The 144,179-nt window shown below is 38.2% G+C and overlaps 1 protein-coding gene across 10 annotated transcripts; it reads right to left on the bottom strand.

Annotated features, from left to right (window-relative positions):
- Positions 1 to 5,167: 5,167 nt before the first annotated feature.
- On the bottom strand, positions 5,168 to 120,840 carry FGFR2 (fibroblast growth factor receptor 2). 10 transcript variants are annotated; one of them, XM_072624321.1, is made up of 18 exons: positions 120,245 to 120,810; positions 114,559 to 114,834; positions 87,294 to 87,560; positions 85,614 to 85,688; positions 74,771 to 74,940; positions 63,584 to 63,707; positions 46,697 to 46,887; positions 43,332 to 43,476; positions 40,851 to 41,047; positions 26,112 to 26,263; positions 22,968 to 23,089; positions 19,686 to 19,796; positions 18,883 to 19,073; positions 14,058 to 14,180; positions 11,887 to 11,957; positions 10,038 to 10,175; positions 8,314 to 8,419; positions 5,168 to 5,817 (listed from the first exon to the last, which is right to left on the bottom strand). In XM_072624321.1, exons 2-18 carry the CDS (start codon positions 114,722 to 114,724, stop codon positions 5,653 to 5,655), a joined length of 2,514 nt encoding a protein of 837 aa, XP_072480422.1. In that variant the 5' UTR covers positions 114,725 to 114,834; positions 120,245 to 120,810; the 3' UTR covers positions 5,168 to 5,652. The 10 variants fall into 10 exon arrangements, with proteins under 10 accessions (XP_072480422.1, XP_072480429.1, XP_072480436.1 ...); XM_072624328.1 differs by lacking the exon at positions 43,332 to 43,476 and adding an exon at positions 45,328 to 45,475 and having other exon boundaries at positions 5,474 to 5,817; positions 120,245 to 120,840; XM_072624335.1 differs by having other exon boundaries at positions 5,510 to 5,817; positions 26,112 to 26,262; positions 40,844 to 41,047; positions 43,383 to 43,476.
- Positions 120,841 to 144,179: the final 23,339 nt, after the last annotated feature.

The following is a 144,179-nucleotide window of genomic DNA, read 5'->3' on the forward strand; positions in this document are numbered from 1 at the left end:
GAAATCCTAACTGAGATGTTATAAAGGAAGGATGGGCTTTCTGTCATGCTGAGTTGTTCTCTTAAAACCAAATTGGACAGTTGGAACTGAACCAAGGGGTGACTTTCGAGAAGTTCAACAGCATTACTAGGAAACCCAGAGGGGAAAAGTCTAATAAGGGTTCACTCCCCAAAGGTCTCTTAAGACCTGGAAAGCATCTGCTATCCCTGCCTGGGGTAGACAGTCAAGTCATTTCAAGGCTTCTTGGGAATGAAATGTGAGAGAAGATAAACTTCTCTTTCATCTCTACTAACATCCAAAAGTAAATAACATCAAAACATAATCTGTATAATGAGGATTCCAATATACATACAGAAATGATAATGCATCCAAGAGTTGGAGTGGATTGCTTACACATTCTGATTTTATTGAGTTAAAACTGGAAAGAGAGACAGAGATTTATTCAAGGATTATAACCAGAAAATCTCTCTTCTTGTGCTCTGTTTACATTATGTACAATTTAGCTCACATCCATCAGGATGGGTGGAACTTGATTTATCAGTTTCTGAAATCTTCCCAGGAGGCAGCTGTGTGTAAAAATAGGGTATATCAAGGGACCTTTAGGCGCTGATACTCACTAACTGTGTGACCTTGTGGAAGTAATTACTTCTCTGGCCCTCAACTGTGGTTACCAGTGAAATAAGGGGTTTGGACTAAAGAATCTCTATGATCTCTTACAATTTTCTGTTTCACAGGTATTCCACTGAGGTCTCCTCAGTATTTTATCCACTCTATGCTTTAAGAAACCTAAAGTTAATTCTTAGAACCTTTGTTCCTGCCTGTTTTCTAACTCTTGCCTCCTCTCTTTCAGAAAGGAAGAAAGTAAAGAATAACTTTCCTTCTAATTACAAAAATCCATAGTAAAATAATCCACATTTTTACCATTTAGAAAACTTAAATACCTAGTATTTGGAAGCCAATATCTCAGAGAAACATAGCTATACATTCTCTAAACCAGGAGCTCTCAACCTGGGGTGAGGAACAAACTTTTTTTAAAAATTTGAATATGGTATTTCAAAATAATTTGTTTCCTTTGTAATCACATATATTTTAAGCATTTAAAACATTATTCTGAGGAGTCCATAGGCTTCAGCAGAAGCCAATGGGATATGAAATACCAAAAATGTTAAGAACAACTACTCCAAATGAACATTAGGGATGAAGATTTGGCAAAGTTTGGGAGAGCAGGCACTAGAACCTACTGAAAGTTGCTAAAGGACATCATACGTAGAATCCTTCCACAAAAAGTCATTTAGTTTCTAAATCTCTCTCTCTCTCTCTCTCTCTCTCTCTCTCTCTCTCTCTCTCTCTCTCTCTCTCTCTCTCTCTCTCTCTCTCTCTCTCTTTCTCATTGTATTTGTACTTATTTTGTTAAGGATTTCCCATTACATTTTTTTAAATTTATGGAATGCAAATTTTTTTCATTTTCTTCTGACAGGTCGTTCCTCTCCTGTGCCACTCCTCCATGATTCCTAGATTTGACCCTGACTTAGATTTTTTTTTCTCTATTCTGATGATCCAGGCTTCCTTCAATAAGGAATCTAGCCAAGTATAAGCTTGCCCTGCCCTTCTTCTCTAAGACTTAATTGATGCTGCTGACCATTAATCAAAGAATGAAAGAATTTAGTTCAAAGAGCCTCAGCAGGCGTCTACCCTAATCCTTGAGGACCTTGACAAGCTCCTAGCATTTTCTGAGAACCCTGCTTACAAGTGTCTGTTGTTTTTCAGTCATGTCTGACTCTTCATGAGATTTTCTTGGCAAAGATACTGGAATGATTTGTCATTTCCTTCTCCAGTGTGTCCCCATTTTACAAAAGGGGTTAAATGACTTGCCTAGGGTCACACAGCTAGTAGTCTGAGGCCAGATTTGAACTCAGATGTTCCTAACTTTGTCTGATGTTCTATCCCCGTATAGGTTTCATTATTGCCTTGCTATAAGTTTCTAGCTGTGTCAAAGTCTATAATTCTCATATCTACCAGTGTTTTGAGGAAAATTCTAAATATTATTCTCCAACTAATTTTTCTTGATGACCCGGTTTGATGGTCCCTCATCCAAGATGTTAAATTTCAACAGAAAGTCTTAGAGTAATTACACAGTAAATAATAGTTTTAGCAATGGGGGCAGAAAGTACTAAATGGGAAAACTAATAGCATATCTTCAAATATGGGGGATAAAGATGACTACGAAAGGTTGGAATGAATGCTGTGCAAGACTCAGCGTGATCAGACTTTAAAGGAATCGGTGACCACATGGTACATTTTGAAGACATGGCAACTGTAAAACTCAGTTCTAACTTCCATTTTTGCTGGTTTGCCATGGATAGTCTATTTTGGCTAAGGAAAATGTTCTATGAAAAGAACTAGGTCAGTTGCTATGCTGTGGTTACGGGTTGTTTTTCAAGTCCTTTGGCTTGTGGGTCTGCAAGTTTAACAAAGCAGTATCCATAGGAAGGTTAAAATCAGTTTCTTCTACAATCAGCTGATTTCAGAGCAGACAGTCATTAATGCCTGTTATTTTGCCACTAATTGGTTGTGTGATCTTGGGTGGGTCACTGGACCCCCAAAAACCTCCATATCAATCAAAAAGCATTTAAACATTTTCTATATGACAAGCAAGATTATAAGTGCTAAAAAAAAAAAAAGTCGAATAGGGAGACCTATGAGACGCTATGTCTATGACAGTTATGACATCATGCTTAGACTAATTCAACTTATTTTTCTTGGGTCTAATAGAAAAACTGTGCAATTCATCATAGAGTTCCTAGTCTGAGAACTGGATACGACCTCAGAGACCATCTTGTTCAGCCCCCTTATTATAGAGCTGAGGATCCAAGGGCCAGAGGGAAAGCCTTACAGCTAATAAGGGGAAGCCATACCCTAACTCTAAATCTAGTCTTCTTCCTACTATGCTGAAATTCAGCATTTCTAAAGGAAAAACTATGCAGAAATAATTTCATAACTACATTTTGCATACCCTGGTGCTCTCTTCTTTCCCATTCTCATAAGTCTTTTTCAAGTAATTGAGACAAAGCAAGTTATAAAAGAGAAACTAGCAAGTTATAAATTCTCATTTTCCTTGTTTCTTCCTCCGATCACAGAAATGTCTAGTTCCTTTGGAAATTCTTGATCTGGGGGCAGTGTTATTAGAACAGAAGAGCAGTTAGATGGTGCAGTGGATAGAGTATAAGATCTGGAGTCAGGAAGACCTGAGCTCAGATTTGACCTCAGACACACTTAAAAGCTATGATCCTGGGTAAGTCACTTAACTCCTGTTTGCCTTAATTTCCTTATCTGTAAAAGAGGGATGATAATATCACTGTTCCCCCCCCCCCCCCATGATGATTGTAAGGATAAAGTGAGATGTTCATAAAGCATTTTGTAAACTTTAAGGTACTAAATAAACGCTATCTATTATCATCATCATTATTACATAAGCTCACTGTAAGAATAGGGGTCATCTTATCCTTCGAACTTTTATTTCCAGGACCCAGCACAGTATATGGAATTTAATACACTTAACGAATATTTGATTGATTGCCAGGTTCCAGTGTATAATAAAATCAGAGAAAAACAGTTAAGAAAAACCAAAAGATATTTTTGTTTCTTACTCTCTGGTTCTGGGAAGACTCAAAAGGGAATACAAAAAAGGCTTTAAGAATCACGTTGACTATATTGATTGATGGGCAAAAAAAACCCTACATCTTTTTATTTTATGAAGTAGCCTTTGATGGAAATTGTACTATTCTCTGGGAATCTTTTAAAATTTTACCTGTGAATTCCAATTTAAAATCCAACCTAGAGGATATTTATCCAACTTTTCTCTAAGTAACCTGGCAGCTCACAGACTGTCCAGTGGACATCTTCATCTCCTGTGACTTCTGGTTCCCCAGGAGGATTACTCAAATAGTACTTTTCCTGTAGCAACAGATCATCTTCTAGTAGCTGCCTCTACTCTTCTGTCTCTCCTAGGAAAGTCATCATCATCAACATGGAGGCCAATACCGCCAAAGAGAGCAAACCATTTGGTAAGACACAAGAATTAAAAAAATATGCTGCGTGACGTTTATTTTGTCATGTTAACATTAATATCTGTAGAAACATTTTATTGTCAGTACAAAAGTTAACAATTTAATACTTTCTCCAATTTCTTAATACGTAAAATCAGTGTAATCTGCATTCATACCGCATGGCTATAACAAAGTGAGTGGGTGTTTTGAAAGCAAAACACAATACTTTAATATAAAATGATTAATACAGTGATCTTTCCTCTGACATCAGTACTAGGCCTGATCTTTGGGTGAGGTCCTGTTGGAGATAGGGTAAAGCAATCCCTTAAAAAGATGGTAGTATTCTTCAATCATCAGCAGAATAGCTTTGCATTTTAATTTTCATTTGTAATATTTGAAGATCCTAAAAGGCTTTTTTTAAGGCCAAAGAATCTGGAACCTATTATCAGAACTCACTGAAGGGAATACTAGCTAATCTGATTAATGTGCAACTTGGGGGCAGAAGCCCAGCTGCCGAGAGAGAAGTACATTCTGCTATCATTACAAGTCAGCTCCATCCTCTAGGAATGGATTAAGGCATCTTCTTAAGAGAACGATGGTACTCTTTGTCCTGGGAAGGACAATGAAATGTTACGTAGGTTCCAATGATAGATAGCAAGGATACAAAAAAATATAATACCTTCTTATTAAAGGATTCTTTTAATATGGACATTTTGGGTTGGATAAGAATAATCATCTGACACTATAGTTTAAACACAAATAAATCAAAGCTTAATTCCCCCAAATTAGTTATATCATGTAAATATTTTTTTCCAAAGGATCTGATAGCTAGTAAAGTCTGAGCAATATGTCAACTAGTTCTCTGTGCTGCCTGCATAGAAATGTCACTTAAATTACAAAAAAAAAAAATAAAAGATTAATTGTTTTGTACATTACCAATTAGTTAATAAATTAATGTTATACCATTTTCCCTGAAAGCAAAGTCTTTTTCCACCTCCGCTGGGTGAAAATTAAGAAATTCTGTGTAGAACAGCATTTATCAAATAGCTGTTAAAAAAAAAAAAGAGACTAATTTTCTAGGTGCATTGGGACATCCATTTTTAAATCAATACAAAAAATAATTCATTGTAAATATATAATATATATATATTTATACATACTTTGAATATATTTACATACATCCAGCACTATATACCGCATTTGTGCTCTGTAAGTGTGTGCTGACATATATTTTCTCCAAATATTACAAAATAAACAAGGAAGGCAGAACTTGGGTTTGCCTTAAGTCCAAATAGTCCGTTGCCAGTAAATTTCCAGTTGCTGCTTCCAGCAGGCCAGAAAGTTGATGTGGTGTGCTAGCCGGTGCTGTCCACTCCTCATACACATTCATCTTTTCCTGGTGAAGGTTAAGAGCTTCAAAATGGATAAATCCTTACACGTGTCCCGACCATTTTTTTCTCCAAGTATTATTTATTCCTTATCATTCATATATACAAGCCGAAACAACACATTCCTGGAGAAAATTTCTCCCTGCTCATTGTAGGTAGGTTGGTGTTCAAGATTCCCAAGCGTCCTTCTCTTTGAAGAAGGAAGAACTCTACTTTTTTCATGTTTTAACAGTGCCATTTATGTGTTGATACTTGGGAAGGCATGGTTCATAAGGCATTGGATCTGGAGAAAACACAGAGTCATCTCCTGAAGAACACGAGCTTCTGGTATCAGGATAACTGGGTGAATACTGTTCCAGAGGTCCGCTCAGGTCCAAGTATTCCTAAAAAATAGCAAGGAAGGCACTAAATGTTGAACTACTGATTTCCAGTTGTGGTGGAGAAGGATTTCTGGACCAGAATCAGGTAGTGTCACCATGAAACATGGAGGTATTTTTAGTATACAGTATATATTAGCACATATTATATAACAAACAATATATTCTGTTTATATAATTTATATATTATACTTATATTAAAATATTATAGTAATATGTATTATATATTAGTATATTTAATGTATATTAAAGAATTTATTCTATAGTAGTGACTTAATATGAAATTCATTACCTTCTGGCATGTTACATGAGGAAAATATAAATAAATATCAAAACAAATTTATAAATGATGAAACCATAATGAATTATTAAAGAGAATAATGGTGTTGTGTAGGTTATATTACTAAACTCTGAGGGATCAATGTTCTCTTGCAAAATATTCCTTTGTATAAACTATCAGACAGACTAGTGGAGTGAGAAGGGAAAAGAGACCATTGGTTTGGGCCTGCATGGCAATTCTTTTATTAAAACAGGGCAAGTAGCTTCTCTGGTTCAATGAAAAACAACCACCAGTGTAGCCAATAGCCAAAACCTGAGTTGCTATACCCACAAACCATGCTTGGGTGACATTACCCACACCCCTGTAAGTCATGGGGCTATTTCATGCACATTTATGTACTTGACTCTGCTGGGGAAGAAGCAGATTTTGCAAACAATAGCGTGGATACAAAGGACCACAACCTCAGCTTTATTAAGAAACTAGGCACAGAAGGTTGGTGATCATGCATTTAAAAAAAAAAAAAACCATAATTCATCAGAACAGTTGGCAAGAAAAAAAAACCCCCATCTGAAATGGTGGATGTGTCGGTTCCAACAGCATCAGCATTAACCGCACAACTGGAAACAAACACACCCACCACATCAAAAGGGAACTTTTCGCTTACAATGATAAAAATGAAATTTCGTCCTAAATGGAACCATTTTTCTCTAGCATATGGTAATGATTTCCAGAAGGAGAGATACTTCAGGGTTTTTTTTATATTCCTTTAGTCAATATCTGCTTTTTATTTTAGAATATTAAATTTTAGTTTTGAAATGAATGGAACTACTTATAATGCAAATAAATAAACTAAGAATAAGGACAGTGGTTGGTTCATTCAAGTATCTCTTTAGCACCTCTCTTGTTTTCCTAAAGCAGCCATAACTTTCTAGATCTGATATTAAAGGGAAGTATATCTGTAGATTCCAAGTCTAGGGATAAGGAACTAGACTCAACAATCTTGGCAGCAGAATAAAGTCCTTTTTTTTTTTAGGACGTTCCTTCCCTTTCAACTTGTGATGGTCAGCTGTACTTATTTAAATGTAGTTGCTCCCTTTATCCAACCACAAGGCATGACCTGACCCACCAGCTAAACTGGCTGCTTTGAGATTTAATACTGCCATATTTAATTATTTTTTTAAACCACACTCAAAATATTTTCTAAATCAGACACTAGAAAGACTCCTTTTCCTTCTTAAAAGATCAGGTATCCAACTTTAAGAGTGATTTTTAAAAGGCTGGTGTTGAGTCCCTACTTTAAGGAATTTTATGACTATATCTTTAACTAAATTAAGCACTTTAGATCTGGAATAGTTTATGGAGGATTCTCTTATTAAACATTTCAAACTCAACTCACAGTTTTCTCTATAGGGAAAAGATAAAGTTAAGAGGTTTACAAACTTTTTGATCAGGCCATGGCTTTTTTTTTGTTTATGAGGTTTCACACATTAGATAAGCATCACCACCACCTACGTCATCATCTTTCCCACCCTCCATCTCATTTTCGTGTTTACCATGGTGTGTCTAAAATTGTTGGAATTTGCTGGGGGTAAATTTAGGCAGCGAGGGACATTAAAATGCTTCTTTTGTTGGTCTAAAAAATATTTAGCAAATGACATAATTTATTGGGGATTTTTTTTTTTTTGCTTTTCTTTTATAGAAGCTACTCATTCTTACCCCAAAGAGGAATTATGTCTTTTACTCTAATGGTAATGATCAGCAGAAAACAATAATTAATTGACCAAAAACATTCAGGTTAACCTGAAATTCACTATATGTTCTTCCTTTATAAAACAGAATTCAATTTGTACCTTAATTCCAGCTCCTTCCACACATGAAATTAGTGCAAAAATTGTACACTGATTCCCCTTCCCCTCTCCCACCCAGAAAAGCACAAAAATATCCACAAACAAACACATTTTTGTGAATGCTGTGATACTAAAAGCATGTGAAGTCCGCTCTCAGTGTTCGAGTTTGTTTTTGGTTTAATGAATCACAACCCAAGTAAGGCAAGTCCAAGAAAAATCATGATTTGATTAAAACACATAGTTTAACTCTGTCTGACCCCAGCAGGAAAAATGATGAACTCTACTATAAAACCAGACTGTAGAGTTTTGTAATTTAAAGAATTATATTCATTCCCTGATTCATAAATGATGAGCTTCTCTTTGGAGGCAACTTACCTCATTAGTTGTAAGAGTGAGAATTCGGTCCAAGTCTTCCACCAACTGTTTAAATGTTGGTCTTTGAGAAGGTACTGCATGCCAACAATCCCGCATCATCATATACCTGAAAAACATTCAATTTCCTCAATAAATTAATTTTTTGCTAGTATGTACGACACCAGAGCATCCTATTTTTAAGTAAACTCAATCAGCCTTTTCCAAACCGCTTAGCAGTTCTTTATTTAATAAAATAATTCACTCTTAGGTTATTCTGAAAAGTGATGAGTAAAAAAATAATTTATACAAAACTTTTTAAGAACATTTATTGCATCAAAGAAGGTACATCTATCTTTTTAAACAAAATTATTTATTTGAATGAATAAAGCATTTACTATGTGCCAGTGCTTAACATAGTGTTTGATACATACATACTAAGCACTTAAAAATGTTTGTTGTTTGACTGCAATCCCTGTGCAAAGCACTAAGGATATAAGTAGAAATTATGAACTAATTCCTTCATAGTCAAATTTTAGGTGAAGTAATGTCACAAGGGGTAGATAATTCCATAGGACCACTGTCATTAAAAATAAGTAGGTTAACCTCATCTTCTTGAGAAGATAGTCTGTATTCTACATTGACATCTATGAAGCCATCTTGTATAAAGATCTTGTGAATTAGAGTCATTCCTATTTGATCATTCATGGATTAATTCTCTGAGGCCTAGATGCATGGGCCTTATTATGATTATGGTGTTAACATATCTATTATGCTGAAAAGAACGGTGAAAAGATACTACAAACAATATCTTTATATAATATAGCTATCCATTAAAAGTCTGCCATACACTGAAAAGGATTCACAAGATTAATTGTATGAAGTCCTGATGAAACAGCACACAATAGAGACTATAGTCTCTTGTGCAATCACTTGGGTATTATAGCATCATGTTTATTCTTAGTTAATCCTTTGCCTTGGTTATTTTATGCCTCTATGTTTAGGAGACTCATTCTTTCCAAAGAGAGATCATGTTGCACAGAAGGCATGCATATCACTAATGATTCTCTTAGTCTGTATTTAAGTAAAGTATACATTGAAAGCAGTTCTAATGACCTGGTAATTATGTTTGATCTTCTAAAGATAGAATACATAATTTATTTTTATCTTTGGGCCAAGCTATTGTCAATCAGATATTGATCCATTCACCTTATAGGAAAGGCTGCGTGCACTAACCAGTGATATCAACATGTACGAGTGTTCAATGGGCTTATGAAGGATCTGCTCTCCATTAGCTGGGCAAGCCCATACACAACTCAGGAGCAAGGAAGTTCATCTTGGGAACCCAAGGGGACAGGAGCCATGACTTTCTGTCTAGCACATAAGGACATCTTAGAAATATTCTGACAACAGAAAAATGTACTGGTGATAACTGAGTGAGAAGACAGAATACTAGGAGAATGAAGTCCTTTGAAAGGAAACAAAGCTTGTAGCATGATGTAAAGACAACAGGTCCAAGTCTTATTCCGTACTAAGGATGATGTCTCTTTCTTCTGTGAGCAAGTAATGGTTGTCAGTATAATCATAAATTTTGGTTCTGGGACTGAGCCCAGAAAACTTCAGCAATTATTCTTTCTTATAGTATGTTTAGATAATCAAGTGGCTTATGAAACTTCAATAAATCAGAACATGCCATTTGAGTGTGATGAAATTGTGGCACCACCCCCAGAGTATACAATGGTCCTTACAGCTCATTGGTGCAGTTGGCTGGTTTGTCCATCCTGTGGCCTTCTTTAAGCAGCTTAAAGAGTTCTTCCACTGGGATTCCTGGATAGGGTGATCCCCCTAAAGTGAAGATCTCCCACATTAACACCCCAAATGACCAGCTGCAGAAAAAGGAGAAAGTAAAGTATGAACAGATTGGTATAATATAGTCAAAGAAACTTAAACATGGTCCATTTTTTAATAAATACACATTTTTATTTAAATAAATAAAATTATAAAAAATAATTTGAAATAAAGACACAGCCCTTTCTTGCATTTGAAAAACAAGTGAATAGATTTTGCAGGCAATTAATCTTCACACACTCTTTTATTTCTGTAATGAGAATGGCCCAGTATTTATACAGACACAAATGATGACACATGGGTGTTCTGATGGAATTTTCCTCTGAGTATTCAAACCAATTTAAACAAAGAAACACCATCAATTAATTTTTTTGTGGATAGAGTTACCAGTTTGAGGGGCTAAACCCTCTTTATCTTCAAAGCCCTTTTTCTGTGTTCAGCTTAATTCTTCAATCTCCCCACATGACTGACCACAAGGGTAGTTCTGTACCAGTAGAGGCAGATGACAGAATGGGGCCAGCTAACTAATTCTTGTAGAGAGCCCTGTGAGTTAACATTATCCCCATTTGACAGGTGGAGAATCTGAGGCCCAGAGGTTACGTGACTTGCAAAGGTCACAGAGAGAGTTAGCATAGAGCCTGGATTAGAAGTTAAGAATTCAGCGCCTCCAGTTCGCTTACTCAGAGGATGACCCCACATGTCAGGAGAGTTTCACAAAAGAAAAATAAAGTTTTAAAAGTATTACAAGGCAAAATGCCCATGTTCATATTAGGAGTCTCTAAGGTTACCATTTGGGCTTTCTACACCTAGATCGGCACAGTCACCCCTGCTACAAGCAAGTGAAGCAGAAAAACCTGCATTTCCAATATGATTCAGAAAAAAAAAAAAGAATTCGTGATTGAAATGACCCAGTGAATTACAGCTATGAAATCCTGGTCATTTATGCTGACAGTTTAGTATAGAGAAGTAAAGCTGGCTGATTACATTTCAGAAAAAGAAATGGCAGAGTTGATTTTAACAGAAAGCCAGGAATATTTTCCAAATTTCCAAATCCAAATTCTGTAAATCATGTGAGTGCTGACTCTTTAAACACACACACACACACACACACACACACACACACACACACACACACACACACACACACACTCTCTCTCTCTCTCTCTCTCTCCTCTTAGTAGAATGCTGACTTTTCCATAGAATCTTCATTGCCATCCTGGATGGCATTTTATCAGAGATGTTAAGATTATATACCGGGAAACCTTTTCACAGAATAAATATAGGAGGCAGGGCTTTTGGAAGCCGTATAAGCTAACTCCATCTCACATAAATCTGCCTTGTTTTTAACAAGGCAGAAAAAGATTAATTAAAGAAAGCTGAAGTGGAATGGGAAAAGTTTCAGGATTATTTTTTTAAGGAAGTTAAGTATATGCCAAGAGTCTGGCAAATTAGATAGGTGCTTTGTCGCTGCACATCCGTAAATAAGTTCAAGGGGGGGAAACTTCCGTACTGACAGAAGGAGGTTAGCATTTTCCACCTTTCATGTGCTTTGAAGCCAGGCAGATTAGTAACAGAGCATTGGTTACCAGTCTACCATAAAATCCTTACTTTCTAAGGCTGACTTCTCCTGCACCTTCTATTAATGTGTGAAATGCAGCAAACACTTAAAGATGAGGATAGCTGAAGAATGTTCAATATTCTCAAATCTCAGCAAGGAGAAGAAATAGAAGGGAAGGTAACCTTACTTACACGTCACTTTGATGTGTGTACACCCTATCAAAAAGAGCCTCTGGAGCCATCCATTTGACAGGAAGTCGTCCCTACAGATATTGGAGGGAAAAAAATAAGAAGTCACATTAAAAATACCCTAAGCTGTGTCTACCTAGACGCATCCTGTTTGGTTTCTAAGAAATACATTTTGATGTTGCCCATCTGTTACATGAAGGAGTAGAAATCACCACCAGTGAGGATTACAATGCAGATATGGGCTTGTTAAATGTTTCACCACAGTTTTAGAGTCATAGACAGATAACCTCTTAAAAAGACTTATTTCTCAGTTCAAACAAGGAGTCATTGTGTGTATATCTCATTTTCCTTTATTGTTATAACCAAGAAGCAAAAATGAACACAGAAAATTTTGTGTCCTTCATCTTTCTTCTAAGGAGCCTCCTTCTTGATGGATGAGGACTCAGGATAGTAGCTCCAGAGCTAGAAAGGCATCAGAGACCACCTAGGACAACCCTCTTATTTTAAAAGGAGGCTTAGGTGACTTGCCCAACATCACACAAATTGTAAACATCAGAGGCAGGATTTTAACCCAGCTTTTTCTTTCCACGATAACATTTTCATTGTTGTTGAGTCATTTCAGTCATGTCTGAGTCTTTGTGACCTCACTTGAGGTTTTCTTGGCAAAGATTCTGGAGTGGTTTGCCATTTTCTTCTCTAGCTCTTTTGACAGATGAGGAAATTGAAACAAGCCGGGTTAAGTGACTTGCCCAGGGTGACACAGCTAGTAAGTATCTGAGGCCAGATCTAAACTCAGGTCTTCCTGACTTCAGTCCTGACACTCTGTGTGCTACTTAGCTGCCCCCAATATACCATATTGCCTCTCTATAAGAGCTCACATGGAAAGATCAACTACAATAAAATGCTTGCCATTAATTTAGGTAATTGGACCAGTTCTGGGATTTCACTGTAGATAGTAAAATTCTGAATGAGGAAGTTCCTTCAAGCAATGAAAGGTAGCACTGTTTATCCAACCAGTATTAGAGAGTTGCTAAGTGACTTTTCCAAGATCACATAGACAGTATAGGTCAGGAGTAGGATTTTAATCCAGATCTTTCAGGATCCAAGGCCAGTTTCCTTTTTATTACATCAATGGTGTCAAACCCAAACAGAAACAGATCACTGTGACATTGAAAACCACAAATTAACATTACTTGTGTTGAATTGCATTTTTATTTATTTTGTTAAACATTTATCAATTATATTTTGATCTGGTTGAGCAGCACTAGGGAGTTTGGGGGGCCATAGTTTGATACCTCTGCTCTAGGTCATGGCTACCTCATCAGCAGCTTCTAATATGAAGTAACTATGACCAATTCCAATCTTCAACCAGTCTTCCCCTTTTTAAAAAATGTAGGAAGGAGAATAAAAGATATTATGGAAAGGGGATATAGGTAAAGATGAAAGGAAGATAGCAGGAGAGCATCCCCATCAGAGAGTCCCTTTGGAACGTGCTAGTGCCATGGGAAACCCCTGACTTCTGCAGCAGCTGATTGTACTTCCCTTTACCCTAACTAAGGCAACCACCAACAGGCCTATACTTAGTGATGAGAAGGGATGTGGTAAGAAATTAGTGGAATGAGTGCTCAGAGACTGGTTGAGGATAAGAAAGGTGGTATAGTTCTAGGACCCCAAATCTCTTCCTTTACATTGGCATCATGGCATGTGGTATTAAAGGGTATCTGTGCTGGTCTAGTATCATGACATACTGCTCCAGTATCCACTCAAAGTAGAAGTAAGTGACAATATGGTGCTGAATTTATCCTCAAAACATATATAACAGCTGAATTTATTCTTGATTTCCTGTTCCTAATGAAGATTATTCAGCAGTAAGCACAGTCAAATGCAACAAATCTGAAGAAAGAGGGACTGTGAAAAGAAAACTAAGCTAGAGTTGGAAAAGACATGAGAGAGCATTTGGTCCAACTTTGTTGTTTTGTGCATGAGTTCCCTAAGGCCTAGGGAAGTTATGACTTGCCTATGATAGTAAACTATCAGAACCGAGATCCTCTGACTGCATAGCCAATGTACCAACCCTGAAGAAAGAGCTCACTAAGGTTCATTACAGTTTTTAAATTCTGTAATCTATTATCTAAAAGATACTGTCCCTTGGATCATAATTGCCATCTACTTACATTTGTGGTCTTTTTATAGTAATCTATGTTGTTGATATCTCTGGCCAGCCCAAAATCTGCTATTTTCATCACATTATTTTCTGTCACCAAAACATTTCTGGCTGCTAAGTCTCGGTGAATGCACTGAAAAGATATAAAGAGAAATCATGTAAAGCAAGCTGTTTCACAACAGTGAGAAATTTTCATGTTTTACATCGCAAAAAATGGGAAGTGATTTTCTCTCCAGTCAAAGATGTTATCACTACCTGATTTATCTTTTTTAATGGTTTATTGTTCTTTTTTATCATTACTTCCCAATCATAGCAGGGGGAGGAAGAATGCAGAGAAACTCCCTCACCAAATAAGAAATATAATTAAGCACATATACCAGATATAGTGAATATTCTGCCCTGGTTGTCCCAACTTCTTTTATTTTTTTAATCAATTTTGTCTTTTATGATCTTTTGTCCTTTATTTGCTTAACTAGCTATAGTTGTAAAAGGTACCTCCCCTTAGTCACAACAACAGAATAATATATATATAAGCCAAGTATCTATTTTGATCTTATTGAGGTATAGGGTATAAGATGATTTTCTAAATAGGCAGCTAGGTAGTGCAGTGGTTAGAGTGTGGTACTTGAAATCAGGATAACCTGAGTTCAAATTACTCCTGAGACACCTTCTAGTTGTATGACCTTGAACAAGTTATTTAACCTTTCTTGGCTTCCATTTCCTCCTCTCTAAACTAGGGATAATAATAGCATCTATCTCATAGATTAGTTGTAAGGCTCAAATGGGATAATACGTACAATGATTAGCAAACCTTAAAGTGCTATGTAATGCTAGCTTCTATTAAGAAATCATTATTATCTAATTTATATCAACCTACTTTCCAGTTTCCTCAGCAGTTTTTATCAAAAAGAGTTTTTTTAATAATGTATATTCTTACATTTATTAAGTACTGGACTACCATTTTCACTTGCTTCTATTACTTACTGAATTTGTTTCCCTGGTCTACTAAACCTTTTTGCAACCAGTACAAAATACTTTTGATAACTATCATTTTATATGATAATTTGAAATCTGGTAATTCAGCCCCCCTTCATTCTTGTTTTTTCTCATTTCCCTTGAGATTCCAAAGTGTTCTTCCAAATGAATAGCTATCATGTTGTCTAATTCTAGAAAATATGGTCTTCAGAAGTTGATCTAATAATACTAAATCTACAAATTCATTCACATGTTCTTATCATTTTCATTACTTTGGCACAGCCTAACCATAAGCAGTGAATATCTGTCCAATTACTTAAGTCTTTATTTCTTTGAAGAGTAGTTTGCAGTTTTATATAAACCTTTTATGAGTGTTAGTAGATCAACTCCCAAATATTTCATGTATTCTGTTATTATTTTGAATGGAGTTTCTCTTATCTATTCTTATTAGTTTTCTAAAAACTGACTTAATGGCTTTTTTTTCTTCTTTAAAAATGATTGATATCTTCATTTTTATACCATCTTCATTTTCCAAAAACTCCCTTTCCCCTCCACCACACAGGGCTGATTCTACAGCTTCATCAAAGTCAGGTTATTACTGCTATTTTCCCCGCTTCAAAGTGGATAGAATAGTTATTTTATGATTTTATAAATATTTTTGGCACATTACTGATACTCAAACCACTGTCTTAGTAATCACTGGAAATAAAAATTGCTGTCTACAATTTTATCCTAATAGTGTTAAACATTATTACAAATGGGCACCACCTTCCATAAAAAGCCTTTTCTGGTTGCCATGGCTGCCAGTGACCTCCTCAAACTAACTTTTATTTAACTGCCTTGAATTTATATATATATTCTCCTTTTACTTATTTTGTGTATATTTACATACACAGACACATATATACACACATACAAATTCTTATTTTCCCTTATAAAATGCAATCTTCTTGATAGGAGTGATTGGTTCTTTCTTGCTATTTGCATCCTAAGCATCTAACAGAGTGCCTGGCACACAGTAGATACTTAATAAACATCTGTTTGTTGACTGGTTGATTAACTAATTAAATAAAACTATTGCATGTCCTAGGTTATAGGACAGCCATCTCAAAGAATCCTTAATCTATTCCATGCAAGTTAAGGAAAGCTACTTTTCCATGGGCCATTCCACGCTATAATTTTATTATTTTTACTTTCCTAATTATTCTTCATTTTCACATACTTCTATCCATCTTGATGTAGGTTTAGATCAGAAAGTAGGAAAATAGAAAAAATAACTAATGACATACATTTCTGGCTAGACTGGGAGCTAGAACTCTGAGACATTCTTGAGAACCCTATTACTATGTTGTCAGCTTGGGTTAAAATTGGTTAATTATTACTAGGTTTCAATGCTTCTGTAAACTGAATCTCCATTCCTTGGGCCAAACTTTCACAGTGGTGTATCTTCCTACAGATGAGACATTTGTTTGCATCTGGAAAGAAGGCCACGCGGAAGAACATGGTGCCTTGCTTAACACTGACTAACCATTAGGCAGGGGTTCTTTGGACTTCTCTGCAGGCTCTGTTGTTTTGAACACACAAGTGGAGTGATAGCTCTTCAGACTAATAGAACATAAGTTTGATACTAAGAATCTAAAACAAAACTCCTTCCCTTCCTAGAGATTTCTCTTATTCCCCTGAGAAAGTCAAAGCTGTCAACCACAAATAGTTACTGGGGGAGTTGGGTGGTTTTTATTTTCTCTTCTGTAGTGAGTGAAAGCCAAAAGGATGCAAAGGGCAAAGAGCATGCTATAAACCTCCAGGGGTCAACAGGGAAGCTATACATGAAGGATGCTTAGGGCTTCATCAAAAAGAAACTCAACCACTTTGTGAAACCGGCCTAAAAACAGCATGACTTTGGCAAAAAGATCTAAGGCTTGGATATTTATTTTTCTATTCAAAACCAGCCAACAATCATACTGTACAACTACTTTGTATACTTTTATTTCCTTTCTAGAACCTTAAAATGATCCATACTGTTACTGACAGGAATTCCAGTTCATTCTTGGGGTAATCTTTGGGCCCAATTTGCACCACAACAGTCCCCTCAAGTCATCATACCCTTGAACTACCTGCACTCCCCTCTCTCCAACAGATCCAGAATTCTTCCTTTCCATTCCAGCACAATAGTTATCACCTAAAGTAATCATTACAATCTTTCTCTGTCACTCATTTCCAGTCCTGTCCCTGGATAGCTTATCTTCAGAGCCATAGTTTCAAGCTATGTGCTAGTTTAACATTAATTTGTACCTTCTGTTTTAGTCTCTTCTTTGGTAAAACTGGTACGACTGTGTACATCCCCAAGAACATACATACTTCACAAGATGGAGAGAGAAATAGGGGAACACTTGGGAGACAAAGTTTCATACGAATAACTCAGACTTGGCAGGAGCCAGGGATCACATGCTCTGAAGCATAATTAGAAGCAACATCAATGCAAAAGTTTCCCTTATCTCATTTTGATGCAAGAGAGATGCTGGTGACAACTCCCCTCAAAGTTTCCTGCATGGCCCCACCTCCCCCATTTCTTCTGTCTACTAAGCACCAAGGAAAAACGTCATCCAGCCACGATTTGAACAGTATATTAATTAATTTAAACAAGTAGTTCATAAGTATTTGCTATATGCAAACCTAGACTACTAGACAAAGTGAACAAAGGCATCCAACCTATAATCTTACAACTGTGCCTTTGAATAAGCCAATCAAGGAAAACAGATAAATACTAAAGCTCTCTCAACACTAAGCCATATTCCTACTAAGTCCACAAGAGCTCCAACATTCTAGAGAATGTTGCTAACACTGCACCCCTTTACCTCCCCCTGCATTGGGAAAACTAAAGTGACCCAAAATGGTACATGTCTTTCTATAGACAAATCAGCCAGGCCTGATAAAATATATTAGAACCTGCCTCTCCAGTTGCATTGGGAATGACTTAAAATGCTCATAATTTCACAGTCACAATCATGGCTATAATTTATATAAGTAAGACTCTGGCAACATCTAACTTTAAAGGGTCATACAATTTCAGTTCATTATCATGAATGATAATACAAATAATGATACTTAATGTTTTTTTTTCTTGAATTGGAGTTATACTCAGAGACAGAAATGAGTTTCCTAGAATATTTAGTACCACTAAAATGCTCAGTTGTCCTCCAAGGTCCCTAAAACCCTGAATCCAACACTCAAAGACTGTGTCGAAAAATTTCTCTAACAAAATATTTCTCAAATACTCAAGAGAGCTGAGGTTTCTTCAGCAGAGGGAATTTCCTTTACCAAAGATTAGATTGCAGACTTTGGAGATAAGTCCTAGGGAGTTGTCTGAAACTCAGAGAGGTTAAATGATTTGGCCAGGGCACACAGCTGATAGTGTTGGAGGCAGTATCTGAACCCACATCCTTCTGTGGATGAGCTTGGAACTATCCACTATATCAGGTTACCTCTGACAGCAAGATGCACAGAAGCAAAATAAACATCCAGAGAAGGAAATACATTGAAACAACATCAGTCTCCCCAAATTTTATAAAGTGAAGGATTCAATCAGAATTCTGTCTCTATTTTTTAAGCTAACTTTATTTTCAACAAGCTTTAATTACTCCTAATTATGATACTAGAGTGGTACTTTACTTTTGCAAGACAGACTTTGTTTTTAATTCTTTCATTAATATACACTAATACGAGTAATGCTTTGAAAAATCTTCCAAGTAGTAAAAGACAAGAAAGAATCTGATACAGAAAATGTGGTCTTTCAATTAGCCTGTTTTCTTCAAAGACATTTTAGCTTGATTTCATCAAGTATTTAAAGGCAAATAACCTACTTTTTGTGATGCTAAGTATTCCATGCCTCTTGCAAGTTGGTATGTGCAGGATACCAAGTCTTTGAAAGTCATCTGTTCTTCTGGTACTCGGTTAATGTCAAATGAATATTCCATCCCCGGGGGTCTCCGGGCTCGGAGGTATTCTCGTAGGTTTCCTTTGGAAGCATACTCAACTATCACATACAGTGGACCTGCAACATAAGAGAAACCAACGGTTAATGTTAAATAAATAGTTTTTCATAATGGTGCCCCAAAAGGCTTTTCAATGGATAAGAGTCTTCCAAATTTCACTCAGGAAAGGACATTATGTATTCTTCAATTCTTTTCCCTCCCAGATCTAATTGAGGGGACTATATGATTAGCAAAGACATCCATTCCAATTTCAATATGGCCTCCAAAAATTTTCTTAACCAAACTACAGTACCATACCTTGAAGTCTATCCCTTGTTATTTGGAAATTACACAGTCAAATATGGAAACTGCCTTTTAAAATGTAGGCTCCTGCGTACCGGCAACATCATATAATCTTACTGCCTAAAATGAAACTATACCACAGCCCACTCTTTTTATAGGGTGTCAAAGAATTTCAAATGTTCCAGAGTTCCCATGATCAGTCTTAAGAACCGTATTACAAATATTGAGTGCATTTTAAACCATAATACAGCATAACCATGTGTTATCTGATGATAAGTACAATGGTGTCAAGACCAATGTGGCTTAGTCAAGGAGTGCGTACGTGTGTGTGTGTGTGTGTGTGTGTGTGTGTGTGTGTGTGTGTGTGTGTGTGTGTGTGTAAAACTCACCATCCTGGGTACAGGCTCCAAGAAGATTTATGATATTTTTATGTTTTCCAATCATCTTCATCATCTCCATCTCTGATACTAGGTCAGAAAGATCTTTCTCAGTAGCATCATCTGGGAGAGATAAGGGAAGAAATACAAAGAAAAAATGATTTAAACATAAAAAATATTCATAAAAATCTATTTTAAAAAAAAAAAACAAAACACTTTACGTCCAGGATAGAAAGAATCTAAGTAGGAACAGAACATTTTTCAAAACACAATAAAGCTTCTTAGAACTTTAAATTCTTGCAGGTCCTAGCAAGTGTAAGACATTATTAGTGATGAAAGAATTACAGGCATACATTGTTTTAAGACAATCCAACATATAAAACCTGGATTTTACAAAGAAAATAATTGATTTTATGAACGGACTTCATGTAAAGGATTCCTTTAAATAGTGAAATTTCCTAATATGCTTGAAATATAATTTGATTTACATAAAATGTTTTACTTTCTGTCATGCAAAGTGAGGCACATCTGGTCTACAGACAGGGAACTGAGGATTCCTTTCTCCAACCAGCATCATGACTTTTAAAGGGATGTAATGTCCTTTGGGGTTCTAGAGCAAGGCAAGCCAAGCAGGCTCTTGGACCGATAACTTTCTAGGTCTTGAGGTAGGGGCGGGGATTGCGAGGGAGGACCTGTTTCCTTCCAGTCTCTTCCATGGCAGTTGCAGAAGAATGAAAATTGAAGCAAAAACCAAGCATAACATTTGGTCTCTGCAGATGCCTCAGCACAAATGACTACTGGGCTGCAGCATTGCCAAAGATTGTTGTCAGGTGATAGCAGTCAGGTTGATCCCTAGTAATCCTGCATTTAGGGCTCTGTTAGAAATGAGTGGGACAAAGACTATACATATGCATGCGAGAGAGGTCATACTGACATTGCCCTTGATCTAACCAACTGAGCAGTCTAGTGAAACCAAAGGACATTTACAAGGAGATTTTTTTTTCTTTTCTTGCATCAACATCAAAGATAAATACACTACGAAAACATATCCTTTACTAACTTACAGGCTGGTCATCCATTAGTCTGTCTCATTTTATATATACAAATACAAATATAAGCATGTGTGTATATACACAAATTATAAATTATATATTTATACACAATTACATAAATTGTACATAAATTATACATATATACACATACTACATTATATACATGACACACAAATACACTCACACATGCATACACACACACAGATATAATGAGAACCAGCATTACATAATGGGTAGAAAGCCAACAAGACCAGACTCCGTGGCCCCGGGCCATAACTTAACCTTGCAGTCCTCCACAACACTTTCTAAGACTACAAGCTTCACAGAGGGAACTAGTGTTCACTTTTTACCTTCTTACATGTAAAGTAAGGCACATCTATAGATAGGAAACTGAGAGTTTCTTAGTGTAACCAGAGTCACAGCCATGTTGGAATGTAGTCTTTCTTTGGGAGTTCACTTTGAAATGTCAAATAGAGAGCTCAAAGGGGAGATGAGGACTCTGGAGTTGTCTACATACATTTGGAGACATCACCAAATGAGAGACTTCTCTTTATGAGAAGAAGACCCAGGACTGAGCACTGGGGGACACCCACAGTCAGTGGACATGGCACAGATGAAGATCCAAAAAAGGAGACTGGGCAGATAAAGAGGTAAGAGGAAAACTAAGAGAGAACAAGTTCGTGAAAACCCAGAGAGAAGAGAATATCTGAGAAGAGGAAACCAAAGGTGTCAAATACTGTAAAAAAGTTATATAGGATAAAGATGAGAAAAGGCCATTATATTTAGCAATTGAGGCATTATCAGTAACTATGAAAAAAAGCAGTTTCATTTGAACGATGAAATTAGAAACTAGATTGGAGAAGATTTAGAAGAGAATGAGGAAAGGAAGTGAAGGTAGATAGTATCAATAACTTTTTTCACAATATTTAGTTGAGAAGGGAAGGAGAGATACAAGGCAACAGCTAGAGTAAACGGCAGGCAGAATAGGGGATTTTTTAAGGATAGAGGAGATATGGGCATGTTGTAGGCAGCAGGGAAAGTAGTAGATAAGGAGATTAAAAGAAGAATGTGGGTGTTACCGGGGGCAATCTGTAGGAAGACATAGTCAGGGAGGATGTTAGAAGCATGCAAGATAGGAAGAAGAAGGAGTTCTCTGGGGATGCTCCATTTTTTGAGTGAAATAGGAGACCAGAAAGTCCCCAGCTGAGAGGATGAAGAGAGAGGATGCCATGGTAGGCTTGAGGGGAGAAAAGAAGGTTTGGGACAACCACTGTGGTCAATAAAACAGAGGAGGTGTAGAAGGACTATCTTGAGAGGTTTGTCTTGGAGAGGTACAGAAGGGTTGTCTTGGTACAAGACCCAGCTGAGATTGGATCCCACAAGTGAGGAGCGGACCCAGTCAGCATGGCTTCCTCATTTCCTCCTGCTCCATTCAGCAGCATCTGAGTAGAAGCAAAGGAGGTGGACGGTTGGAGTAATCCAAGGCTCTTTCCTCTAATTTCTGTTCCAACAGAGTACAAGGTGAGTCAGGAGTTAACTTAATAGGTGACAGTCAAGTGCCATAGATGAAAGCCTTAAGTAGGGTTGGGAGGTTAATGCAGAAATGTTCAAACTCCCATTAAGCAGCTCAGCGTTTACATTTTTGGGTAATTGTTTAAATGTCCCAGAAGGATCTACACTACGAGCACTGGTGTTCATTTAAGTTCATTTCTGACTTTTTAAGTGATTTCTCCAACCAGCTTCACTCCCCTTTTCTCTAAAGCAAAAAACAAAACCTACGGCTAGTTGGTCCAATGTGTACCTTTCCCAACTCTGCATCCTAACATCCTCTTTAAGGTTGAAGTTTAAAAGTCTTTTGAAAATGCTGAATTTGTGGACCCCTTAGACCAACTGTTCTAACAACTTTTCAATTTAGTGCTAAGGTACTTTAAAAAAAAAAAAGATGAAGGAAAATAAAGAATTATTGTTGCCTGGATATGCTGCAATGGTTGAGGTAAAAAGCCACCAAATTCTAACAAGGCTATGCTTTACTTGTAAATATACACTTCTCAAGATAAATAGGCTGTCAGAGACACTGATTTATACTGAAAACTTCTCAACCTTTAGGTCAGCTATGTGCTCTCTGACCTCCTACTATGATCGAGTTCAGATGCTACAAAAGAAAGGTTCTTGATAGAGCTTGCTTTGCCCCTCTCCCCTCTCCCCTGCCCCGCCAAAGTTAACCCCCTTCCCTCCAACTCACCTTTCAACATCTTCACGGCCACAGTAACTGCTTCTTTAGGCTTGTCTTTGTCAATCCCCATGGCTTCTGCCATTACAACTTGCCCAAAGCAACCTTCCCCAAGGGGTTTGCCCAGCGTCAGCCTAAATGTGTAAATAGGGGATTAGCACACAGCATCTGGTGAAGGGATAGAGCTAGTGAAATTCCAGAACTAAATATAAAAATCTTTCAACAGCTTGCACGGAGCATTTATCATATGGAACTAATGAGACATAGGGTACACACTAGGTTTAGTATTTTCTCAGTGACGTTGTAAGTAAACGTCAATTACTGTGGGCCAGGCTATTAAACTGAAGCTTCAAGTTCTGTATTCATTAGACAGGGCATCCTTGTTAGTTAGCTGGTCAAGTCTGATTAAGGAGTTTCACATCCTGATCCAGTTCAGTTTTAGCATTTTGAGAATGTCCTAGAAAAAGGCAAGCTAGAGACATTTTCTTTTTCAGTTTTAAGGCCCCAGCAAATCAAGTTTGCTTTAAATTATGATCATTCAAACACAGAGAGATCAGAAGCACTGTGGGCATGTGCGTCTCAAATTCCAGTTGCCAGCTTGTTTAAAATGCAGATCTTAAACAAATTTCAACTGTGTCTGTCTGTAACTCTGCCGCTGGCGAGAAAAATAAAAACAAGGGACAGGGTGGGGGGCAGGGGGAAGGTAATTCTGTTTTGACACAACTCAGAAAAGCCTTAGATTTCAGTATAACAACAAAGATACTCCAAATTGGGACCAACAAGCATCTTAAGTTTCCAGGTTTGGAAGCTTTCTGCACTTCATGCAGATAGTTTTATATTGTCCTTAGGCCTTTCCGGAAAAACAACAGAAATAGATATTCCCTAACGGAAAAGCCTTTGGAATACGAAGGAATATGGTTTTGTAAGTTGAGCATAGAGTGGTAAAGAATCTAGCTACCAAGAGTAAGCAGTCTTTGACTTAAGTGTACACCGGTTTAAAAAGGGTCAACATAAAGACTGAAAGGCAGTATATGCTATGCTGAGGTCATTCTGCTTTCTTTCCAGAATTAAAATTGAATTTAACATCTTGGCAGAAAATAAACATTTGCATTGGAAAAATGGCTAATTTATGCCCTATTGCACTGTGGCTGTAAGTGTAACAATCCCCTCATTGTGCAAGTGTAGGCCCCCAATCTAATAAACGGTCTCTAAGTAGCCTTCTTTCATTAGAAATCAGCTCCAGCTACATTTTCTCTGAATTCTGTTTTTAAACCCCCAGTACTCAGATTTTCCATATTCAGTGTAACCTCTCTGTTAGGGCAAACCACATCATAGATTTGAACCTTCACTATCGATTATATTATAGGTGACAGCTACAATGACAGTCCAGCGAGCCAGTGTTTAACTGAATAATTATATTGTGTATATGATATCATACATGGAACTTTTAAGCTGGGAGGGACCTCAGAGATTGACCAGAAAAAGACACAGAGAGGTTTAATGCCTGGAGCAAGGTCACACAGGCAAGTCAGTGGCATGCTTAGGACTTGGACCAAGATTTGCCTGAGTCTTTCAGATATCTTTTCATTATATTACACTATCTAGGCAAATTCAAAGGAATTATAGTTCATAATAAGAGAACTAGTAATTATTTCCTTCACTTTTTAAATGCATAACTTGTAACTGCCCACTTTAAACCCTATTTCCAATGGTATAGTTGCTAAATGACAGATGTTTTCTACAGGTTGCTTTCAAAAATAGCATTACATGCATATATACATATCTATGGTTATATATATGCATATGTATGTGTACAGTCAATCCTCAACTTTTGTAAGGGTAACATTCCTAAAAATGGCAAGAAAATCAATAATGCAAATGTTGATAAAGTGAATCTATGGGAAATAGGGTGTGAGGTTCTCATAACCACCTAAAACTGTAATCTTTTGCTAGCAATTGCTGAAAATACACTTTTATGCATACAATTCCTATAACAAAACATTAATTTGGATAATATGCACTTTTTCTAACACAGTAACCATGAAATAACCCATAAAATGCAGGGGAGAGGAGAGGGAACCTGAAGAAGGTACAGGGATAATGATGTTAGAAGAACCCTCAAGGTAAATCTCTAATCTCCCTTTTAGCTCTGGTCCCCATGAGAAGCACATGCCTCAGACTGGATCTCCCAGCTCAGAACTCAGGTCCAGCTGCTTGGGTCTTGGGAGCATGGGCAGCAGGGGAGGTGAGAACCTCAATGAATCAGAGGGCAGGGAGGACCTCAGCTCATTTACCCACAAATTTAGCCTCTTTTCCAATTTTTCAATTCCCTCATTGTGCACTTGAGAGGTTACTTTAGCACTTTCTGGAGCAGATTCATGAATACTTTTATAAATACTTTCCCCCTTTTTCTGGGTATAAACTTGCCCATTGTGCCTCTCATTTTTTTCTCTACTAAGCAAAACCCCGAATTTGTGCAGCTGCCATCACAAAAGTGAAAATGAGGTTACTAATAAAATCACGTGGTGAAAGTTAAGTGTATGAATGTGGGAAGATTGGCTGTATATGTATAGGTATATATTACTGTTGGGAGACAAATCAGCTCTTGAAGGGTTTCTAGGTAAGAGTTAGTGAAATAACTATCTGCTTACTTCGTGTTGTTTTGGAAGAATTTGTTCACCTCCCAAAACCAGGAATTTCATTACAGGAAATAGTTCATTCAGCCCAGAAATAAGGTCAATATCTTTGCTTCTTATATTTCTAACATCAGTCAAACTCTAACACCCATGAAAGACTTAAAAGAGAGATTTGTTAAATTCCCCAATCTGTCTTCTGATCTTGTCATTCCATCTAGGTCTGTACTTGATTTATAATCTTGTCTATGGTGTGCCTGCAAGATTCTAAATTAGCAGGCCCAAGATATGTTCTGAAGAGTGGTATCTGGAAACATGAATTGTTTATGCTACAGACTATTTAACTCCATAAAATCTTATATGTAGTAGGTGCTTAATGAATAGCTTCCAGACGAATGTACTATATGTATATATCCACAAATATACATGTATATATAGGTATATAATGTAAAACCTTTGTGCTAAAAGACAGCTGTGGAAAGACAAGCTTGTTTCATATGATCTTTTCAGTAGAAATACTAACTTGTCTCTTGGAAATTCCCACTTTGGGTCCTCAGGCAATTCATACTCAGAGACCCCTGCCAACATTGGGGCATCAGCCGTTGAGGACAGTCGAGTTGTTATTCTCACCAAGGGTGTATTGGAGTTCATGGAGGAGCTGGAATCAGCAGACACCTGTTATTGGAATACAAGATACAAAAAAAACAGATGTAATTCTGGCCCAATCATCGAAATATGGTACTACAGAACACACTAGCCCAGCCAGATTGTAATTGTTAGAAAGAAACTAAAGGATAGTCAAAGCCACAAATTTAAGGCAGCTATGAAAACTTTTTTTTAAGGATAAAGGCCTCTTGTTAATAACTGTGTTTCACTAAAATTACATTACTGATACATATAGGACAGATGATACATATAGGACAGATGATACATATAGGACAACCTGTTCAAACTTTACTAAAAAGATTTGGCTTCTGTTCAATGTTTCCAGGTATATTTTGCAATTCCTCCCTTGCCATCATCATTAAAGCATTTTTAACTTGGCCACAAAATAGGCACTTTATAATTTCCATGGATTGCTTTTGATATTGTCAAATCATTAATCAATGCATTTGTGTGAGAAATTAGATTCAGATTCTTGGAAAAAGCTCATTTATCTGAGAGCTCCTTCTGTGTTATTGAAACACAAACCAAAACATCTCAGGGACATAGCCTTAGGATTTGAAATGTGAAAGATAGATGGCTGATCAGTTTTCTCTAACTCTCTTTATTCAAGGTAATCTGAGAGCCATGTGTTGTGAGATATTCTCAGATTTATCATACCAAATGCTTCCAACCATGACACACAAACTTTCTTGCTTCATCCCACCATTCCTTCTTGGGTCTTGATGACATAGGTGCCATTAAATAAAAATGGGTTGCCACTTGTCAACTTCAGTTTCAGAAACCAGCAGATTGTACACATGGAAGGGATGACCACAGAACTTCAGCTTTATTTCAATCACATAGGAGAAACTAATCCTGATCTGATTGGGTGAATTTTATATTTATCATGCCACTCTGTGGAAGCCTGTTGGATGAGTTCTTGTTGTTACTGGCTTTTCATGAAGCATAATCAATGCTTTCTCTTGATTTGGTTGCTGGGAACAGAAATAGTTTCAAGGACTTGCTGGGTGGTCACTTCTAAACATGAATGTTCTACTGAGGACAGTGCATGACTTCAGCCAGCTTAGGGCATGTTGGAGCTATGACTGTGAGCCACCAGTCTTATAAACAGATACCTAAGGGCTAGAAGTAGAGATTAAACATTTACACCAGAGCTTCACACAAATTCATCTCAGGTATGTTTCACATTAGCATTTTCCAGCTTTTTAATTATTTAGAGCTATGCTAGAAAGAGGAAAAAAAATACATCAAAGACTAACCCTACCTATACAGATTTGGCTAGGAGACATTTTTCAACTGGAACTGTACTGTTCCCACGAGAGGATCAAATGTTCTTATCCATCCCCTACCACTTCCTATTCACTAAACTTTGACTTAACTCTTGGCAAAATTAGGTGACCCTTAGTTGCTCGTAAGAACTTGAGACTTAGTATAAGATCAGAAAGGAACCTAGTTTGAAGGAAAAGACAGGAGTTAAAACATTCAATTCAAAGGATGGACTCTTATCAACAGTAGTGATTTTCTGTCATTTCAAATACAAATTGGTAAATTTCATACATTCCTACATTAATAATTTGCAGGGAGAATTCTCCATCACTTTTAAGATTTTATAACTTAAGCAACATACAAATAGTGCACAAGTAATACACTTTCACTTTTAGATACATAATCAAAAGAAAGAAAATATTTTAACTAGAATAATTAGGTTATAGATTATTAGAATAACTAGATTATATTATGTAAGGCTGCTTTTTAGTTATGAATTACTTTTAATCTTTATTTTTGTAATAAGAAGAACCCTTACCTTAAAACACAGAATTTTAGACTTGGAAGGGACCTTAGAGTCCAACTTCTTTAATTTATAGCTAGACAAACTGATATTTGAAGCGGCATGGCCTAAGATAATGACTGAGGGAAGAGGACTAAAATTTGGATTTCCTAGCTTTTAGGTCAGTTGGGGAATTTGGGGAGGGGTTGCAATTTTTTTGCCATACAATGATGCTTTTTTGATGATTTTCTTAATTGCTTTGAAATTGCCAATATACATAAAGTATTCCTGAAAGAAGGGGCAGCTAGGAAGCACAGCGGATAGAGTGCTGGGCTCAGAGTCGGGAAGACATCTTCCTGGGTTCAAATTCAGCTTCAGACTCTTACTAGCTGTGTGACCCTGGGCAAGTCATGTCTCCCTATTTGCTTCAGTTTCCTTATCTGTAAAATGAATCAGAGAAGGAGAGGGCAAACCACTCCAGTATCTTTGCCAAGAAAACCCCAAATGGAATCACAAAGAGTTGGACATGACTGAAATGACTCAACAACAAAATTACTGAAAGAGGATGACAGAGAGAAAATACTTTTGCAAAAAAAGACTACAATGCCACAAAATCTTTGAGTCTAAACAGGCTCCCTCGTGTCCCTTTAGGGAGATGAGCCGAGGTTTCCAAGTTCCCAGCATTATAGATCAATCTATATGTGTAAAAATACATAGGCTATCTAGTCCAACCCTGTCATTCTGGAGATGAGGAAACCAAGGTCCAGAAAAGCTAAATGACTTGCCCAAATTACAAAAGCAGCGAGCATCCAAGAAGGTATTTAAACCAAGCTATCTGACTCCAGAACTAGTGCTCTTTGTACTGTATGGCTTATTCAGGAAGGTTTACCATTTTAAAGATAAATTTTGATATCCCAATTAAAAAGTTTGGGGAAATGACTTAACTGAAAGTAGATAACTAATTTGGTCTTCCATGTAGACAAACATGTTTTCCTGGGTGACCAAGTACTCAAAATGTTTACTCCAAACTCCAATGCCTCCAGTATAATTAGCATGGCTATGTCACCCACAGAAATAATGCTTGAAGGATCTGTGATTTTATCGGTATGTGTACTGCCTCCACCAACACAGATTTCATTCTCTCAGTTTGGAAGATGTTCTTCTGAAAGTTGCTACAGCGAAAAATTCATAAGCCCTAGGACAATGTAGTGAAGAGCCAGCAGCTACTAATTTAGCTGAACTAGACATTACACAATAGATATACAAGTCTGACTCTAGGTCCACCTCTGTTGACTGCCTTTTTAGGTTGCCTCTGATAAGGCAACCTATCAGAGTCTTTTCTGCACTGGCATGAGAAGCAATACCACCTCCATGCCATTATGAGGCATCAGATTAGAACACTATTTTAGCATTCAATAGTAAATGTTTATTAAAATAGCTCCTATTTGGGGGGGGAGGGGTGTTGGTTATTCAACAAACATAGTACTTTGTTATTGAAAGGGCCCCCTCCTCAAAACTATCCTAAGATGTGTAATACAATTATCACCCTTATGTGACAGTAAAACAGTTAGAAAATGGAAGAGCTAGACCGGAACCTAGGCCTTTGGAGACTCCCAAATCCAATGCTCCTTCCATTAGACCATGGTGCAATTTTTCAGTTCTCATAGCTTCCTTTAAAAATTGGTCCTCCCCGTATTTGTAGCCCTTTTTATTAGTATAATAAGAGGAAATTATAAATTTCTTATTTACAAAACTCAAAATACCATTTAGCCAAAAAAGATCTTCCTTAGACCAAAGAAATTAAAATTACATGCCATAGCCCATTTGTCTATGCTCAGTGAAATAGCCTCTATTTCAATTATATTCTAATTTGACTGGCCAGAAAATGCATATGCTATATGGCATTATAAGGACCTGGATTACTCTCACTCAATATGACTATTTTCATGGTCTTTCTAGACACAGAAATCCAAGAATACCAGTCAAGAATACATGGGGCAAAACAAGCCTATTTTAAGTCATATTACACATTAATAATTAATAATACTTTCCTCATAAGATAACATGAAACTAATAAATTTAAGCCAGTCACACTCTCTTAGATCATGCTGAAAAGATGGATACAAATGGTGAGAGGTGGGGTTTATGGCCAAGGCAAGGGGATAAGCTAATTTCTCCTCCAGGAGACACAATGAAATGCAAAACATCCATCACTAACTGAAGAGAGTGTCTGGGCCATGCTTTGGCCACATCCACTAGGACTCATTGCCATCAGCACCTCCAACCAAAGGTAACCATGTGTGACCATGAGATCATAATAAAAAATGCAGGCATATCGGAGGAGATGGGATGCAGTAAAACTATATGGCAGTCAGCCAACAAGCCTTTATTAAGCCTTTACTTGATGGTAGCAAAAACTGTGTTAAATGCTAGGGATACAAAGAAATGCAAAAACAGTCACTTTGTTCAAGTGGTTCACCTTCTAATGGAGGAGACAACATGTAAGTAACTAAGTACACACAAGATATCTATTGAAGGGATACAAAGGAAAACATCCAAAGGGAAGTATAAGCAAAGAGGGGATCCAAAAAAAGGCCTCTGATGGAAGGTGGGACTGGAGATGAGCCTTAAAGGCAGCAACTGGGAACTAAGAAAGGGAGGCAAGGAGGGAGCAAGGATATCCCACAGAGTTAGGGGATAGAAGTATTGGTATACCTGGCCCATGGATTACAAAGTAAAAAGCAAAGTATAAGACTAGAAAGTAGGAAGGCACAAGGCTGTGAAAGGCTTTCAATACTTTATATCTGACCCTGGAAGTAATAAGGAGCCTTTGGAGTTCATTGAGTAGAAGGTAATGGAGCAGACATGCGCTTTAGGAAAAATCACTTTGGCAGCTGAAAGAAAGATGGATTGGGGAGGAGAGACTTCAAGTAGGGAGACCAGTGAGAGGTGAGGAGGGTCTGTCCTAGAATGGTGATTGTGTGAGTAGAGAGAAGATGATATAGATGAGAAAGGATATTGTGTTTCCCAAGTCCTGAAGAACTATGACAGATACAGGTGCCTAGATCAAGAAGAATTTCATAAGAAGGACAACCCTACCTGGCACTATTTAACAGGGAAGAGCTTTTGGTAGTTAAGCAATAAAAGAGACTAAAAAATTCATCTACTGCCTTGTGGTGGTTGTATCTGACTCTCCATGACCCCATGGACCCAAACTAGGTCAGACCCTTTATCCTCCACTCCCTCCTGAAGTCTGTCGTGTTTGTTGTTTCCATGTCATCTGCTGCTACCTGAGCCATGTTGCCACTCTTTTGTTTAAGACTGTAAAATACCAACAGTATGATCGCCCCAGCAGTCCTTCCAAACAATAAGGCCTGGGTCCCTAATTCCAAATACTAGAGATGGAAATCTTTAAGCTTTGCTATGGAATACTTCAATCTTTAGGGCTTTATTCATTGTGTTGTTCTTGTACTGGCCATCTTATGTGATATTGTGCTGTGATTATTTTTTTCAACGTAAATCCAAAGGAGTTGGTTGGGATTTCCCATTAAAAATTTTTTGCAGCAATTGCATTTTGATATTCTGCCCTTGAACGATTTAGCTATAAAAAGAATGTACAGACTTCTTGAATTTATTAACAAGAATTCCATTCAACAAACAACAAATATTTATTAAAATCCTGCTAAAGGCAAGGCAATATGCTAAGTACTATGGATACAAAGATAAACAAAAGAAATGACATAGACCATTCCCATAAGGAATGGGTGTGGGAGATATTACACAAATAATAAAAAATGGACTGTAGCTTAAACAGAATAAGTAAGACAAGGAATTAGAAAAGGGAAGGGGAAATCAACAAAGGCTATTATTTCTTCAATTCAATGAACTTTGAAGTGTGTTCATTAAATAGTGTTATTATATAATAATTTATTTGGGGGTGATATATTCAGTTTTCCTGGTTCCAATTGATGAATTTAGATACCAATATAGCCAGATTGATCATTTAACATGAATTTTTTTTTAAATTATTTCTTTTCCTTCTACTTCTCTTCCTCTGTCTTGCGCTTTTTTATTCACTTTCTGTCCATTTATTTTTCTGAATGCTTTCGCCATCACTTTTCTTCTTGTTATCTGACTACAGCAAATTACCTCTTGAGAGTAACAGTTCACTGAAAACTTTCGATATTTCCTAAAGACTGAATCTGACCCTGTAATCTAGAACTTAGACTAAAAGAGTCATGTAGTTAGTCTAGTTCATATACCAGAAAATGCCAGCATACAGTCATAGTAAGGACCATTCCCTCAGACTTACTTGACTTTCACTGTTCATGATTTTTCTACACTTCTGATTTGTATTTTCATACTTAATGATTCAGGATATGAATTTCACTCAAAATTGATTATTTATTCTCTACTATATTATATATTACCTATACTGATAAATATCTAACATACATATCTATGTAGAAACTAAAATGTATAAATGAATATATGTGTGTTTATATTTTGCGCACGTACATAAATGCTGAATAGTGTATATTTAGATAAATTTCTGTCTATATATAATTTATCTATTCCTATATACATGTCTATATCTACAAATGATAATAGACATACATATATACAACACAAATATATGTTATATGTACATAAACCTAAATGCCTACATATATCTATATGTGTGTATACATCTCACCCATGAAAGTCATGCTCTAGTATTTTCTTTTTAAAAAAATTTTGACAATTGGAAATGTTGATTACTGTCCTAATAAGGATTTCTTCTAAGAACCAGACTAGCTACCATTGCAGAGTCTAGTCAAATTACAATAATGCATGTAAAGCACCCTATATACACATAAGTGTATGTACAAGTTAAAGCACTCCAAGGATGTTGGCTATTACGGTTATTGGTAGCAGTAGTAGTATTAACATCGTTATTACCAACAGAGCATAGCCATTAAATGTTGAATTGTCTTAGCTATAACTCATGAATACCACATACCGACGACTACAGAAGCTTCAGTTTATATGGCCCACATTGTTGTAGGAAGTACTCATACTAAATAAGTCACAAGTCTTTCAAATATTGAAGTAGACACGTATCTTTACATACGGCTAGCTCTATCAACAGACAAATGTCATTACTTCCATAAGTCACACAAGACAAAAATAGAATGCTAAAGTGAAAAGAGATCTTCTAGGTCATCCAGTCCGACATCTCCCTTAGCAGGGAATCGCCTGAACATGGTCCTTCAATCTGTACTAGAAATCTTCCTGGGCTAGGAAACTCATTCTGCCCCACCAAGGCAGCCTGTTCTGTTAGAGAATTTTGCCTTATATATCTATAGAATCTGCCTCTCTACAGTCAAAACAAGGCTGATCCTTCTTCTGTAAGATATCTATCATGTTCAGGCCATGTTTTCTCTTCTCCAGGACAGACATCCCCAGTTTCTCCAGGTGGCCTTTGTGTGACATGTTCCTGAGACCCCTCACCATCTTGCCACCCCTCCTCTGGCCTTGCCTCCCCTCATTAATGTTCTTCCTAAATGTGGGATCCAAAACTGAACCCAGCACTACTTGTGGACTCTGACTAAGGGTCAAATAAAGCCAAACTAAGAGCCTTAAAGCTCCAAGTAAACGTCAGCTATTGTTGTGTTCATTAGAATACCCTCATTCTGGACGTCATGCCTCCCTCAAGACCACGTATGGCCCTCTAGGTCCTCAAGAAGTTCTTGAGAGCAGAGACCAGTTTTTTGGTATTTGGTTGGGTTTGTTTGGGGTTTTCTTTGGGTGGGGGGGGGGCAGTTGCCTTTGTATTCTCAATGTTCAGCCCAGTGTCTGACACATAGGAGGCACTTGATAAATTTATGTTGTTTTAAATTGACTCTAGTGGGGAGAAAGTTGTGGATTTCTATCGATATACCTACTGAAATATATTTTGAATCTATCTCTTCTACTTGTTTTTGAACCATGGTTTTTGCTGGTTGAGAACACTGAACAAGGAATGAGGACACCAGAGACCTAGCTCCTGCTTTGTCATTAACTTGCTATGTGATTGGCAAGCTACCTCTCTTTTCTGAGCCTCAGTTTACTTACTTGTAAAATAATATTAATAATAATATCTCATATTTACACAGTGCTTTAAGGTTTGGAAAGCACCTAATGAAGGGACTAGACTAGGTGATTTAAAATTTCCTTTTTAATGTGCTCTGATTGTAAATTCACTTTTTGTTGAGAGAGAGAGAGAGAGAGAGAGAGCAGGAGAGAGAGAGAGAGAGAGAGAGAGAGAGAGAGAGAGAGAGAGAGAGAGAACTACTATATTTCCTTTGATGTTTACAAGGCTTAGGAGATTATTTTCATTTATAGGTGATTCCATGGAATCCCATCTTCCCTCCTAGTTTCCTAATTCCTAGGGAGTCATTTCTGTTGTTCTACTTTAGCAAATCCCATCCTCTCTCTTGCCCAATTAGATTTCCTATTTTTTTTCCAGAAAGATCATGATCATCCCATGCCAGATTTTCCTCTTAAATTTATCTGCAATTATTTTTCTTCAATCTGGACTACCCCACTCTCTGCGATAGTGTTATTCAAGCAATTTCTAGAAAACCAAAGATATAGCTCTTGGAAGTTGCTTTCCTATCCCCTGATTTGGGCAGGAATATTTTAGTATTTATTTTTATTGTTTCAAATACAGCTTCCTCATTTTCTAGAATCTCTTTACCATGGGTCATAAATCAAGTTTTTCACAGGATACTATTCTCCTAGTCACTTTTCCTGGGAGATTAAGCAAGGTTTTGTGCTTTTGTTTTGTTTTAAAGGGTCATTCATGCCAAGGGATAGGGTTAAATACTATATTAAGATTTAACAAGCAGATGAAGAACCAGCAAAGACAGAGCACACTATATAGTGAGGACCATGGAAGGAAAGGAGGAAGAGGAAAAACAAAATTTTCACCATCTGTTAAAAAAGCACTTTTTCATGGGCCTGCCCAAGAGAGTCCCCCAACTTACATGAAATGGGAGCATTGCCCCCATTCCTAATCAGGAAGCAAAACAGTAGAGCTTCTTTTGATCTGACACCAACCTGCCCCCCAAATAAATGTTTTTACTCCCTCTGGGCAGCTGGCTAAGATAAAGGCTGGAGATAAAAGTTCAGGGGTTTCTTTTGGTTCCAAAACAAAAATCAAGCAACAAAACCTAGCAAACCAACAGGTTCTCATCAGCCTGGCTTCCTTCCCTTGACCCTGTTTTGTTAGGAAAACTGCTAATCTGCGGAAATAGCCACCCAGTCCTTGCTGTGCTGACTTATAATTTCTAACCAGTCCAAAATCAGGCTGGAAGGCCAAGTCACCAAGGCCTCTTTGCAGGGTTGGGGAGAGGAAAGTACATGGGAGGCTGGGGGATGGGGGCAGGCAAGGGGCTCAAACTGAAGGACAGATTCCAGTTAAATGATCCATGAAAACTCTTAACTACCAAAATATTTTCTACAACCAATGAGATTCTTCTCAGCTCAAGTTGGATTTTTTTTTTGACTGTTGGCTTACCCAAATAAAAGAAGGCCCCAAGATCATGTGGTGCCCAGCATGTTTCAGAAGTTAATTTTCTTAAAACAAGTTTCATTTTTAACATAATACATTTGATTATTAATCAGCCATCAATCAATGAAACAACAAGCATTTGTTAAAACACCTATGTGCCAGGCACTGTGTTAGGCACTGGAAATAGAAATACAATGAATGAAACAATCCGTGGGTCCCAGGTCCCTGTCACCTAAACCTTCACTCAGACTTTATAACCACTTTAATCCTTCATGTGTATTTCAGGAAAACTTTACCCTTCACTTCTGAGGGTTCCTCAGCTTGACATTTTCTGATAACCTGATCCCCATTCCACATTTTAACCTCTTCAAATATATAGCACCTTTACAGTTGGAAAAACTAAAGAGACAGAGATATAGAGAAAGACAGACAGAGAGAGACAGACAGACAGAATCTAGAGTCCTTTGAGGGCATTGTGTCTGGATTATAAAGGAAATTTATAATGTAGAGACACAAAGAGTGAGATGTTTAAAATCTCCACCCCATTTCCATACAGGGTCTTGGCAGCCCCAAGTGAACCTGATGTCCCTACAGAAAAAGCCTGTTCAACTAATCCAGCAGCACCACATGCCTCCTTAACAAACATCCTCTGTTTTCTTCTTTCAAATGATTTGTGAAAAATGCTCAGAAACCCAAGTCTTTTTTTTCTTTAACACATAGATGTACAGAGACTACCCAACAATGATGACTGACTGGCTGTCAGTGACAGGAGCAACCAGGCAACTTGGCTCCCTTGGTCTTGAACCTGGGAGACCCAGCAGCTGAGTTTATTAGAATCACCAGACTGACCACCATCTTTAGGATGACTCCTGTTATTCTCATTTAACACATTGTGTGCCAAAAGCACCAGAGAGGGTCAGGTGAAAGGAGAGGCAGCTACCCAAAAATGAGATATCTCTCTCTCTCTCTCTCTCTCTCTCTCTCTCTCTCTCTCTCTCTCTCTCTCTCTCTACCTCTCCTCTACCTCTCACCCTTCCATCTCTCCCTCTTCTCATCTCTCTCTCTGTCTCTCTCTCCCTCTCTCTGTCTCTCTCTTCTCCTCCACCTCTCACTCCTGTCTCTCTCTGTCTCTCACCCCTCTGACTGTCTCTCTCTCCTTTTCTCTGTCTCACACACACACTCACAAACACACACACACACACACATACAAGCTCTTTTTCCTATAGCATCACAACACTCTCAAAAGTAGGAGAGGATACTCAGAAATCTCAAATTGAAAAAAGCTCCTCCACAGAGAGTGGGAGAAATAATTTCCCCTTAAAAAATGCCAGAAACTGAAATGATTGCCTTAGCTCAATAAATCCAATGCATATAAATGAATTATAAGAAAGCAAAACTCAAGAGAGGATAACAATACATTCTGTTGTTCCAAACAGACAAAACCAACGTATGCTTCAGGAGGGGAGGATGGGAGAAGAGGTTCTTAATGATGAAAGGCAGTGTGATCATCACACATTAAGCTTTCGACTATGTAATACTGGATTAAGGATCCTATAGGTTACTTTAGGTGAATGGTTGCTATGAGTGGGCACGTTAAAAGGAAACACCTTACAAGCAGCCTATCCATTGGAGAGAGTAGGGCTTAATGTCACCTGATTAAAAACGAACCTGGAGACAGGAGCAAGGCATGCAAGGCATGCCTATGGTATTTTCCCTGTCATCAGCATATCTGCAGGCCATTCTAGTGTTTTTCATTCAGGCCACAGTCCAATAAACTTCTTTTATCTAGGTACCTGATATACATCTCCTTCTCAGGCTAAGTGGCTTTGCCTAAAAAGCTCTCTTTGTGAAGAACAATTGATGTATTATATTTTAATATATATAGTGAACGGAGATGTGTCAGCATTGCCTCTAATAAATTAACAATCGTGCAGAGGCTTTAATTTGGGGGGGGGGGGAGACTGGTATTGCCAGGATGATCACACCAGAGTGTCCTTTCGTCTACACAAACTATTCAACCATATTTAAAGACAACACAATTACACTCCAAATAAAATAAGTGGGAGCATTGTGAAGGAAGAGAATGGCCCCAAAGGTTCCCCACCTCCCCCTTCCATCCCTCATGAGGTAGAGTATAAGCAAAATGGCCAAAGTCTGAGTTGGGCAGTGCCACAGAGAAGTAGAAAAACAGCCAAAGAAAAAAAGAGGGGATGGAAACGAGTAGGATAGTTTCATTAGGCTGATCAATACCCCTCCAACATAGACATACATGTGCACACAAGGAAAAATTCAAGAATAACATGAATAAGACAGCATAAAAGAAAAAAAGAGACCTGGCTGCTCCCAATCCCATATCCCCTGCTGGAAGGAACCAATAGCTCTAGACCAGATACCAAATTCAGAAAGTGGCTATTTTGTAAAAATATAATTGCAGGAAAGGGTAGGAGAGATAATAACGTACAATCCCTTGGGTCCCAAAAGATTTAATTTTCTACTTTTCACAAGCTGGGTACAGCTAGTCCAATGAAGCTGCAAGAAAGGGTGACCAGCAAGAAGTGGCAGCACAGATAGCAATGGGACATGTGAGGAGAAGAGGAGATGGGAACCAGGGAAAAGAGGGCCCAGACACGGACTGGAACTTATCTGCAGTGTGTGCACACAATGAACCATATGGGGCATCTACACTGTGTACCATCTTCTTGTGACTAACTCCTTTTATCACAGCCCATGTGAGCTTTGAATAATCAGGGACCCTGGGTAACTGCCATATCCTACGTACTAAGAAATAACAGGGAATCCGTGAACTATAACTATGTGAAACTATGTCCATCCCAAAACTGGTGCACAAGCTGGTCAGTCATTGGTTCCTGATACCTAAAAATGGTGCTGCTATCACAAATATTAATCTCCTTCTTTTTAAACCAATTAAAATGCTGTTAATAACAAGTTATCAAAATTCTGTACTAACATTCAGTGTAAAAGAAAATGCCAGGATGAAATATTACTTCAGAAGGACAAGGACTATTCAGAGTGGGATTTGGGGTGGTCTGGCGATGGGTAACGCTATGCCAAAGCTAAGAACCCACTGTTTGCTAAACTTGATCATAATCTGTCCTAATTCCTTCTCCAGAAAACGTTAGCAGCTTCATCATCACCAGCAGAGACTTAGGAGAAGTCAAAGATGTGTTTGTCTATCTCAGTGACTATTTTGAAAAATATATTCCTTTCCTTGTAAAATTCAAAGTAGTTATATCATATAGTCAAATTGTTCTCAGAACTTATTTTCCCTAAACTCTATTATAGGGTCTAAAAAAAATTCTATATGGATAAGGAATAAAACATGAAATAAGTCCTTACTTCCATCTACCTGTGAAGGACTTTAATGACTTAATATATGAATAGAAACACTCTCATGTGAGAAGCAACTCTAAGCAGGAACACAGGGATAGATGTTATAGAGGCCAGAAGAAAAATTCCAATTCAGCATTTACGTAGTTCTCTGAAACTTAAAAACACTTTACATTCATTATCTCATTTCAGCCTCCATACAACCCTGTAGGGTAGATATTAGAGCTTTATTATCCTCATTTCACAGTTGAGGAAACTGAGGCTAAGTGAGATTAAACGATTTGCCTGTGGCCACCTGGATAGGATTTGAATGCAAGTCTTCCTGACTTCACATCCAGTACTGGGCTCCCTCTACTATACTGTGTTGCAGACAAAATTCCAAAATTAGTTGTGAGCTGCCACAAGAGGAAAAGAATCGCTCTAGCACTCAATCCACGGATGCATTTAAATGAGGAACTTTCATGTCAGAATCCCCAAATTCCAAAATGAGTCTGGGATCTCATCAATCTACATGGATAGGTATCCCCCCAACACAAAGATCACAGCCTATCCCCAGGCTTGCCCACTGAATGGAATAAATGCAGAATGAATGTGTTTCTCAATGGGTGGGGGAGGGACTGGAAAGAGGGAGGGAATTTGGAACTTGGTTTTTAAATGAACTTTTAAAACAAATAAAAGAGAAAACAATGAAAGAGAAAAAATAAAAAAAGAAATAAAAATATATTAGCCATGGGATGATAGAAAGTAAACAACAGTCCAGATCCAATTCTTGAGCATGGTCCCAGTTGGAAACAAATATCTAAAGGTACATTTCCTATACTAATTCCTATGCCCATCTATTGTGCAGTTTGACTTTAATAATAAAATAGAAATATATGGTCTGAGATGTTGAAGGGATTTGTTTTAAGCTATTCCCCCATATTTGTGTACACACATACACACACACACACACACACACACACACACACACACACACACTTCAGGAATTTCTTCCCAATATTATTTTTCCACCATGTCTAGTCCAATGTTTTAGGGTTTTTTTTTATTTTTATTTCCTATTAAAACCCAAAAGACTCATTGTTCAGTAATATCCTACTCTCTGTAACCCCATTTGAGGTTTTCTTGGCAAAATTACTGGAGCAATCTACCATGTCCTTCTCCAGATCATTTGACAGATAAGGAAACTGAGGCAAACAGGTTTAAGTGTTCAGGATCTTACAGCTAGTAAGTGTGTTTGTCCTTCATTGGCAAAGAAGACCATACCATCAGAGGAATGATGACATGACTTGCACTTGACTTTGTTTTGAGTGAGGGAGGGCTATGTAGGTCAGCAGCCTCACTTTCTCCTCCTGAACCATGTGGGTCCAGTAAGCAGGTATTCATCAGGATGACGGAAAGGGAAGGAAAAGGAAGGGAAGGAAAGGAAAGAGAAACTGTCCAGTAAAACCCAAGTCAACTGTGCATCTTTTGGGACATCCAAATTTACCTTCCTTTGGAGAGGAGAAGGAAGGGGAGGGGGAGGCAGACAGGAGGGAGGAGCTGAATTCCACCTAACTGGATCCCCATTTAGCCAGCTGCATCTACTCACAGGATTGTGTTCATCCTTCATTGCCGAAAACCATGCCATCAGAGAAATAATAATATGACTAGACTGGATCTAAGACTCCTGTCTTCCTGACTTCAGGTCAGGCACTCTACCCACTAAGCCACCTATCTCCTCTAGAAAAGGCTTAGAACAGCCTCTATCAAGGGAGAAAGCATGGCTTTAAGCCCCATAACACAACTTTATCTGCCACTAGGCTTTATTTCTAAACACATCCCTCCCAACCCCCCTGAATCTCAGGAGCAAAGACTAGAGGAAAAGAGAAGAAAACATCCAAATGCTGGCTGAGTAGTTTGGGAAAGGGTAAATTTCTTTAAACTCTTTATCTACTTTCTGTTACCTGTCTCCTCAAGGGGATGCGCTTGGTCAGCTTGTGCACAGCTGGCTGGCTGCTGAAGTCTGGCTTCTTGGTGGCTGTCTTCATGCGACACAACACAACCGTCACCACCATACAGGCAATTAAGAATACCCCTATGCAGTAAATGGCTATCTCCAGGTACTCTGGGGAAGCTGCAATCTCCTTTTCTCTTACAGGTGCTAGATTGCAAATCACAGAGGAGGAATAAGTAGGCCACATAGTTAGGACACAGTACTGACATTTGAAAATTCAGTTAAAGGAATCATACCCAAAAATGTCTATGCTCCCTAAAAGAGGCAGACTTAGAGAGACTTTAACACAAATTTACAAATATCCCAGGTCACCTGAGAGATCTTGAAATTTTCTCCTATTCTAACATTTATTCATAACGAAGATGAACCCTCATGGGTTTCCCATTTCACCAAGGGAGGCCCATGTCATCTTCCTTTTAAACTGCAGTAGATAGCTCTCCTTAAATTCAAAGCCTCTGAGTTACCCAGGATGAGTTACTGGGTCATATTTTATGAGCAATTACTTCTTCTTACATTTATAGCATCATCAAACCACCACATTGCATACACATATACACAAAGATTCTTCTGGCATGAGAGTGTCTAATGAACTGTTAAAAATAGACATTCTAAAACTTGAACTATGCTCATTTTGGTGCTGAGGAGGTAGAGAAAAGGCTTTGGTCTTGTATGTATTTGGACAGGCTCTCTCAAAAGGAAAAACTGACAGATAATTTATTCCAGATGAATACAACTATGTATAAAGAAGTGAATAAAATATTCATCTAGTTAAACTGGCCTAAAAAAGGTTTTGAATTCCTAAACATAATCCAGAGTATTATCCAACTGAATAAACAAAGAGAGTCAACATAAAGACTGAATCTTCTGCAACACAATTTCTATGAAATCCACGAAAACATAAAAGTTTGGAATACTTTATTAATTGCTAGCTTGGATAAACTCCATTTAATGGGGGTAGAGGGAGGGAAGATGGCATCCTGATGTCAACACAACCTTTCTCTTTAAAGAAAGGACATTAAAAGTTGATTCTTTATATGCATAGCATAACTACTTTATCATATAAATTTCATATTATGTCTGCTTCCTCCCTTCAAAATTTGCCATTCCATGGCAATCACTGGTCAAACTACAAGCAGAGTATTCCCAAATAGAGTTTGTCCCGTACCTCCTTCTTAGTTAATATTATATCATAGTCAAGCAGATCAGTTAAGAAAGGACATTTAATGCATTGCAGAACACAAGCACTGCATGGGAAAGCAAGCTCAAATTAGCAATGTCTTACTGTTTAGAGGCAAATGTTTAACATTGTAGATTCACAATGAAAGAGAAAATAGATGTAATGGAATTATTTAATAAATTTTAATCAGGAAAAAAAAAACAGCCTACAAGATAAGACAGAACTCTCAACAGCCAGCACATAACTTAACCATCAATTCATTTGCTGTAATGTAAAATAAACATGCAGCTAGGTAACCTTTATCTAATAATAAGAAATTAATAACTAGAGTAGTATGTCAGGAGCTAGCAAACCATAGACTGTTCAGTTTTTCAAAAAAGAAATACCAAGGCAGGTGCAGTTGAGCAAACAGTGATTATCAAGAAAGTTTGACTAGGATAGAGACATACTCAGATTAAATATTCAGACAGGCAACAATTTTTAGGCAATAAAGCATAATTGATGTTGATTTCTCTGCAGGGTAGAAATAACATCAATCCCAAGATGGCAAGAGCATGCTTTGCAGTAAAAGCAAATTAAGGATTCATTTTATTAAAACATGCACTGAGCCGATTCCCAAAGGTAGGTAACACACTGCTTCTGTATGCCCTCCACAAAGAGACCCTTTTTCACAGGGGACCTCAAAATTAACAGGTATAGTTTCAATGAAGAGGTTAACAAAAAAAAAAAACCAATTCAAAGCAACTTAAAGAGATGAGAGGTTAGGGGGAAATTTCCCCCGAAATGAGAAAAAATTATTTTAAATTTTTCAAAGTCATTTCTAATTCCTCCTTGAGGGAAAGAGGTGTGTGTGTGTGTGTGTGTGTGTGTGTGTGTGTGTGTGTGTGTGTGTGTGTAGAATTTAAACACTGATTTGTGACTTGATAGCTCACTAGATGCACTGAGAATTATTTCTTTCAGATTTCAGGTATGAAATTTACTTGATCAGAAATGCAATGGCATGTTTGCAAGCTAATTATTGGGGCAACTTTCTCATCTCCAATCAAAAAAAACATGTATATACATATATATTTATGTGTGTATGTATATATTTTATATGTACATATATACACATATTTTTTCCTTAGTGTTCATCATTATGAAGGAATAAAAAGGGCCATTTCTGGGACAGAAGCTGTGTTAATTTTGTAGCAATCAACCAAGAAAAGAGGAAAAACCACTGAAAGAGAGAAAGAGAGAGAGAGCGGTATATACCTGGCAGAACTGTCAACCATGCAGAGTGAAAGGATATCCCAATAGAATTACCCGCCAAGCACGTATACTCCCCAGCATCCTCAAAAGTTACATTCCGAATATAGAGAACCTCAATCTCTTTGTCCGTGGTGTTAACACCGGCAGCCTAGAAAAAAAAGGGAAGCAAGAAAAAAGGCTAGACAACATAGGAATGATTGTGGAAGGGGTTATGGAACCGCAAGGCACTGGCTGCCCCTCTGTCTTCAGCGGGTGCTCGGTCACCAGGAGATTCCGACTGGACCCCATCCACAAAGCCCGCAACCAAAAGGTGAAGATGTTTACCAAGAGATCCCAGCTCACCTCGGAGAGTAATCACCAAACAGCCGTCACCAAACCTAAACTCACCACGTAAACATGCATGCAATCAAATGACATGGAAAAATCAACCCACAAAGGTTCTTTTTTTTTTTGTGCTTTTTTCTCATTTTTGACTAGGGTGGTTTTAGAGCAGTGTCAGTCCCCAAAGCCAGGCTTACTTGTGGTACGCTTGACTGCAGTTATTCATTGTGAAAAGAGGAGAGAGATAAAGGGCTGGGTTTGGAGACAGGAACACCTGAGTTTGAAATCTACTTCAGATACTCTTAACTATGGTACCCTACACAAGGCACTTAACTTCCTCAGCTGCTCTTGCCTCATCTGTAAAATGAGAAATAACACTGTGTCACTTGCTTCACATCGCTCTTGGGAGGGTCAAATGAGATGACGTATGGGAAGTGCTTGTGAACCTTATGATTTACATAAACTCCAGTCATTATTATTATTAATAATGATAAAAAGAACATGTACTATGGACTGAAATATAACAAAGACCCAAAGTAGAGCCTCCGAGGCATCCACAGGGTTTGACAAAAGCCTAAAAGTGTGTCTCTAAGTTCAATTAGTTTCTCCTTTGCAATTTTTTCACAGTTACATGACCCTGCAATCTCATGTCATCATAAATTTTGAGCTAGAATGGGACTTAAAGGTCATCTAATGCAACCTCCTCACTTTGCAGACGAGACAAATGACGCCCACAAAGGTTAACTGACTTATCCAAGGTCACACATAGGATTAAGTGTCAGAGCCTGAACCTAGATTCAGATCCCATCTCTGGTACTTATTACCTGTGTGACTTGGGGCAAATCATTTCCCATGTCTAGGCTTCAGTTTTCTCATCTATAAAACAAGGGGGTGAACTAGGTAGCCTGAGGTGCCTTCCAGCTTCCTATCTGTGAGAGAGTGCAAAGAAAAGTTTTCATAGTCAAGGAAAAAATGGTACAATATATGTGAAGTTCTCCAAGAACCATTAAGGCCTAGGTAAACTTCGGCTGTCATCATCATCATCCTCAACTTAAAAAAGCACACGCTTGAAAATTTAGAGTGACAAAACAAAATGGTGGAGAAAAGTTAATGCTCTGTCATCAATAACAGCAAATAGTGAGTAAATCCAATACTTGAAATTGTCTTGAGACTAACTAAAAATACAGAAGTAAATCCCAAAGGACGAAGTCATGAATATCAAACAGCTAAGCAAGAAATCTGTAGGTATTTGACAAACTACAGTCATGTGATTACAAAACTGTCTCCCTAAGGTTGAGACTGAAGAAAAGTCAACCATGATTATGTGCTTCTATTCAAAGGTCTTGGATTCAAGAGCTACTCAGATGTGTTTTTAAATCAACATTTGTGGTGTCAGTGACGGGGGGGAAAATGTAGCATCAATATGACTGACCAGAAAGAAGAGCTTCCAATTGGGGGCTGATGAGAGTGAGGAGCATTATGTTTTGAATAAGTTATTTCAAACAAACTGAACATTGTGGGTATTTTTCCATGGCTGCTGGCATGATCCCAGTTGCATCACCAAAGGAGAATTATTGTAAATGTACCAAGGCCACAAGAGTTATCCTATAAGCTGCCTGCAGTCTCCCAAAGCACCAATTCTCTTCTACATCCAGCTTTCTTTAAAAAACAGTGTTACCTTGTTTATTTGGCAGAACAGTGAGCCAGGCAGACTGGTTAGCCTCCCCTATATAATTGGAGACCTTACAAATATATTCTCCAGCGTCCGCCTCAGTCACATTGTACAGAGTCAGCACTTCTGCATTGGAACTATTAATCCCCGAATGCTAGAACAGACCAATAACATAGGAGAACATTGTAACTACAGTCCAGAAAGGACTTAACTCTCTCTATGGTCCCCACCACCAACAGTCCATTATCAAACTTCATCATTTAGCCTAAACACCAATGTCCAAAAGGCTCTGGTTTTAAGAAAGAATATGTTAAAAAGGGGAAAGGGGAAGGGGAGAGAGACATCTAAACAAGTCTTCTAACTGAATCATGAACATAAAGATGCCAGTGGCTTTGTAATATTCCACCAGCTTTGCTCACCCTTGGCATTACTGGCTGAACAATTCTCATTGGTGGAAACTTTCTTTAAAGAATCTTCCAGTCTAAAGAATAGATGAAAAAAATAAAGTACCTCATTCCTTTCTTTGCAGAGATGGGGGCATTCAGGTATCAAGCATGACATATACTAACAGATTCCATTGCTTTATTGATTAGTTTCACTGAATTACCTTTTTTTCATTGTTTTTCAAATATGATACCTCAATAGGCAGGAAGGGATAAAGGGATATATTTGGAAATCTGTGTGCGGTCAAACAAAAGCTGTCAATAAAATTTTTAAAACTAATCTGCCTAAAGTTCTCTTGGAAGGTGATTCTTTAGAATGATAGTAACTAGGTACAACCTGGTATTCAACAAATCAACAAACATTCATGAAGAGCCTACTGTGTGCAAGATCCTATGATCGGTACTAGACAGAGATACACTTTGTCAGATGATCAAATGATCTGCATTTGTAAGTGTCAACCATTTTTCCTCCTTATGAAGAGACCTATCTATACATGGTGATGTTGCTTCTAAAATGGAGCTTTTGCAGTGATTATACATTATCTATGAGGAATACATAAGGAATAGAGTATTCACAGAAATCTCATCTAAAATAATCTAGAACATTAATTACATTTCTAGACTATTATTTGGAATAGTGTGAGAATGAGTTTCAGGGCTTGAAATAAAGAAGATTAAAGAATAAGGAAAAAACTAGATTTCCTAAAAAAATGACATATAATTAACAGGGATTTAATTCTAAATTCAAAACTCTATTAATAAACATGAGCAGCCATCAGTGTCTTAATTATACTTAATTCCAACTGGTCAAAGATCTAAAGTTCTCTTAGGTTGAAGAGTAAATTAGACTATGTATGTATTTACAAGACCCCTAATACTATAATATTTTCAGGTAAGTGTGGTACGGTTTGGCAGATTCAGAATGTTCTCACCTTCAGAACCTTCAGGTAGGGTAATCCGTCAGGCCCATATTTACTGCCATTCTTTTCCACATGTTTGATCCATTGAATGTGAGGCTGGGCATCACTGTAGACTTTGCAGACAAACTCCACATCACCTCCAACCACTGTAGAAGCATTTGCTGGCAGTCCCGCTTGGAGGATGGGCCGGTGGGGAGAGCGTTCTAAAAGAGGAAAAGTAGAAAGGGGGGTGGGGGAAAGTAGGGTTAGGAGAAAGAAAGAGAAGGGGAAAAAAAGAGAGGGAGGAAAGACGCATAAATAAGCTACGTTGCCAAAAAAACTATTAGTGAACTTGTGCCAGAGGCCTCTAAGTCTGTTGGCTGACTCCTCAGAAATAACGCTACAGACAAAGGTATAACAAAAAGGACACTTCAAAGGAGACCACTGGAGCACTGCACTTGTGTAAAGAATATTCACTTAGAAAATGGGTGAAAAAAACACCCTGTTAAAATTCGGGTTTGCAAGATCATAGGATGAGGTATACACCACCTAATGAGCCTGGGAAAGGGTTTGCTTTTGACGTTTTGACAGAGAAACTGTGATTTCTTTTCTTTTTGTCTGTTTAGTCCGGGGCCAAAAGCCATGAATATGCATGGAGGCAACTCATCAGATAACCCACACCCTGAAGTTAAACCTACCAAGCTGGACATCAGTGGAGACAAAATGAATATGAAGAATGCTATTTCCAAAGACAGTGTTACATTATATATTTATAAGGTGAAAAATAAGTTTCTAAGAAGTGCGACAGCCACATTAGTCAAAATCTCAAATCCTCCCAAGTCCATCTGACATATCCCCTCCCTTGCCTAAATTCACTACAATTCACACTCACCATGGAATCTAGTCCTGACTTCAAGGTTAGAATGCAAGAGACAAGGAGAAATCAATCTTCCAGTGTCTTATAAGTGGCAGTGAAATCAAAAGTGCTGCCGGTTCTGCTTTTCTTGAAGGATGCCTGCCTGAGTAGCATATCAGTAAACCTACATTCCTCACTCCTCCCTCTTGTTCCAAGGGAAAGGGTGTTCCAAAAGGAAGACTAGCTTTGGAAAATTCCCTCAAAATTGAAAAATTCTTGCATAGACCTCAATGGTCCCAAATAATTTTTTTACTAGTTATTTGTCCTAAGGAACCAAACAACTGAGTATAGAGAAGTTCACAAAATTAGATATTACATTAGACTACTCTATATGTATAGTACTGGGAACTACCAGTATGTGTGTCCCACATCCTAGCAATCTATCCATTCATCTCCTCTACCCTAACCAAATTTTGTTGCCATTCAGTTGTTTCAGTAGTGTCTCTTGGTGACCCCATTTGGGGCTTTCTTGGCAAAGATACTGGAATGGTTTGCCATTTGCTTCTCCAGTTCATCTGATGAAAAAGCTGAGGCAAACAGGGTGAGGTGATTTGCCCAGGGTCACACAACTAGTAAGTGTCAGAAACCAGATTTGAACTCAGGAAGATGAGTCCTTCTCACACTAGGCCTAGCACTCTATCCACTGTACCACTAACCATATTATTTAAATGTAAAATTAAGGTCACAGAAACACACAGAACCACACTCTCCCTCTCCACCATAGGTACCAACACCTCTACCTTCCACCTTCCTGATAAAAATTTGGCAAAGGAAAATGAGGAAACCAAGGACACTGCAAAATGTCAAGACTATCACTATGTACTGGTTTCAAAGTAGTTAGCTAAATCCTTAATCCACTGAACCTTTTCATGTTAGGGGCGCCAACAGTAAGCCATCTTTAACAGGATTTTTTTTATGAGTCAAATCATGTGCAAATGAGCTTTTATTACAAAAGTCTACTGCTGACCTCCAAGAACTAAAAATTAGGAGCTGGTGATTACATTTAGCTACCTTTCATTTAAGGATCTCAAACTACTTTGCCAATGTGAAATGTAATTATAGGGATCTCAAAGCACCAAAAAGGTATTCAGTTTATCCGGTCTCACACATAGTAGCTAAGTAAAGAGGTTGAAAGCTCTGATTCTCAGATTTGGAGTATTTCAGAAAATGTACACAGAAAAGTTGGCAATTCCTCTGAAAAATCACCAAAAAGACGCTTGTCTTAGATGGCAAGCTCCCAAAGAAACCATCGTGACATTACTTGTCCTGCACAGCACCCAGCATAGGCACATGCAAATAGTCACTCAGTGAATGCCTGGCAAGTAGGACAATGATCTGTGCATCTTAAAACCTTGGCATCTGTGGAGAATTAAGCCCTTTCATCACTCAGACATGAAGTCTTATAGAATCCTTGGCTGGCCATCCTGCCTAGGTGGTAATGATATAGTTAATCCTCCCTGTTCATTGCTCCTCCTGAGGTTCCCCCCTCACCCCATGACCAAGAGTTTCAGTTGACATGAATTATGAAGATGTCCTCTGCAAGACAAAAAACTGCCCCCTGGCTGGATACCCATACTTCTCCTTTCACAAAGTATGCTCTTCCATGCCTGTCAAATATTAAATCATTTCCGACCCTATTGGCTCTGTTCACATGTGAACCAGCGATCCAGAGCTGAAGGATGCCTGCCTATCAGGTCATTTACTCCATGCTCCTGAAGGTGTTGGGGCAGGTGGGGTAGCTGGTTTCATTTTTCTCTCTCTTTTTGAAGCTAAGTGTTTTAAGTACAGTCAACCCAAATATTTATTTTTGGGAGCAAAGGTTCTAGAAAAGCTTAAATATTCTGAGCCAGATCAACCGAATTTTAAATCAAGTGCCCTTTCTTTAACTTGCTTGTTTCCAATAAATTATTTCACAAGCAAACATTGTGAGTGTAAGAGCAAATAATGATGCTCAATGAACAATGGGATCTTTCATACGGTCCAATATATCTGGCATGCTCCAAACATCTACTGGGAATTTAGTCACTAAAACAGCACTGACAGGTCACTACAAAGCAGCAGTTTTATTTTACTTAGAGTAAACATGCTTGGGTTGTAGCTATTAAGCTATTTCACTACCATACGGGCTATTTTTAAAAACTCAGGAATGGTTCAATATTATTTCATATGTGAATTACGGCATACCAAATATGTTATCCCTTAAAGTCTTATTTCATTTTTCAAACATTCTCACCTTATACAAAATAATATCTAATCCTCTCCCCCAACACACACACACACACACACACACACACACACAATACATACACACACACACACCCTTTCTCACTTCGGGTACAAAAACTGCAAGCATGATCTCTCTTTAATAGAAACCTTACACCATCTCCCAAAACTTATTACAGCTGCCTTCAGTATAAAATGAAACCTTAGAGAATGTTATTTAAAATGTTTTTTAAAAGTCAGTAGGCCTCATGTTTCATTTCTCCACATCAGGCTTTGATTTCCTTTGCAACCTTATTCTCTGCCCTTAAACAAGTCAGAGAATGAGGTCTGAAACATCTTGGAACTGGGCCTAGTATGCCAGCTTCAGCAGAGAAGTGTGTTTCGTTTCTCTCAATCTACCTTCCAGTAATGTCTGTTCAACTCTTCCTTCTCTAAGAAACAGGTTCATGATTTGGATAATCAGGATTTTTTTTTTATCCTTGTTCTAGTTTCTGAAGATATGGGAAGAAAGACAAATGAAAAATTTCATTACTCTCCTACTACTTAATAATTCTACTAAGCAATTAAGTTGGGCTGCCTGCTCACATGGGTCACTGGATGAGACCTAAATGAGGGCTTCCATGGCTAATTCCAGCACCTAGCATAGTGCCCTGAACTCATGGTGCTTAAGAAGTGTAATAATGATAATGAGTCATCACTGGGGTTAATAACATCTTGGATGAAAGGTACTATAGTAGTCAAAAAGGGGGGGGGGAGGGTGAAGAGAGAGAGATTCAAATGAACAAACCATTCAACATTTACTGAGTTCCAGGCATTGAAGCTACAAAGGAAAAAAAAATGAAATAGTCCCTGCCCTCAAAGACCTTAAATTTTGTAGGGATCAATAGCTCCTTGATAAAGGGTTAAGCCAAGTATGATTGCTGATTCAATACTGGTTTTTCTATTTAGTAACAAAATTGCTATTCTATATTTTTAAAATTTTAGTTTCAACAAGCTACAAAAATAATTTACTATTAAATTTATCTTTTTTAAAGAGGGGCCTGAAGAAACAAAAAAAATCAGAAATACTAACAATTGACTCACCTATGATTTTCAGTTTAAAAAAAAATTAATATTCAGAGAACAGTTGCAACTGAACTGCAATGAGCATGAAAACAGTGAGTATATACACCTTTAAAATCATGACTCCTCACTCTTGGGAATTCCAAGTAAAGATCAGCAATTAAAAGAAGTCCAAAAGTGGTAGGTAGCTATCACTAATTGGAGGGCTGGCTGCACTACTGGAATGAAGTCAGTCTGTAGCAGACAGATTGAAGATGTTAAAGGCTCCCTCCTGAGAATGTGGTTTTCTGGGCATTTTGTTTTAGCTGTTGGGAAATTTCATTTTAAGTGAGGGGAAAGCATCTGAAGAGAAAAGTGAAGTATTGTCACTAAATGCCATCAAATTCAAACAGCGTAGAAGGGGAAAATCAACATTGTCTGTTTCATGTCAATGAGTAACAACTGAGAGAGAAAATACCTGAGTGACAAAGGAGACATCTTTATGAACTGACCACTGGAATTGCCCCACATTCCATTCCCACTCAGTACATAATAATATGTTTGCTTCTAACAGTTCCCCGACTTTTGCCATAGCATGGTAAAAGGTCACCCAATGTACACCACAGCAAAGTTGCTTCATGTTTTCAAGGTCAGTAAACACTACACTGCATCCCTGGGACCAGAAGAATAAGGGAGTTCTTAAATTACACCTATAAATTAATCCAGCTCAGGGTAACTAGCTTCCCAGCATACACAGGGCGCCACAGTATTTCTAAAAAGTTAAGCTGCGTTTGTTGGAAAAGAACATTTCAAAAGCTGTGTCCCTGTAACAGAGAAATGCTTAGGGCCACTAATCACATTGAGTTCCCTACATTGATTTGGAAACAGACAAGCTTAATGCTATCAATCATCCATTCGTTTCAATGAGCATGTGTAACATTTCCTGCTTCATCCTCAAATTAAAATCAAAATTTAATTACAGTTCTCTCAAAATGGCAGTTTCTTAGCAACTAAAAGAGATGGAGAGAAAAGAACCTTTCAAGATCGGAGGATAAGTGAAAACAACCTGGATTTTTTTTTTAAGGCTCCACCTAGTTTTCTCTAGGTGGGGGTGGCAGTTGTTTTTGTTGCTGGATAAAGGGCACTAACCCAGTTAGAATTAAGCCTGGCCATTAGCAGAAGGGCTAACAAAGCACTTTGAAGTTTTAAGGAGGCCAATAACCTGCTAAATACCTCATGCTAATTACAATTAGTAGAATGAGTTCATTGCCTTTTCAAAGTTCTGCCTCATGTGCTTAAAGTGGACAAGGGCAGTCTTTCCAGCCTTTCTACCTAAGTGGAACATACTGGGTTCTGGACAAGAAATTTGGGATGGAGGGGAGGGGGGAACAAGAAGAAAAAACGGGAGCAGAAAGGGAGCTTCCGAAAGGGTCAAGGCATGATATATCATCATAATAATGAGAAAATGCATCTCTCTCCCTTTCCTTCCTTGCAGAGGTGGGGGACTATGGGTATGGAACCCTGTACATACCATCAGAGTAAATGGATGTCCCAGTTAGTTTTGCTGAACTGCTCTCCTACCCCCAAGCTTCTCAAATTCTTTTACAAGGGATGGCTCAATGAGTCGAGGAAGAAGAGTAATATATTCAGATTATGTAAAAACAAAAGATATTAATAATTTTTTTCAAAGGAAGATCCATGGGCTAAGTAGCCATCACCTGTATGTTTATTTCAGACAAGATCATCTGGTTCTATTTTTTTTTTTTGGAGGTAATCAGGGTTAAGTGACTTGCTTAAGGTCACACAGCTAGTAAGTGTCTCAGGTTGAATTTGAATTCAGTTTGTCCAGACTCCAGGGCTGGTGTGCTACCTATTGCCCCTTGGTTCTACATTTGAACCATGAATTTCTATGCAAAAGGTCAGGCCATCCAAATACAACCAGAAGAAAACAGTTATTTCTGCAGAGGAGTTTGGTCATGTGGTCCTCTGTCCCACCAGTTCTGGGTTTTAATTTCTGGCTCCCCCTCTTTTTTTAATTCTTTGCTCAAATATTATTTCCTCATTCCCCAAAACTTGGTACTTTTCAACATACCCCTTAACATATACATTCTCAACAGAGATGGCAAAGTCTAAGAGACCCAAGTTAAAGATTCAAGATTGGTTGGGGGGACAGGGGGGGTCAGACAGGGTATGGGCTGATTTTTTTTCCCTGAAAACTAAAGCCTCCAGACCCAAAGTAACCAAATGACTTCTAGGGGCCGCACCACATGAAATGCTAGAAGGAAAACACCACTAATCCTTTTGTGCTTGTTCAATGATGTGCAAAAGCAAAGTGACATGGTGATGGTGTCTCCAGGAGACTGGAAAGAGCTAAGCAGGTGTAGGCAAAGTGCCTCTCCAAATTATCGTCATAAATGATATTCTTTAGTGGGGGATTAAGTAGCTTCTACCAGTTGTATGTCCGTTTGGCTTTTCTTGTGTGAATCATAGAAGGACTACATATGATTTATACCACAAAGGGTTGAAATGCCCCAACCCTATCATCCTTTCCCATACTTCTTTGTTTTGACATTTTTTTAAAAATGATATAAAAATGATAACAAAAGATATAAAAAAAGTTTTAATTATGTAAAAATGATATAAAATATAAAAAAAAGAGCTTGTAGAGCTCTTAATGATCCTCAAGTCTTGCCTGGTTTATGCTGAAAGTCATCTTTTCTTTCATTAAAAAGAGAAGTCAGTGCAAGGACCACTTGAAACTTCATTCAGCAAAAGCAAGAAATACAGAATTCCTTGAACCTTCCCCACACCCAAACGTTGCCCTCCAGATTCGTTTACTAAACAGTGGCTTTCCTCCCCTCTGATGCAAAGTCTTTGCCCACGTTCATTCTCCTCTTCTGACATCCTTCAGGTTCAACTCTGATGTAAAAGTCCGACGTCACTCTGCCCAACCTTCTTCATGAGGAGGGAGCTGCTGATAAACACAGCTGAGACAAGAATGTCCTGGTAACTCAGGAGGCTACAACTCACCATGCCACCTGCTTCTGAAATGAAACATTTTTGAGGAAGGTGGGATTATGGAGTTGGCAGAGTTGTTCCATCCAAGGGAGGGAGAGGCAGAGGGCTGAAAAGCCATTACTTGAATCTAAACACACCCCAAGTTACAAGATGAAAAGTGTTTTTTTCTTTAAAACAATTTGTAAAGAAGAGGCTTAAAATCAAACCACAGAGGCGCCACCGATCATACCCAGCATCATACGACATGAATGTTTTTTTGTATTCAATTCTCTGCTTTCAATACAAGGGAATGACTAATATTCTCAGCACAGCCTATTATTATTAACTGCCACCCTCTGCATTTCTTCACTTTCCCCACTGTAAAAACTACTTTGCTTAAGGAAGACTGGAATGTCTGTCACACTAATCTCTCAGATAACTTGTTTTATCCCTGATACGGCATATGCAGAGGTAAAAGCTTTAAGCACATCTGAGCAAACACAAAATGCCTCCCTTTGGTAAGAGGTGGGAGAAGGAGGAAGCAGGAAGAACAATGAGAGCTTTTTAAGAAAATGATTGAAATGAAAAGGAGGGTAAGGACCTACAAACCCCTTCCCACCCTCCATCACTTTGTGTGTATGGGTTTTTTTGTTGGGGTTTTTTTTCCTGAAGCCAAAATTTGAACCTGAAAACAAACCCTGCCTTTTGTTCTAAAGTCACCTTATTCCCTATGAAATCACCAAGGAAGAATATGGAGTTTGAAACTTTAGGGTTATCTTTGAGTATCCCTCTTCTTCATCTCTAATAAGCAGCCGGTAACTTAGTCCTTCTCTGGGAATAGGATTAGAGGTCTGAGGCTGAAGTATTTCTAACTTATTAAATAAAAAGCTTCAGGGATCTCAGAGTTAATAATCCTGCCTTCTGTCTTCAGGAATTGTGAGGAGACCAAATAAGTCTGGGGAAATTTCATTCCATCACAAAGACCTGCTGATTCTACTTCAACAGTTCTCTCTCCTATCCATCGCCTCCCCCTGTCCCCTCTGCCACCAGCCTAAAAGATCCAGTCTCTCCTTACCATTCACTTGTAATATTGTGCTAATCTCATAATAAATTTTCCTATTGCCACTCACCATTCCACCTTTGCTTAATGATAAACTCCTTGAGTGAAAGCATCATTTTTTATCAGAATTTTCAATCTTCCCTAGTCCATAACATCCAGCTTTTTACAACTTACATGTAATAGATGTTTAGTCAACTGAATTGAAATTCAAGTTTCAAAATATTCACTAGGAAATCTAAAGCTGGTGACTAAAATGGACCTTCTTTGCTGAACTTTCTGGGCCTGACTGAATTATACTGGGCCAGTCAGTCATCACCCTTATATATACTACATTTAATGAGACACATAGCTGGGGTTTTTATTGAGGATGCTATTGTTAAGGTTGTTTCTGTTCTTTTTTTCAGAAAACACAGCAGTTGTTAAGGAAACCATATTTACCTCCTTGCCATGTGAAACCTGAGAGTGTCTCCTCAAATTGTGTATAAGGGTACTGAACCACCAGGTGGTAGTGGGAAACAAATTCTGAGAGAGCATGCATACCTGAATAAAAGTTATTTATCACTCCCAAAAGATATATGAAGGCAATATATGTCTTCAGAAGGTTCTGGGCTTTGGTGGGAGCCTGGGGGCCATGGTGGCAGGAGCAAAGTCTGATTTATTAATGCAGACACCTCTCTTGCACACAAAGAATTCCTACAGACTTCTGTGGTAGTGAGAAGTCTGGAGCAGTCTAACACTGAACCATGACTCACTACCAACTTCCCCATTCTCTCTGCACTGAGAAGCAGAGTGGTGAGGGCACTGAGTTTCTTATATGAGAAGAACCTGGATTTAAGTCATGAGCAAGTTAAAGAATCTTTTTAATTCTCACTTGTTTGACCTGTAAAATGGGGAGAATAATATTTGTGATTCGTAAGTCATGTGTCTAGTGAAAAGAAAGTATTCTGAAGGTGCTGTATATAGTGAGCACCAAAGTGGCAAATTGGACCCATTTATCATTCAGACTCTGCCATGATCCACTGTTTCTCTCTATCCCTATATAAGAGCTCAGTTGTTGAAGCTAAAGCAACCCTGAATCCTGTACCCTAGTATCTCTTCTGTGGCATCAAAGTAAACAAATTAGAAGACAGCTTGCCATGTCATGTTTTCTGTGAAATACCTACGACATATTTTGCAATGGTCCTGAAAAGAAAAATAATTACATCAAAAGAAACTGTAAAACAGCAACATATTTTTACCATGCCTCGTGTTCTAATGGGGGTTGGTTCAATGCCTTCATAGAAACTCTTTTGATTATAAAATTGATAGCCTTAATCAAAATATAGAGTATAAGTGTGTCTATAGGACTTGTGACAAAATGCAGATCTTAGGCTAGAAAGAGACAAGGTTTTTTTTAGACTAGAAGCCTGAAATAGAAATACCTGTTATTCAACAAATTTAACAAACATTTATTAAGTCCTTCATGCTCACCCCATCCCCTTAACTTGAAAACTTGATCGTCATATACAAAAATAAATACGTGACCCATCTCATGAGACATCTACATCCCATGGTTGGGTAGGGCACTGGACTGGAGTCAGGAAGACCTGAGTTCAAATATCTGGTCTCAGATACTTACTAGCTGTGTGATCTTGAATAATTTCACTTAACTTTTGCCAGCCTCAGAGTTTCCATCCATAAACTTATGGGACTTAATAATATCGTCTACCTCCCAGGCTTGTTCTGAAGATCACATGAAATGCTGTTTGTAAAGCACTTTGCAAAACCTAAAACACCATGTAAAAGCTAGCTATTATTATGACCCACTGCTACCATGATTTTACAGCCCTGATAAGGAACTTTTTCTAGGTTTCCTGGATATAACTATCGTTCTTTTCTTTATAGTGAGCTTTTCACAGTGGGAGACAGGACTCTCCAACAAGGCAACCTCTGTTTTGTTTTTTTTAATCAGTATACATTCTGTGACTCTCTAGTTATTTTTAATGTATTTGAAATGCATAACTATAAAGTTATTCTGTTCAACAGCTAAAACCACATAATCACATTCATCATTAGTAAAAAGGAAAACAAAAAGCTATGCCCAGGGGCAGTATGCTACGATGGATGGCAGGACAAGAACCCACTCCTTCATTCCAAGTGACCAAGAAGGAAGGATCCCACTTGTGACAAATTCTATATTCATCAAACCCATCGATTAACTAATAACACTGGGATTCCTTCACTTACTTAAACTAACACAATTTTGATCCTACTCCAAAAAGAAATCCAAAGTTCCCATTTGAAAGTTATGATCTGGGGATATCCCGACTTTAGTAACTGCCCTCCATTTTCCCCCTACAGAAGGACCACACTAAAGTCTTTGTTTTCCTAGGTGAGGCTGCACCGGCACACTGCCCCAAGCACTAAACAATTTGCGTAATTTCTTCTCCCTGTGAGGGTGTTGCCAAAAGTCCAGTGCCAGATGTAAAAATCTACAGTCAGGCTTATCAGTGCTCTGAATAAAAAGCTCTTCATTCTTAACCTAACAAATACCTGAGGGCAAGCATCAGTGCAGATTCCTTCATGCTCTCAGGCTTTGTCCTATCATGTCCAGGGCCCTCAGCACTCAGGTAAATATGTCAAGTTCTAGCATATTTATGTCAAGGGCTAGTCAACAGCCACATACTGGCCTGCCAGCCTGCAAGTTGGGGCTGGCAGTAACGCCTCAGTGAACCTCCACCCAGCCATAAATGAGGCACAGCCTAAGGTATCTATTAAGGCAATGTCTGTCACTTAATAAATCTCTCTCCAGATGAAAATGAATTTCTAGAAAATTAAACTCATACAGGTTGCAAAAATGACTGGCCTTGACAAACCCACTGACTTTGGGCAAAGAAGGTTTTGCTTCCCTCCTTTTTCTTTCCAGGCTTATATGGAACTCAAGAAGGAGGGGAATTCCTTGAAAAGTCACATTATCTTTAGCAGAGTGTGGGGAGAGAAGGAAAGGGAAGGAAAGGAGAGAAGAGGGCAGGGGAAGGGAGGAGAGGACAGGGGAAGGGAGGAGAGGACAGGGGAAGGGAGGGGAGGACAGGGGAAGGGAAGGGAAAGAAAGAAGGGAAGCCCTTAACTCCAAGTCAAAAAAACCTGCTAGTTGCAACAAGCCTTTGTAACAATTCACTAATTGCTTCTTACAGTAATCTATGCTGGTATCAAGGAAGACAGGAGCACCTTTTTCTCATGTTTGTGAAGCAATCTCAGCCAGTTTAAAACAGCAGTCAAAACTTAAAACAAAAAAAAAGGTTGTGGTAGAGTAGAAAGAACATTGGACAGAGACTCTGGAATCCTGTGTCCTCCTCTTGCTCTGCTATTATGTAGCTTGGGTTATTTGTTTCCTTAGCTATAGCACAAGATGTAGGGATTAGATCTTCTAAATTCCTTGTAGTTTTAAAATGGTATCGTCTATCTTAAGGAGTCAAATCCATCTTGAATTAGCAATAACATAATATTATAACATGATATAATATAACACAACATGATACAATATAATATATGATATGATACATGATAGGATTGATGTAATGTAATATAAATTATAATATAACATAATATATTTAATATAATATAATATAAATTGAAGCTGGAAATCACCAGCAGTAGCATGGAGTTTCAAGGATGAATATACATTTTTCGCTAAGAAAATCCAGGTAACTAGGTGATATGGTAGGACAAAGCCTGGGAGCAAGAAGGAATCTCCAGTGAAGTCACTCAGAACCCACTACATATTATACACTATGCTCCACACTAGTGACACAAGTTATGGTCCATAGTCTCAAAGAGATTCTAGTCTAGTAAGGGCGAAAATAAAGATGTTCATAGATAACTATAATACAACCCATGAATGTGAAATCCAGTTATTGCGGCTCCTTTGATTGAATCTAGCAATTGCTATAAAACTGCCTTGTAAAACTTACATGATCATAGAATTTTAGGGTGCAAATGGATCCCATCATCCACTGATCCATCTTGCTGATTTTTTTTTTAACGATGAGGAAAATCAGCCCTAAAGAAATTAAATTACTTGTTCAAGGTATAGCACAATGGATAGTGTGCTGACCAGGAACTCAGGAAGATGAGTTCAAATCCAGCCACCAACACTTACCAGCTATGTAGTAAACTTGACAAGTCACTTGCCCCCTATTTGCCTCAGTTTCCTCATCTGCATAATGGGGATTATAGCACCTACCTCTCAGGGTTTTTATGAGTTTCAAATGAGATAATAATTGTAAAGAAAATGGCACAGTACCTAGAACATAGTAAAGGACTATATGTTATCTAACATTAATAACATTAATATTAGATAACAATATTAATATAATATTATTATATAATAATATTAATAAATATTATTATTATTATTATTACTACTGCTATGTTAGTGACAGAGACCAACAACCTAGAACCTAGGGTTCCTGACTCTCCATGTAGATTGTACAATACATTAGCTGTCTGGCTACAGGAATGATCTGCCACTTCAGACTATAATTATTTCTAAGAACTTCTAAATTATCATAATTTCTAAAACCTGGACTCACAATAATTTCCTTTTATAAGAAAATGGCTGAATAAAGTGATGGTGTCCATTTTAACGAGTCTCAAGTGAGTCTATTAAAAATAATTCTTACAAACTGATCCCTTGTTTTCAACAATGACAGGCCGTTTAATTCCAGGATAGGAGAATGTCACTTAAATTACACAGCTTTTACAGTATATGGTGCTGATGTAAATGCTTTTCCAAGGAAGAAATTCAATAAAAAGATCTCACCCATTCTGATGGCACATGATAACTGAACAGCAAATCTCAGTATCATAGCAACAAAAACAAAACTTAAGGACCATGGCTGAAAACCGGCTGTCATTTTCACTGGGAAAGGGACTTGACCCTTTGTGAAGCAGAGAGGTAGCTGAAAAAGCCATCCCAACATGGGGATGTATTAAATTTGGGCTCTATCCACATGGGCAGAGGGGACCACTGGTAATTGGCTGTTTGAACTGAATCCTTTGTGTTCCCACTTGCTGAGATACTCAGATGACTGCCTGCCAATTCTGAAAGTCTAGATGAGAATATTTAGCTGACTCAATCCTTATTTTATTAGTGCCTCTCAAAGCAATTACTAGGGTTTTGAGCAAAGATGAGAGTATTTCACACCTCCATCTTTACTGAAAACGTCTTATACTCCAGTGACATTTGGCTTCTACATGCAAAGAAGGTTCAAGGTTTGGAAAATTATTTGAGTTGAGTTTTAATGGATATTCCCAACCAGCATTGTGTCATTATTGGCCCATGTTTAGCTGGGACATCTCCCAAGTTTGTGACATCATCAGACCCTTTCTCTACTTTACTCCATAGACTCACAACTCCCTCTACATTACAGCACAGAATTATGCCACAGAATCACATGCTCTTTTCAACAAGACAGATTGCTGTGGATTAACTGAAGTGAACGACCCCCTTATTCAGCAGCCCAAATAAATATAAACCCTAAAACAAGAAGAAATTTCTCAGCCTATCATGAAACAGCTGCCAGAATTTTATGTAAAAAGATGGAGGAAAAAAACCCTTTGAACATTTTACAAAATAATTCAACCTAAAACTTGGCAATGAAGTTTACACAATGGCTGAAGTGAACAGGGTAACATTAACTGGTAACTCCCACGACTAGCCTTGATTTCAATTAACCAAGGACTGGCAGGTTCATGAGAAAGTACAATTTTAAAGAGTTGCTGTCCAATGAATATTTGGCTCCTGTGATACAGTTCAATTTTTTTAAATGGTTGTTATTACAAACCACCTATGAACTTAATGTACATGAGAAATAAACACTTGATTTTCACACCCAGCATATGTTATTAGAATCCAAAGTGGTATAATTCCCAAATTTTCTAATTATTTATTTATTTTACTTCATTCTTTATGCCAAAATAAGCTCTAAGTCATATGCCCTGGGGTAATCTAATTAAATGCTGGTTGTTCCTCTTTCAGCTTGTCAAAATTAAATACCAAATTAAATATTAAATTTGGGATTAAATATTAAATATCAATAAGCCAAGTGCTACACAGATCTCTGGGGGAGAGAGCCTGTGTTTCAAAAATTTGTTCCCCTATCAATACCCAAGTGGTCAAATTCATGTGAAAACAAGTGACATTTCACATTAAGTCTCAGAGCAGCCAAGTAAAAAAAACTAACTATAACTAATGGAGGCTAACTGTAGCCTACCCCACCCCCTTTTTTTAAAACTAATACAAACCACAGGTAACACTTCCACATGATGAAACTCAAGCATGTGTATATGTTGGTTGATATGTGTTGGGGTGGGGGTGGGAGGTCAGAATACACCTGGACAGCATTTTGTATTGATGCATTACCCACTTTGCAAACACAAGCCACATCTGTCTGACCATAGAAACCAACACTATGCACTACAATTTCACTTCAATTCGCCAAACAAACGGTAACAGTAGGCTCTCAGGCCTTGAGCATTGCGAGGGATTTTCTGGTGTGTCTAAAACTATGTCTTTCAGCTTCATTTTCCAATTAGTCTCTGATCACAAGGTCCCAGTGTTCTATGAGGTGGGCTTTCCAAATAGCAGGGGGTGTACTTTGGATTATTTACTATGGGATCACTCCATGGATAGTTAGGTTTAGTAAATATTTATCAACTGCCTACTGCTGAGCATGGTTAAAAAACCAAAATCCTCAATTAAGCATAACTCACTAGCCAGAACCCAAAAATAGCCAAACTTTTTTCTTTCTCTGAAGCAAACAGAAGACAAGCTGCTATCTTAATTTTAATTGTAAAACAACCACAAAATCCTAAAGCGTGTCCTTGTTATTGATAGAAGCCCAGTTTCCTATACCTTCTACCTCTGATAATTAGGACACTGACGGGTTATTCAAGATGAAACTGATCACTAGACTGTACTTCTCAAGATAGAAACTTGTAGTCATACATTTTAGTCACACCAATTTGATTTTCAGAGTTTTCAACAATAGCAAAATTAAAGTAATTTCTGTTTAATCTTCATTTAACCTGCAAGGTGTCTTCATCAGAATTATTCCACAAGGATGTTAGTTAATGAGAGGCAGATGGATTGGGAATCACAAGTAACTATATTTGTACCCTCTCTCTGACACTTAATAGCTATGCAATTATAGGTAAGTTAGTCAACCTCTCTGAGCCTCAGTTTTCTCATACACAGCTTGGGAATAATAATGCCCATAGTCCCTACCTCACAGAGTGGTCATGAAGTTCATATGGGATAATGTTGAGGGCTTTGCAAATTTTAAAATGCAATATAAATAGCAGTTATTATTACCAAAATTTTAGGGAACCATACTATGGGCTATGGTACCAACATATAAAAGTGTGCTTCACTTCAAGCAAATTGCAAGGGTAAGTAGTTGGAGAAGAGAAAAGCAAATATTTAATAACGCAACCTAAGAATTGAATAGCATTGAATGCTGCATCCTTTACAAAGTCTAAGATCCTTTGCATACTAACGCCTCAGTCTTCCAAGCTATTTCTAACAAGTTTGGAGTCCTCCTACAAGATGAGGCAATTGCCTCCATTCATGGAAAGCAATGTTAACCATCACAGCAGACTTTGTGCAGTGAGATGGGCAGTGACCAGGAATCAATCTATACGTGACTTGCAGGTCTGTCACTTCTTGGTCAGGTCACTCACCTTCTAGGACAATGGTTTCCTCATCTATAGAATAAAAAAGTTGAACAAGATTTTGTCCAAGGTTCCTTAGTTCTAAATGAGCAATCCCTAGTTGCTCCTTTCTGATGGTAGGCAAGATTACCAATCATGTTCTAAAATAACTTTAGTCCTAGAGTTAGTGGAGGGAATTTCAGTGGCAACCTCATCCATCAGCTGCTACTACAGTATCTTCCCTTTACTCAAACACAGGTGATATTTCCTTCTGTGGTTACTTCTTTTATTTCACAGTGTACTATACCCTTTACTTCTGTACTATTACTGACATCCGGTAACATTTATCTAGTTAATATCACTTTCCAAACTGTCAGTACCTTTTACTCTACACTCACCTTACACTAGATGACATATGGGAGTTAAGAATAGTCCATGTGGCACATAAAATCTGACTAATCTGGGAATAGGGAATTGTCCAAAAAATCGAAGTAATCTTCTCAAATAAGATGCTATATTTGGAAGTAGTAAAAACTAATCATCTTTCTTTAAACCATGCATAAAACTAAGCATCCTTCATACTTTTAAATTAATCAGACTAGATAAAATGAAAGGTTCTATATAAAATACTCCATTAAAATATTTATGTCAGCATTTTTTTGTGGTAGCCAAGACCTGGAAACAAAATAGATGTCTTTTGATTGGGGAATGTCTAAACAAATTGTGATGAGTGAATGTGATGGAACATTGCTTTATTGAAAGAAATAATGAACATGATCAACACTGAGAAGCATGGAAAGAGTTCTATAAACAGAGGCAAAGTAAAATAGGAAGAGCCAAGAAGGATTGCAACAATGTAAATGAAAAGAACAACAACCATAAAAACAACAGAAATTTCAGAATCTTAAAAGATAATAAAGAAAAAGCTTGGTCTCAAAGAAGAGATACAAGAATGATACAGAGTTATCCATTCAAGTGGTATTGTACTTACCAACCACATCAAGATGGTATGTGTGGTTGATGGATCCATATTCATTTTCAACTACACACGTATAATTCCCTTTGTCAGATGGAACTACACTCTCCATGATAAGACTCCAGTGCTGATTTCGTACCTAAAATAATGAGAATAAAAGTTATTAAAATTCTTAGTAGTGCTTATTATGTGTATTCATACTTCATTGGAAGAAGACCATGCCATCAGAGAAATAATGACAAGACTTGCACTTGACTTTGTTTTTGTTTTGAGTGAGGGAGGGCTGTGTAGGTCACTAGCCTCACTTTTCCTCCAGAGCCATCTGAATCTAGTGACCAGCTATTCATCAGGATGACTAGAGATAACCCAGGATGAGGCAATTGGGGTTAAGTGACTTGCCCAAGATCACACAGCTAGTGAGTATCAAGTGTCTGAGGTAAGATTTGAACTCAGGTCCTCTTGACTCCTACACTGGTGCTCTATCCACTGTACCACCTTCCTGCCCCATTGCATGTTATATCAAAGGAAGGAGGGAAGGAAGGAAGAAAAGAAGGAAGGAAGGAAGGAAGGAAGGAAGGAAGGAAGGAAGGAAGGAAGGAAGGAAGGAAGGAAGGAAGGAAGGAAAGAAGGAAGGAAGGAAGGAAGGAAGGAAGGAAGGAAGGAAGGAAGGAAGGAAGGAAGGAGATATGGAGGATTTTAAATGTTATGCTTACTTTCGAATCAAGTGTGCAGAAATGTGGCAGCTAAAGGATAATCATTAGCACGAATAACAAGTGTTCACTGGGAACTGACACAACTTTAGAATCATTCTATCATTCAATGACTCAGAGCCACAAAAGGGGTAGGCATTTTAACTCATGTAAATGTTTCATGATTAAGCCAAAGGGCATGTGTCTAGGATGCCAAGAACAGATACTTGGCAGATTTGCAATGCAGAATGGTAAAATGGGCTCATAGGTTATGCACTAGATAAATATGTTATGATAGAGCCTGACCATAATAGACATGAACCAAATTCTCTAGCCTAATCTCGCATTAACATGATCAATAAAAGTGGGTTACTACTACTACTGTTATCATTATTAGTCTCTCTCATGTATTTCACACCCAGTTTTCATTAACGTCATTTCTAGCCTGGGCGAGGGTTGCTCATGCATTCCTTCTATTAAGAATGCTCATCACTAGATTTTCACATCTTTCCAGTCCCATCTCAAATGCCATCTTCTTCATGATGATTTCTCTATGTCCCTTAAGCCTAAAGAGATCTGCTCCTTCTCTAAATCTCCTACGTACCCTAGGCTCCTTTTATTGGACTTTCCCATTACGGTTCTCACATTATACTTCTCTGTGTGGATGCCTATAAATACCAAGAGGTTTAGGACTGCAAGATTCAGAGAGCAAGGGAAGGACATAAATAATTGCTGAATGAATAAAATAATAAATTAATAACTAAACACTCTGACTCTATTACTCTTATGATGTCACTGGGATCTATCTAAATAAAAGCTCCCTTCAAGTCTGGATACCTTGGACTTAGGCCCCGGGTTATGCTAAACAGTTCTTAGTTTTACTGCAGGATCTCTTCAGAGATTGTCCTTATGGGTCCTGAGGTCACCAACAATTACACTTTAACAAATCATTGTTGACCTTCCTACTAATCATCTCCAACTTCCAACTGGCTTCTTTAAGACTCTGTAAAGCCCATTTGGGGGAGTGAGTTTTACCCTCCCTGCTAATGAAATAGATGAATTAAATTCACCATATACTTTTAGATATCTGTTACGTGTAAGAGATACCTTGAATTCCAAATATGGGAAAACTAAGCCCCCAAGTACTTTAAGGTTCAAAACCATCTGCTTATATGCTCCCAAAGATATTAAACAGACAAGAAGCTTAAGTTAAAGTAAGTTAGGAGGATTTCTATTCAAAACTTAAAGTGAAATACCTGGAGGAATATTCAGAGTCCATAGGTGGGCTGTGCCAATATAATAAAAATATTCTCAAAGTTAATTTGTAGATTTAATTATATATCAATCAATTAGTAAAGGTACGCTTCATAAAACTAGGTAAAATAATAATAAAATTCATTTAGAATAACAAAAGCTTTAGATTATCAAAGAAGATTGTGAAGAAAGGTAGGAATGAAGTGAGGACCCCAAACTCCTTTAGAAAGCAACAGGCATCAAAGTCATTTGGAACTGGTTAAAAACATAGAAAATTGAATCAATGGAGGAGAATCAGAAACAATGGAACTCAAAAAATTGAAAATATATATTACTCAGAAAAAACCTCCCTATTGATAAGGACTGGACAATCTGGAAAGCAATCTGAGAGAAATTGGGCCTAGACCAACCCGTTACCCCCTATTCCATAAAAAATTAAAAATGTGTATCTGACCATACCATAAAAAAATGAAAGAGAAATATACCTTTTACAGCTTTGGGTAAGAGATGAATTCTTAACCAAGCAAGCAATAGTTCATATTTAAAGATAAAAATAAAATTTAAAGCTCTCTCTTTAAGCAGTTGCCTGGGGGAAAAGAAATACTTGTATCAAGTACCTTTAATAAGAGTTCAGCATTCAAGATATATGGACAAGGAACAGAAATATATGATAAAAAAGCTAATCCTTAATTAGACAAGAAGTCAAAAGATCTGAGCAAACAATTCTCAAGAAAAGAATTTCATATTGCCAGCAATCATAGGAAAGAAAGCTTCAAGTCATTAATAATGAGAGAAATAATCCTGAGTTTTCACTTCCCACCCCATCTGCCAGCAATTTGGCAATATGGACACCCTCATGGATTATTGGTGGAATTGTGAATTAGTACAATTCTAGAAATCAATTTGTAATTACAAAAATTAACTGGCAAAATATTCATAACCTTTGACCCATATTGCTAAGCATATACCTCCCCTCCCCCAGGAGGTGACTAATAAAGTAAAAGTCTCCATATATATTAGAATATTTATGCCAGCACATTTTTTTGTGGTAGCCAAGACCTGGAAACAAAGTACATGTCTACTGCCTGAGGAATGTCTAAACAAATTGTGATAAGTGAATGTAATGGAATATTGCTGTACTAAAAGAAATAATGAACATGATCAGTAATGAGTGGGCAGCTAGGTGGCGCAGCAGATAGAAAGCTGAGCCTGGAGTCAGAAAGACTCATCTTCCTGAGTTCAAATCTGACCTCACTTACTAGCTTATGACCTGGGGCAAGTCACTTAACAAACAGGTTTGCCTCACTTACTCAACTGTAAAATGAGCTGGAGGAAGAAATGAAAAGCCAATCCTGTATCTTTGGCAAGAAAACCCCAAAGCGGGTCACAAAGAGTCAACTACAACTAAAACAACTCAACAATGAAAAACAAAAACCACTGAGAAGCATAGAAGGACATCTATGAACTGATGCAAAGTAAAATATGCAGAGCCAAGTAGGACTGCAACAATGTAAATGGAAGAAACCACAGTCATGAAAACAATCAAAAATGAATCTTGAAAGATAATAAAGAACAACGTTTGCTTCAAAGAAGAGACAAAAGAAGCTATCTCCTTCCACTACAGTGGTTGTGGAGGAGAAGGGGATCATCCATGTTGAACATTACATATAAGGTCAATTATACTGATGTATTCATAGATTTTACTAAAAAAAAAATTATTTTTTCCTTCTTTTTAAAAAAATTCTTTGCTATAAAGTACCGTTCTTTGGGAAAGGGGAGCAGGAGAGATACAGCTCTAAAAGGTTTCAGAGACTACAGTCAGAATTCTCCTCCCTGAAAGGGGTTCCCCCAGCCTCCAGAGTCGATTGCATGGGGCATAGTTCAGTGATGAAGCCATAGGCGCTACGTCACCAAGTCATGTAATCCATCATTTAGCCATGCTGTAAATGTTCAGTTCTTTGAGCCCTCACTCAAATGTCACTCCCCTAAGCCTTTAATCATCCCTAGTGCCCTTCCCTGGACTCCATCCAAACTGTCAATGTCTTTCTTGCACTTAGATCCAAATTTGGCATCATGTATTCCAAATGGAGTTGAACCCAAACTGCTAAGGGAGGGAATATTATTTTCCTCAGCCGGAGACACTGAACCTTGGCGTATACAGCTTAGTAGATCATTGCCTTTTTTTAACATCACAGCATATGGTAAGCTTGTATGTAGCCTGCTATCCATTATTACATCAAGCTCTCCCTGGGTGTGATTGCATTCCACATGAGTCCCTCCCTCCTAGAACACACACACACACACACACACACACACACACACACACACACACACACACACACACACACACGAGTTTATTTCCTACAGTAGCACTATGGCAATTAAGTTAACACTCATAAATTTCTTATAAGATCATAGGTACATTTACAAAAGTTGGATATTCATAGGTAATCAATAGTACCCCCATGCGGTACCAGGGATCCTTTCCTAACTTTGAGTGACCCGATTTTTGATTCCCTGACCTATCACCAGTATCGATTTTAGTTAGCTATGGCATTTCCCAAATAGATCCCCTTGGAAGTCCTAAACAATGATTATTATTCCTGCCAAGCAAGTATTACACTGGTCATTCCTTAAGGGCCCCAAAGAATGGAGTTCTCATTAATGGGTGAAAATAGAAAAACAAAGGTATTTTAAAAACAACAACATTTAAAACCACACTGCCCCAGCTGTGTGAACTCTTTCAACTTGAAGACAAAATATGTGGCCTAGGCAGGTTTTTCTAAATTCTTCTTCTTCCTTTTTTAGGTCTAAATTCCTTATGAAAGATAAGTAAGATACATTTTAAAAACACCTCTGCATTTTAAAGCATTCTACAGGGAGGGGTTGCTGTCGGGGAAGCCTTCTGGCAGTAACCTCTTTGCTACAGGCCTTCACCACAGGCAGGCCAACTCCAGTAGGCCCAGAATCCACCCGAGTCCCGACTAGGTCCTCCCTACCCCCTCCAAGCCTTAGGGCATGTTATCTTCATTCCTCATCAGCCAGAGGAACTGGACTGAGAAGCACAGGAATTTAAAGAGTGCTCTCAAGAAGCAAGTTTGCAACGTTTTCATATTGAAATTCAAAGAGGGGAAAAATTATTTTTGTCTTCTTAACCAAACACAGATAGAAAATTTGACAAACTACACCTTTTCAGCTAGCATACAAAACCCAAGACAGAAGCAGGGTTTTCTCTGCTTATTTCCCTACGTCTGCTTCTCTTGGTCACACCAATGGGGTCTCTGGAGAAAAATAAGGCATAGCTGAGTCAGTCTGAAAGGACCTGACAGTCACTTAACCAGCTCTGTTAGGAGAGTTAAACTCTGTGATAAATCAATTCACCTCCCTGGGTCTCAGTTTTTTCATCTGTACAATGCAGAGTTTGGATTCAAAGTCTCTTTCAGCTTTAGATCTCTGATTCTATCTTACAATCCTGTGAGGAGGCTGGACTGGATGGTATGTCAGGTTGGATTCCCTCTATACAACTGCAGAACTATAACATAAAAGCACCTGGATAAAAAGTCAATCTCCCAGTTACTTGATCTACACAACATGAAATATTTTCATGCTTCCAAATACCCAGATGTTTGGCAGTACATGGACAAAAACATTCAGATGACTATCACTTTTCATCTGGAGGTTTTCTAATGACGCTAGAAGTCACTTACTGTCTTAGGCCTGCTTACTTCCCCTCTCCCTTCCTCTGTTTTTTTGAGTCAAAGGCTAATGTGGTGTTAGCATAAAACTGGAGGATTCTTTAATTCTCTGTCTAAGTCAGAATGGCAAAAACCAAGATATAATTCAACCCCTATCAGCACTAGAACAAATAAAGTATTATTGAACTGACACCAATCCATGATACTTCATTCATAAATAAGCCATTTTATAGAAGGTTCAAGTTAAAACCCTCACAAATCCTATAGAATAGAAATTACTCCCATTTTGAATGTGTTTAAACAACCTGAACTTATAGTGTATAAAGAGGGTTGGGACAAGGAAACTTATCAAAATGTAGATGTGGAAACAAATGCAGGTTAATGCTTAAACAGTAAGACTGATTGTAGTGGGTTTGCTTTTTAGCAGGTATATACATAGAGCCTGGTTCTGGGGATCCCTGATGCTCACTACTGGCGGAAACGCCTCATTCCATCTGACAAACAACCCTGTTGTTGTTTCAGGAGAGACTAGGTAAGGAACTGTGGATCAGAAAATCACTCGGTACACCAGCCCTCTCTATAGAGAGCTACCTTCCTCAGCCTTCAACTCTCTTTCTCAAAAGGCAGAAAGTGCATGGCATTGACTTCTGAAAAGTGTGTGGCACTGACTTCTGAAAACCTCTACAAAATTGTGCCATGTTAAACAAATGAGTGGAATTTATTTTTCTATTAATTGGTTCACACTCTGATTTTAAGATCGAGAAACTATCCTAAAATTTTCAACTCAGCTCCCAGTTAATCCTAGGATGAACTGAGGGGGGAGGGGAAAGAGAAGCAAAAAGTTGGTCAAGGCTTATCACTAGTGTTAATAGTGTCATTTGTCTGAAAGGGTAAAATCAGAATGGGAAAACAAAGAAATCTTTTTAACTTCCCTTGTTCCATGATCACAGACAGTTAGATGTATGATGAAAACTGAAAGACGGAAAAAGCTAAAGAGAAAGTAGTGTGTTAATATGAGAACTGATGACTTTTTTCCCTTAAAGCTCTAGATTTATTATGCACTTTTGAATTCAAAATGAAATTTGATTAGAAAGGTTTTAGAATAGTATTTCAATCACCTCAAAAATTCAGTTCAGATTAATCTGCCCACAAGGCAATAAATAGGACTTAACTGTGATTAATAGGAAAAGGTGGCATAATGACTGGATTTTCCTCTCTTGTGCCTGAAATAAATAGAGGAAAAAATTGTTTCCGGCTGTTTTATATTATTAAGGAATACCTCAAGTATTTTAATAAAGCATTTTTTTAACCCTGATGTGGAGGGACCAAACAAATACATAAGTCTTACAGTTTGGCTATATATAAAAAACCTTATTTATAGGTCATGACAGATTGTGTGTGTGTAAATATGTATTTAAGCATAATGAAAAGTTGTATGTTTGGGTGTTTATGAGAATCCTTTTCTCCCATTTATCTCAGGCATTGCCTAGCAAGACACTGGGAAAATAAGGTTTAGTAACTCAGACAATTTCTTCATTTTCTGCTGTTACATTATATCAATCAATCACTCTTTTTTTTTTTTTACAGAAACCTAGAATCAAAGAATATAAGAGTTAAAGGAGACATCAGAGGTTGTCTAGTCCAAAGCACACCTGAGTTAAGAATCTACCCTAAAATATCTCAGAAAAGAAGTCAGCCAGTCTCCACTCATATTGGGAATCTAACCACTAGAATTATCTCAAAAAATAAGGCTTTATATTTAAGATTTAAAACTTGCCGAGCTTTGAATGCAATTATTCACCTAGTGTTAGAGCTGAAAAAGATAGAAATTAAAGAAGACCATTAGGGTCTTAACCATTTTTGTCTCATGGATTCTTTTAGCTAGAGAAACATATGACTCCTCAGAATAATGATTTTTTTTTAAAAACAAGTCATAATTCAAGAAAATGGTTAGTTTCAATTAAAGGTAGTGAAAATAAGGATGGGATTTTTTTTTCCCATACAAGTTGAGGGACCTCCCAGGCTAAAGATGCTGATCTAGTCCAATGCCCTCATTTTACAAATGAGGAAACTGAAACTCTAAGAGGTGAAATTACCTCTATGTTACACATTGTTGTCTGGGATTGACTAAAATGTCCATGGATAGCAGTTCCTCAAGTCAACCACACCACTGCAAACCACCCACGGTTTCATCTAAAGTCACATCTTCGTTGGTAGAACATAGAGTTTTAAAGAATTTTGTTTCTTAATCACAGGTAGGTCTGTTTCCTTAGTCAACACAACTGAAATAAAAAAATATGTACATAAGCATCCACTATTTATTTTGAATAAAAGGAGGTTCTTGCCATATTTCTAAACTAGGTTTTGTTTGGGGTTTTGGTTTTTTTTTCCTTAGCTGGTCTTATTTTTCTAACATCTCAAAAGAAGTTGTAAATCGATGGACGGTGGCCAAGTTACCCCACTCATAAAAAGGTGGAAGGTGCTAGGCACAGCTGTGCTGCTAGTGCTCAACCAAAGTTTATGAAGTAAGCAAATTTATAAAGAAACAACCAATGTTTCTTACGGAAACTTTCTAGAAGTTGCTTTCTGCAAATTTACATTTTGGAAAACCTGACATTTTCCTTCCTCATTAAGAGAAAATGGAAAAGAAAGAGCGACTGTGTGAGGAGACTGGGAAGGGAGCAGTTTATATATTACGTGATTATTTTTTTTTTTTAGCTCTGTGCTGACATTCAGCCTGCTGATTTGAAAGAGCCCTCAGCCCTCAAGAATGAAAAATCCTAAATTTTTTATGAGTGTGACCTCAGGCAAGTCACTTAACCACTATAAGCCTCAGTTTCCCTGTCTGCAAAATGAGAAAGTTGCCCTAATGGCCTCTGAGACCTTGTTCAGTCCAGATCCTAAGTAAATTTTTCCTTAAGTGATATTTCTGGAAGAACATGTATTTAAAAGTCAATTTGGATTATAAAAAAAAATAAGAAGATACCAATAAACAAGCAAAAATGGAGTAGATCTAGAGGTAGGCAATTACCCAGGATGGAATTCACAAGAAGACCAACAAGTCACTTTTCATTTTGACCTTCTGTCAAATAACCTATTTTTAATTCTGCTCTCCATGATGTATAGGTATTTTACTCCAGGCAAATCAAATCACATGTGATACAGTGAAGGCTCAAGGCTCCCTATGGACAGTAAACAAACTTTGCCTGGGGTCTATCAATGCCTTGTCCTGGCCCTGGGTGGTGGTGACATCAGCCACTGGGAGCTCCATCCGAAAAAGGACAGTTGAGGAAATAGAAGCCAGAAGAATATGTCTTCACAAAGCAGATGTTTTCTACAAAGGTCTCAACGAATGAGAAAGAACCTTCTCCCCTACCAAGCAACTCAAGTATCACCACTGGAGTTACCTCTACTGCTTTAACTATGTTTGTTACTTAGTTTAATAAACCATTAGGAAGAGTCATACTTCAAATAATACAGTTTTCTTAGAAGATGGGAACATTCTTTCCCTGTCACTTTACCTATGGTCCAAAAGCTCTGGACCCTCAGGAACTTCTAATGTCAGGTATCCAAATGTAATTCCACTTGACCTACAAGACCCAGACAAATACCACCCCCTGTACAAAACGGCCTCTGGTTCCCTCTAGTTAGAAGCAAGCTCCCCTCCCTAGACTATGACACTTCTCTGAGCATTTTGACTCTATTTTGTGACTGCATCCTATAAGTTCTTCAGAAATAGGAACCGTGTTTTATTCTCCTTGGAATCCTCTAGAACCTAGCACAGAATTTTGCACATAGTAGAGATAGGGACTATGTCTGTGATTTCTTTGGTATAAGGAATTCCTAAGTGAGAAAACTCACTTTACTAATACAGGTTGGCACCTTCTTGGCCACTTACAGTCTTAGGGCTTCATAGAGCACTCTAGGGTCACACAACCAATGTGTATCAGAAGAGACACTTCAACTCAAATCTTCCTGACTTCAAGATCAGCTCTCTTTCTGCTACACCATGCTGGTTCATGATAAGCATTCGATAAATACCCATAATAAGATCTGGTACTATGTTATGGGAAATTCTTGTTTTATTCCATAAATTAAAAAAACAAAAAAATTTTAAATACCCACTGAATCAAAATTCCCCAATGTTTGCCAATACTTCCTTCTTAATGACCTTTGGATTCTCCTGGAACAAATATATTTACCCTCTAACAACATCAGCTACATCCATGGATGCCCACTCTTGCCTCTATGCCCTCAAATTTAACTTACCCACTGCTCTTAAGCAAAAGAAACTCTCAGAAAAAAAAAAGCTAAAGAAAAAGTTAAAAAGAAGTCAACAGGAAGCAGAAATCACCATTGTGATCCTGAAACAAAAAACATTTTTGTTGGAACTGTAGCAATGACATCCTTCTCCATCTTATATGTGCCAATATCTAAACAAAATTCTTTTCTGCAAGGTCTTTTGGGCCAAATCAACCACTACTATCTGGCACCTAGGCAGAGACCCTGATTAGCACACTTATGGTTCAAATGCACTGTGAACATTTCAAATTGGCCCATTGTATCCATCTGAAAACACCTCAGATGAGGGGATCACCAAATTTTAATCACCCCAAAGCAAACCATGTCACCTCACTCTGATTTCATAAGAATCTCGGAAGATGGAAGACAAGTATATCAATTCTGACTTCTCTGGTACTTCCTAATAAGTTGGAAAAATTTCAGACTCAAATCCTTCCTCCTAACTCACCTACTATTCATAGTAGAAGGACTATTCTTGTATTTCTCAAATTCTGCTCCATGTTTAGGATTTTATAGACTATAAACTGCACAGAAAACAGACTCTCAACTTTTGACCTTTCTCTTACTAAACTCCTCATAAGGAACAATGTAAATGGTGATTGTGTAGTCCAGGCTATAAACAAGTAAAATCTCCATTTATTTTTTTCTTCTAGATCCCAAGAATTTCTGAAAGTTGAATAAATCATTTAAAAATTTTAACATTTTACCTTGGATTTAAGGTCTAGAGAGGTTGCTGTCATTTCTTTTTAAGTCAGAGTTACTACTTTGCTAAGGCAGCATGGTGAAAGAGAAAGTATGCTGGACTTGGAGCCAGGAAGAGCTAAGTTCAAATCTTACCTGACCTTAATCATTAATAAGGGTATGACCTTGGCCAAGTCACTTAACTCCTTAGCATCCTCATCTGCAAAATGTGGATAACGCATTTGCAGTTCCTTCCTCCTCTGACTTTTGTGTACAGTAAATAAGATCCAAAACACATTTTGTAAATTTTACAGCACTATGTGTCATCAATTACCATTATCCTCATCAAGGAGTATAAACCAGCACCTTTTTGGAGTCCCTGAATCTCCCTGTTCTAATCCACTTCAATGCTTATTTACTCCCAAAAGTGTCCTGAATTTAGTCTGAAATTTGAATCAAATCAATAAAACTATAATCCTTACTTCATTAATAATGAAAAATGATAGGAGTCAGACTCATAGATATATATTTTTTAATTGTTAGTTGTGGAAAAGCTCAAATAAAAAACAAAGATTAATTACCTTATATCCACCAATTCGATGCTCCTGCTTGAATTCTTTTCCATTCTTTAACCATCTCATACTTGGTACTGGATTTCCTCCAGCAGGACAACGAAATTTCACCGTATTAGCTGCTGGGACAGCATGTAACCGTTTTTCCATCTTCTCTGTATGGGTCCAATATGGTGCTCCTGTTGCCAAAAATAATCATTAAAAAAAAGATTTTTTCATCAACTATATTGAAAATTCTCTAGCAAAAAGAAATATGTAACTCACTTATAAATGGCTTAGTATTTATGAAACATTTTAAAATGAAAAGCAATTGTGTGGTATTTACCTTAGGAAAAAATTTTCAAAACTCTACTCAACATAACAAAAGAGAATCATCCCTAGGTAAGCATTTGATTAAGCATCAAAAAACTTGTTTCCAAGCTTTATTTTTACTTTATTGCCAGAAAGACATTTTGAGTTCAAGTATCAATCAATCGAACAAGCATCATGTGTGAGCACTGCGCTAAAGGCAGTGGATACAAAGGAAACGAAAAACTCGTCTCCACACTCAAGGAGTTTATATTCTAATGGAGAAGATACCATGTACTTAAGATTCTTTCAACTTATACAGAGAATAGATACAATGGGGAGAAGGTACTAGTAGGTAGGAACTAGTAAACAGATACTTCAGGGAAGAAAGCAATAGTAGCTAAGGGAACAAGCAAAGGGTTCTTGGAGAAGATAGCTTTTCAGCATAGACTTGAAGGAAGCCAGGGATTCTAAGAGGCATAAGAATATTTTATATGACATACGATTCATGTGTGGTGATATAACACACAACTGCAACTGAGATCTCTGAGGTTATTTTATATAACAACGCCTACTAAATACAAAATCAAAAGGTAATCAGTTTATTCAACTTTCTGCTAAAGTCATGCCCTAAGTAACAGATGATCATCCCACCAATTATTTTTGAAACTTCCCCCAACAAAAATAGTCATAGCCTTTTGATTAGACAAACTTGAATATTATCTCAATAAAAATAAAGACATTTAACCCACTGAGTTTCAAGTCCTCCATTTGTACTAATAAGATACAGATTAAGAGTAGAGGGTTTTATTCTAACACCATTGAGTCCCCCACTCCCATACCCACCATCACCAAATGGTTTTCACAGTTTTATCCTGAGGAGCTGTGTGATGATGCAATCATTAGCGAATGCTACGTGATGCTGCTTTTAATATTATTTTGTGTTGTTCTTTACTTAACTTTTTAATCTTTTTATATCTTGTCTCATGAATAGAAACAGGTTCCTTGAAAGTATGGGCTGAGACATTCTTCGCTGTACCCCACAGACCCTTCCCTTATTTGCTGCTCTCTTCCTATGTCCCCTTCCTCCCACATTCATATTGAAGAACCAATAAATGTTTGTTATTGCTACTGAGAAGAACATGAGTGATCCACAGTGCACATGACCCCAATTAGTAAGTGGGAGTCAGCTAAAATCCGATATTAAATACACAGGGTCTTGCTCAACAGCAACGATGGAGGCAGGTGAACAGCTCCTTTCTAAATTTTGTCTTGTTCTATATGGATGGTTGCACAATGTACCTGAGCATTCTCCTCATTCCTCATCCTCAAAATTAGGAAGCTGGAATCTTCAACATTCAAAACACCCCTACTTCACCAAAGCTCTTGAAATATGGTATAAATGGGAAGTTTTACGTAGGTTATTTATTTATATAGGTTATATATTTTCTTTTTTATCTCTTGACGTATATACATTCGGAACATTAGGTGTCTCACCAGTTATTTATTTGGCTTTATGTACAAAAAAGCAAATGACAGTTGAACTGATTTTTTTCCAAAGAAAACCCTTTGACTGGGTTTCAGATGTCCTTTGCTACTGCATATCTCAAAGGCTGATCAAAGGGTACTTAATTACTACTTATCACTAGGGCCCAGGGGCCTCAAGAGTACAAAGAAGCACCACCATTTTAGGAACTTCATTTATTTTCTATTTATAAATCCTTCTTCTTCTCTTGACCAATAAAGGCATCGATACTTAGAGGAGAGGCCACTGACAGTATGAAATGGATAATTTTTACAAATCTGCCAGGCTAGAAGAATGAATGGTCTCAATATTATCATTTATGTATATACAGAATCCTATTCCTTGAATTAATGAAATTCACACAGGCGTTCTCTCACTTGACTTCAGTTACTACGGAGCTGGGTTTGCTTACTAATAACATACTTAGGTAGCACCTTGCACAAAATGTTCTGGAATCTTCAGTAAAAAATGACTAAATGTAGGATTTAACGAATGAAACCAATCTACTTCCTACTCATCATGCAAAGTATCTTCTTGGTGTGTAAATCAATTGGGCATGATCACTATAAATTGTGCTCTGACCATACTGGCAAGGGATGTCTATATAGACCCTAGCAATGCATACCTTTGTGTTGGCACCCAAGGGATGATTTAAGGACCAGGTTGAAAGAATTCCTTTGGAACTCCTGGCAGGAAGCCATTGCCCTAGAGTAAAATTTCAAATACCATCTAAACTGTACCCATAAAATCTGTTCATGCAAAACAGACATTTATATGTATCCATTGCATATGTGAAACATACTCCACTTACAACTTTAAAGGCAGTAATATTTCTTGGGATGTGGGAGGGTGGGGCACAGAACAAAATATGATCAAGGAAGTAGAAATAGTAATCAAAATGTTAACTTCCCCCCACAACCTGGAATTGATGACTCAATTTAAAGTTATAGCAAGCTAAAACATTTGAGTTTCTCTAGGATGACAGATTGAGCATAGGTAGGGGCCTTGCAAGATGAGCTAGATCAAAACACTTATTTTACAGAGGGGAAAACTAGGACTCACCCCCAGCTCACATAGGTAAAATAGCAGGCCCAGGAAATACGTTTTAGTTAAAAGAGAGGAACCCTATAGCACAGGACCACAGCAACGACATCAGGGACATTAACTATAAACTCTTTCTTTTCCCTACCAAATCCAAACCCTACATCTTTCCTTCCACACATGACTCTAAAGCACCATGGAAACAGGGAAAATCAAACCCTGAATTCTTAGTGAGGTGAGTGCCTCACCAAATCACAGTGCCAGAACCACAGTTCATTCATTTACACAGATTTAGGCCCACAATGGTCAGATTCTGACCCAGTGAACAGAGATTACCCTAAACATGATCCTCCCACAAGGAACATGCAAATCTACAAAAACTATGTGTTTTTCTTATGAGGTTTTCCCTCAGATGTCAAAGTTCACTGGCTTTTGAGAAGTAAGATACCAAAAGAAAGGAAGCATTTGATTATTTTGCAATGCCTTCTTCCTGAAATAAATCAGATTAATGTGGAATTTTTAGTACTCGAAGGATCCAGAAAAATAATTGTACGTTAAGCTTAACCCTGGTTTCTTTTCCTTCATTAGCAGCCTAATGCTCCACTATAAACTCTTTCATTCTTCAAATATTTATAGCAATTCTTCTAGTCAGTCCACACAAAAATCCAGGGGGCCCCCATCGAATTAAAGTACAGCTGGCAAGAAACAGAACAGATTTTTTAACTAGCTCCTTCTTCTAACTAAAGAACATGATTCACAACTAAGTCATGGGCACAGTATAAAGTGACTTTTTTGCTTTATGAAAAAGCAAGTTGGTTTAAAAGTCAGAGAATTGTAAAAGCATCAACTATTTTCAATGATAGGTTAAAAAAGAAACCTTCCACATAGTAGGTTCTCAAATATTGACTGACTGATAACCCTATTTAAAATGAAAATATACCAAGAAAATGGCAGTGTGTTTGAAATGAGTCATATAAGCATCTTTTACAGTTCTGCTTTCCCCAGGTTAATAGTACTATAGTGAGGAAAAGGCATTCTGAATGCATTTAATTGGAGAAAATATAGTATAAATTTACATCAGTGAATTATGATTTCATCAGTATAGAAATCCCCTCCTCCACTGCAGATCACAACAACTAAGGTGACTTTGTAAGTAATATTTTTAAGATTCTTCAGAGACATTAATAAACATCTTGCCCATGAGCTGATCAGCGTCAGAGGCGACTCCAAATCTCACGTTCTCTCCATCTTGTACTCTACTTCCCCATACACTAGACCTGTGACTTCATTAATATAAGGAAAGTAAAGATGAGGCAGATAGGTACCCCCCACACACCCCAAGAGTTGACCAGAGCATTTGAGATTGTAATGGATTTGCCCAAAGTCACACAGCCAATGTGTGTCAGAGGTGAAACTTTTGAACTTGGGTCTTCCTGGTCCCAAAGCTATTTCCATCTCCACTAAGCCATGCCTCCTCTCATATGATATGAAACTTAAAATGAATGATGATAAGGCATCTGGTAGATCAAAATCATGTCCTCTTAACCAATAAAATAATAATGAACAAGTTGAAGAAATAGTATACATAATAGCAATTAATGTCCTTATGTACCTGTGTAAGCCAGTTCATCGATACTTTTTGCATCAACAGGGATGTGTGAATTAGGTATTTGTTTTTAGGTTCCGTAGTAAAAATCCTCCTAAACCTCAGCTTCTTAAATGCATATATTTTATATTTACACCATAGGCCAAAACAGCCCTTGAAACATAACAATTATATATAATAAAAATCTGACATTACATGGCTGGCCTGTGATGGTAAGGGTTGGTTCAGTCATCTAGCACCAATATTATATATGGTTTTTCCTGACCTATAAAGTGAAACATGCACTTACATCTAATAAGTGTATGGGCTGCTGTGACTGCCTCTACAGTATACTTTTACACCTTCTTGGGCAATCCTGCATTTTAGTATTTATATTCTACCCTAAGGACACTCAGATTGTCTACTACACTCAGCAGAAAGGGGGGAGGGGAAAAACCTAGTAGTTAATAGCCAAAATCAGAGAATGTTAAGGCTGGGAAGGGCTAAAGGGATTTTCTATTCCAACGCCCACATTTTACAGATGAAGTCCAGAAGGGCTAACGTGAGGTCCCACAAGTCTAGTTAGTCATAGACCTGGGACTAGGAAAATCACTAATGGGGGCAGCAGAATGGAATGGACAGACCATTGAATATGGGCACATATCCCAGCTCTGCTAACTGAGGGTGCTTGGGCAAGTCACTGAACCTCAAATTCCAGCACATAGCACGATGCCTGGGACATAGCAGGAGCGTAATAAAAACCTGTTGATTGATTGATTGGTTGGTTTCTACTATAAAACAAGGAGGTCAGACTGAATGATGTTTAATGTCTCTTGCAGCTTGAAATTCTATGCTCTCCTGACTCTCTGCCCAATGCTCTTCCAACATTCCACGCTGCCCTTTGAACTCTCCCAGGGTAATTAAGTCAAAACTTACAGATTTATGTCTGCTAGAAGTCGGTGCCTGCCAACTCTTTTTCTTCAATTGATGCAAAACAAAAACAAAAACAAAAAACCACAAATCTCTGCTTCTGGATCAAGTTCTCAAACTCCCAGTACTATCACCAATGCTTCTGTGTTTGGCAAAATTCATAACTAAGTCATTTTTAAATTGCACTAATGTACAATGAAATTTCATGCAGTACATGAAAACCCTTTTGTACTTAAGGAAAACTCATTCTTAGTGAGTTAATCACGCACTTTCAAGATATACCCGTTATCTTCGTATGTTCACAGGTCACCATACAGTAAGAGAAAGAGGAAGGAAGCACACAGCACAGCACAGCACAAATATCTTACTGACCAGGGAGGCACATGATTAAAGATGCATTCAAACTAATCAGCCGGGTTTTGTCCCTGTGAAGTATAATAAACCAACTTGTCCCACTAATTCCCCCTAGGGACTTAGCAATGTCTGCCTCCACAGGGGGAAAATCTACAAATTATCTCTGCTGTGTGATTAGTAGAGAAGACTTCAAAAAGAAAACTAACCCCCATTTGTTTACTCTAACTGCATCAGTGGGCTTTCTCATGAAACAGCAAAACAAAATTTTAATTATGCAACAAATTTCAAATAAATAATAGTGTACCACATTTTTAAAAGAAAAAGTCTGGTGGATATCACCAAGAAATTCACAATTATAAATCTGGGTATATTTTCCTACCAAGTTAATATCCCAGTTGGAAAAAAGTTGTCTGAATAATCAGTTCATTAACCAATGAAACGCAACTGGGATCTCAGTATGGATTTTGGAGCTATCTTATTCATGAACAAAAAATAAAACAAACCCTTTCCCTGGCCTTTGTTGTCTAGTGGTAACTACAGTGACCTAGAAGTAAGTTAAAAATGAAAACCTGATGTGTTTTCTTGCCTTCAGTGGTACCCTAAAAAGCGCAAAGGTCTGATATTTCAGTACTTTCAGCATCATTCCTTGGTGGTTAGACAGCCAACTTTAGCTGCTGTTAATTATGTCCTTTAAAATTAAGACTCTGGAAATACTAATCACTTCAACAAAAACTGGAAGTAATTTTAAAAAATCACTTTCAGATAACTAGGTGAAACAAACAAGGAAGAATGTTTCCTTGTTTGCTGATGAGTAACCTATTAAGATACCTAGCTCATGATAAAAGAAGAACATGGGGTTTTTTTCAGTCATCCTTTCAAAAACTAAAAAATGAACTCTGAACTTTCCAGTCTCTTTAACTAGATACATTTCAGAAATCAGTGAATGAAGTTGCAAGTTTGAGTCCAAAAGAATCTGTTCCACTAAAAAGCATATACAGTAATCATGATTTCCTGGCAGGAAAGATGGTAATGACATCACAGGCTTATTCAATGAGAGAGAGAGAGAGAGAGAGAGAGAGAGAGAGAGAGAGAGAGAGAGAGAGGAAGCTAGTTAAGATATGAAATCATAAACTATTGAATAGCTAGAAAAAGACCTAAGAATGCCCCCAACATTTGGGGCTACAACACTGATTTAAAAATAAACTGGGCAATCAATGAAACCTGTTCCACATTATGAACACAAATCTGAACATTGTTATTTCTGCAAAAGAGGACAGATTTGTTGTCTTTGCGCCATCAGTCATAAATATCTCCTCTGTTCAATTATAGTTTTCTGTAAGAATTGTTTAAATCATTCAAGACTGTTGAATTTGTATACATAGTCAAAATCCCAACGAGAATTTGACCTTTGTTATAGGAGAGAGGAATTTCCATTAAAATTACTGCTCCAATGTCTCATCATGGCACACAAATGATGCTTGGCTCCTGAGGACTGTGCCAAAGGAATATAGGTTCTAACAGGTCTTCTGAAACAAGAAAGGCTTCATAAATAGTCCCAGTGGTGGACTGCAAGTCTTATCACTCAAAGTCCAGCCTAAATTTATAGAGGTTCAGCACCATATGACCTAGCAACAAATTTTTTGGCCAGGATAGTTTTCAGAGAAGTTTCCTAATTCCCTAAGCCCACACCACCAAAATCACAGATCCCTGAACATAAACATGCCAGTGGAGTCTAATTCAATGACTGAGAACTTTTATTATTAAGGAATTGTCTTAATTAGCAAACATTAGTTCTGAAACTGATTGTATAAATATCTCATCATGGAGTAAAGATAATTCAGGGTCTTCAAAGACCATGCCAGCCTTACTTAAGCTCCAGAAGGTCCTATGAAAGCAGTAAACCCTCAAGTACATGCCTGGAAATGAATTATCATCCAAGGATCAGCCTAGTTACAAAGTTCATCACTAGACTCACTAGAGAGAGATGAATTTTTTGGCCACAGGAGCTCCAAAAGATCATGGACACTCTACTGAGGTCCCTAGAACTTGGTAGAGATCTGCACTTGTGGAGGAACTGACACAGGGGTGGAGAACCTGCAGCCTCCAGGCCATAGGTGGTCCTCTATATCCTCAAGTACAGCCCTTTGACTGAACCCAAACTGGACTCCAGGCCCCAGGTTCCCCTCCCCTGTCCCATAACATTGAAATCAACTCACGAGTCATAAACTTTTTTACATCAGAAATTATTTCATTTTTTTCCCTTGTCTCTCCAATACCCGTAAGTGCTTAACAAATGCTTATTGACTATCTGAGCATTTTTAAATAAGTATTTGGTAAGCGTGCTTTTTAAATTGTTTTGAAGACATATGTAAAGATTCTTTTAATAACAGTCTTTTCTTCAGTAATTATACTGCTATCGCCGTATTTGGACTCTGACACCACAATCCTTGATACAACAAGTATGCTTCTTAAAAGATGTATTATTCTCTCTGAAAGAAACTGAGATTTTGAAATAAAATTCTACTAGGCAGGCATTTCTTATACTCAGTCACCTTCTCTAATAATTAAACTAGATTATACTACATGGCCTTCTCTAATAATTAAACATCAAAACAACTTTAAATGTCCTTAATGTGATAATGAGGGGGGGAAAATTACATAATATTCAAGCCTGAAGGTAAACTGCTCTGAGGTTCCTCCAAAAAGGAAGACACATGATTCCTATACCAATTCCAAATCTTTACAATGAACAATGGTTTCACTGGCTCATTTCATCTATGCAGGAAAAAGGGGGATAAAATAATACAGGATGTATTTTCAAACAATCCAAAAATTTTCAGGGAATCAATTTGGCTGCATGGGTATAACCTGGTGACCAAAAATGCAAGGAGTCAGGCCTTTTCTGTGGTTTTCCTGATTAGTCGATCAATGCAATGGTCACTTAAGGTGCTGAAAATCTGTTTTAATGGCAACATCTTTTTGTCAGTCTTGTCAATTATCCTTGCTATCACATTCCTTTGTCAGTGTAACCTACAGCTGCTCAGTCTCAAACACTTCAGGCTGCACCTGTGAATCAGGCTGGCTTAATCACACCAGCAGATGGTCGAGGCCAAACAGTCAGCTAAAAACTTGTATCATCTTAAATAGCACCTCAAGTGCAAAACATGAGTGGTTACGTACACCAGTGTCTAACTTACAGCTACCTAACACCAAGCAAGTCCATTTCACATACACACCCAGCAGTAACTTCCTATAACATCCTGTTCGTAGGGGAAAAAAATAGTTCGATAAATACTGTGATGTAGGCATTTCTGTTTAACAGAATTATCTACTCACTAGGTCTTTTAGCATCAACCACATGATGATCATTGATGGTCATAATGATGACCTTAGGGAACGAAAAAAAAATAGGGACACGTCTCATAAATTGATCACAGCTTGGTTCCATGTTTTTGACATAATATTAATGTTAATTGTACTTAATTATATCCTAATTGTTTTTTTAAAAATCCTTATAATTCTGAATAGTACATGTAAAAATATCCTATCAAGCTAAATATGATTAATCAGAACTCCCTATCCTCTTTATATAGGGGATATAACAATATATATAGGGATAGCCCCTATATTTAGGGGATATAACAAAGAGTTTGTTGTGTTTTATTTTGATTTTAAGAATCTAGCATGCAACCAAGTGCAAAAGTTTCAATGAGTTCTGATTTAATGTTATATTTTTTGCCTTTATATAAAAAATAGAGAGAATAATTATCTTTTGTGACTTTCTGTATCTTTTGCAAAACTATAGTTGAAGGTACTCTTGACTGTACATAGGTTTGATTACTACAAGTCCCTTACATAGGCAGCTACCCAAAAAATTCCTGCACGAGGTCAATTCTAGAGAAAAGTTTGTATTTACAGAAGAATAAAACTTTGTTTTGCCAAAATTTTTTAAAAATCACATACTCTTTTATTTTGTCTTAATTATACAAAAACTTAAACCCAAACAGTCTAATTTTGAAAATCATCTTAATCTTGAGTGCCTGGTTCACATCTACTCCCTCAGATTTCTTTAGATAGTCCCTATCTCTGTTGTGTTTTTATCCTTAACTATCACACTTTGTTGTGTTTAACCTTAAACTATCTTGTAGGAAAATGGAGTAAAACTACTAAAAAAAAACCCAAATAATTACATTATTATGCTCCTAATATTTCTAAATTATTATGTCCAAAATAAGCAAGGAAAAACCTAGCAAACAGTCAAGTTTTTAAAATATTCTCATACTGTCATGAAAAAATCAAATATTATCTATTTGTCTCCCCCAGAAGCTGATCTATTTACATATACTTTTAAACAGTTTTTTAACAGAAATTTGTTAGTAACCCTATTTGCTCATTCTAGCTTTTCAAAAAAATCTTGCCTACAATGCAGTACCATACATAACCATAGCTCTGAATTACCATAAGATCAGTTAAAGACTGTGGTGTACTACAGTGCTTCTTAAACTGTGGGCCATGGTCCCAGATGGGATCATGAATGAGAAGTTTAAGAAGCCATAGTGTTTAGGATAGGGAGCAGGCTTAGTAGTAAGAAAATCCTGACATGAACTGGCAATGTGATCCTGGGTGGGTAATTTAACCTTCAATACCCCAGGCAACCACAGAAAACTTAAAAGTATAAAGTAGGTGCAGATCCACCCATTGGTAGAGACAGAAGGAGTTGATTCACCATCATTAGTTCCCTATACCAATGAAAGTCAAGTCAAGTCAAAAGTGAAGGGAAAAAAAACCAATGACCAGAAAGGTCAACTGTAGCTCAATAGTTTCATGTCTTCTTCTGCTTTCTTGCTTAGTGAGGCTTCAAATATGCAAAGTCATAGAAAAGAAGGAACGAAAGCAGAAAGACGAAGGGTTTCCATAGGAAGGAAAGTAGCTACTCACACCCAAAAAAAGGACAAATGAGAGAGAAAGGTAGATAGAACACTTAGTTTATTTTCAAGTTTGAAAGTCAAGAAAACAGACATACAATGGGGAAAGGACACTGGATGTTAACAGTTGGCGTTAAGAAAGGTTAGAATCATGCATTTCCCACGTGACTCTACAGCCACCTCCAGAGGTTTCTTGTTACTTACTCATGTTATTGTTATCATTGACAAAATCCTCCGAGCCTTCGTTGTCATCTTCATCATCTCCTGAGGCAATGGCATCTGCAGTCAAAAGAACATGTTTACCTAAAATTTCTGTAGAGTAACATGCCATGATTTTCTACATTTTAGATTTTGAGGGTCAAAAAGAAGCGCAACTCAAAAAGAATCTAATAATGATGGGTGGTCTGGGGTTTAAATTTTCTATTTGTATATTATTTAGTCTACATTATGACCTTCAGTTTCCTTTCAGTTCAAAAACTTTTCATCATCTATAAAATGAGGATATTAATATTTGGATTAACTCTCTTATAGGTTTGTTTGAAGAACTTTGCAAACCTAAAAGTTCTATAGAAGTATGAATTATTATTTTAAGAGATTAATCAAAAACAGATTTTTAAGGATCAAATAGTATTAAAAATATGTTGGTGAGTTTATGAATAGTATAAAATTGAAGCATTTTTTCTAATGTGATTTTTAAAGGGTTACTTTCTTAGGAAAGTATTAAGGTAATAATCCCTAATAAAATATTATTCCATTTGCAACCCTTGGACCACTTAACAATAAGAAAATAATATTTATAATGATTTTATTTGAAAATTCTCATTTTATTTATAAACTTTTGTGCTTCTCATGTGCACATATGTTATATTCTGTATAAAGTTGTTTGCAAACATCTCCCACACTAAATTATAAAATCTTTGCGGGCAGGGTGGTATTCACCTTTGTATTTCTCTCATAGTTCTACAAAGTCCTTTATCCATGGTACATGATTTTGAATGTTTTTGAGTTGAATTGAACTGAACTAGATTTTGCAGAAGGAAAGCTAGCTAAAGGCCAGGAATCTCTAAAGTAGATAAATTTCTAAACTATACTTTACAAACCACAAATGGCAATTATCTAAAGACACACGTATGTGTGTCTGTCTGTATATGTGTGTGTGTGTATATACATTATATAAAATATATGTGCATACATACCTACACATATATTTATGTGTGGATATAGATATACACATATACATATATACATATTTCCTCAAGACAATCCACTTTCACATGAATGCAATATGCATGTCTACATATATAGGCATATATGTGTATATACCTACATAGACATATATCAATATGTATGTGTGTGTATACACATACAGTGGTATATATGTATATGTAATATATATATGCATATATATTACATATACATATGCCTACATACATACACACACACATAATGGCATTCATGTGAAAATATATGGTCTTGAGGAAATTACTTATTGTGTGAACCTTACAGTTTTTAAAGAATTTCCTCTTTGGAAAAAGCTGCACATAGAGGCTTAGAGATTTCATATGTAATCCCCATTATCTAGCCTTCTTTGAGCAAGGAAATGTTGGTGCTGCTAGTGATTTTTATAATAAAAAATTCTTAATTAATTTTTTAAATGTTCTCCAATTCTCCAAACACTGATCAGGAGCCTACTAGATTGAAGACACTATGCTTATCACACCAAAGTATTTCAAAGCAGGATTAACAAAAATCTGCCAAGCTGTATACATGGCTTCCAATTACCAAAGATTTCACGGAGATCTGACTTTGCTCCTTCTACAATGAAATTTGACAGCAAAGTTGCTTATGGGTGTGTTTTTAAAACATCATCTAGGGTCAACTCACCTGTAACATTGACCATGAAGTACAAGGTTTCACTGTCTACAGTCCTAGCAGCTGTGCAAGCATAGAGGCCGGAATCTCTAGGAATGGCACCTTTAATCTGCAAGTATTCCCCAAATAGAACTGTTCTATTGTTGGGCCCCAATTGTACCCCATCCTTAGTCCAACTGATCAAGATGGCGTCTTTCAACAGGCAGCGTAATTCAAGGGGCTCTCCTGGCAGAACAGCATATACATCTGGCTGAGAGATTTGGTATTTGGTTGGCGGCTCTGCAAAAGTGGGAGAAAGGACATAGAAAGAAGAAGGAGGGAAAGGAGAGAATTTCCAACAAAGGTCAGTGGAGGCCCATTTCATCCCAAGAGTTGTGATTATTGTATTGCAAATTCCCGCTGGCTGTCAATCAGCCTGCCTCTCCCAGCATCCCACAGGAGTCAAAGTTAGAAAATAGTCTATCACATAGTAGATTTAATATTTAAAGTGTGAACCCAAAGAAAGAACCCAGCAGAAGCAGCTTTTCCTACAGTTTCCTCATGGCCTAGTGACAGCTTTAAAAAAAAAAATAATAAAAAGACACTAGATGAACATTGTAGTGGGTATGTAATCCAAAAGTCACTAATATATTATATGATACCTGGGAAAAGGTGATTATTGGAAGTTGTCACTAAAAAATTTCAATTCTACAAATAAAAATTCTTATACATGTTGACTGAGAAGCAATGGGAGGGTTGGATTTTAAATCAGAAAATTTCCATTCAAATTATGATTCTGCCAGACATGTGGCAAGTGGACAGAGTCCTGAACCTCGAGTCAAGAAGACCTGAGTTCAAAAGCAGCCTCAGACCTCAAAAGCTGTGGGACTCTGGGCAAATCACTTAACCTTGGTTTTCTCATCTGTAAAACAGGGACAAAAATAACTCCCAGGGATCATGTGAGGATAAAATGAAGTAATCTTTGTGTGGAGCTTTGCAAACCCTAAAGCACTCTATATGCCAGTGATTAGTATTATTACTACTACCTCATGTCACCTGGAGAAAGTCATTTAATTTCTCTGGGTCTTGGTTTCCTCATTTGTAAATATAAAGGGCTAAACAATCTTATCTCCCTTCTAGCTTGAAATCCATGAACTAATCATTAATGATGAGCCTAACCTGGGAAAAAGCAATGGGAAAGCATATTATATGCAATGAGCTTTGACGAGTGCCCAGTATGAATACCATGAATTGTGCCACATATCCCGTGACAGGAAAAAAAAAACAATCACAGCTTTGAGAATGGATGCAAATTTGTGCAGGCATCACAAGGCGATTGCTGTTTCCAAATCCTCAATGAAAGCACAACACTATTTGAAAAGATTCAAATACACTCTCATCATGGAGTTAGTTTCATTCCTAAAGGGATACAGCTGGTTCATGCATGGATCTTTATAAATCATCACCATCATGATACACTTACTTACTGACCCCTTGACACGTGTGTGCACTGTTAGGTTATGGGAATGTATAATGTATATATGGTACAAGGAGAAGACCTCTAGACTTGAAATCAGAAGAATTCATTTAGCTCTTGGCTCAGTTACTTCCTACCCATGTGACATTGGGCACATAACAAACTCTCAGGGTCATGGTTTCCTCATTTGTAAAATAAGATGGTTGGATGACATGACATTGAGGATCCCCTTTGAACTCCTGATTCTATGGGAACCTTCGTCTTCAAGGGGGTTTATAAACAAATGGTAGAGACAGAAAATATAGTTTAAAAGAGAAGAAGCAACATAGGATTACATCCCCTATGTCAAATGAAATTTGAGTTCTGGATGATCCATTCATCTAGTGTCTTAAACTTGTGGAGGGGAAGTGTACTCCAGAAGGCTGCTTATAAATAAGATATTGGTTATATCATCTCAAAGCCTACTCAGAGAAATTCATTTAACTCATAATATAGCCAAAATAGAATGCTAATAGTAATAGCCTACCTCTAAGTCCTCCCTGAGATCATGGTAATAGAGGGTGCAGCCATGACAAAAAAAAGAATAGTGTTTTTCCCCTTTTCTGGTCCCTGAAGTAATTGAAGTCTATCTTTGGCCCACTCCTGAAGGTCCATTTCAATACCCTTCTCCTCCTTACCCTAAGATCAGAGTATACAGGATATTAATTCTCTTAATTTGATTCAATTCCACAAACATTTATGAAGAGCCTACTACACGCATTATTAGACCTGGCTTTTGAAAGTTCCTTTACACTTATTTCTCCACTACCTGGGCCACCATTTCTTTGTTGTCTGTCTCCTTCCTAATACATTTCAAACCTTCCCAGATCCAATTTCTATGTTGTATGCTGTCAATTCCTTAATCTTTCTCATACCAACCTAGAAGGGGGATAAAAAAGTAGAATCTACACACAGAAACTTATGACTATGAGGTTCAATGGGCATGTTCAGCAGACAAGACTTAGTAAACTGTGATGGGAATGAAAGTATATTCCAAGGCACTTATCTGGATTAGAGCTCAGAAATACTAGAAATTTCTACTTTTTTCTTTTAGGTAGGGAGGGAATCTTAAAGCAGGCCTGAAAACAGATCACGCTAGAATGAAAACCAGTAAAGCAAGGCAGACTCAGAAAAGCTCTATTGGAAGAAAAGCAATTAGACAAATATTAGGAGAAAAAGTCGGAGGACCAACACAAATGGTAAACAACAGAGTTCAATCCCATTGGTTCTGAAACACTTTAATGGACCCAACTGTAGACTCAGAACCACGGGGCCCAAGGACCATCCTGGAGAGTTTTCTGTGAAACTTATTCTAATGAAAGCAGAAATCATTCCACAATAATGTAATGAGTATAAAGACACCTCCATGCATGCTCTGATGCTTCACTGGGATATGGGGCAAACAAGCACAAGTTCTGACAGGTCCTGCAAAACCAGAAAGGCTTTGAATAAGGTACCAATGAAAATCTGTATGTCTGTCATCCACAGACCCATCGAGTTGAGTCAAGTTCCAAGAAGGTGATGATGTTTAAAGTCACAGTAATTCTTGAAGACTTTACACACAGGAGCTGTGATCTCCATTACTGAAGAGAGTGACTACTATAATTAAACCAGAGGCATCTAAATAACACTAAATGTGAAAAAAAAAAAAAAAACCAATTCTAGAAAAAATGGGAAAGGAACCACACAACTTGGGCAAATGAAGCTACAGACATCAAGATCTTTCTTCTCTCGACACACAGTTATGAAAAGCACACCATCCCTACAGATCTGGTTAAAAGCTCTGAGAATTAAAAAAAAAAAATCAAAGAGTGCCCAACTGTGACACAGAATGAAGTTTGTTCTTGAAAGATGGCAACTGTTGATGAAGGCTTTGTCCTTCTTTAATGAAGTTAACTCTTATTTTAAAATCTACTAGAACTCCATGGCTATACCTCAAGAAATTACAGGAACTGGTAATCCCATACATGAGAAAACAAAGGTCCAATATCACCCAAAAAGTGCCCTCCGCTGTCCCTTCTGGAGGGTACATGAATGAAAATCCTCATCCCTGAGAGGAAGCTCTGTTTCTTTCACATGACAATTAGAATGATCTGTCAATCAATCAACAAGCAATTACTAAATGTCGGGCACTAGGCTGGGTTTTGGTAACACAAAGACAAAAATGAAATTGTGTCTGCCCTCAATATGCTATCAATAATAGAAAATACAATGTAGGTGCTTCATAAATGCTTATTGATTAATTAAACCTGTCTGTCACTATCCTGATTGTGTAATATAAAGTAGATGCTCAACAAATACTTATTTATGATTAGAACTACCTGGGTCACTAATCTAATTTTTCAGTTACAAAAGTTTAGTTTTTATTTAATCCTGTAATGTACAGATGATTAAGATTACCTTATCCTTGAAAGTAATGTTTATTTAATATAATATATAAGTACAACTGATGCAGCCAAAGGTCAAAGCTACAATTTTCTTTCTGTCCATAATACTAAACTATAAAGTATCTCCAAGATGACAAAATAACTACCCCCAGATTAATACCTCATGAGCTCGAAGTCCATAAAATGAAGACTCTATTAATACATATTTAAAGCCTGTTACAACCCCATATGAAGAATTATAAGAAATGTCTTCACTTCAGGTCAGTAACCTCTCTGGCCCTCAAAATCCCTAACAATGCTTTCAATAACATTCAGAGTCAACAGCAGGGTTTATAGCACAGGTGGAGAGGGAAATAAAAAAGAAAAGGAAGTGGATGGTGGTGAGGGTTAGGGGAGGGAGGAGGGTAGACAAGGATGAAAGGAAAGGAAAATGGAGATGAGATATAAAGAGCAGAAAAAGGAGAAAGAGATGCTTATTTTAGGGACTGGTCAGAGTGCCAACGACAGCCATCCCAGATGCCAGTCAAGTGGCGCATCACCACAAGCTGCCTCCCCACACATCAAAGACCTCTATGGTCAGACTGCCAATGCTGCACCAGGAGAGATTGAGATGGAATCTAAACATTTGGCTTTTTGGAAAAGACTTTCTCAGCGCTGCTCCTACCCTTGAGACAGTTTTTTTTCCCCTGGGTTTCATCATTCCTCTATTTCTCTTAAACATTTAAATGGCTTCAAGGATCTTCATTCACATTCCCTGCAACAATCTGGACCCTTAAGTCTTCTGTCATTATTGCTACCTTTCACCATTTTCTTTAGAGACCAACATAGTTCCTACTCCCTGAGAATATTAATGTGATCTCTGTGATACCTGTAAGTTTCTTCCCTGACTCAGACATACATTTCTCTGACATAAACTAGTCCAGAATGGTGTTTCTGAGTCCAGCAGGCCCCTCTTTGCAAAATATGACAGTTTACACAGGGCAAAGTGTTCCCTGTGAAACTTCAACAATACCTTTTATAGTAATATTAACATTTCCTGGATTTATTTTTTCTCCTGCTATAGTATACTTTTAACCTTTCAAAAGTAGAAAAAGTCTACAAGGAGTCTACAGTCTAACAATGCCTCCCTCACTTATTCATGCCAACACATAATGGGTGGATTGATACATGAGACAGGTGTTATATTATGTACCAAATGTTATTTCAGAAGCCTCCCACAGATGGAAAATATGTCTGCATAAAGAAATAAAAATTCAAAAACCAAGAGAACTGGAACAAACATTTCAGTATTTGACATTCTTTTTCAATGTTACCTGAAAGTGCTGAATAAATAAAGTGACAAATTTGACTTTACGGGGACAAGTGACATATGTTTTTTCCTAATGGATCCCATTACTCTGTCTTGATGTAGTGAGATTTAGTTGTGTGGATTTAAAACAGCATCGACTCAGCTAAAAGCTCTAGACATTAAAAAAAATCAAGAAGTATTAGTAAAGTTGGTAATATTTTGGCTAATTGCTGAACAGATTGAAGATTCTGACTTTTGTAGCAAGTAACAATGTCCTCGTATCTTCATACAGAGTATTCATTCTCTTTTCCCCTGAAACATTTCCCATTTTTTCATTATAGAACAGACTGTCCAGCAATGGAAGGAAAGACAGAAATCCCTGAGTCCAGCTACCTCTTCTAACAGATGAAAGAAGTGAGGCTTGGTAAGATTCCATAAGTTTCTGGAGGTCACACAGTAAGTCAGTAATAGAGTCAAGATGAAAACTCGGGTCTTGTGTTTCCAACTTGGGGGCCCTTTTCATTACCCCATTTCCACCCTTCTATGCTTTCACACCACAAATAAAACAGACAAATATTACATTTGCCCTAAACCCCTGAATAGGCAAACAACATGAAATAAAATCCTCCAATATGAATCGAGTCTTACTTCTAAGTCTGGAAGAGAAAAGCTATGGTTTTCATACATATCCAGGGAATTCTTTACTAATATTATCAGGAGGATATCTTGAGACAATTGAAATGGCTAAAGAGCATTTGGAAACAGTAAGCTATTTCAGGTAACACTGTGTTGCCAGACTAGCCTATAACAGCACTTCAGACTGTCACTTTTTATAATGTTTGCCCATAAACTTTTCCAATGTGGTTTTTGAAATAGTGCCCAAAAGCAAACAGAGAACAGATGGGAAACCAAAGTATTGTCCTGTCCAATCGTTTCACAGAGAACGGACTACAGATTTTAACTGCTAAAAAAAAAAAAAGTTTCTGCCAATGTGAAAACAACATTACATTCCAAAATGAAGTCCATTCCAGCACTTTCCCCAGGAAAGCATGTTTTATACTTCTAAAAGTTACAGCCAAGAAATGTATCACCTCTTCAGGTGGAGGTAGGTATGTCATATCAGAATCCATTACATAACAGAGTAGTCGTGCACTCGACCCTTTGTAATCTGCCTGCTCACCCATCAGAAAGCAAATGCAGCAACTCCCTGTTCAGATTCCTGAGGTAGAAGAGAAAATGCCAACCTGCCACATGCACCCATGTGGCAGGGCCTGGGTGTTCTGCTACTATAAAACCTGGTTTGCTACAGAATGAGATGTCTACTTGCTGGCAACAGTTTCAGGTTCCCATGAGAGCTTTTAAGCATTCTGGACAAGATCAGCCCAGGTTCCTAGGACTTTTCTCTGTGCACTTTTGGCTCCTTGGATGGATGAGTTACACCAGACAAGCAGCCACCTTGAGCAAGGGGAATAAATATCTGGAAATACCCAAAGTCTTCATGAAAGAACCAAGAATTTGATGTTAGGTGTCAAGTTAAATGGATGACCTTCAAAAAGATGGCAAAGGGTAACTGATTTTGCTTATTTCTGTTTTTGACTGTAATCTAATCTTTCCCATTGTATCCTCTGGCTCATTTCAATAGTTAGGTGTCAGAGAAGAATTGTTCACTGACCAATATTTAGTTTTTCGTATAAACTGAAATAATAGAGGACAATGCATTTTCACAATGTTTCTACACCAAAAATTCCTGAAATCATTTACGCGCATACACTGACAATCCACAGACAGAGATAGTCACCTGGAGTGGAACAAAGCAGGTTTTTGGCAGTATTAGGACATTTAGAAATGCAAAGCACACAGGCAGCTTCCAACTGGTACAACAGACTCTTGGTCTTGGAATGAGAACATGACAGTTCAAAGAGCCCCTTTTGTCTTTGTCTCCCCAGCACTTAGTGCCTGAGCCACAGTAGGTGATTAACAAATGGTTGATTGATTGATTGATTTGATATCATTCCTAATGTACAGCATTAAAAGCAAACATTCTGCTGCCTAACACCATAGAAAATGACACAGGATAAAAAGCTATTCCAGCTGCAGTTACGCAATTTCTACTCAAAAATTCTCAAGTCTATAAAAGTTCCCCCTTGACAACATGTGACTTGTCATATAATAGAAATCCAAACATCAGTCACAGAACTGGAGAGTCAGAAGGGTCCTCGGAGACCATCTGGCCTAACCCATAAATGAAAAAGTCCCTAATATAACATACCTGATGACAAGTGGCTGACCAGACTCTACATGAAGACCTTGAAGAGGAAGGGGAAAAGGTGACCCACAACCGCTTGGATCATCCATTGTACTTTGAGTCAACTCTTTTTATTTTTTCCCCATCAAGTCTAAATTTATTTCTGTAATTTCCACTCCTGGTTGCTCTAGAGTCCAACAGAACAAATCCAATATATGACCACAGAGCCTTCTCCTCACTACACTAAACATCCACAGTTCCTTCAGCCAAGGAGTTCCTTTGAATGAGAATCCTTTCGAGAAGCAATATGTTATAGTACAACCACTAGGCTTAGCCCTAGCTAGGTTCAGATCCCAGTTCCACCATTTTCCCCAGCTGTGTTACTTTTGGCAAGTCACCACATTTCTAAGCCTCTGTCTCCCTATGTTTAAAGAGAAGAAAAGGTATAATAATATTTGTACTAATTACCTTACCAGGGTTCTTATAAACATAAGTTGTTATTACAACTACACACTGTGCTCAAACAACACTGACACAGATACACAAAAACATGGGAGTGAATAATTCATCAACTCAACATTAGAGTCAACCAATGGATGTCACAAAGAGCAACCAAATCAGTCAAAGGAGGCTGAGAGACTCTTTTTCAGTTTGTTATGTGTGGTATCTTATAAACACAACCTGAGATTTTAAAGGATTCCAGCATCATAATATATAATAATAATAATAAAGAATTCTAAAAATCACACAGTCCAAAATGCTCCAGAATAGGAATCCCTATTCCATCTGTGAAAACTGGTCATTTGGGCCATTCCACTTTGAGACAACTCCTTCCTTTGGGAAGTTTTTCTTCACCTCAAGTCGAAATAATTAAGGCAGACCTTGTTCAAGGGGTGATATCTTTTGTTTCGGCAAAGCAACATGTGCCTTGGGCTACTTTTTTTAAAAAAAGGCCATTTTAGATATTTTCATAATGTCATTTGAGTTACTGTCTACCAATAGCACTTGGTTGGTAGAGTGGAAAGAGCAAAGGGCTTAGAGTCAGGAAGATCTGAATTCAAATCCTGCCTCAGACACTCTCTAGCTGTGACCCTGGGTAAATCATTTACTGACTGTCTATCTCAGTTTCCTCATCTGTACAATAGGATAATAATAAAACTACCTCACAGGGTTGTCATGAGGATCAAATGAGTTAAAATATGTTAAAGTGATTCACAAAATACAAGGTGCTTTATAAATATAACTTTTATTTATTATGAATAACACAAGAGTGAACAACACTCCCCAGCTGAAGATGATATATATATGTAATATACAGGTGATACATATGCATGTATATATGTCTTTGTATTATGTATGTATGTGTGCATATATGCATGAATGGATGGATGGATGGATGGATAGATGGATATACTGTTGCCCAAGAGAAATGCAAAATGCATTTATTGGAAATTATAATTTATAAAACTGTCCTCATGCCTTAAAAAATAGGATTAAATAATTAGAATATTCTCAGAAGCTATCCTGCATACTTTGGTCTCAACTTCATTTTTTGTCTTTTCATCTGGAAAACTGGAATAATTTATTATTAATCAATATTTATCAAAAGGAACACAGCAAATAGGAAAGGATTTATCCCGAATTGTGGTGGTCTGTTAAAACCCGGATTGTTTGTGCTTCAGTTGTTTTGCATAAGGCTGCATCTGCAGCCATACAGACATTCTTTTCTGAAATATTCTGTACCTAAAACCTTCTAAGTCATACGTCAAGGCTCTGTCCAATACCTGGCATCTATGCCTGTGACACCAGAAATGGGAAGCCAGTCACAGACAACTAAGTGAACCCTACTCCACTTCCTTATAAAACCCATAGTTTCAGATGCATTACTGAGGTAGACAGGAGAGGTAGCCAATGATCTAAGTATCTCACTCATCAATTCAGGTAAAATAAGTGATCAAAACCTATCAGAACCTGAGACTGCCAAATGTGAGGGCAGTGTTGGTTAGTATCATCAATGGTCCTGGGTCTTTCTCAGGGTCCCTTCCCTCATTTCTCCTCTTGCATAAAAAACCAATAACTTTGAGACTTGGGGATCCCTTCACATGAGACCTAGAAGCATTCTATGCCTAAACTCCTCTACCTTTCTCCCTGTTTGCCTTATACCTTACCCTTGTCTTAAATCAAGTCTGGAGCCTCCTCCTCTATGTTAACACATGCTAATGACAGCTTGTTTCTTTAAGTACTTACTGGCCTGCCTAACTAACTCTTGTGAAAACCTCCCTAAGTCCCAAGACTACTGCAACAGACCAGGACATTAATCCTAAAATGCTAGCTTCTTAGGTCCAAGTCTAGCTTTTACTCACAAGCAAAATTTTCACTCAACCAGTATGATGCAGTCATTGTTACACAGATATTCACAGAAAATCTGTAGGTATTGGCAGCTTTGCTTGAGTAAGAAGTTCAAAATTGAACTCTGTTCAAAAAACATTAACCCAAGAGACAGACCATTAGATTATACTGGCCAGGAAGTAGAAACTCGTACAACAAGTTATGTCAAATCAGCCAGAATTCATCTTCCTCCAGTGTACAATGAGGAGTTTTGTGTACACAGCATGGTGCGATCCATGTGTTACACTGTAAACCTAGTCATTTAGAGCCTCCTTCAGGAAAATATACTTGCCAGTAATATCAGAGAAGTTAGTATTTCTTACCATCTTAAGACATGGTGACATTTTCCTAACTTCAGGGCCCTTAAGGAAGGTCATTTTTAGGGGAAATGTGATGCTATTAAGCTGATATTGTCACAGGAGAAAAGAGGTACAGTTATGAAGTTTCAAAGGTCTGGGTTTGTGTGCTGGCTCTGCTACTTACCATGGAGCACACACACACACACACACACACACACACACACACACACACACACACACACACACACACACACCTCTCTGGGTCTCAGTTTCCTGATCTTTAAAATCAAGTTAGATGAGTTCTGAGATTCCTTCTAGCTCCTAATCTATGATCCTATGACCTTTAGCTATGGAGACTGGGGTTGTGTATTACACGGTAGGGTTCAATAACAAAATGCTCATAGGATGAATTCACACAACTTGCCCCTGATCCTCTATTGACACAATCTATGCATACCTTGTTGCTTTGTAAAGGTGTTGCCATATTAAACAAATACTTGCCCTTCGTATGTCTCTTTACAGAACACACACAGCATTTTCACAAACACTGCCTCTTTTGATCCTAACAACTCTGTGAAGTAGTTAAGTGAGGCACTAACACCTCCATTTTACAGATGAAGACAGAAGTTCAGGCAGAAAGGTCAAGGGCATTGCCTATGATTATAAAGGTAGTAAGTAAAAGAGTGGGAACTGGAATGGAGGTGTTGGGTCTGCAAATAAGTGGCCCTGGCTCACAACACCACACCACACTGTCCCCACAAAAAAATTCACCAGGGTTTTTCAATGGTATCAAAATCACAAAAAAACCATATTCCTGCAACTATTAGGTAAAATCCTCGATGGCCACACATTTTGATAAGTATCCAAATTAGACATGGAGATTTTATGTTTTGTTTTGGTTTCGTTTGTTTGTTTGCAGACTTCAGAAATCCATCAGAATTCTGTGTTGGGAAGAATGCATACTTTTTCCCATTTTTGGGGGTCAGACCTGTGATTTCATTGGCATGGAAAACTCCATCCATTAAAGCAGATCAAGACCTGCTCTAGAGCTGATAGAGCTTGGAAAGGGGGCTAAGCCAATTGTCTAGAGTCACATAGACAAAACAGGTCACAAGTGACATTTGAATCTGGGTGTTCTAGACTTTGAGGTCAGTTCTTATCCATTCTACCAGTCTTAAAAAAAAAAGACACCTGGTGCCATATCGAAGAGTGAGCCCTAGAGGTGACAGTAGAAACAATCTAGGCTTAAATTTTGGTTTCATCATTTACTAATGATCAACCCTATCCCCTTCAATTTCCTTTTATTTGTTTTCCCTCTTTAGAATATAAGCACCTTGAGGACAGCAAGTGTCTTACTTTCTGCTTGCATTTGTATTCCATGTAAATAAGCACCTAGTAAGTGCTTTTTGATGACTGACTTACCAGAGCTTTGTGATCTTGGACAAATTCAAAACTCTGATGAATTTTATCTGTAATAGGGGAAAGAAATACTTAACGCTGTCTAACTTGGAAGGTTGTTGTGAGAATCAAATAGGAAAATATATGTAAAGTGCTTAAGGATTGTAAAGAAATGTATAATTATAAGCAATCATGGTAATTATTTCTAAAGAGTAGTGAACTTAAAACTTAGAAGACCTGTTTCAAAACCTGCCTGAAACACTTATGAGCTGTGTGATCAAGGGCAATTCATAAGCCTCATTTTTCTCATCTGTTAAATGGGGGTAATGATATACTACCTCATCAAATGGTTGTGAGGAAGGTGCTTTGTACACTTTAAAACATTATAGAAATGTGGGCTATTTTTATAGGGCTACATAAATTCTCCTAGCAGATGCATAATAAAAATAGTGATCAAAGAAACACTAACGTATCTCCTGACCCACTACTATGTACCATTTTCTTTAATAATTCACCAAAATTCATAAATCATCCATTCATAAATCAACAGATTACTACATTTGAAAGGGATACAAAGGAAATTCATCATCTTGATGTCATGGTCCTCTTCCAGAACGAAGGACAAACACAGAACACACACACACACACACACACACACACACACACACACAAAAGAAACATGGCTTCTGCCATCTTCACTTCATAAATTCTAAACTGTTTTTTCCCATCAGATTTTTCCTCAATTCTTCCCAGTGTTGTTTTGAAGATCAAATAAGATGACAATGCCTGGCACACAGTAGGTATTTTAGAAATGCTTATGACTGGTATCTCCCACTCTTTTTGGAAGGATACAGTATCCCAGCATTATAAACATGGATGGAATAGCTTTTCACTCCTGGTCTAGGGCTCTATCCAATAGTCCAGGGGTATTCTTAACCCAGGGTACATGAACTTTTTAAAAAGTATTTTGATAACTGTATTTCAGTATAACTGGTTTCTTCTGTAAACTCTTGTATTTCATTTTATACATGCATTTAACAATAATATATCAAGAAGGAATTCATATGTCTCACCAGTTTGCCAAAGGGGTCTAGAACCTAAAAAAGTTAAGAAGTTCCATAAAAGATAATTCTAACTTTCAAACATGTGCTGAAGTACCTCAAAGAACCTCCCTCCTTCTCTGTTGTGCATAACTATTAAGGTATCTTTCTCACCTGTCTATTCTCATCTGTCCTCTTCATATAATTCCATCCACTCTACTACCTTTGGGTCCCTAGTGTTCAACTGATACCACTGCTGGTCATTCTATCCCTATGTGGGGACAAACAGGGCTGAGAAAGGGAGCGGTTTGTCTAACTATTATCCATTACATTATACTCTCTGGTGACCTGCTTCCGAGATGTCCACTCTTTCACCTTAATTATGCTCCAATGTATTCTAAGAGAATGTTTTCCCTACTGTGCTAAGAATAGTCTTTTCACCTTTTACCAAATCACAATAGGGAAGCAGAGAAGACACTTCTGGCATATCACTCTATCTTCTTCATTTATACCAGGACCTCACTAAAATAACCCTTCTCAGTAAGTGTCTGTTTATACCATGGATCTGTCTCAAAAAGATCCCCTTGGATGGAGTCTAAGGTAGCTAGGCCTCTTTCTAAATTTAGCTGAAGGGCATAAAGTATTCCATCAGTCAGTTAACATGCATTTATTAAACTCTTGCTATGTTCCAGGCTCTATACTGAGCGCTGGATAATATTAGCATTTAGATTGCACTTTAAGGTTTACAAAACTTTATAGATTGAGGCATTTCAACTTACTCTCACAACAACCCTGTAAGTAGATACAATTATCATCCCCATTTTACAGACGAGGAAATTGAGGTTGAAAGTGGTCCGAAGTCACACAGCTAATGTCTGAGGCAAAAATCAAACACAGGTCTTTCAGACTCTAAGTCTAGCACTCTACATTCATTGCAAGAAAGTCTGTCAGAGAAACTCCTAGATATTGGGATGCTAGCTGCATTCCAGAGTCTTCTTCTGAATGACTCAGTCTTGTTTTTTGACAGTTATTGTTAGATATGTTTCACAGGGGATGCTGATGGCACTTCTACCTGGTCCATTTACCTCATGCTCTGTGACAGGAAAAGAATTTTGTAAACTGGCAAGTGTTTTCTGAATAGAAACTGTGATCAGATAGACAGGCAGACAGACAGACAGACAGACAGACAGACAGACAGACAGACAGACAGACAGACAGACAGATAGATAGATAGATAGATAGATAGATAGATAGATAGATAGATAGATAGATAGATAGATCTAACTGGACCTATGACTTTATCAGCATCCTCTCCTAGGGGATGACTTCCTTTACCAATGCAAATTAGCAATTTAGCTACAATTTAAGAGTCTTAGAGTTGCCTGGGATGCTGAAGGGTCAAATGGCTTTTCTTTAAGTAGGTATCATATGTGTATATACATATGTATCTATATACATATAGATTTGTGTATATATGTTTGTAGACACATAAGATAATAAATGGATGGATGGATGCATGGATGGAAGATAGATAAGTGGATAGATGGATGGATGGATGGATGGATGGATGGATGGATGGATGGATGTCTGCAGAACTGAGGAGTTAATGATTTGCCAACAGCCATAAAGCTCCTTGCATGGGTCTTTCTTCTGTGCAGACTTTGTGATTTCACTGGCATAGAAGAATGCCCTGAAGGAAAAGACCACATGAGTCTTTAATTGTCTTAGCACAGTTGCCTGGAGGTACCAAGAGGGTAAGTGATTTGCCCAGGATCTGGTAGCTAATTCCATGAGAGGCCCTAAGTCTTGTTTTCCAAAAGTAGCATAGCATTGTAGATAGAGAGTGAGGACCACTTGGGTTCAAATCAGGCCTCTGAGTGTACTGGTTGTGACTTGGGGCCAGTCACTCAGCCCATCAGTGCCCTCAGGCAGCTTGCTAAGAGAACTGAAGATTTGGGATGTTAAGACTAGTTTCCTCCCAGAGCATTCTTTGGCCACTAAAATCACATGCCAGGATACAGAGAGGCACATACTAGCTTTAAGATCATGGGCAAGTCTCTCTTAACCTCCCAGTGTCCCTGAACAAGTCTCTAATAATACTCCTAAGTTATATGACCAGTTGGTGCTCCACAAGGGAGGACAAAGGAAATTCCCTTAACTCTGAACTCCTTACAACAATGAAACCACACCTCGATCAAAAACTAAAACCTATGAAAACTTGCACGTGTGTAACATGGGCATCATGAATATGATCAACAAGTTTCTGTGCTGAAGATGAACAGGAATCCCACAGCTACTAAAAGATGAAGGAAGCCTTGAGGTACTACTTCCTCCTCCTTCTTTTACTAGACATCTTTTGGGGCTCTTATTCAGCAAGTTTGTATAAAGAGACTGGGCATTTCTCTCAGCATGACTCCCCAGCTCCAACACTCATTTTGATGTTACAGATGCATCCTTGTGTCCTGGGACAGGTCCCACGGAGCAGCAGCTCAGCAATTTGCAAATGGAGGGTGAGCAGCTGGATGCCTGAAAACAGATGGCCTTACTCATTTGAATAGGTTTGATCTTGTCTAGTGTTCAAAGCTAAGCAAGTTTGGGCTTGGTTAGCACTTGAATGGTTTGAGGCCCGTGCTTCTCTAGGACGTAGATCACTACACGGATGATTCTGCAGTAAACAGTTAGATTTGAATGACCTATATATTTGAGGCTTTTCTAAAACTGCCTTCTGTTGTGATAAGGAAGAGGAGGGCTGTTACTTAGGAGGGAGAGATGATAGGCTGGCTTTTATACATTAGAAGGTGAGTAATAGAGGTAGTTTGGGGCCATCCTTTTACAAAAAGTAAAAGAAACTTCCCTCCCCTACATAGGAATCCTATGGTAGAGAATTTAAACCCAAATTAATTCAGGAAATTCTAAATTAAGATACCCACTATGACATTTAACCTTTCTTCCAAGGACACTCCTCTAACTACAGAAGTAGGAGCTGATAAGAGATATTCCCAAATAAACAAAGCGTTTGATGAGTCTATGGCTGTATATAGAGTCGCTTTTCCCAAAACCCTCACTAACTTCTGGGAAGTGGTATCATAACATCACCTCCTACTTTTACTCACCTTTGCTTCCCACTGCAGGGGCTTCCCATGCATTTGACTGTTTTTGGTTTTTTGGTTTTGTTTTGCAGTACTGGGACACTGTCAAAGCAGACAACCTAAGTTAGAACACCAAGTTCAAGTGTTGCCTCTGCCTGACTAACTGGGTTATGGTGGTTGAGTCACTTATATACTCTTTGAGTCTCAGTTTCCCCTTCTCTAAAATGAGAAAAGAATCCTTACACTACCTGCTTCACTGAACTGTTGTAAAAAAGGCATTTTGTGAATTTTAAGGGGCTATCTAAATATGGGTTATAAATTCAATATTCAGGAAATCATTGCCTTGTTTATGGACTTGTCCTCATATTGGCTGTTTCTTTGATAGCTGGCACCCTCCATAAATCTGTCAAATAGAGGCAGTGATGGGGAAGAATTTGGTAAAGGGAAAAATTGAAATTTACTATAAACTACAATGGGAAACTGAGATTACCTGAACATCTTATTTCTCCATACTATCCTGTCCCTTCCTTTCACAGAGTATTAAGTATTCAAATTCTTTCTCATGGTAAGAAGTTTCTGTCTTAAATATCTGCCATCATTCAACCAAGAAATCAATTATTTACTAGGCATTCTCGACTCTTCTCTACCATCAACTATCAAACCCAACAGTACTCAAAAAAGTCGATAGGACTTTCTAATTTTGTAGGTTAGAACAGTTGTGTCAAACAAATAGAAATAAGGCCATCAAAACTGTCCATAAGGATCTCTGTGGGCTGCATATTGACTTAGAAAAACAACTCTGTGTGTGTGTGTTCATTCTACTATGTTTTTTATTTTCTTTGTTAAACATCTCCCAATCACACTTCCATCTGATTCTGGCCCTACTTGGGAATGGCAGTATATGCGTACATGTATGATATCTCTGGTTTTAGAGGAAGCGAGAACAATATTCTGTTTTAAAAGGTACCCAGATGCCTATCTCATTCTATAGAAAAAAGAAACTATATGCTACAAGACTAAAATGGTGCTCTTCAGAAAAGACTCAGAGATCTCCAAACTGGCTGGCAGTGGCTCCCACTGAGCAACTGATATACTACAAAGAAAAGAATACTTGATGACCACTTCAAAAGCCCCTTCCCTTGAAGAGCCTTTTTTAAAGAGATACTGCCATGATCCTCCTTTCTCTGAAAGATTGCTTCCTACCTATGAGATAAAAGCAAGAGCCATTATCTTTTCTTCTCCCATATGTTTATATGGATATATACTTATATGTGAATATATAGAATTTATGTAGACATATATGGAAAGCTCTTTTACAAACCTTCTGTTTAAAAAAAATTTTGGTCTAAACTTTTTATTTCATTGGTATATGAAACACTTGATCTGGAAACACTCAACACCCATGAAACTTATCTGTGACTTACAGAGTGTTAGGGGCACTGGTCTCAAGGTCATGCAGAGAGTGTGAATTGGAAGAATTTGAATCTGTTTCTTCCCAAGATCAGCCCTTGAATTCAATACACTACACTTTCTCAAAACTGTTAGAAAAAAATTTTTTTAATTTATCTATGGCTGTACAGAAAAGTTGGAATATCAGTATTTCTCTCCTATACTTCTCTATGCTTTTCTCCAAATCCTGAGCACTCCTCTCTAAAAGATGATATGACTAGGTATTTTAAATTCACAGTATATGCGAAACAAAACAAAGAGATTCAATTCACTTCAGAGTCTAGCTAGAGAAAAAAGAGATCGTACTTGAAAAATATTAACAAATTAAACATTATTTCATCTTAGAATTGATTGTTTTCCCTCCTCTTTTCCCTTTTCCTTACAGGATACTCTCTAACTCACCTACCAAAGACATTTTTTCCTGGTTCAGGTGTCATGTCTGCCCCTTATTATCAGAATTTTTTTCCCATGTTCTTTATAGCTCCCTGCCTCTCTGTGACCATTAGAAGCAGCATACATTTCTTTGTTTCCCTGAGTTTCATTGCTATTTGGTTGTCTATACCATGTGATAAATAGGCAGGTCATTCCTTAGTCCTTCCTATAGTATGCCTGTTAACTTGATATGGCATGTGCTATCCATTCTCACCTTAAATATCAGAAATGCTTCTGAAAAAAATTTGATAGAAAATTCCTACTTTAATTACAATTAAATGGCTCCATGCTTTTTTGTGGTTAAAAAAATGGAAAGAAAATACATGCCCATCAGCTGGGAAATGGCTGAATAGGTTATGGTATATGCATGCAATGGAATATAGTTGAACCCTAAGAAACGATGAATATGACAAATTCAGAAAAACACAGTAAGACTTGTATGAACTGATGCAAAGGAAACAGAGCCAAAAGAACAACATATATGACATATCACCAAAAATAGCACAAACAAAAACAATCTTGAAAAATAATAGAACCCCTCAAAGCAGAGACCAGTCTTGAACTCTCTGCTTTGACAGAGAGGTGATAAGCTCCAGGTAGAGAAAGATGCCTACCTGGTCAGAAAGACAATATATTGGTTTCTTTTCTTTAAGTTTATTTCTTTGGTACAAAGGCATGTTTAATGACACGGTGGGGAAAGAAATTATTGGGAAGTAAACAAGGCAGGACAAAAAAAAATTCATAAAATGTTTACTTAAAAATAAAACCTAGTAATTCCACCATCATATTTCAAGGAAATGTACAAATATGTATACAGAAAATCTGGAGACAACTTCAATGTCCAACAACTATGCCATGGCTAAATAGATTTTGTGGTAAAACCACAATATAAAAATTAACAAAAGCAAAAAATATACTAAAGTATAGGAAGGTGTATATGAAATCGTGCGTGATGTTAAAGTTAGCTCAAGGCAGAGTAGTACAGCAGAAAGGATTCTACATTGGAAATCAGAAGATTTGGGTTCAAATTCTTTGTTCTATCTACTACCTGCTGAGTAACCCTGGCAAGATTCTTAAACACTTAGGGTCACAGTCTCCTCATCTTTAAAATGAGATTAAACTAAATGACCTCCAAGGTCATTACTCTCTAAGTCATACATTATTCTCAAGGTCATACTGCTCTTAATATATGGTGCTCTGAACTACATATAAAGTAACAACTCTGATCAACATGTGCACATATTTTGTCTAAACACAAGATGTTCCTAAATACAACATGTGTGTGTGTTTGTGTGTGTGTCTCATAGAATGAGCCCAGAGTAGGCCCTTATCTTTTTAGTTCAAGGACTAAATAATCAACACTACATATAATCTAGGCAAGGACCCCAGAACCCCCAAGAGAGGCTCCAGATCCAAACCAAGAATCTTCCAGAAAATCTTTACAGCACAAACTTTTTTGACAGGGCAAAGCATCATACTTATCTCAAAGAAAAGCATTACATCATCAACCCTGACTTTGACTGGTTTATCCAACCAAGAAGGTGGGCAACCCAATTAATTCTCTCAGGCCGCCATGCACAAAATGCCCAGATCTAATATTCACCATCACCACCAACTCCATAATCTAGTAACACCCAAGTCCATTGCTTCCACTAGCTAGAACAATCGCAGGACTGTATGGCAGTCGTGGCCCAGAAGTAACCATGAGCGAATATGTGATTGATTACCACAACATGTTACTCAAAGTTCAAAACCCAACTTCAGGGCAAAAGCAAGTAAAGCATATTATACTTCCCACCAATTTTGTAACTTTTTCCCCCATAATTTTCCACAGGCCCTAATGACAGTCCCTTGGAAGCCTGAAACTGAAAAGCCTTTTCTTGCCAAAATATATTTTTCTTAATGACGTGTGTGCCCTGGTTTGTTATTGCATGGCTGCAAAAGCTGACTTTTTTTTAACAGAAAAAACACTGAAACATTTAGACTGAAAACAGCAAGATGTACACATTTCTAAACCTCCCAAACTTTGCAAAGGGACCCAAGATGGTGGAAAGTATAGGTCAAAGCCCGTAGGCACAGTGCCCTATACATAGGAGACACTTCATAATCACTTACTGAAATGAACCAAGCTTTGAAAGAATTCTGGTATTCAAAACTAAATGTAAATGCGTCCTATGAAGGGACATTCTCTTTTATGCTGTGTTGAGCATTAGGTTATTGTATCAAAGATTCTTTCAAAATATCCATTGTGACTTATTTTTAGATAGAAAATCATAAAATATCAAGTGCCATTTAAGACCATAATTTTTTTAATTATACCCAAGAAAAAGGGTTATTGATGCAGGAGTTCAGGTAAAGATTGTGAGCTCTATGTCTTTTTCAGATTTTACTAATTCGAAACTTGATACATTTACAACATCTAGTATAGATTCAATTGTGCAACTACCATGTGTCAACCAAGAATGTAATATTCATTTTGCTGAAAATCTGGAAGAATTCGAAGGATAGGAAGAATTCCACTACTAAGACAGAAATACTCCCTTGGGACTATCCCACTGTCAACTTCCAATTTAAAGCAGAATGGTTTTCAAAGGGTCTAAAATTGCCAATTCCAAGGATCTTTATAATCATCTTGTAAGCACACACACACACACACACACACACACACACACACACACAGAGTTGGCTTTTTCATATGTATTTCCAGATATTTCTAAAAACAATTAGAATTAGTCATGTATGGAAAAATTCAATAGTAGACTATTATGTGTAAAAACTCAAGCCACATGTAATATAGATGGAGAGTGAGGGCCAGAAAATATTCATGAAAATTTATGCAGGATTTGTTTTTGCAGTTACATTATGGGTCTGAGTTGAGCTCTTTTAAGGGGAGGTGCTACATAAATCATACAAATATGTATGCCCTATAACCTCATTCCTGAGCCTATCAGCATTTTCATTATAAGCTATTTTTCAATTTCCTCATAAAAAGTGTCACCATAAGCTGAAATTCTATATATATGGTCTCTGTTCAGAAAAAAACTTGGAATTTACTACTCTCTAGTTGTGCAAGAGGTAAACAGAGCTGCAACAATCTGACGCTGATTCAGAAGGTCCAAAAAGAAAGAAGAGGCAATTTTAATACATACAGGATGGTCCAATGAATCTCAACTGTGAAATAACTGTTTACAATTTTCCAAAAGAAATGGCAACTGTTGATGACTTAGTTTGAAAACCTGCTAAGATACAAGTTTTTCCCTCTACTCCCAAATATAATTTTTTTCACTTTATGCACTAAATATTTAACTTGATCATAAAGGCTAAAAGATCAACACTAATCTACTTTCTCAAAACTCTGATGAGTTAACAAATAAATAATTTAAGAGCTGGGAGATCACATGAGGATAATAATGTGTTGTTGCATTCTACCTCTGAATCTACTCCTTTTGGTGGCTGCCATTTTGCATTTTCTCTGTGGCTGGATAATCTTTGAAAAAAATGAGGCTAATTTAAATACTTAATATTTCTCTGACCTTGGGCGTGTCACTTTTCTGGGACCCAGTTTCCTTATCAATAAAATGCAGTGGGAAGGGAGATGGAATAGATGGTCTCTGAGGTCTCTTCTAGATCTAAATCTATAATTATCACCTATGTTCTAAGCACTGACAACTATAGTTGAGAAGGGTGAGAAGTGAAAATATTTCCAAACTTGTATTTTCATAAAATTCAGATGTAGGCATTCTCATGATAGTCCCTGGATTAAAATAGCCACCACCACCCCCAAACACCACAATATCACTAAACAGGTAAAACTGATGCCTCTTACAGAATCCTACTATTTGCTAACAGTCTGGAAATGCATGGCTACATGACCTCCTCTCTTCATCCCTCACCTGCTATCAAAGAATGCTATAGTATCCTGATCCCATCCCTCAGGTCAGTAGGATGGAGAAACTGGCCTCAGATTCCATAAGAGACTTGACATCAAGAGCACCAAGGTCACACAAGGCCTGGTAGAAACATGGGCCAGCTTCCCAGTCATTCCCAAAGGAATATGTTAGCAAGCAATAGGAGGAAGTGACCCCTACAGAAAGGGAAGATGGCGGCCACCAGATCCCACGGTGATTATCACTCAGCTAACCAAAATGGAACTCAAGATAATCTTAGGTCAAAGGTCCTGCATGTGAACTGTTCCTTAAATTAGGAACTTTGATTCCACATCTTGCGCACACTCCTCAAAAAGATGTCCCGTGATAAGTTGGAAGAATGAAAAACACTTCCACTACCTCTCCAAAAGGTCATTCAGCACTTACTTTCTTCTTGATCAGCAGAACATCAGAGACACAGTAGGGAATCAGATATATAGAGGACAAATCCAGTGGCTACGTGTTTGGGAAACTCATGAGTTTAAATGGAGAGACAATGAAAAAGAAGGGGGGGAGGGGAAGATCGTCTCTAAATCTCAAGAGGCAAAAAAGAATGCCAAATGTAGGGTGAAAATTCACCTTTTGAAACAAAGACCCAGCATACTTACATGTCACAACATGAAACTGAAAAAGTCAGTAGCACTTGAGTAAGGACAGTGAAACATAAATCTGAGAACAGGGGGAAAAGAAGCCATTTTTGAACCCCCCAGCTAAAGACAGTCATCTATGCAGATGCAAACAGGTAACACATGCAATAGCTAGCTCAAGGAAAACAGAGAGACCACAGATTTGGTTTTATGAATCTCAAAGTAAATGTCCCAGGTCATTAATTAAAGATTAATAAGACAGGTTGGAGAGAACCTTACAATGATGGCCTACCAACATTAAGGATGGCTAGTGGCTTCTTCACCATGGATGGTCCTTACAAAGTAAAAATTGAAAAAAAAAATCATCTCTAAGCTGAATGACGATTCCCTGTATTTTATTTGGAAATGTGAAAGGCAAACAAAACCTTTCCTGAGGAAACTGAGCTGCTGGTTTTCTTATGTCCTTTTAATTACTCATTAAGTCTGACCCTGGCATCTCTTTACCCTGGGCTGCAAAGGCATTTAGATTCTGACTTCTAGCAAGGTTGTATAGGCATGGAATCTGTCATAGAAAGTTCAAGGTTGGATTATTCAATCCAACCCTTTCCGTTTTACAAACTCTTAGAAATTAAGGACTCTTAATCGTTTGAGGAGATAAGGATAATCAGACCACAGACTTTTAAAGTTGTAAGAGGATTGAGAGGTGATAGATATGGAGTAGTAAAAGGTCCAAGGATTGGGTCCCAGATCTGGGTTCAAATTCACACTATACTCCCTACTGGTGGCATGACCTTGCACAAGTCACTTCATTTCCTTGAGTCTCAGTTTCCTTATCTGTAAAATAAGGGCCTGGGAGTTAAGGTGAAAAAGATGGGTGGTGGCAATGAACATGGTAATTCTACCCAAATCAGAGAAATTAAATCATACTGTTTTGCCAGACTTGTTTTCAAGATGTAGTATTAAACACAGGTCTGTGTATGAGTTGTGAAATATTTTACATACTAATAAAGAATGTGTACTTCTTTGTGTGTTCAGCTTCATAAGCCTGTATTTAGCTTAACTGGGCAAGAATAAGTCTTTGTTAGTAGACTCTCAAGTTACAGTCAAATCTTGCATACCAACACTAATGGAGAATAGTAAAGATACAGATCATATAAAACAAATAATTTTTAAATGATTTTTTTCTTGAGGATAGTGTTGTTATTTTTAAATCTGCATTAAAATATGAGTGTATCTGACACTTCAGGGATTTACAAGGTCTTCTGGCATAGGGCAAAATGTGATAGATATAGGGTTGAAATTCTGCCTTTGATTGATGCCTCAGAATCTTACTCTGAGAGACCAGGCACAAGTCATTTACCTTCTCTGAGTCTCAGTATTCTCTTCTGTAAAAAGGGGGAGAGGAAGAGATTCCACTAGATGACCCCTAACATCCTTTTCCTCTCTAAATCTATGACGCTATCATCCTAAGATCTGTAATATGACAATAATGTTTGCATTACCTACTTTACTGGGTTGTTATGAGGTCAGTGCTTAGAATGGGACACAAATGTTAGTTATTATTATTAAAATACTCAATACAACACAAGGAAGCCATACTCTGGGGACCTGACTTGGCCTCTTCCACGCTTCCGAAACTCCAGCCTGGTGAAGGTATCGCCACCTTGTCCAACACAACTCAAGTTAAGTTAACCCTCTAGAATTAGTGTCTTTTTTCAGGTTCATACTTTCTCCCGGGTGGGAAAGTAATTAAGTGTTTTGGTTTAAAAAGGGACTTTTATTCCAGCTCCAGCTGGGTTAGAATAAACAAAGATCCTGTTAATGTCAACAATGACTTAATTAAGCAAAGTAGGTGACAATGTCAATAACAACTTGAAAGTTAGATCTGCCTCCTCCCAGGGGGAATATCAAGAGTTGACTGAACTTTAAATAATCAGAATATTTATTAATCAACAACCTACTGGAGCCAATAACTTTGCACTTGGTTCCTGAAGACAATAAATTCTCGTTTCAAAGGTAAGTTGTATTTTTTGACAAAATTAAAGCCGTCTGGAGGTCTGTCATTAATAAACTATTTTTATGAGACTGGAGCATAAATACTGCTTGTATTTGTATTTTAAAAAAAAAGGAGAGGGAGATAGTGTCAAGACACTGGGATAGAATTACACTATATAGTGAAAGATAGAGTAAAGGGTCATTCATCTTCCTGTAGCGTTAGAATGACCTTTCACAAACAGGAGGACCCTTTTAGAAATTTTTCCATCTGGACACTTTTTCCTCTAGTCTAACTCCCATAAAACATTATTAAACTGAATTTCTTAGTTAATTAACCACCAAGAATCTCCAAAGATAGAATTTCCTATGAGAAAAAAGCAAGAGAGTGAGTTGGCCAGGCTACTGAATATAGTCAGAGGGCTTGAGTTCAAATCCTGACACTGTTTCCTATTTGACCTTTGGTTGAGTAAATAATTATCTGAACCTTCATATTCCTCTCCTGCAAAATGATAACATTGGCCCTGTGAAGTCCTTGTCAGCTATAAATGCTATGAGAGGTATAGGTTTGACTTGCTATTTAATAAAACTAAACTCAATTCACAAAAACAAGTACTTTATCTCAATTCTTTTAACACCTTGTTCTAACAAGTCTCAGTGATTATACAGCAGGGAAGTTAAAAGCAGATCATAAGAAAGCAACCAACCAGCTAGTAAATCTGGTTGTTAAGACTAATGAGTATTCATTTTTAAACTATATTCTTGTATATAATTAGATTCTCTAGTTAACAATCTCTGACCAAAACACTCTTTCAAAGGAAAATCAAGCCTTAGTAGAATATGATAGCGTAGAGGTGCCTGTGCTAATACTATGGCACAGTAAACATGGCTGATTGAAAAATAAAGCATCGCTTGGTTAATATCCAAAACTTCTCCAAAGGATACCATTGGCATGTACTTCCATATAGACTATCTACCAATAGAAATGGAAATGGGTGTTATGTGCTTATTAAGATCAAACATTTGACTGAAGTACCTAGCATCACATAGTTTTCTTAAAGTAGGTAGAGCCTTAAAAGATCATTTAGCCCAATTTTATTGACAGATAAAGAAACTGAGTTCAAGAGAGGATGGTATTTGTCCAATGACAGGCAAATATTTAATGGTTGAACGAGAAGTAGAACCCAACTCTCTCATGATCTCCCACATAGTGATGACTAGGAATTTTACCCAAAGAACTATCCCGGAGAACTGTTTCTCTACCCACACAAAGACCATGCTCTACTTTTCCTCTCTATATAAATAAATCCAAAGACCAAGGTTCAAATTCCAACACTACCATTTACTGTCTATATAACTCTGAGCAAGACAATTAACTTCTTTAGGACTCAGTTTCCTCACCTGAAAAAAATGAGCAAGATGACCTCTAAGGTCCCCTCAACTCTAAACCTATGATCCTAAGATCCTATGATCTTTCTCATAGAATTAATAGAATTTTAAAATAAATCTTCCCTGATCATCTGTTGAAATAAATTTACTACCACACTGTAACAAAAGCAATATAAATTCAGATGAAAAAAGGCCACTTTCTTTGTAAAAAAAAAAATACACAATTTACTGAAGTTACTTTTTTCTTTAAATCTCAGCACCCAACTTGTGTTATGTCATACAATCAAGGTAAAACTAGTGGTTAAGAAATATCCATTTTCACTCATGGCAAGATTAACTTTTAAAAATACAGACACATCCATCAAAAATCAAGGACTTTTCTGAAAATGTCTTCAAATAAATGTTTTTATGATACACTTCATTTCATAAAATGAAGTTTCTGTTGTATTACATATGTAACAGAAACACCAAGAAGAAAAACTGTAACTTTTCTGATCTTAGTTGCAAACCCACACCATTCTCCCTTCTCAGGGATATTTATGAAAGCCTTTATTATGCCATCAGACCTATTAATTATAAAGTCTTCATTCCCTTTCCTTAACAAAAGTTCAGCATTCTGACTTACGCAATCACTTCAGGTTAACAGTGTCTCGGTGCAGGAAAAGATTTGACCTTGTTTTCAATAACTGTCACACATTTCTAGTGTTCCTCTTTGAAATCCTTGTGTCGCCTGATGCAAGAATTCAAATCTTTCCTCTTCTCTCCACCCCCATCACAAACCAGCACCATTTGTTTTTCTAACTAACGCTGAAGATGTTTGTGCTGCCTTCCCTGCTCCAGCCTGTCTTCCATGTAATCACATTCCTGATCATTTAACCCTCTAACTCTGACACTTCCCCATAACAGCTGACCTGAAGCTGGGGATCACTCATGATGGAAGCGTGCTCCTAAAAGACACCAGGTGGGCAATCAACAAACAGGTTCATTAAGTGGTGATGAGAGTCTGGCTTTTCCTTTTTAACTCTCAGATTACCACTTGAAAAATAACTCTGCTACCAATATTCTTTCGTGATGACAGATTTCAGTCTTACGCTGACTAAAAGACTTGGCTAACGTGATTTCCGAAGAGACTACCAGAGGACCCAATTCTGTATATCTAAATATATTCAACCTCAGTACTAAGGCTTATTGTTCTACCTTGTTTTAAAATGAAATTTTGAAAGTTGAGACAATTCTGCTAAATGTATGAGTGAGAATAAGGTGCAATTTACTTCAGAACTAGTCAAAAACCAAAGCCAAGCTTTTGTGATCTAGACTCAGGAAAAGCACATTGACTTAAAATTCAGAAAGACTGTTAGATGTCTAACGTCTCCATTCTGAAGTTCAGAAGGAACAGCATTTTTAAAATGCCAGTAATGCTGGGGTTTGGTGATTTCCCTGGACAGTTCCCTTTGTTAGGAAGCAGTAACTCTTTGTACTTTACTCAGGTATATCTCCCAAGCTAGACTGCTGCGGCAGTGTATGTGTATAATGAATATAGCATTCATCCTTCACAGCTTTCCAAGGAACTAGGAGAGGAATAGTAAACTGTTTGCTGGCTTCTCCATTCACAATAAAGAGCTACAGAATACTCGAAATCGTGAAGATGTATCACCCTGCTTGTGTCTCCCCAGTAAACACCTCTCCTGCTCTAAAGCTGCACCCCACTCCAATCATAAACCTGAAAGACCATTCCAAAATTCTCAATGGAATTTCAGTTATGATACACAGGTAGCAGTTAATCACAAAAATAAAATTTCAAAGATGCATGACATTTCCACAAATAGAATTGGAACAAAATTTGAAATCCAAAAAGTGTAAGGACATAACTTACCTTCAGGTTCTAAGGTGGTGTCCTCAACTAAATTGAATGATGGTCTGGCCAGGGAAAAGGTTGCCATGGTGACCAAGACCAGGCATATGAATCGACCCCAGCTGACCATCTTCACTGTGACAATCCCGGGTCCTTTTCCATAGTTCCATGTGGACATTAATCCCATCTGAACACCTCTAAACAAGCATGGACCACAAGCAATCCCTTCAGCCTTCGAAAGGCTCAGAAATGTGGCTGCTATTGTGACTGCTGCTGCTGTTGCTGCTACTGCTGCTTCTGCAGAAGGAAGGAGATTTGATGTGTCAGTGAAATCAACCTGAATGCCAACTGAAAATCTTACCTTAAACTCAGAGCGGGAGGGTTTCTCCAATATGAAAAAACTGAGTTACCATTCACTATCTATGAATTATTTCTATCATCACCTCAGATCCCCTAGTATTTTTAGAATCCAGTTCCAAAAAAAAGATTGGAATTTATGGCAATAATTAAAAAGTTAAGATTATTTCCCAAAAAAAAACTGAAATAAAAGAGCATCTATGGGTACCCTATAAGAGAAAAACCAACCAAAGAGGTATTTCAAATATTCGGTGTATATTCTTTTTATCATTTGGAAAATTGGATCCCTCTCCATCACTCTGCTCTTCCCTAGAGCAAGAGAAACAATCCTGACCTTAGTTTCAAGGGCAGTAGAAGAAGCAGCTACAAAAGAAAGTTAAAAATACTCCAGCTGGCATAATAGGACTTGTTAACTACTCTTCCTTCAACTTTGTCCTTGGTAACAATGAAAATGTGAAGAACACTGGTTCCAGACAAACATTTCTGCTGGGCAAGCAACCAGCCTAGAAAAACAGAATGCCCTTCACTTTGTACCAAAGGAAAGGGAAAGGTAAGATAGCAAGCAGCATAGAAACAAATGTTTGGAAGCCTCAGAGAAAACAATTTCTACCAGTTTTCCACTGGTCTTAAATCAGTTTCAAATACAGATGTTTCATTCACCTTTTCTCCAAATTGGCCACTTAGCTACAAGAATGAGGGAACCAGCCAGTCTGAACCCTTTATCACCAGGAGTCAATCAATGCCCACACCACAAATAACATTAGTTCACATTTATTTAATGTTTGGGGGTTCACAAAGTACTTTCATTCCTTATTTCATTTGATTCTCATCACCCACTCTGTAAGGTAGGTACCATTATTACATGAAATTATAAATTGAGAACTGAAAGAGAACTTAAAGTCCATTGATTCCAACTGCCTCATTTTACAGATAAAGAAACTGAGGCACATAGAGGTTAAGCAACTTGACCAAGGTCAATCAGATAAAGTTGTCCAAGGTCACTCAGAGAGTGTCTCAGAGATTATCTTTGAACTCAGATTTCCTGATACTCAATCTAATTCTCCATCTACTTCTCACTGAAAATGGCCTAACTCAGTAGAAACCACCTTTGACCTGGATCTAACAGATTAACAGACCAACATAATCTAAATACATAAATAAGAGAGAAGTCAAGCCTAGAAAGTAAACAAACAGAAAACCCTAAATCATTTCTATATCTCTGAGACAGGGATCCTGATCTAGATTTGACCAATAACCCAAGGTTAGCAACTAGTTGCTGAAACTTCAAAAGTGACAGCTGTAAAGATGAGCTCAATTTGTTATTTTGTTATTTCCTCAGTCCTCTATTAACTCTTCTCCTGTGGGAAATTTAGGGAAGAGTAAAATATTAACAAATTACTTTTCATCTTAGCAACCTTCTCACATATTCATCCTAGAGACAAACTATATTGCATAGGAGACAGGACACAGCACTGGATTTGCTTGACCTCTATACACCTCAGTTTCTTCATCTGTAAAATGAAGCACTTGGATTCAATGGATCTAAACTCTCTTCTAGGATCTATGGTTCTATGACAATCCATGATTCCATGACAATCTATGATTCTATGACAGTAACAGCATTGCCCTGACAGGCTGGGTGATGAGTAGGGGAGCTGATTTCCTAAAAGCCTCTACACCACTCCCCCACTTCGTGCTAATTGTAAGAGGGAGTTAGAGCAAATCATTAAAGTAACTGGGCCTCAGTTTTCTTCATGAGTAAAATGTGCAGAATTATGTCTGCCCTACCTACCTCTCAGGGTTGTCATAAAGAACAAATGTACAAGAAAGTGCTTTGTAAACTATAAAGTGTCGTGTAAACATAATGGAACATTATCGTTATTCTTTAAAGGGAAAAGTTGACAGTCTTAGAGAATCTGACTCCCAAAGGAGAGCGGGTAGGACTATTCATAACTTCAGATTTCACAGATTGTGAATCTCTTGGGATATACACTGTGTACTTTTTTTTTTTTTGCATTCTATGAATGATGACCCTCAAAATAAGGTTCCAAAACTACAGAGCTTTTCCCCAAATTTCTAATCAACTTGATGGTCCAGTTATGAAATTATATTTCAACACTGCATGAGCTTTCACATAATATCCCAGATTGCTCCCACTGACCTTAACTAAAAACATTGCCACTGTAAAGATAATTGCCAGAAATAGTTTTCAGGAAGGTACAACACTATTTCAAAAGGGGAAATCTAAAGAACCACAGGTCTTAGAGGGGGGACACTTTCTATGTTTATTATAGACTCTACTCCCTCAAAAACATATATGTATGCATAATAAATGTCTAGATGCATGCACATATAAGTATTTTATATAGAGATAAGCAGATACATACATGTAAAACCATACAGATATATGAATACAGAACCCTATTTTCAATTCAGTCCCATTTTTTAAAATTTCCTTTTTTTTAATCCCTGGTGTTTTCTATGGTATGATTTTCAGAGTCCTCAGATTATAACTGCATCTATTTCTAAAGCATCTACACTCATCTAAAGTGGAAGATGAATGAACCTGTTTACTGATGACCACAAATATCCTCAAAGTGGATTAAAAAAAAAAAACTTCCCGATCCTTCTGGAGTATGCTGTTTACAACACTCTGACAATCTTTCACTACAAACAGGAGAATTCTGACAAAACTCCTTCAGAACTCCAGTTAAAACATGATTTCTTTCATGCAATTATCTGGGCAGAAGACCTTCAGAGCTGAGAAAATGTGTCTAGTGTCCCTCAGACCTAAAGGCATCCTAGAAACAGAAACCTAAAGCACAGGTCCATGGATGCCATCATCTTCTGTGACCAGTCCTGTACCTAGACGATTCCAGATTAAACACTCATCAAAGAAACATTCCCTCATTTTAGAGTGGCCACGGCCCATGACAACATTCAATGAAATCAAGTTCTTTCCTAGTGCTCCCTGCCAGAGTTTCCAACGTATGGCAAGACCTCCTACACTGGATAATTATGTACCTCTATTTCAATGTTTGGAACACAGCCCCAGCATGTTTCTGGCCTCCACAATCCCAGCTTCCTGACTACAATACCATAATCCCTCCTGGAGTCTCAGACTCAGTGAAAGCCGCACGTAGTGTTTATTTTTCCCCTTGAAAGGGAACTCTGTCTCTCGACTCAGCCTGTACGTGGGGAGGTGCTGTCAGCCTCCAATGATTGATCGTTCTCCTGGCCACCCCTCATCAAGTCAATTTTCACCTCGTCACATACCTGCCCAAATTACTTTGCCAAACAGACAGGCTGGAGAAAGCAGCTTGGGATACAGGAGAGCTGACCCTAGTTCATCCAAGCCCCATCTGAACTTTAAAAAACAAACACCTTAAAAAAAAAAAAAACCCAACACTCATACGCATAAATTTAGTGAAGGTCTGGTGTTAATAAAGGTTAGCTTTGTGTCCTTTTTTTCCTCTCTATGACATTGTTGATTTAATTATGTTCAGTTCTCCTGGGAGAGATTTCTCCTTTGTAGATACTACGTCAAGAAAGTCAATAGAAGCTAACGTAGTGATGTACCCAGTCGGGAGACCCAAAGCGGACAGACTTCCTTCTCCTTCTAAAGAAAAACCTTAAGATACAAGCCATTCAGCTTCCCCTAAGGGATTACGAGGGAGCCGGGCGCTAACAAAGTGCAGCAGCTAACGTAAAAATAAAATTCCTCCACACATTTAAATCTCAAAACAAAAAGTCCCAGACTTGGTACTACAGTCCCTACATGTTAATTCTTGAAGGCGTAATGAGAATTTGTAGGCAGCCCGAGTCTTTTTTCTCTCTCAATTTCATTGTTGGATTTCTTTCATTTGCCTGCCTGGAATATCCTGTTTTTCTCCAAATCTTTCACCACTAAAGAGGTTGGGGGGGGGGGGGGGGAATCTGCATATTAATTGACATTCCTGGGAGAGCTGGAGGGGCTACTGATTGCTTTCTATTCAAACTAAACAGGCTTTTCAGATGAAAATGAGTAAAGGCTAGTAGAAGATTTACAGGGATTTGGTACAAAGCAGACAATGGGGTTTTAAATGTTGATAGCTTTTCACACCAAACACATAATGGGTCACTGTGTGAAAAGATAGCTTTTGCTTTAAATATACATTTTATTCATTTGAGAAAGGGAAATTTATGGGCTACCCCAAAAAAAGAGTTTGTAGGAAAACACCGGGAGGGTCTCGGAAGGCTCCCGCCCCCCTTAGGCTCTGGGGCTCTAAGTTACTTTTGTGGCTAATTTTCCCAGAGCGTCTTAAACTCACTGCTGCTGCTCCCCACAGGCACCCCAGGCTTTTTGCGAGTGTGCTCAAACTTCATGTGCAGGGTGAGCGTGTCCCTCTCGGGGAAGAGGATTAGCACACAAGTTTTCACGTTTGCCATTTCAACACACTCTCCTCCCCTTCTTTGAGCTAACGCAAGCCAGGAAACTCGAGAATAAATGAGTCGAGTCCTCCAGTCGGTTCCCATCTCTGCAGAGGGAAAGAGTTCCTGCTAATAAGTCTAGCTCCCGTTCCGTCCTCCCCATCGCCCTCTCCGCAGACATCGTCCAAGGGAGTGGTGTTGTGGAGGTTTCCCGGGAAATCCGGGCAACCCTAAGGGAAAGTCTACGAACCCCCTCCACCCAACGAGAGACATTCTCGGGCATTTGAACTAATACAGATGAAAAGAATTGGCTGGCTAATAACTGGGGATGTGGGACGGGGAGGGGGCGGAGGGAGTAAGCGATCCCTTTAGCCGGGGCACAAACACCGGGTAGGGGGGGCACGTTCATCTCGATTGATCCTGGATGGAGATCTCACGTGCCGGAGCCACTGAACTAAAAGGATCCAGCGTTGCGAAAGCGCCGCCTCTGCCCTGGACCAGCGCTCCCGCCAGCAAGCCTTTTTTGGGGGGGAGGGAGGAGGAGGTGTCTGGGTGCATCCTCGCTGCCTCTCCAGCCTCCGCGCAGCGTCGCTCGCTAAGTCTGAATCTAAAGCGCGGCGCCAGCAGGAAGGGGGAATTGGGGGGAAAGCCAGGCTGCCGTTTTGACAGGGGAGGCTTGGGGAGGAGAGAAAGAGGGGAGCTAGAAAAAGGAGCTAGTCACCCAACCCCGAGCCAGCCCGGTCTCAGCCAGTCCCGACTCCTAGCAAGTGAGCACCGAAGCAAAACTAAAGGGCAGCGGGCAAGCAGCCTCCCGTGGGGCTCCCCAGCCCCAACCCCACAACCAGACTTCTCCGGGCCGCCGCAGCTTCTCTCCCTCCGGTTTCCACATTTCCCATTTGTATCTGGTCGGGTCTCACTTGCGTAGCCCCAGGACAATTACCTTAATGGCAAAGCTCCGAGAAAATGCGATCTGCCTTTTTTTGCCCCAGCAGCAGGCGCGTACGTACGGGATGAATCAAAGTGACGAACCCCGGGTCCCTTTGGGGGAAAACTCAAGGGGGAAAAAACAACCAGAAGAAAACAACTGTCCCTCAGTTATTCCCGGCTCGAGGTACTCAAAACTTGGATGCAAAACCCAGGTTATGGAAGAGTGCAAACATGACTCCTGGGATCCGCGGACAGGCTTCAGATTGAAGAAAGGGGAAAAAAGGAAAAAGAAAGAAATCAGCCTTAAGTTTCATCAACAAAACTTTTTTTCCACTTCTGAACAGTGAAAGCTTGTCCAACACCTCCAGCCTTGGAAAAGCAAAGAGTAGTTTCCAGCCGAAAACATCGCTCTCTAAAAAGAGACGTCTCGGATCCAGGTAGGCTTCACGCAGAGTTCCCCGTTGGAATCTTGAAAGCTTTGTCAAGTCGAAGATCGCCTTTTCTCTTGCACATACACACGGACACCCAGACGCGCACTCCCTTCTCTCTTTCTCTCTCCCTCTTTCTCTCACTCTCTCCTCTCCTCCCTTCTCCTCATCAGGTCACTCCCCGCCTCTGTTGAAACCTGAGCCATTTCCTGGACAGCTCTACCCTGCTCTTCCAATCAGAATCCTCGCCTGCAAATGTTTAACCGTGTGCTCTCCGAGGGGATGCTCGAAGAACGCAGGAGCTCCGGGAGGGTTGGACTCAGCGTTCTCTTTGACAACGCCTCCAAGTGGTACAAATTCACTCACAGACTAGAAAAAGGGAGCCCGGATAAAATAGGGACGGAAAATAAAACATAATCTTGTATTCCTAATGACTGGTTACAGTCCCTTCTCTTCCTCTACCCCCACCCAACTCCTCAATGCCAATCTAGCGACTGGCAGAGTTAGAGGTTTGTTTTGCTTTTAAAGTCAGCACATGATGGTGATTCTGATGTGAGCACTATATGGAATTTTTTTTTTGTAAATGCCCTTAATGGTTTGCTATACTATTATTGCGGGGGTGGGAGGAGGATCAATGCAATTGAAAAAATGATAGACTATAAAGAGGGTGAATTTTTTTCCAGGAAAACTGCATTTTCAATCTTATAAGAAATGGCTTGGAATCAGTTAAAAGAAATAACCTCTAACAATAAAATTGTCTCCACGTACTTCTTTACCTCCTCTCATTCTAATCCCCAAGATTAGTTAAGGAAGTAAAATTTTGATGAAGTTCCCTGTCCAGGCCATGTCATTGACTTAGCTACCTGAACTTGGGCAAGTCAAATGACTTGGACTAAGAGGCTGGACTAGAATGGTCTCTAAGCACCCTCCCAGCTCTAACTTTCTATGATTCATTCATTTTGCTCTTCTCTGGCTCATTTGGCTTAATTCAGCAGCAGCCTTTGCTAATGGGATACTTTACTTTTTTACTGACTCTGAGGGGAGGGGAGAGGTTTTGTTTCTTGCCTAATTCCCATCCAATTCATTTACTGTGTTTTGCTTCAAAATCTATTTTTTAGAGAAAATACTTCAAAACTGCTTAAAATATTTCATAAGCTTAAAAATAGTATACAGTATGCATCATTTATTAGAATGGAGGAAATTACTATACATGGAGGAAATTACTTTTCTTTATGATGCATCATATACTGCTTCTGTAAAAAAAAAACATTACTTATATGTAATTTTAAATGCGAATGTAAAATTGTTTCTGTCAATATGCTGTGTCATGTTGGGAAGGGAGCAATAGAATGGCTGAAGTCCTTTCACCTAGGAAATCTTTAAGTTCTTCCTCCTCTCCCACCTCTTTTTCCTCCTCCTCCTCCTTCTTCTTCTCCTTTTTCTCCTCATTCTTCTTCCTTCTCCTTCCTCTCCTCCTTCTTCTTCTTGTTCTTCTCCTCCTTCTTCTTCCTTCTTCTCCTTCTTCTACTTCTTCTTGTTCTCCTTTTTCTTCTTGTTCTTCTTCTCCTTCTCCTCTTCCTCCTCCTTCTACTTCTCATTCTTCTTCTTTTCCATCTTCTTCTTCTTTCTTCTTCTCCTTCTTCTTCCAAAAAGATACCTCAGTAATTCTGCCTGGTCTTTTTTTATCAGTGGTTTTACAAATTCTCATACTTTTGTTTCTAAAGAAATATGGGGGTATTTGTATTCTACAATGTTTGGCACTTACATCTTTACATTCTCCACAGATTAATAGAGAAACACTGTTGTCCCTAGGCTATATTTCTCTTTATATATTTTCCCATACATAGGCATAGCTACCAACCATTGAAAATACTGTTAATACATTCTTAACTAAATTAATGACACCGGAATCTGCAGTACCAATTCCTTATTCATCAATAGCTTTATATGCTCTGAATGGAAAGGAAGCATTTCACTAAAAATGACAAATAAAGGCACCTATTTTAACATCCCAAAGCAATTCTCAGAATTTATTCTTTCTACAGAAGAAAAGACATCCATCTATCAATAGCATCTTATTCACTTTAAAGTGACCAGTTGTGTGTGGGAGTATATAAGTGTGTGTGTGTGTGTGTGTGTGTGTGTGTGTGTCCGTGTGTGTTAAGCTAACAGGTCAGCCCACAACATCAGCTCTTCAGCTTTTAAAAAGGTTAGGGGTAGGGAGGGGGAAAGAGCAGAAGCATGTTTGGAATTTAAGGGGAAAAAATCAATTCTGTCATCATATTTAGGCTTCAAGTGACCTCGGTGGGTCCAGAGAACTTTTCACACCAGTTAGGCTGCTGAATGAGAAAATAATCTCTTTACAGTTTTTTCTCCCTCTCCTAAAGTGGCTGGAACTTTTTTTTTCAATCTGCCTCCTGTGAATGGCTCTGCTAATAAGCCTATTAATGAGGTTCCACGGAGGAGTGTGAATAGGTAAATCAGTCCCAATCTGTTGAGGTTCAGGAGCAAGGGCAGTGAAGCCATCAAGAACTAAAGGTGACAGTTTGTGCTGAAATAGGAACAACAGCTCCAGGTTTCAGCTGAAAGAAAAGACAGACAAGGCCCACATTCAGAATCCTTCTACCCCCTGCTGAGTCCTTTTTCTTGGCAGTTTTTACCCTTTTACAAAGTGTCTTGAGTAGTCACCCATTTTTTTTCAAAAGCTCTTGAGACGCCTTCTTTTTTTTCACTCTAGTAATGATACCTCAATAGAAGGGAAGAAAATGAGGACACCAATACTTCTATAGTTTTAAGATTTAAGAAGCAAATTCTTCTCTCTTTTACTGTACTGGCGACAGAAATAAATGAAGGAAGGGCAGAACAAGGGAGACCTTAACTGTCAGACTTTTTAAAATGATCTCAATTTTTTTGAGGCTCCTTTTTATTGAGGGAAGGGGTAGGGTTCTTCATCCCATTTGATGTTCTTTACACTTAGAAATTACTGACATTTAAATGCTGAATGCTGTCCTAATAAGCTCATCAAACAAAATTAATTCCATTGATATATTTTATAGCATCAAGTAAAATCTCTGTAAAATCAAAATAAAAAGTCAGGAAATACTGTGATATTCAGTCTCTAGGTTGGTTTTACTCAAGTGTAAAATCACAAGACAGGGTATTGAAGCAGCTAAGTATTATGAGGATTGTATAGGGAAAACTGGTTTTAAATGAGGACACAATGTTTCACTGAAGTGAAATCATTGATCACTAAAGCCCAAAGTTGTTGATGGTAATAAACATGGAATTAAAGATGAAATTTTGGGTCTTTTTTCACCCCCAAAAGCTGTTTTTCTAGAACAAAGAATTCTTAACAGGTAACCATGATTTTATTTTTAATCTTTGGATAACTGTACTTCAATATAATTGGTGTCCTCTATAATCCTATATATTTTGTTTTATATGTTTAAAAACATTCTGAGAAGGAGTTGGTAGACTTCAGAATGCTAAAGAGGTCCATGACAAAAAACAGTTAAGATCCCTTACTCTTGGATCCAGTGTTGGCCTTACTGCTGTTCTGTGAACAACACAGAACATCTCTCAGCTCCACAAATTTTTTCTGGCTGTCCTCAGTGCCAATGCCTGGCACACAGTAGGTGCTTAATAAACATTTGTTGATTGATTCTGGTGTAATGACTTTCAGGTTTCCTTCTTTAGGGGGCAAAAATAAAATCCTCATTTAGGTGCATAGATCAAGACCTTTGAAGGCACTGAAATGGAGTCATGATGATGATAATGTTTTGTTTTGGTTTTCTGTCATATCTGACTCTCTATGACCCCTTTTGGGGTTTTCTTGGCAGAGATACTGGAGTGGTTTTCCATTTCCTTTTTCAGATAAGGAAACCGAGGTAAAGAGGATGAAGTGACTTGCCCAGGGTCACACAGCTAGTAAGTGGCAAGATTTGAACTCAGAGAGGTGAGTCTTCCTCATTCTAGGCCCTGAACTCTATGCACTGGGTCATCCTCTCCTCCCCCCCCGCCCCCCCAAGAATTGGGCAGTACCTTAAAGGCCATCTTATCCAACATCTTCTTTTTATAAAGGAAGAAACTTAGATCCAGGTTTTGTGATTTGCCTAAAGCCATACAGCTAGCAAGTGACTCCACAGCCAGTGTTTTTAGGTGAACTCCATTATTTTCAGGAGGAGAAAAATAAAGCCCCCAGAGATTAAATAATTTGCTCTAAGATCCCACAGAAAGCATGTGGCCTAGCCAGAATTGAAACTTGTTCTTCTGACTCTGAATCCAGGCTTCTTCCTACACTAATGTGTGATCAATTGGCATTTTGGCCAGAGATAAATCTATCCTCCTTCCATCTACCTCCCCAGACGAGTGAAAACACTGAGCACCTCACTCTGAAATACCACAATATGTTGTTGGTTACTGACGTCAATGACAGCAGATGCCTTATATGCCAGCTCTGCCCCGGGCTGGGTCTACAAGACACTGATAGCTCCCTTCTGGAGGCCCTTGGTCACTTTTAGTAATGGTCATCTCAATGCCAAAGAGCAATTTTCTTAGAAAATGACTGAGTAAAAGCCGCAGATGGCATTATTCCAGTATACACGATTGGTGGGGAGAGGCAGATGAAAGAGGTTATTTTAGCTGATAAACTAATGACCTTGAACTTCAAAAGAGACTAATGATTCGTGTGGCATGCTGAGGTTTGAAAACATTAGAGAGGCCCAAGGTCACAAAGCTAGTCAACAGTCAAATTGTGACTAGAACCCAGGTCTCCTGTCTCTGGTGAAATTGCTACTTCCCATATAGTCTACAATATATTCTACACAGTGGCCATTTTTTACTGGGTTTGGGCAGGGTCGTCAACAAATTCGAGTGTTTTCAGGGGAAAAAAAATCCACTTTTTAGCTGTCAATTATTCAAATGAGATATATCTAAAATGCCCAAATTTACAGGATTCTCACTAACTCTCCCTAGCATCACATATAGATGTTTTAGCTTCCCCATCCATAAAATTTCAGATGTATAAAAATCATTGTTTTTCCCTCACTATTCATTTTAATGTATTCTTAGATCACCCATTTAAGGGGTCTGGTGACTCTCTTCGGCTGGTTACTCTTTATTTACTGACAGCTCTTGGTATTTGAAAGATACTTCTATTCAAAGTACAATTTACAGTAGCACCGGTTAGTTATCATAGCACACTGCAGAGAAAAAAAAATATTCCTGTTATTTTAACCAGTAATGTGCAAGCAATTGAAAAGAGATTAATGATGTGCTGTTTCCCCAGCTGAGAATGCCCTCCTTGCTCCCCATGGCTGCATACCCAAATGTTATCTATGCATCCTTCAAGGCCTAAATCTGGACTCTATGAAACCTTCCTGCATCACCCACCCTCCCCCATCCCTCCAGCCAGCTGGAAGTGGTTTCTTTATCCCCTGAACATCTATAATACTTATTATTTAAATCACTCACATGAATAATACTTATTATGTATAATATGTAATACATAATGTATAAGTGTATGATAACACACTTATTATAGTGTGTCCCAAAAGTCTTAGTGTCTTAAAAAGTTTTAATCTATTAAAACTTACTTATTAAGCTTAAATCTTAAAACTTCACTAAGACTTTTGGGACACCCTGGGTATATACTACCTGCCATTTATAGTTATTGGTATGGATGTTATTACTTCCCAACTGATTTGCAAGCCCAATGAACTCAGGCTTTTATACTTTTCCACCTCCCTCTTCTCTACCCCGAACATGCCTTGCCCAGCATAATACTGAGCATAGGTGGAGAGAGTGCTGGCCCTGGAGAAAGGGAGTCTTGTCTTTCTGAATTCAAATCTGGCCTCAGACACTTAGTGGCTGTGTGACCCTGGGCAAGTCACTTAACCCTGTCAGTTTCAGTTTCCTCTTCTGTAAAATGAGCTGGATAAGGAAATGGCAAACCACTCCATATCTTTGGCAAGAAAACACCAAATGGGGTCATGTAGAGTTGGACACAAGTGAAAGAGTGGAAAAAAATATTCTGTAACTATACTAAATGCTCATTGTGTGCATACACATGTGTATACATATATGTACATTCGTATACATGTGTATGATGACTTTTAATTTCCCTGCTTTAGACATTTTCTAATTAGCAATCAGAATCTATGCAAGTGCACCAATTTGTGGGAGGGTGGGAGAATAATGTCAATGCAGGTTTATATAGCGTCCTCTATCTATACTCTCAATTACAACAACCCTGTGGGAATGGTAGGCTGGATATTATCATCTCCATTTCATAAACAAGATTCTGGGAGGTAAGCTGACGTATGATTTATGTATCCTGGGCAAGTTACAACCTCCTTAGCCTAGACCAAGGGTGGGGAACTTTGTGCATCGAGGCCCTCTAGGTCCTCAAGTGTGGCCCTTTGACTCAAGGCCATAGGTTCCCCACCCCTGGCCTAGACTTTAGGGACTTTATCTAAAAAGGCCAGAATTAACTGAATTCAGGGTGTGGAACTTGATGGAGCATTCATTCTGCCTCAAAAATCTCCTAACGGTGGGACCCTCAGCAAGTCACTTAACTTCTTTATGCCTCAGGCTCCTCATTCATAAAATAGGAGTGATAACAGTGAGTACTTCACAGCATTTTTGGGAAGATCAAAGAAGATAATATATGTAAAGCACTTCGTAAACCTTAAAACACAATAAATACTATTATTATTGTCTGCATGATGGGCAACTCGGTGGCTCAGTGGATAAACCAGGAGCCCTGGCGTTAGGAAGGCTCATCTTCCCCAGTTCAGATACCTGGGGCCTCAGATACTTACCAGCTGTGTGACCCTGAACAAAACACTTAACCCTGTTTGCCTCAGTTTCCTCATCTGTAAAATGAAACAGAGAAGGAAATGGCAAGCTACGCCAGTATAGTTGCCAAGAAAACCCCAAACGGGGTAACCACGGAACACAGACATGATTATTGTCAGTAAAAGTCATTTAGATTGGAAGACCTCCCAGGTCCTCTCCAGTTCTAAGACCTGTGATTTTCTGACCACGAATCTAGGGCTGTCTGACTTCTAGCAGAACATGCAGAAAATGAGATGGTTTGATTTAAAAAACCAGAGATGAATTATGTCTTTCATGTTGCCAGAATCATTAAAGATACTCCACATTGGCAGATTCCAGTGTAGCAAACGAAAAATAGAGAGCATTAGTAAATGGGGTTTTTTTTGGGGGGGGGGGGGGGGCCAGTGGGTTTTTTTTCTCCAAAATCTGTTATTTTTGCAAGAGTTGCTGAAAGTTGTGCACAACGACCTCGTGCCAGAGTAAGCATGGGATAGCAGAGCGCTCCGAGGACAAAAGAGAGAGGGGAACATGTTTGCACAGGTAAGGAAGGCAAGCTGCGTTCCCAGGAGCGAGCGCCCCGGTTCCTCCTGCTTCAGGTAGGTTCCGAGGTGGATCGGGGGCTGTGCTCAGGTTTGTCCCCGCCCTCTAGCGGCTGCTGCATTCACGGACCCGCACAAAGAGGGTGCTTCCTTCTCTTAGGCACCCACCTCTGAGCAGCCCCACCGCGCGGGCTTGCCTGGGTGTGAGTCGAGGCTTCTCTAGTCAAAGGTTAGGAGCCCTCCCCGATGCCATGGAGGCAGTTAGCTAACAGTGTTGGGACTTGTCGTCAGCAGGAAATAAGACGCTTTCAAAAGCACACCTCGAATGAAATGCTTTTGAAATGGCATAGTGAATCTACAAGAGGATCATCCCGGGCAGAGGTGGAAGGGGGCCAGCTGCAGCCAGATGCCTGCTCCGACTTCGGCTCTTGGTTTGCCTTGGGGGCCCGAAGCTCTGCCTTGAGTCTTGCCGGAGACTCAGACGCACATTTCTGGCTCCATGATGGACATCTGAGCCTGGATATCCTGCCAGTGCTTCAAACCCAACGCGGCCAGCCAGCCTTCTCTTTTCTACTCTCTCCTCCACCACCAGCCTCGTTGCAGGATTTCTTTATTCTTTCAAATGGTTCCACCATATTGATTTATGACTTCTTCTTTCACCTTCCCATCCCATCTTATCAGTCTCAAGACGGATTTTGAAATATTTCCTGCATCTGATCATTTTTTTCTAATCTCATAGCTACCTTCCCTAATATAGGGCATTATTTCTAGTTAGACTAAGTGTTCTCATTGGTCTACCTTCAGTTCCTCCCCCACGGCATTTTATTTTCTTAATGTCTTAAAAGATCAAGTGTTCTCAGCCTTTATCGCGTCACAGACCCCTTTGGCTATGGTGCACTTCTCAAAATAATCATTCTTACCTAATGGAAGGAAATTCTACAATTAAGATTTAGTGAAAATTTTTATTTTCCCATCCAAGTTTACAGACGCCCTGAAACCTAACCACAGATCCCTTTGGGAGTCTGTAGACCCTAGGTTAAGAACTTCTGCTTTGGCGACAATACTAGCCTTGGAGTCAGGAGACCTGGGGACTGATCCCAGCTCTGATATTTAATAACTAAGTGATTTGGAAAATTTTTAAAAATAGGAATAATGATACCCTTCTTAACTCACAGGCCTTATTACAATTCATTTTTTAACTTATAAGAAAGAGACACATGGGGCTGGAGGGAGGAAGGGGGAAAAAGAACAAAGTGAGAAGTGCACAGCTGGAACAAAAGAAAACTTCCAAGAAAGCAAAGATGGGACACCTCTTAACACAACGTGTAGTATTTTATTATATAGGCTTTCTTGAAATGGAAATTTATTGCCATATATTTTTAATCCTTTCTTCCTTTCTGCTCTGCGTGTGACATGCTCTTTTTTCTTTGCTTATTTTGTATTTAAGTTTCAGCATTAAGTTTATATTTTCCTTTTTCTTTTCTTATTGTGTATTTAAGTTTTAGTAATAAAAGAGAAAAAAAAGAAAGAGACATATTTTAGGCTTAGAGAATTTTCCTAGTTATAATTACCGCTATTGAAACAAAGGCGGCACAGGCATTTGGTCCCGGCTTCTAGAAAACCTTTGTTATATGAGTCCAACCAGGAACTGGCGAATTGAGTCAGGATTGCAGACTAAGAGCAGAGGGCTCACTACCTAGTCCTAGGGGATATATTCTTTTCTGTTTAGGAGTAAACAAATTGCCCAGATGGGTACTGAGTCCACCAGCCCAGACTAAGATTTGACTTTATGCTCCTATGAATATACCAGGCAAAAGTTAAAACAGATTAAAATGTAATTTCCTGGTGGGGAGACGGGGGAAGAGACAGGAAAGAGGCTAGTGGTCACACATTTTGGATTCCTCAGTCTTTCTGGCTGCTTTTGTCAACCAAAGTCTCCACTCTCCTACCCACCCAACCACCCTCCATCCCCTCCAAGGATCCAAGTCTGACCAGACTCCCTCAGGGCTGTTGTTGGGAATGGGCTTTGTATACGTATTTTAAAGGCTATATAAATGTAAGCTGTTACTATTATTTATTATTATTAATTTTATTACTCCCTTGCATTAAAAAATGTAGTTTCCTCTCCCCCTCAAATAAAGTACAAAAATCTTGTCCTCACTTTCCAGCCCCAATTTGTCCTCCCACCTTATTCCTACAGGATTCCTCTTTACATTAAAAAACCTTGTGTCAGAGTGGAGAGCACACAGGCTTTGAGGTCAGAAAGAAGATGATGAAATTCCTGCTTCCAACATTTACTAGCTGTTTGAGTGCCTCTATCAACTGCAGCTTCATCTGAAAAATGGGGGTGATCATAGTACCTATCTCACAGACCCCTGGTAAGATCAAGTGAAATAATGTACTCCAAGTGCTTTGCAAACCTTGTAGTATGATATCAGTGTGAGCGATGGTTATTACACATGACCTATCCTCCAGTCAAATGGGGCTCCTTGGTTTATCCTTGCCCATCTCGGTAGTCTTGCTCATAAGATCTCCATCACCTAGAAAGCTTCCATCTCTCTCTCCTCCCACCTCCCACACAAACACACATACACACCCCTGCCAAACAAAGCCCTGGCTATCCTTCAAATGCCTGCTTCTTCTAGGAGACTTTTCCTGAACAGCACAACCAGAAAAGCAATTTTAGAATTCCTTGTTCCTTCAAGGCTCAGATCACACATCACCTTTTCCATGAAGACTTCCCGGATCCTCCCATCTGACAACTAGGGACACCCTTCCGTAAACAACCTGGTACTGATCTTGGGTTTTTATATATATACATAAGTTATGTATGTATACCCAAAATATGTATTCATATATTTTTATTATATAATTTTATAATATTTTATTTGTATGTATAATTTATTATATATTACATAAGAATATTATTTAGCATTATTGTTTATTATAACTTACATAGCAGTTACATATCATATCTACAATACAAATATGTATTATATATAACAATTATATAACACATTTGATATGTGTATATGTATGTGTATATATTGCATATATACACATACATATACACTTATATGTATGTGTAGATATACATACATGTATACATATGTATTTTATAAATACATCTACAAATATACTACATATATTTATCATTTGTTGAGTTGTTTCAGTAATGTCTAAGTCTTCGTGACTCCATTGGGGTTTTCTTGACAAAGGTATTGGAATGGTTTGTCATTTCCTTCTCCAGCTCATTTTGCAGATGAGGAAACTGAGGCACACAGGGTGAAGTGACTTGCCCAGGGTCACACAGATGGTAAATGTCTGAGACCAGGTTTGAACTCAGGAAGAGTTCTGATTCTAAGTCCAGTGCTCTTCTAACTGTGCCACCTAACTGCCCCACATATATATTTGCATTATACATATACATCCACACACATATGTTGCCTGGAAGTGAGATATAGTACAAAGAGAAATGCCTCTGGAATCATATGACCTGGGTTCACATTCCACTCCTGATACTTACCACTCACATGACCTTGAGGCAAATCACTTAACCTCTTTGGGCCTCAATTTCTCTATCTGCAAAAATGAGGGTATTGAACTAGACATTCTTCCTTGCTCTGGATCCATAACTCTAAAATGTGCATTCTGGTTTTGTCTATGCCACTAACTGGCCATAGAATTTTGGGTAAGTCATTTCTCTCCTTTGGGCCTCAGTTTGCCCTTTTGCAAAATGAAGGTGTTGGGTAGAACAGCCACTTATGTCCTTTCCAGCTCTATCTTTCTACATCCTGAGGGTCTCTTTTAGCTTTGACATTCTGGAGATCTAGGAAATATTTGCTGAATGAATCAGCCACTGCCCTCTCCACATCTACCACAGAAGGTCAGCCTCTTTCCACACTTCCTTTCATTTCATAATGCCTACAATCAAACATGACCTACCGGGAAACCCTTTACCCACCTGCCAAGACCCTTGATTGTCTGTTAGAATTAGGACACAGTCAGAAGTGGAATTTGTACTTCTACCCAAAGAAGTTTGTCAAGGGTTTAGCAGAGAACACAAAGGCAGCCTGTGCAAAGCACACTGGAACAGAAGTAAAGAAAGAGCTCTGGCTCTCAAGCCAGGGGACCTGAGTTCAAATCAACATTTTCTTCCTATATAGCTGACAAGTGACTTCACCTCCATGGGCCTCAGTTTCCACATCTGTAAAATGGAGCAGCTGGCCTCTGAGGTCTCTTTCAGCTCTAGATCTTTGACCTTATGATCTGTGTCCCTCTTCTCCTTTGGACTAGGCATCAACAACACTATTATCAACAAGCCTTTATTAAGCACTTACTGTGTACCAAGCACCATGTGGATAACTAGACAATGTTTAAAACTTCTCCCAACTCTAACATTCTATGCTTTTATGATGTCATGGAATTGCAGAATTTCAGCACTGGGTGGGAGACACTATAAAGTCCACTATACGTAGTTTCTCTAGGCACTAGTTTCTCCTTCCACAAAATCAAGGCAGAAAGACAACATGTCATAGTGGATGAAGAGACAGTCTTGCCATCAGGAAGATGAAGACTCAAGCCTCACCTCTGACACATACAAGTTTTATGACTGCGCAAACTGCTGAAACTCTCAGTGTCCCATGAAATTCTCCCTTTTCGGGGGTGGAAGGGAGGAAGCTAATTTTACTTTTACTCAGAGTCATAAAATGGCACACTAATCATCAAGATATTGTAAAACTTTACCCAAATGCAATCATATTCAAAGAGCACAATTCCGATGGCCTGTTATATTCCCCATGGTGAAGTTTTTCCTGTTTCAATCACAGTCATCTTTTCTAGGTGAGAGTCTCACCGGGTCAAAAACGGCAAATATCTCTCTGCCTACAATTCATTTTATTATCAAAAGGTAGAAGCCAGTTCTCAGGCAATTCTCAAAATTCAATGGCCATACCAACTTTGATGAAGGGCCTTTCTCTACCATGAGTTCCCTCTATGCAGATTGAATTTAAAAATAAAGAATCAGGACATTCAATGAAGTAACTGCTAAAATTCCTTCTACCTCTAAAATTCTATTATTTTCTGAAGTTTTTTAGTTCTGATGGATAGACTCTATTTTCTTCTGAACAATCTTCAGGGATAGAGACTTCCCAACATTCCCTGAAAGCCTATTTGGTCATTCTGATGGGCAAGAAAGTCTTCCTTAGGGGTAACTGAAATTTTGGCAGCAATCTATACGCCATTAGTTGTATGTGTGTGTGTGTGTGTGTGTGTGTGTGTGTGTGTGTGTGTGTGTATGTGTGTGTGTGTGCGTGTGTGTGTGCAGTCTCTTATTTTAATGGTATAGGGAATTCCAATTCATTGAGTTAGAAACTCAGTCTACAGATTAGCAATATATAGCATATATCCATAATAGAGAATAGCCTAGGGCACCCGAGAGAGGGTCAGTGACTTGCCCACAATCACACAGGTATACATCAGAACCAGGATGTGAACCTAGTTGCTTCTGCCCTTGCAGGTCCTCCAGGTGCTGTGCTTCACTCCCTTTCTCTTAGCTGACTTTAGTTCAGCTTTTTGTGACAAATAAGACAAATATCAAACATCCTTATTGAATCACCTCTTAGCTATATGTTCAAGACTTTACATAACCCAGTTCATCCGAATGTTTCCCTCACTACTCCTCTTGTCCCCAATGCCCCACACATGCCATGCTCAGGTTGTTCCACCTATCTAGAATGCCCTCCTCAATACTCTCTCTTTAGTAGACTTGTATAAGCCATACTTGACTTGTGCAAATCTTTTCCACTCTCCGAGTCTTGATTTCCTTAGCTATCAAATGAAGGTATTAGCCTAGATGATCTCCAAAGCTCTTTCTAATCCCAAATGCCATCACCCAAATCCTACCAACCCTTAAAGCTCAACTTTCTTGATAATTTGAGTTGGGTCTGCTTCCACTCTTAAGATGCAAGGCCAGGCTCTGCCAATTAAAATTTGGTGAGCAGAGAGTGGCCATAATATCTAAAGTACACAAGACAAATACTCCTTGACACTCTGGAGCATGAACTTTCCTGTTAGGAAATTCACTTAGAGAACTGAACAATGTCAGAAGGAAATGAAAATAAAACATGGTGCTGCAGCAGCATTTAGAAGGTTCGAAGGAGAAATAATTCACGGGCAAAAAACTGCACACATTCTGCCTGTCCTAGTCTAATACTAATCCATCTTCATAAACATGGTCTATCCCCAGAAACAATAATAGCTAGTTTCAGTTGATGTTTTTTATTTCTTGCCCATGTTGTCTAATGCTCTGAGTATCAGCTGACGAACATCATCTTGTGTTTATTAGCATTCTTTTGGCCAGCCTTAAAACGCAGAGGATAAGGGGACTGATAAATCCACTAAGTGGCCCAGTGCTCTTCATTAGGCTTTTAAGTACCTCTGCAAGCAAGAAATCAGAACACGTGTGAAGCGAGGAGCAATCCCTCAGCCCTGGTGAGTTATCACTAAAAAGAGTGGAAGCCTCAGAGATAATTCGTCTAGAATAATTTCCAAACAATTTAGCATGCTGACCTCTTCTTAGCATCAGTGGACTAAGGGGAACCATCTCCGGAAATGTAATCAAGTAGACTGCCCCAGCAGATGGGAGCAGAAGAGCAAGGAGAGGAGCCAGCTGCTCCCTCTAAATGAAGAAGAATGGATGGTCCCATTACAGACAGAAAGGTTGCTGGTATAGATCCAGGCCAGAAGAGAGTCCATCTCAAGGGAAGCTTTCCCTTTCCTAACAATCCCATCATTACCTTCAATGATGAAGGATACACACACAATCCATGACATAGTTCTTGTTAAATGTCGATTCACCCAGAGCTTCTCACAAACAGGGCCTTCTCCAAACCAGCCTGGGAAAGAATTTGCCAGAAAACTAAATTACCTTCAGTTTCAGGGAGGGTGGTCCTTCTAGGTCAGAGCTGAATGAACCAGCTCCACTATGAGGGGAAGCAGTGTGCAGCTGTTTGTCCGATACATATCTTGTGGATAAATAAACTAAATTTTCCAGTGCTGCCAATCTCTAAACATTTAGAAATATACATTCACTCAGAAACTTAAAAAAATAAACACAGGCGGTATTTGACTGAATTTTCCTATAACGTAAAACTGGGGTCATAAGATTCTAACCTTTCAAATAATTAATTAATCTAGTTTTTTGTTCCTCTCAAGCAGGTCTAGATGCAAAAAATCCTGGGATGATGAATTACTCCATTTGGGAAACTGGTAGAGGCAAGTAGAAGAATTTTTTTCAATAGATGGATAAATAGATAGATAGAAAGATAAATTCCAACTTTGACTGGTAACTGCTCTCCTTTAAAAACCAGGAAAATGTGATGAAGCCTGAAATAATCCAAGAAAATCATAACTATAGTGCTAGTTACAGTTCAAGACTGAAAATTTGGGCTCAGGTTTCTGTTTTTATTTATAGTAACTCTAAAATCATTTTACAGTTATAATGGACTGTTAAAAATCTTCATTCAATTCAACACTTATGTACAAGGGGCTCCTCTCGGCACTGGGGCAGAATAAAATGCCTAAAAAAGTTCTCTGCCCTTGTAGACCTTAAAATCTAGTAAGGAAACAAAGTAAATAAATAACTATAATGTAGCACAGAGAATATGAGATGTGTCCAAAGAAAGGGACAAAGTGCTACTAAGATTGAGATGAAGGTGAATTCTCACATACAGTTTTCAGGAGGAGGGGTGCATCAGAAAAACGTTTCATTAAGGATATGGTCCTTGTACTTTGATGGGTGGAGTAAGATTGTCATAGGTAGAGGTTTTTGTTGTTTTTTTTCAGGGTAAGACCTAAGGGATTTGGAATTCCAGGAGAATAATGTGTTTAGGAAATAACTAATAATCCAGTTTGGTGGAAAGCAGGATATGTATTGGGCAGTAATGGGAGATGAGGAGGAAAAGGTAGACTGGACCAGAGACCTTTCAATGCCAGCATGTAGAGTTTGGGTTTCATTCAATAGGCAACGAAGAGCCACTGATGGATTTTTGAGGTGGGGAGTGACATGAACAGGGCTGTGTTTTAAAAGATTAATCTGAAAATGGTAGATAGGACAGATCGAATGGGAATTAAAGTTCAATTGGGAGACCAGTTAGTTATTACATTTTGTAGATTATTTATGTCCATGTTAGTCTGCCTAGATATGGCTTGTGGGGAGGCATGATCTAGTCTCTTCCATTCACCCTTCTCCAAGGGAGACTTTGATTCCTGCCAGGAGCGAAAGTAGGAAGTTAGAGTCAAAGGCTGGCCACTGTGCTTTCCATAGAGAGAAGTAATGAATCTCACCAATGAGAAAAGTCTTGTGTAAATAAGTTTTGAGCCACATGTCACAGTGATCATTTTGAGGTGACAGGGAAGATGGTAATGCTGTTGACAAAAAGTAAGAAAGTCAATAAGAGGATCTGGCTTGAAGGAGAAGAAAATGACCTCCCTGATTACTCTCTCCGTCTCCTTCACTGATTCACCTCTACTTTCCCATCTCGTATGTAACAATTTCCTCTCCTCTCCTCTTCTTTAATCTCATCTCCTCTGCTCCCCTCTCTCTCCTTATTATCCTGATCCCTCCCCTCTCCTCAACACTGCTCCCCGTATTGTCTCCCTCAGCAATATTAAAGAATTTAGTCAATTCCATCATACATCTTCCTGTGAATTTCTCCCAAATATATGTAACATACTCTTCTTCTTTGTGTGTGTGTCTGTCTCTCTGTCTGTCTTTGTCTCTCTCCTCTCTGTCTGTCTGTCTCTCTGTGTCTGTGTCTGTGTCTATCTGTCTCTCTGTCTCTGTCTCTCTCCTCTCTCATTCGTGATCTCCAGTCTCATATCACCAAATGTCTGCTGGATGTTTCCATTTGGACACTCCAGACACACCTCAAACTTAACATGTCTAAAACAGAATTCATCACCCATCCTCCAGAATCTGCCATTTTTCCTAACTGCCCTATTTTTATGGATAAGCAGCATCATTTTCCTCCATCATTCAGCTTGAAACCTCAGAGTCATCTCTGATTCTTCTTCCCCGCCCACCCCCCATGACCCACATGGAATCAGTTGCCAATGCCTAATGATTCTCTGCTTCTACCTCTGAAAAAAGACCTCAAATATAACTTTTCCTTTCCAGCATCATAGGGAGTCAGCAGATAAATTATAATGAGGATGGGGAAAAGATGGTATAAATGGATGGAATAAGATTTAAAAAGAAAGAGAAAGAAATTATTGAACAGGGTCAAAACAAACTGGAAGCTGAGGACCTCTCCTTTGGCCCTAGAAATCAGCAAGGATGGGGAAAAATGAGCTATCTTCATAGCATCATAAATCCAGAGCTGGAAGAAGCTTCAGAGATGACCTAGTGTCAGGAGTGGGGAACCTGTGGCCTCAAGGCCACATGGAGATTTGTTCTGTGAAGTTTGGTTTCAGTCAAAGGGCACACTTGAGGACCTAGAGGGCCACATGTGGCCTCGAGGCCACAAGTTCCCCACCCACTCCTGAATCCCAACCCTCTCATTCTGCAGATTAGAAAACTTGAACTTGAGAAGGTCAAGGTGACACAGATCATGTCGTATTTGAATCCAGGTCCTCCGACTCCAAAGTTAGTCCTCTTTGTGATGGGGTGAATGGAACAGTCATGATAGAATCATAGAATCTCAGAAGTTAAAAGGAGTTTAGTGATCATGTGTCACAACATCCTACCCCAAGCCAGAATCCCCTCTATATTATCCTTGATCAGCCTCCTTGGGGTGGGAGGAAGAAGGGAGGAGAGAATCACTACTTCAAAAAGCACCTCATTTGATTTTGGCTCAGCTCCAACTTGTAAAAAGTTCTTTATTATATTTAACCAAAATTTGCCTCCCTGTAAGTTCTACAAATGGGTTCCAGCTCTGCCATCTAGAGTAAACTAAGTCTCTTCCTGTTCCCAGAAACACCAAGGTGGTACAGTAGATAGAGTATAGGATTTGGAGTCAGGAAAAGCCGAGTTCAAATACTGCCTCCAGACAAGTTGCTTAGCCTTTGCTCAGTTTCCTCATCTGTAAAATAAGATAATAATAACACGTACCTCCCAAGGATGTTATAAGGATCAAATGAGATATCTGTAAAGAACTTGACACATAGTAGGTGGTTGTTGTGTGTTTCTCCTTCGTTTTCGAAGAGGACCATGACATCGGAGAAATGATGACATGACTTGCACTTGACTCTGTTTTAAGTGATGAAGGGCTGTGTGAGATCACCAGTCTCACTTTCTCCTCCTTGACACATAGTAGGTATTTAATATAGGGCAGCTAGGTCACTCAGTGGATGGAGTGTGGGGCTCTGAGTTCAAATCCAACCTTAGACATTTACAAACTGTGTGACTCTGAGCAAGTCACTTAACTCTGCTTGCCACAGTTTTCTCATCTGTAAAATGAGCTGGAGAAGGAAATGGCAAATCACTCCAGTATCTTTTTCAAAAAAACCCCAAATGGGGTCATAATGAATTGGATATGACTGAGACAATTGAACAACAACAACAAAAAGTACTTAATAAATGTTTCTTCCACATGACAGCCCTTTTCACATGTACTCCATATAGTAGACACTTTATTATGATGGGGCTAGATGGCCTCTAAGGCCCCTTTCAGGTCTGCCATTCTGGGAATCTTTGTGTTTATTGTCTCTGCAAGCTGGGAATCCCTAAGAAGGGCACCTGAACATCATAAAATCTAAATCCATAACAGGATTTAGAACCAGCAGTCCTGATTCTAAATTCTAGCTTTGCCATCTCTGACTTCTATGACCTTGGGCAAGCCACCAAGATCTCTGTAGTCCTCAGTTTCATTGTCTGTAAGATGAGGCAGTTGAATTAGGAGCGCTAAGTGTTCTCTTCAAATTCTAAAATCTTATGATCTCTAGATGACTTCCAGCTCTAACAGTCTCAGTTTCTGTGCTTCTAAGATCAGTTCAATCAGTTAGTCTGGGGGAATGGCAGGGAGGGGAGAGGAAGAAGGAAAAGGGAAAAGGGGGGTGCGTGCATATGTATAGATATATATACATATATGTATATATATACACATACATATATATGTATGTGTGTGTGAGAGAGAGATTGGGGGAGAGGAGATAGAGAAGAGAAAGAGAAGGAGAGAGAATGAAGGAGAGAGAGAGAAGAAAAGAGAGAGACAAAAAGACAAGAGAGAGAGATGGGAGAAAAAGGGAGAGAGAAAGAGAAGGGGAAAGAGAGAGGGAGAGAGAGAGAGAAGGAGAGAGAGACAGAATAGAGGCAACAGAGAGATGGGAGGAGAAGGAGAGAGAAAGAGAGGGAGAAAATGGCTTCAACAGAATCACGGTAATGGAGAGTTAGAAGGGTGTTCAGCAGCCATATAGGAAAGAAATCCCCACTAGAAGATACCGGATGAGTGGTTGTCCAGCTTCAGCTCAGAGCTCTCCAAGTTGGGCAGTCGTTCTACTCTGGAACACCTCTAGCTGTTCCTGGCATCCAGCCTAAAATGGCCTACCTACTGCTCCCAGGATCTCCCTCTGGAGTCAAACAGAATAAATCTAATCCTTCCTCCATATGACAAGCTTAAGTTTAAAGACAGCATTTGTGCCCCCTGCTATCACCTGCCCAATCATCTCTTCTCCAGACTACCCATTCCAGGTGCTTCAGCCATTCCTCATGTAACCCAGTTATGTTTGACATAGCACACATCTCTTCCATTGTAACCCCTGCTGGGGTTAATAGTGTAAGGAAAATCTCTCACTCTAAATATATTTTCCAAACTAAGTTTTTGAAAAGTTTTCCCAAATCACAATTCTTTTTAAAAGACTGAATAGTATACAGCAAGGGACATATGTAAGGTAGCGGAAACGTAACGATGAATTACTCCAGACAATTTCCTCTGAAGTTATCAAAATGATGCATTTAATCTGTGAAAATTTATTTAAAAAATCAGCAGTGCTTAGTTAGCTTTTTGAAGTCAATGATTTTTGAACTTTGAGATAAAAATGACATTTTTATCTGAAAAACTAATAGATAGTTATAGTAGCTTGGTTTATATATAATGGTTTAAGGTTTGCAAAGTACTTTAAATGCTATCTCATTCAGTCCCCAAAATAACTCTATGAGGTGGGTCCTATCATTATCCCCATTTTACAGATGAGGAAACTGAGGCTGGATGACATTAAGGGACTTGCCCAGGGTCACACAACTAAGATGTATCTGAGGCAACATTTGAAGTCAGGTTGTCATGACTCTAAAACCAAAGTGCTCTTCAGTGTACACCTTAGCTGCCTAGTTTGTTCCACTAATAACAGCAACAATGGTGATAATAATAACTAGCATTTCCATGGCACTTGAAAGTTTGCAAAGCACTTTACAGAGATCATGCTATTTTATCCTCACAGCAACCCTGGGAGGTAGGTGTTATTATTATTCCCATTTTACGGATGAGGAAACTGAGGCTAACAAAAATTAAGTGACTTTGATAGGGTAACAGAGCTAATAAGTGGCTGAGACAGAATTGAAACCCAGGTCTTCCTGACTGAGGCCCACCGCTTTAACCACTGGGCCACTAAGCTGCACTGTGGTACCTCATAAATTAGGAATCAGTTACATAAAGGCTAAAAAAAGAATAGCATCTGACATTAGTTGGCACACACTCTTTATAGCAGGGAGGTGCAAGGTGACTCTAAACCTTGTTGGGTGCAGCATTATGTACTGGAAGGGTCACTGGTTATGGAATCAAAAGCCTTGGGCTCCAGGCCCAGCTCTACCACTCACCATCAGCCTAATGACATTGGAAGAGCCATTTGACAACAAGCAGCAGGCGTTTATTAAGTGCTAAGTACTGAGATGATAAATACAAGCAGAAAGACAGCCCCTGCCCTCAAGGACCTTAAGCTCTAACAGGGAAAACAACAATACAAGAAGCTGAAAAAGGGTTGTAGGGGTGGTAGTGGTGGTGATAGTAGTGGTGGTGGGGTGGGGGTGGTGAATGTGCCAGGAACACGAAGAGGTATAGAAAATGTCTGATGTATCAGCAGGGCAGCCTAGGAAATGAAAGCAAGGATGGCCTGGGCCTCCTCCTTAATAGGAGGTTCTAGAAGAAACCAGCCAATTGGGGGGGAGAGGCTGGAGGGACAGGTGACATTTCCAACACTAGAGGCAGTTCAGGGGTGGAAGGAGCTTTCAGAGTAAAATGGTTTCTGTGGCATGGGAGACAAAGTCCAATGAGTCAGCAGTCCAGCCTGAGGAGCAATGAAGAACCCCTTCTCTGAATGTCACCTAGGTCCTCCATGGAGGATTTGTGTGGAGATATGGACAAGAATCATGAAAGATGAAAAGGTATAGGTAATAATAATTCACATTAACATAACTCTGCCCTCACAACATCCCTGTGAGGTAAGTAGTACAAGTAATATTAACCCTGATTTATAGCTGAGGAAACTGAGGTCTGGAAGTGTTCAATGACTTTCCCTTGGTCAGACAGTTAGTAGGTATCTGAGCCATGAATCAAACCCAGGTTTCCTGAATACAAGCTCAAGGATCCACCCACTATACCACATTGGCTCCCAACCTGGAGTAGTGGAGAAATATGCCAGTGGACAGAGAGGGTCCACCCTGAGGAGATTTTAAAATTCATTAAATTGTAGATTTTTAAAAATTTAAATTACTTTAAAAAAGATAATTCTAGAAGACAGCAGCAAGGCCAGATCATGAAAGGTGCATACAAAAGCCCAGTACAATAGTATTTCGGAGTTCAAAAGCTCCAAGAAAGCTGAAGTTAATGAGGAAAGTCATGGACAGTAAAATAATATCAATTATCTATTACTATTATTATCATCAGGTAATGTTAAAGTATCATTATAGGTAAAAGTATTATCCCTCAGTAGAAACGGTGCTGGGTTTAGAAAACTGCCTTTGCGCCTTACTACCTGTGTGATCTTAGGCATATGACTTAATGTCTCTAGGCCTCAGTTTTCTCATCTTTAAAATGAAGGGGGTTAAAGTAGATGACATCTAAAATACCTTTTAACTTTAATTCTATGATCCCAATATCTCTAAAATATTTACCTAAACCTTATGCACATTTTTTTTAAAATGAAAGACTATTGGGGGCAGAAATGCAAAAGGCAATACACCATTTTATAGTAAAGAAGGCTAACTATTTCTGCCATTTGTACTTTTATCCCCCAAAAGAACCCATCTCCAAGAACATTTATTATTAAAAACCTTTTTCCTTTCAGAGGAGTGTGCTGTAGTGGAAAGAGCATTGAACTTAGTGTCTGAATCCTAGGATATATTCTAAATTCTTCTAATAACTATCTGTGTGACCTTAAGACCTCATAAAATAATAATGTAAAAGCAGGAAGATGCTTCAGGCATCATCTAGTCCAAAAAACTCATTTTACATAGAAGGAAACTGAGACCTAGAGACAATAGGTAACTTGACCAAGATGATATACTGGTTAGTGGAAGAGCTAGGACTTGGACTACTTGTCTCCTAGTCTACCGCTTTTCCTACTACACAAGTATTTTCCTCTTATTTCAATTAGGAAGGCAGGGAGTTGTACACAACAATCTTGAAAATCCCTTCTGGTATGACAGACTTGGGTTTTCTGAATTAGTAAAAGCATCACATCCTTTTTCTTCATGAAACAATAAAGATGAATGAGGGCTTGCCCTTTTGCAGAGACTCTCTATACGCCAGAGGGTTGGGAGACTCTCAAGAAGGAAATTCTGAGCATACAAAGAGAAATAATTCCAATAAGGAAGAAAAATGAGGGCTTGCCTCAGAGGCCAATGTAGAATGCCTAGGAAACTGAGGATTTTTAAAAGACAAGTGTAAAAAATAGTAGCAAGGACAGATAACAAAAGATAAAGCCAAAAGCCCAGCACTGTACTCTTACAGGGGCAGAAGCAGAAAGATTAATGAGGAAAGTCACGGACAATAAAGATGGATTTCTTAAAGCTATAGTGCTGAAAGGAGAAGTCCAAAAGAGTTAGACCTGATGTTCCAGGAAGATGGGATGAAGATAACTGGGACAAGGAAGAGAGTAGAGCCACTCAATCCTTATTCAACTTACATTGTTTTCTTGACAAGGATGATGATCTTCATACTATAAAGGACAATGGGAAAATAACTAATATGGCATTGATGCTCCAAAATAATTGCTAGATTGTAAGAGAGTTCCTACCTACTTTGATGAGTTCAAATCAGTTGGCCCAGATGAACACCTCCTAGGGTACCAAAAGAACTGACAGCTGTGATTACTGTGCCACTCTCATGGATGCTTGAATAATCATGATGAACTAATAGCAAAGGGAAGATGGGAGAATTTTCAAAAATGGGAGAAGAGAAAAGAATTTGTCAGCTATAAACTCATGAGTTTGACTTCAATTCCTGGCAAAATTCTAGAATGTAGCATGACAGAGACTGCTAGTGAGCAACTGGAAAAAGAAATACTGAACAGAGAGAAAATAACTTCATCAACCACAGGTCATGACAAGATCATATCAGTTCCTTTAAAGAAGTAATACTATCAGGGTTTCTAAAATAGTGGATTAGGGAATAGTGGAAAAACTAGAGAGGTGCCCTAGATAATAGGACAATGATAGGATTCAGAACTGGTTGAATAATTTGACCCAAGGAATATTCATGGTTTGATACCAACTTGAAGAAGGTTTCCAATGGAGTATCCTAAGAATCCATGTTTGGCTTGATATCAATGACTCATAAAGACATACATAATATATTTCTATAATTTGTAGATGTTATAAGGTGAGGAAGAATAGTTAAAACTGAATTAGAGAGCTGGGATTCAAAAAGATAATTAGAAGCTAAAATACTTTCATTGTTAGTCATTTTTTTCAGTCATGTCTAAACTTCATGATACCATTTGGGGTTTTCTTGGCAAAGATATCAGAGTGATTTGCCATTTCCTTCTCCATCTCATTTTATAGATGAAGAAACTGAGGCAAAGAAGGTTAAATGACTTGCTTAGGGTCATACAGTTAGTGTCTAAAGCTGAATTGGAATTCAGAAAGATGAGTCTTCCTGACTTCAGCTCTAGCACTCCATCCACTGTGCCACCTTGCCCTAAGCTAAAATAC

This window comes from Notamacropus eugenii, chromosome 1 (genome assembly GCF_028372415.1).
Source record: "Notamacropus eugenii isolate mMacEug1 chromosome 1, mMacEug1.pri_v2, whole genome shotgun sequence".
In the NCBI taxonomy this organism is placed as follows: domain Eukaryota; kingdom Metazoa; phylum Chordata; class Mammalia; order Diprotodontia; family Macropodidae; genus Notamacropus; species Notamacropus eugenii.

Bases quoted from the DNA above. Each gene is read 5' to 3' on its own strand.
- FGFR2 (XM_072624308.1), bottom strand. From the start codon at position 114,724: ATGGGATTAATGTCCACATGGAACTATGGAAAAGGACCCGGGATTGTC. The intron at 23,090-26,111 runs GTTAGTATTTCT...TTACACATTTAG, and splicing joins TGGGAATTTCCAAGAGACAA to GCTGACGCTGGGCAAACCCC. The intron at 5,818-8,313 runs GTAAGTTGCCTC...GCTATTTTTTAG, and splicing joins TCACTCTTACAACTAATGAG to GAATACTTGGACCTGAGCGG.